This window comes from Lytechinus variegatus, chromosome 9, assembly GCF_018143015.1.
Source record: "Lytechinus variegatus isolate NC3 chromosome 9, Lvar_3.0, whole genome shotgun sequence".
NCBI classification, from domain to species: Eukaryota; Metazoa; Echinodermata; class Echinoidea; order Temnopleuroida; family Toxopneustidae; genus Lytechinus; species Lytechinus variegatus.
The window spans coordinates 20,193,891-20,338,069 of record NC_054748.1 but is presented as its reverse complement, the minus strand read 5'-3'; the positions used below and the strand labels follow the sequence as shown (position 1 = coordinate 20,338,069).

The 144,179-nt window shown below is 36.8% G+C and overlaps 8 protein-coding genes and 2 non-coding genes across 16 annotated transcripts; 6 read left to right on the top strand and 4 right to left on the bottom strand.

Annotated features, from left to right (window-relative positions):
- Window positions 1–33: 33 nt before the first annotated feature.
- On the top strand, window positions 34–6,169 carry LOC121421328 (L-threonine dehydratase catabolic TdcB-like). Its single transcript, XM_041616012.1, has 7 exons — window positions 34–258; window positions 906–1,100; window positions 1,504–1,691; window positions 2,197–2,327; window positions 3,813–3,961; window positions 4,416–4,508; window positions 5,258–6,169. The coding sequence occupies exons 2-7, from the start codon at window positions 920–922 to the stop codon at window positions 5,500–5,502; spliced, it is 987 nt and encodes a 328-aa protein (XP_041471946.1). The 5' UTR covers window positions 34–258; window positions 906–919; the 3' UTR covers window positions 5,503–6,169.
- A 2,236-nt stretch (window positions 6,170–8,405) lies between these two features.
- On the top strand, window positions 8,406–8,477 carry TRNAA-CGC. The gene has a single exon. It is a non-coding gene; the product is annotated as a tRNA-Ala (tRNA).
- A 1,189-nt stretch (window positions 8,478–9,666) lies between these two features.
- Window positions 9,667–13,519, top strand: LOC121421307 (Rieske domain-containing protein-like). The gene is made up of 3 exons (XM_041615983.1): window positions 9,667–10,308; window positions 11,704–11,883; window positions 12,998–13,519. The coding sequence occupies exons 1-3, from the start codon at window positions 10,161–10,163 to the stop codon at window positions 13,228–13,230; spliced, it is 561 nt and encodes a 186-aa protein (XP_041471917.1). The 5' UTR covers window positions 9,667–10,160; the 3' UTR covers window positions 13,231–13,519.
- Window positions 13,520–18,837: 5,318 nt separating this feature from the next.
- Window positions 18,838–31,043, bottom strand: LOC121421390 (patatin-like phospholipase domain-containing protein 4). Of its 2 annotated transcripts, none has more exons than XM_041616087.1 (6): window positions 30,703–31,043; window positions 24,130–24,339; window positions 23,331–23,450; window positions 22,434–22,664; window positions 19,927–19,992; window positions 18,838–19,588 (listed from the first exon to the last, which is right to left on the bottom strand). In XM_041616087.1, exons 2-6 carry the CDS (start codon window positions 24,316–24,318, stop codon window positions 19,244–19,246), a joined length of 951 nt encoding a protein of 316 aa, XP_041472021.1. In that variant the 5' UTR covers window positions 24,319–24,339; window positions 30,703–31,043; the 3' UTR covers window positions 18,838–19,243. The 2 variants fall into 2 exon arrangements, with proteins under 2 accessions (XP_041472021.1, XP_041472020.1); XM_041616086.1 differs by lacking the exon at window positions 30,703–31,043 and adding an exon at window positions 28,436–28,979.
- Window positions 31,044–39,667: 8,624 nt separating this feature from the next.
- On the top strand, window positions 39,668–46,195 carry LOC121421788 (patatin-like phospholipase domain-containing protein 4). The gene is made up of 5 exons (XM_041616588.1): window positions 39,668–40,255; window positions 42,399–42,614; window positions 43,841–44,182; window positions 44,649–44,714; window positions 45,279–46,195. The coding sequence occupies exons 2-5, from the start codon at window positions 42,420–42,422 to the stop codon at window positions 45,645–45,647; spliced, it is 972 nt and encodes a 323-aa protein (XP_041472522.1). The 5' UTR covers window positions 39,668–40,255; window positions 42,399–42,419; the 3' UTR covers window positions 45,648–46,195.
- A 2,690-nt stretch (window positions 46,196–48,885) lies between these two features.
- LOC121421142 (ropporin-1-like protein) lies at window positions 48,886–54,291 on the top strand. The gene is made up of 6 exons (XM_041615797.1): window positions 48,886–48,988; window positions 49,621–49,781; window positions 50,861–50,984; window positions 51,960–52,121; window positions 52,863–53,038; window positions 53,890–54,291. Exons 2-6 carry the CDS (start codon window positions 49,642–49,644, stop codon window positions 53,957–53,959), a joined length of 672 nt encoding a protein of 223 aa, XP_041471731.1. The 5' UTR covers window positions 48,886–48,988; window positions 49,621–49,641; the 3' UTR covers window positions 53,960–54,291.
- An 8,239-nt stretch (window positions 54,292–62,530) lies between these two features.
- On the bottom strand, window positions 62,531–85,341 carry LOC121421720 (HORMA domain-containing protein 1-like). The gene is made up of 19 exons (XM_041616503.1): window positions 85,193–85,341; window positions 82,744–82,804; window positions 82,039–82,183; window positions 80,865–80,965; window positions 80,315–80,335; window positions 78,124–78,150; window positions 77,491–77,558; window positions 76,839–76,990; window positions 75,558–75,661; window positions 73,562–73,572; window positions 72,914–73,055; window positions 72,299–72,383; window positions 71,347–71,447; window positions 69,205–69,321; window positions 68,154–68,383; window positions 65,084–65,270; window positions 64,726–64,824; window positions 64,133–64,186; window positions 62,531–62,966 (listed from the first exon to the last, which is right to left on the bottom strand). Exons 2-19 carry the CDS (start codon window positions 82,786–82,788, stop codon window positions 62,868–62,870), a joined length of 1,788 nt encoding a protein of 595 aa, XP_041472437.1. The 5' UTR covers window positions 82,789–82,804; window positions 85,193–85,341; the 3' UTR covers window positions 62,531–62,867.
- A 7,298-nt stretch (window positions 85,342–92,639) lies between these two features.
- Window positions 92,640–137,472, bottom strand: LOC121421297 (LARGE xylosyl- and glucuronyltransferase 1-like). 6 transcript variants are annotated; one of them, XM_041615971.1, is made up of 20 exons: window positions 137,354–137,472; window positions 134,062–134,187; window positions 132,947–133,127; window positions 129,708–129,819; window positions 127,457–127,607; window positions 124,117–124,288; window positions 123,165–123,199; window positions 121,748–121,843; window positions 119,474–119,635; window positions 106,182–106,313; window positions 105,029–105,124; window positions 103,271–103,462; window positions 102,676–102,774; window positions 101,369–101,456; window positions 100,041–100,165; window positions 97,689–97,844; window positions 96,315–96,494; window positions 95,715–95,839; window positions 94,893–94,991; window positions 92,640–94,130 (listed from the first exon to the last, which is right to left on the bottom strand). In XM_041615971.1, exons 3-20 carry the CDS (start codon window positions 133,068–133,070, stop codon window positions 94,040–94,042), a joined length of 2,235 nt encoding a protein of 744 aa, XP_041471905.1. In that variant the 5' UTR covers window positions 133,071–133,127; window positions 134,062–134,187; window positions 137,354–137,472; the 3' UTR covers window positions 92,640–94,039. The 6 variants fall into 6 exon arrangements, with proteins under 6 accessions (XP_041471905.1, XP_041471902.1, XP_041471904.1 ...); XM_041615968.1 differs by having other exon boundaries at window positions 132,947–133,124; XM_041615970.1 differs by having other exon boundaries at window positions 134,073–134,187.
- Window positions 110,689–114,505, top strand: LOC121421299. The gene has a single exon (XM_041615974.1). The coding sequence runs from the start codon at window positions 111,460–111,462 to the stop codon at window positions 112,444–112,446; it is 987 nt and encodes a 328-aa protein (XP_041471908.1). The 5' UTR covers window positions 110,689–111,459; the 3' UTR covers window positions 112,447–114,505.
- A 4,558-nt stretch (window positions 137,473–142,030) lies between the features above and the next one.
- On the bottom strand, window positions 142,031–142,102 carry TRNAD-GUC. Its single transcript has one exon. It is a non-coding gene; the product is annotated as a tRNA-Asp (tRNA).
- Between the last annotated feature and the right edge of the window lie 2,077 nt (window positions 142,103–144,179).

Sequence of the window (144,179 nt, the reverse complement as noted above, 5' to 3'; positions counted from 1 at the left end):
AAATGATTAGACTTTGGACCCGACTATATACCTGGGAATAACTAAAAAGCCTTTTCAACATGTTCAAGCATTGAGACGACATATTCCTATCTGCAAGTAGTCATTATATTCGGTGATCTCAGGCATATGGAATTGTGGATTGTGGCTATAGAGGACTTGCTATTAATATGGACAGTGTAGGATCCATTTCAGAAAGAAGTTGATTATTTGAAACATACCTGTCGCATATGATTTATAAGCTTTGATCGACCTGTGAACGTAAGTTGTATTACTCATTTTGGGAGTGCCTGATTCTTGTGGGAGGGGTACAGGCCTATGACAGGATCGAAAAAATAAGAATGAATGGATGGATGAATGAATGAATCAATCAATCAATCAAGCAAGCAAGCAAGCAATCAATCAATCAATCAAGGAATGAATGAATGAATGTCATGAATGAATGAATATTAATGAATGAATGAATGAATCAATCAATCAATTAATCAATGAATGAATGAATGAATCAATCAATCAATCAATTAATCAATCAAGCAAGAAATCAATAAAGGAATGAATGAATGAATGAATGAATCGATGACCTTGAATGAACTGAATGAATGAATGAATGAATGAATGGATGGATGATTGATTGAAGGAATGAACGAGTGAATGAATGAATGGATGAATGATGGATTGAATGAATGAATGATGGAATGAATGAATGAATGATGGAATGAATGAATGAATGACGGAATGATTGAAATGAATGAATGGATAAAAAGAATGGATGGATGGATGAATGAATGAATTAATAAAATGAATGATTGCAATTTGAAGGACTGAAGGACGAACTGAATTTTAATGTATAGAAAAAATGCGTGAATCGATATAATGCATCATAATTATATAGGTCTATTTTTTTACAGGATATAGGTCAAACATGCAGAAGTATAATCCAGACTCTCCTTTGGCAACCCTGGAAGATATTCAGAAAGCCACCAAGGTCGTGCAAGAGAGCGCCCTCTGCGTTCGAACTCCATTGGTACACAATGCTCAAGAATGGCTTAGACTTGATCTAGCATGCAACCTGAGTCTTAAGCTTGAAAATACACAAACAACAGGTAGGTTCTGATGGATCATGCACTGCGGCAATGGTTATAAAGCTATATATAAACCTAAAAAATCGAATCTATTATAATAGACCCAGCATTTAATCTGTTTTTTTTATCATTACTGATCAGTTCAGTCCAAATTTGAAAAAGCAAAATTATATTAGACCCAATAATATTATGTATAAGCTTACCCAAAAAATTCCCAATATTCCCCATTTCTGTTGTTAGAAAGAACAATCTACTTGACAAGATTTACTAAAATTAATGGACGGATATCAAACTTTATTTCGAAAACAATAATCGTCCATATGTATCGCAAGTGATGACGAATGTATTTACTTATTATTTCATTTCCCTAAAATGAAAAATCTTTTAGATCTTGATTCTTTTTATTCTAACCTTTGACCTGCAGGGTCATTCAAGGTCAGAGGTCTTGCAAATCAAGTGGCTCACATCCCCGAATCGGTGCAACAGGAAATCATTACAATGTCAGCAGGGAATTATGGGAAGGCGTTCTCATATGCGATGAAACAAAGAGGCCTGAAGGCAAGAGTCCTCATGCCCGAGACAGCGCCGAGGGTCAGAGAGGAAATTATGAGGGTAGGAATGAAAAAAAATGGGCGATTATCTTTGAGTAAAATATGTGCGGTACCACAGGGATAGGGGGTGCCACCCCCGCTTTTTTTCTTTGTTGTCAAATAGGCAGTAAAAATTTGAGGAGGCCAAATAAGGCGTATCAGGCAGACTTTTTTTATGTTGAGAGCGAGCAAAAATTTCGACATTTTTATTACAAAAATCACATTCCGTAATAGATTTTGATATGATATTCAAATGAATAATATATTTCACCCTTCTCTCGTTTCTTTTCTCTTTTATTTTCTTGGTCGTGATATTCCTTATTTTGGGGCAAGCGCCACCATGCCCCCCCCCCCCCTTTCTCTTTGCCGCTGCAAATGGGGGAAGGTATTAAGACTACACAGAAGAAAAAGAGGAGAATTAAAGAGGAATAGTAAAGTATGCTCTATTTTGTTCTGATTTCTTCCAAAATAATGTCAATCCGTAAAATTTACTTTGTATTTTTTTCGTCTGCCTAAATAATTTTCAGAGTTATGGAACAGAAGTTGAGCGGATTCCCACCAGAGAGCTCCAGCCTCGTGTTGATGGTTACGTAACAAATGAAGGCATGCATTATCTTCACCCATTTGATGATATTAATTTGATCTGTGGGCATGGAAGGTAATTTGATTTCATCGATGGCGTAGCGTGCATTAGTTTGAAAAACAAGGGCGGTCCCAGTATATTTTTATAAGGGCAATATCTCTGATTTTTTTTTCTCTCAGTTCAATAATATAGGTATTTTTTATTTATTCATTTCGCATATTCAAAAAGGGTATAGCCCGAGTCAAGTTTGTTGGTTTTCATCGGGGGCAATATAATGCCTTGATATAATGCTTCAAAAACATTACACAAATACATTCAAATTTCTAAGAAAACAATAATACTGTATAATACTGAATAATTCAAAACAAAGATCAATAAATGACACTGAATATAAAACAATTAAATAATTTGACTTTTCAAATAAACAAAAAAAAAAGATCTTGCATCGAAAATACTATACAGACCCAATTAAAGGATAGTTATTATTTCACGAGTTTAAAGCCTGTGTATAGCTTTGGTAAAGGGTCAATAATGTGATTGATAATCGAATATCATCTAATATGACAGTCTTACTGAAGCGTAGAGACCGTTAGATATTTTTCCAACTGCACTTCTCTGAGAAAATTTCAAATATTCAAATCTTGGATATATAGCGCCCTCTCTCGGCGATGCTTGTTTTAAATTAAAAAAATGGGCATTCAAGCACTTATCTTATAAATTTACTGATTAGATATCCAAAAGTTACAGACAAAAAACATATCTTGAAAGTTTCAGCCCGTTCCATGATTTGGAATAGGATTTAATTGAAAGACAAAAACACACAGATATTTTAATTTGATCGGGTGACCCGATCAAGTTAAATTTCCATGTAAAATCGCAAAATTTATCCTGTAAAACACATTTTCATTTCATATCCTCCACATCATAACTGTTATAGGGCATATCCATTGATATTAGCTAGCAATGAATTGGAATAGTGATAGGTGCATTTTGGTGGATTTACCAAAACTATACACAAGCTTTAAAAGAACATGCATGTACAACATAATAACAAATATGATGATGAAAAAAAAAATAGGTTGTTGTCTTGCCTTCCATTATTAGGCCTATTTATGACAGGAGAAATGTTAAAATTTGAATATCAACATGATCAAAGGAGGGGGTTGATTTGAAAGCGTATCGTCCTGATACATACATTCCTGAGTTACACCGACCATGCAAACCTTCTTTTCCTTATTCTTATATCTCATATTTCGCTACTTTTTTTCGTTTAGAAAAAAGTAATAGAAGATGGTCGTCCCTACCAACACGTATATGAAATGGTCCATTAAATTCAATTTGGGAATATGGAGGTATTGTTGCAATCGACAGACTCTGTAAAACAAACAACAACAAAAATCTTAAGTTTCTCTTAACCCCCCCCCCCCTCCGTTTTGCTCCTTTTCATCTCAATGGCGATCTTTGTCATCATTATAGCTATCAAGAGACTGTTATAGGACCCATTATTTTGTCCCAAAATAGTTACTTTTATTTTCTTACTCCCCCCCCCCCCCCCCTTAGCGTAGGTTTAGAGATCCTTGAAGACATCCCCGATCCCGATGTGATCGTCGTATGCTGCGGGGGAGGAGGTCTACTGGCTGGAATAGCCGCTGCTGTGAAACGTTCAGGCAAAGCTCACACAAGGATCTATGGGGTCGAACCGGAACAAGGTATTTGATGTGATCCCCTCATATCACCATACCATCGATATCTTTCCTTGCTAACAACATGAACAATGGTAAAGAATTTTGAGGGACATCGTGGCTTATAACAAAATTAAAAAGTAGCTAGTGGACGAAAATTTTGCCATTTTAACAATGAAAATCAAATTTCGTTATAGACTTTGACAGCATATGAATTTTCCCTTTTCCTTCTTTGTATTGGTTATGGAACTCTAGGGTCAAGTGCCACCATCATCCACTCCAATAACACTCCAGTAAAAAAAAAAAGTAATGGTTATGCTACAGGTCGGGAATCTCGTGTTGGTGATGATGACGAAATCTATTACACTTGATTTTTTTTTCGTAATTGATTATATATTAGTATTTGAAGTAAAAGATGCCCGGGCATTGACTCTGACTCTGCTGAATTGTTTTTCTTTTTGCGATTTTATTTTTACACCAGCTTGTTGCATGTCCAAGAGCAAGCAATCTGGTAAACCAGTCACAGATCCAAATGTACACTCTATCGCTTCGGGATTATCTCCTCCGTTCGCAGGTACGATTTCATTGTTTTGTATTCAAAGTTCAAAGTTTCTTTTCACATTTCCATAAAAAAAACATTCAGATTTTGAGCAATTATACTTCTTTTCCTGCTCATCTTGCATGATCTAAAAATAATAGATTTGTATTCTGTTCATAAAACACGTAGTAAAAGAGCCTCTCATTTGTCCTCCGTGATATATTACTGAGAATGGTTGCCCCACTGACCTGTGCCGTCGTCTTTTTCTCAGCCGCCCTGGGATTTGAACCCATGACCTTTGATATCAAGTGCATACTGTCCATGGCAGCTGCGTAATTAGTAATAAAAAAAGGGGGCACAGTATGGCACGTGGGGCAAGTTCCTTTTAAAATGGGGTTAAGAATTAAAACAAAACATTTTGCCCCCTTTTAAATAAAACTTTAAAACTTATAATTTTGTGATAGATTGTGACTTTCAGAAAATGATATCATATTCTACCCTTTTTTATTCTTTTTTTTCTTCGTGAATAGGCCTTATGCAAGGGCCGCGGAACGATTAAAAAATTGGGGGCTTAGTCAAGGGGGGGCTGATCATGCAAAAATTACAGTCTGGTCGTCACTATTTATATGTTTTTGTACACGGTTTAAAAAAAATGTGGGGTGAAAGCGGCCCCCCACATTTCGGCAGCCTCTAATATAGGGATCAGTCCAGTTCCCCATCATCTATAAACTAGTGACCCCTATATCCTGTATATGTTTTTATATCCTCCCCCCCCCCCTCATTAGGTTCGAATGCCTTCCGCCACGTCGAAGAGTTCGTCGAAGACATCCTTCTGTTAAGTGAGGAAGAGATTATTACCGCAGTCTCTCACCTCTACCAGGCCGGATTGGTTGTGGAACCGGCAGGTGCTGCAGCCTTCGGAGCGGTTCTATTCGGCAAGGTACCCGATGTGGTGGACAAGAAGGTTGTAGCTGTCATCACTGGTGGGAACGTCTCCCCGCAAGAACTCTGCAATATCATCAAGAACTAATTTAACCGACCAAGTTCATTAACCTTCTTCCTCATTAGATAGTCCCCGTATAAAGACTGTGAAAATATTATAAAGTTAAGTAGTCAACATGTTAGTTAGAGGACTTCTGCAATATCATCAAAACCCGATTTTCACATGCAATATACCATTTGACAAATCCATTAACCCACTGCCTACTAAATTAGATGATCCCCGTGCGAATTATAGAATTCATCAGTCAGTTGCTTCTAAAATTACCAGGGGTCATTATAAGGGTGGGCCTGAGAGGTCCACCGGCCCGAAATGATCCCTAAAAGAACTGATTTGTTTGAAATGAAAAACATTATTGGAAAATGGGAAAAGGTGGAGAATAGGAAAGCAACACCAGGGTCATGCAAATCAAGGTGACGTCAGGGTATTTTGATATTGGGCAAGAGGGCCTGATAGTGACATCAATTCTTCCATTGGGAGAGGGGATTGACAAGAAAATAATTAAATTGGAATAAAAATGGGGGGGGGGGAGACAACAAAAAGTCATGGAAGAGGGGGAGAGATATTTGGTCCTAAAACAATGCAAAAACCCACCTTTGGTTAATTTTGCGACCCCCCCCCCCTTCAAAGACCCTCACGTCAGCATCCCATTCTTGCCATCTTGTGCTAATAAAATACCTCATGCAATACAAGCAGACATCAACTTTTAATTTCATTTTTTTCTGTGTTACATTCTAGATATACAATACATGCATGTAAATCTGAATAAATATATATTTTCAATGAAATACAAATGAATGTGTTTCCTTCTTTTTTTTCCTAAAGGTTCTGTTCAGAGTCCTCACGAGATTCCATTTTGTTGTAATGCAGGGCCCAGGGAATGATTTTTTTTTACTGGGTTTGAAAAGCAAAACAAAAAAGAGAGGTTCTCGCTACGAAATGCAGATAAAATTGGTCCCGAGAAATTTGAACAGCCCCAAAAAGAATAAAATGAAAAATGAAGTTTTCACTACAAAATGAGTGAGGGTTTGTTACATTGTTCCATCTTTACACATCTTCCATAGAGTGTGCTGCTTATGGAGAATAATACACGCAGCATCCCCCAGGATTTCATTTTATTTAATTTTTTTGGGGGGTGCCCCCGCTTCCCAGGGCCGTGTTGAAGTGCAAAGTGTTGTAAAGTGTCTAATGATTTATATGATTATGTGAATAGTCTGATGTGTAAGATGTGTAAGAAATACTGAGTATCATTGTAAATATATAAAATAAATTGAAACAGATATAATTATCTTATATACCAACCGGTGTGTTGGCTCAGTTGGTAGAGCGTCCGTCTCACAACCGGGAGGTCGGGGGTTCAAACCCCGGCGGCGTCAGACCAAAAGACGTTAAAAGATGGGAGTTGCTGCTACCCTGTTTGGCGTTCAACAATTAAAGGGATAGAGCCTCGTCGATCTGGCGCTGCACGGTGGCTGCCGGGCCCACGATCAATTGGGCAAAGCAAATTTTCGGAGTATTTCATTCAATGTCTATTTCGAACAATAAATTATGGATTTGGATTTGGATTTATATGGGTAACAGTGTATATGTTTTTGTTTTACCTTACCTTACCGCTGTTCCCCCTCTTTAATGTCGTGGTTTTCAATTTGTCTCTATCCAGTGGTATCTTGCAGCATTCGTTTGTCGTTCTGCCTGTCATCTCTTCAATATTTCCAAGACAGCTATTCCTTTTACGTCCCTTCCTCTTTTGCCTTAAACATTGCTTTTTATTATAATAGACAAGTAACAGTTGGCAGATTTTAAGTTAGACACTGTTTATTAAGAACGTATTAATCACCCTTATTGTACTATTGTTTTTTCATCATTTTTTGATGAAAGAAGTGATAAGTGGACTTTGAGACTCGGACCCACTAGCGTACCTATGGGGGGCAGGGTGGGAAGATTGCCCCCCCCCCCCTGACGAGTCACAACCCATGCAAGGGACGTATCACTGCCCCCTCCTTTGAAGTTAAAGACCTTCTTTTTTTTCTTTTTTTGCTTGTCAAATATTTTGGCGGACGATTTAGCCCCCCCCCCCTGTGGAATATCCTCGACCCCAACCCGGGACGAATGCAAGAACCCCCCCTTCAGTTCCCAACTCTTCCTATGACCTATGCATATGTGTCCGCCTGAATAAAAATAGAGAAATAATTTACCAAGCCCTTGGATGATCATGACTCGGAGCTGGATTCATTGATGCCAATTCGTCCATTAACCAATTCGTCTACTAGCTATCATTTGGTATACCATCAGTTCGTCCATTATCCACATAGTCTTGCTAATGGTCTAATTGCCATTTTGTTCACTCACCATTTCGTCTAGTTGGTCCAATAGCCATTTAGTCTACATGCATTTGGTCTAATTGGTTAGACTAGTATATAGGGCGAAATGAATGAAAATACTGAATGGATATTAGACCAGATGGTTATGAGACGAAATGGTCATAGACGAACTGGTGATTAGACGAAGTAATGATTGGACCAAATGGGTGTTAGACGAGGTGTTGATGGATGGAATGGCATTAGACTAAATGAGGATAGACCATGTGGTGAGTGGACGGGTTGGCAGTAGACGAATTGGCAATTTTCCGTCTACTGAATGGAGCTACAAAAAAAAAGCTACAGGCCTACTCATCTTTTGTCAGTCCCCTCCCCCACAAAAAAAGGAAAGAAAAAGAAATCGAGATACATTTTCAACACTAATCCGTTTCGCTCAGAGAAGTAAAAGATTACTTCCTTTTCAAGTATTAAATCGTGCGCATACTTAGAGACCTTTCCGCAATTATGGTATTATTATTGGTAGTATTATTGATAACAGAATTACGATTAATTTACACACTTTCCCCAAACACCGGTCTTGATAGAGATGTGCGTTTTCGCCCATAGTGTATAGTAGGGGATGTAGCTCAGTGGTAGAGCGCTCGCTTCGCATGCGAGAGGCCTCGGGTTCGAATCCCGACATCTCCAAATTATACCGGTTTGCCAATGAGTTTTCAACGCTCTCTCGTCATGACATTTTTTTTTTGGAGGGGGGGCAAAAATAGTAAAACAACGTTAGATCTTATATGTGCCTCATATGACGTTTGCCGAATTGTAAAGTGATATTCATTTTCATAATTCTTATTCATTTTATTCCTTTATGTTCATAAGAACTTCCAATCTTATCATCGCATATACCAGAACTAATATGTGCTAAATGTGAGTAGTGATATATCAAAACAAATAGGCCTAGGATGAATTAACACACTAATCATAATACTGAATATATTTCTGGGAAGGCTAATCATGAACCATACATTTCTTTCATTTTCTTTCCGTTGTGTCAAGGTTTGTATCAAAAAAATTTTTTTTCGTTTTATAGGGATAAGTTTACATTACTCGTAATTGCAGGTCAAAAGTAGGAGCTGTAGGTCTATTCTATTTTGTCTTGCAAGATCTAATTTAAATATTGCATACTGCATTGATTTTAATTGAATTGAAATAAAGATTATGTATTCTAACGGTACATTGATCTCTTGAATGAAGATATTACTGCAGTTAGAGCAGTAATGCCCACTTTAATTAAACGGGCGGCCAATAAAATCTGCCGGTATGCGGACGCCTTGATCTACGCATCCCTTCGTAAAAATATTATGACTTTGTATCCCCGATTACAGCAGCCACTGGTATAGACCATGTTACAATTAGACTTAATTCATCGAAGGCCGGGCTACCAAAAAATAAGAATAATGCCTTGGTAAATTAGAACGGTACAAAGGCAGGCGGCTTATGCGCTATAAAACCCGGATCCGCTATTCTAAAACACAATGCCTACTATACTTCAATCAAACTATAAGCCCAAATTAATCCTACCAATTATTGGTTGGTCTTAAATCTTGACAGATTGGTTACCAATGGCAAAATTTATTGTTTAGATTGTTTAGCCAGTAACTAGGGCGGTACACATCATAGTCAGGCGGCTTAGGCGGTATGAAACAACGGATCTCTTTTCTAACACAAAGACATAAAGGCCTACTTTTTTCTTCTTTTTTTTACATTAGGGCCTACTTCAATTCAACTACCCCCCCCCCCCCCCCACATAAAGCCTACCAGTACAATTAACGGTCTGTTGTACCTTTTCCAATTTCCTCTCAGTTGAATTGTTCTGTTTAACATTGCCAGTTACTATATAAGATGACATGCTCGTAGGAAATTTTGTCATACATCCCGGTGGTTCATTCTAAGGTGAAGTTTTTTTCGGGTATTCTATGAGGCAGTCCGGTAGGGGAGGCGAAGAGGAGGCTAGGCAACTGGGCATGTTGCCTTCTTGTGATTCTATATAAAACATATCGTGGCGATATTTGTGAATTGATAGATTCATTTACAAATTCAACTTTTCTTTTCTAAAGGTAGATCAGCAATCAAATGATTGAATTTGGAACTAAAACTTGACATGCAAATGATAGCATTACAAGTTTATATGAAAGTTTATATGAAACTTGAACTTGAATGAAGATCTATTTTGAAGAATCGAGCTGCATGGAGAGGTAATAATTACTGCATCCAAAGCGTCGAGTTGCAAACAGCGTTGTCTCGTTGACAGCCGTTTCATCGGGTTTGCAAAAGTCATTTCCTGGTACGAACGAGCGTGAGGCCGAGGAAGAAATTAAAATGCCTGGATCATTGAGTTTATCACCACAGCAGCGGTTTCTTGAGAATTTTATGAAGCTTGGCACTCATGTGGATGCAGAAAAACCTAATTTCATGTGCGAAAACGACGGTAGATTATACTTTCGTGTGGACTCCGTGAAATTCGAAGGTATGTTGTTAAAAAAATCATTTAAACTTGTAGTATTATCAACCGGTTTTGTGGAGTAAATTGATAAAGCGTTCGCTGGCATTTGTCAAATTTTTAGCTTGTTAAGGTTGTACCATGTATTGACTTTTGTGTTTGTTGACGTGAATTGTGAATCTGCGCTTGTTTGCAATTTGCATGATGAAGCTTTAATTTGGCTCATCATGGTATTCGGGAATTGTGACAGCATATTGCATTTAGGATATTTTAGTAACTTTTTCAAAGTTTTTGCTTTACATATTAGGCCTACTTCAGTTTTATTATTTTCACTTTGTCTTTGGTTACTTTTGGCCGTTTTGGCACATTCATGACATTAATTTCCATTATTTAATAGGCCTAATTATGAAAACCGTTACCGTACTGTTGTTAGTTAGGTAGGAAATTTGAAGTTGAGTATTTTTATAATGCTTTATTTTCAAACTTTACTGTTTTTAATTGTGAAAACTCCTTGTTGTACAGTTGTTGAAAAATTGCACTTCGTACAAATGTTAAGTTATTTCTTGGAAGATTTAGTATCAAATGTGCTTAGTAAGTTAAGTAATAATATAATTTTTTTTTTATTTAATGAAATTCCTTTATTATCAAAGTGAAATTCCCTTGGCACTTCCATCACATGTACAGTGAATAATTTCAGTCATAAGAGAAAATTCAAAATCTGAAGATCTACAGCACATGTACGTATTGTGAAGCAATCTTCAGAAAAGTAGATTGAATTGTGATGCAATACCAGGAAAACCATTCCCTGCATATGTGATCAGTATTATTAGGCCTACTTCAGTTTTATTATTTTCACTTTGTCTTTGGTTACTTTTGGCCGTTTTGGCACATTCATGACATTAATTTCCATTATTTAATAGGCCTAATTATGAAAACCGTTACCGTACTGTTGTTAGTTAGGTAGGAAATTTGAAGTTGAGTATTTTTATAATGCTTTATTTTCAAACTTTACTGTTTTTAATTGTGAAAACTCCTTGTTGTACAGTTGTTGAAAAATTGCACTTCGTACAAATGTTAAGTTATTTCTTGGAAGATTTAGTATCAAATGTGCTTAGTAAGTTAAGTAATAATATAATTTTTTTTTTATTTAATGAAATTCCTTTATTATCAAAGTGAAATTCCCTTGGCACTTCCATCACATGTACAGTGAATAATTTCAGTCATAAGAGAAAATTCAAAATCTGAAGATCTACAGCACATGTACGTATTGTGAAGCAATCTTCAGAAAAGTAGATTGAATTGTGATGCAATACCAGGAAAACCATTCCCTGCATATGTGATCAGTATTAGGATATAATCAACTGCTATCAAGTATCAAGTGAAATAATCTTTTCCTTTATTCAACATCCCTTCACCCCTCAGACCTCTACGATTGGTCAAACCCCGATCACAAATGGAGGAGTCATCGGGTTAGCGGTCGTCAGTTGAGACGATCAAACAGTATGCCGACTGGGAGTCTGGTGGAGCTCAACGAGGAGGGCATCGCACTCTTCCGCTTCAAGAATCTGCTGTTTGCCATCAAGGAGAAGTGCCCACATTTAGGTGAGACAGCGAACATCTTTTTCTTGCAGATATCAGACTTCACCATTTTGATTGATTCTGATGTGTACATATTCTGCTTTTGAAATGATTTTTCCTATTTTCCTTAATAACTTTTAGTACAAACTGTAATGGGAAGTGCTGTTCATTTTCCAGATCAGGGGCCGCAGAAACAGGAAAGGGAGAGGGGGCTAGGTAGGCTTCAGCTCTCCACTCTTTTCCAAAACCATGTACAAAAATGTTTTAAAAAATGACCATCTGATTGTGTGTTTTTTCATGGTCAGCCCCCTGCCCACATTCAAAACCGGTCTGTGGCCCCTGCTTATATATATATGTAGAATATAGATTCTCCCCACTTTTCTATTGTAAAGGTTAAGTTATGAACTATACCTGCAATAACTTTTTTTCTTAAAAAAAAATCCTTTTTAATCTAGAGTTAGAGAGAAATTCCAGTAGTTGCAGTAAACACTGGTTTCATGAGAAAGTCTGTAAAACAAGGCTTAATTGTCAGTATATCATCAAGGATCTCTGGTACAGTTACATTAACTGAACTTTGTGAAATCTTGAAATCTACGCTGAAAAATGTTCACACCGAAGATCCCCAACACAGATTAGCGCACGTAGGACAATGTATATTTATTGCTTAGAGCATCGGGCCCGAATCTTGTGCTTATTTGCTGATATCTCAGCAATTACACAATTTCTTCCAGAATCCTTTGGCACATGCGTTATACAAACAGACACTTTGCCAAAGTGTCTGTTTGTCTTTGGTGGTCATTTCATTGGATTCTGTACGAACTCATTTTGATACTGTTACCAAGACGTGCATTTACCTTTAATGTTAATTATCAGAATACCATGATCTTTTAAACGTTTTCAATGACCTGTTTGATTGAGAGCTAATTGTCAGAACACCATCCTAAGATTATTTTATTAATGTTCTATTTTTTTTTATTTAAGCATTTTTAATTATCTTGTAATCATTGGTTACTTTTGCCTACTCTGATCATTTGTTTTACTGAAGAGGTATTTCATTGATGATGAAATGTTAACTTTGAAAAATCAATTTTGAACATGAAGTTATGTTTATCTAATTATCTTTAATTCTTATCTACAGGGGGACCCCTTCACATGGGTGATATCGAGGTCTTACCGGACATGTCCATCTGTGTGAAGTGTCCCTGGCATAAATGGCGCATTGACCTGACCTCCGGAGAGGTCAAATCACCAAAAGGTCGCACAGAGGTCAGCTCGGTGACCTTTCCCACCAAGATTGATGATAACGGGACCATCTTCATCGGGTTCCAGAACTTCAGCGGGAAATATTTCTCAGGTGATGCTGACTTTTAAAAGCCATGCCATGCAGCATCTTCTCAGCTAAGTTTGTAACCAATTTGTCACATTTTCCACTCTTTATTAGAACAAAACTGACCTCAAAATGTTCATCGTATGGTCAGATATCTGGGAATAATTTCCACCAGAGGTTGTTGACATTGTATGTCTCTGGTATTGTCCAGCAATAGGGGAAAACCTTGGAGGTTATATTGCAAAAATAAGTGCCAAGGAATTTTATGCAATTTTCAACTATGTTTCATCAAATGATATTTCATAAGTTAATGTTAATGTATGGATTACATTACTGAATCTAAAACCCTTTTAGCTAAACAATCAATCATTCCTGCCCTGTTAAACCACTTATCTTGCCAGATTTGAAATGCTAAAATGTAATTTTAGTGTCTTTTTAACCCCCTACCATTGTTTTTTAATTGCGAAGTTGTACTGAATTTGCATCAGTGTCTTGTAAAGAAGAGTTTTGTTTTAGAAAACATCGTAATTCCTGTATTCCTGGAGAGTTTGATTAGGGTAATCAATGGGGAATAGTGCTGGATTTATTATTACCCCCTCCCCTGTAATAGAGTCTAAGAACCTGTCTGAAAACTAGCTTACTGGAAACATTAGTTTAACATGTAATGAGAATGGTAGTAGCAGTCTTGGAATCGATCTTCCAAACCGGTTTGTAATACCAGTCTGCGATGAAGTTTTCAAGATGTCTTTGCCTCATTAAACTGGTTTTAGTATGAGGACACAACCATACTTTGGGAAGCAATCTTTGCACATTTGTGTGTAGAATGCATACTCTGGTTTCAAATTTTGATACTGAGAGTGTATCCATAGCAACAAGATCCTATGTTGCAATATTAAAAAATTAATATTGTGCAGACTTAAAGGTAAATGCTAGTTTTGGTAACGATATCAAAATGAGTTCGTACAGAATCCAATGAAATGACCATTAAAGTGTCTGTTTGTATAAATAAAATGCATGTGCCAAAGGATTCTGGAAGAAATTGTGTATTTGCTGAGAAATCAGCAAATAAGCACAGGATTCGGGTAGGGCGTCGGGCCCGACGCTCTAAGCAATAATTATACATTGCCCCACGTGCGCTTATCTGTGTTGGGGATCTTCGGTGTGAATATTTTTCAGCGTAGATTTCAAGATTCACAAAGTTCAGTTAATGTAACTGTACCAGATCTAGATCCTCAATGATATACTGACAATTAAGCCTTGTTTTACAGACTTTCTGCAACTACTGGAATTTCTCTTTAACCCTGATACAGGTCAGTTCATAAACTGTTTTTACCTACAAAAATATTTCTAATTACTTTACATGTATGTAAGAGATCCAAGAATTATTTACCTGTAATGAAGCTATTTTTAGACTACACTTCCTGGTAGCTTCAAGCTTTTAAGACTAATTATAATCAAACTTTTATCCTTTTTATGTTTTTTTCATATACAGGGTGTAGATAACTCATTAAAGTTCTTATACCATTTCCACATTTTTTTTCCCTTCATTTTCATAATCTCATGTTGCGACCACAACATTAGTTCAGATTTTAGCCCACATATTTTTAGGAGTTTAGGTGTAATGATCATGTTTAAGTATGAAATTATTTGTAAAGTTGATAACCTTATATTGAAAAATGGTGTACACATATATTTTTCACTAGTTTCCTATGTATGTTGCAAATACGCTGAGTATGCCATGTATCAGCCGGTTCTCAGTATATTAAAACTATTTTTACAGGGACTTAAGACATACCAATTATACTTCCCACCTTGCTATACATGTATGTTTACATTCTAACTAATATTGTAAATAAACATAGAGTTATTGTACATAATATTGTATTATTTTGTAAATATGTATAGTATGTAAAGATATGCATAGTTTCTATTGTATTTTTTTTTCAGGCATTTTTTTGTTTGCGAAATATTTTGCATTTCCTATCCAACAAAGCATGTTTTGGAACTAGAATTTCATCAAAGTCGGACAAAGGAAGATGCCAGTTATGACATTTTACAGTTTTGCATTATATCCATGAAACAATAGGCATGCCTGCATGAATATGCAATTATTAGGGAAGAGATGATGTTACCCCCCCCCCCCCCCCCCCCCGCTTATTCTTTTGTATTTTATTTTATTTCCTCCAAGAGTGTTAAAAGCCATGAAGGCTTTGCTGAAACTGATTTTGTTACAAGGGAGACATGCTGTAATATGAAACGATTATGATTTCATGTACATGTACATCTAATACAATATAGGAAAAAGTGGGGAGATGACCCGTCATCTACCTATTTCTTATGATGGCATGCATTGGCAACAAAATATTGCAAATCTTTAAAAAAATCAATAACATAACTAATATTTATCAGATTTGTTGTAATTTTTCAACTATTTGATCATTGAATTTTGCTCTGTATTGCTTTCACTTCAGCTTTAGGGTCACATGCCACTTTGAATTGAACCAGAGATAAATAAACTAACGTTTACTGTTCATATCTTTCTAAACTGTAAATTACCCTTGGTAATTTTCTTATTCATAAACTTTGGAGGAGTAATCCAAGTATGATATTTATGAAAGGAATGTGTACCAGCACTGCAAAACTTTATTTTTAAATGAAACTTGTTAGAATATCAAATAGATATTTTAAAAGAATCATAAGCCTATGTGATCAGAGAGTTTTGAATTACTTTATGCAAATATGATCTGTGTTTGACGGCTTATATAATGTATCTTGAACATGGATCACGCATATATTGTTACATCTCTTAAAGGAAACCAAAACCTATGGAAGCTTAAAAGTGCCACCGAGATGTTGAAATAATTATCTTGGGAAGTCGATATCTTGATAGCAAAAAATCAGATGACGAGATCCTGGATCTCATCATGTCGACATCTTTTAGAAGAGATGATGAGATGACAAGATTCCGGATCTCATCATGTCAACATCTTTTAGTAGAGATGATGAGATGACAAGATCCCAGATCTCATCATGTCAACATCTTTTATAAGAGATGATGAGATGACAAGATCCCGGATCTCGTCATGTCGTCATCTTTTAGAAGAGATGATGAGATGACAAGATCTCGGATCTCATCATGTCAACATCTTGTAGAATAGATGATGAGATGACAAGATCCAGGATCTCATCATGTCATCATCTTGTAGAAGAGATGATCAGATGACAAGATCCCGGATTTCATCATGTCAACATCTTTTAGAAAAGATGATCAGATGACAAGATCCCGGATCTCGTCATGTCGACATCTTTTAGAAGAAATGGTCAGATGACAAGATCTTCGATCCATGATCATGTCATCTAATCATCTCTTCTTAAAGATGTAGACATGACGAGTTACGAGATCATGACATCTGATCATCTCTTCCACTGGATGTAGACATGACGAGATCCAAGATCTTGTCATCTCATCATCTCTTCTAAAAGATGTTGACATAACCGATTTTGATGAAACTTTTTTTAAATTGTTCCTCTCATTTAACTCTTTCCAATGCGATTGTTTCTCTTTTTGGGTTTTGGTTTCCTTTAATATGTGTAAAAGCTTTTGAAAGAATGCATTGCAGTGCATGTCTGAATGAGACCATATCATATCGAAATTAAAATGTATATTTCACTAATATATCTGACTGTACTTTTTGTATGTTGTGCAATGACTTATTTTTATCTTAATGAATATGAACATCGATCACAGATCTGTCACCTGACCTGATTTTAAATTTTCAAAATGGCAAAGGAAAATCGGGAGGTCCTGGGGAGTGTTTCATCAACATTTTTGTCCGACAAGTTGTCAGATCTGACATCTTTCTCTGACTCTGATTGGCTGTGAGACACTGTTACTATGGTAACTGTCGGATAAAATGGGACTTGTGGATAAAACCTCCGACAAGTCCTTTCATGAACCCCCCCCCCTGATTTCTGAAATTTCATGTGAGAAAAAATAAATGGGGAAATCCACCATAGACCCATTCATGCTCCCAAGTTTTCAATACAGGTACATCTAAAAAGAAAAAAAATCTAGACCTTTTAGAGTTAAAGTTGCTAAAATACAGGAATGTCAGGGGTAACTGCCTTCTTGAACTGCCCCTAGCCTCCGCTTGGGGCTTAGTCGCCCCCGGGGCCTCGTTGCATCAAAGTAATTTGAATATGGTAACTTTGACATCCAATGGTAACTACCATGGTAACAATGCTCATCAGCCAATCAAAATCAAGGATTCCATGCAAGATACCATTGAATGGCAAAGTTACCGTAATAGAAACTTTGAGTCGATTTGACATTCTCATAGGCTTAATACACTGACCTAGAAAAGCAGAAAGAGATTCTGCACACCCCAAACCCCCTAAACAGAGGTATTACTCGTCATTGTGGGGCAAGGAGATCAAAAGTCAATTTTTTAAGATGGCATCTGGCGGCCATCTTGGATTTGACCTGAAGATGACCTTATATTGCAAAAAAAAGATTACAGAAATCGGTTCATTTTGGATTTATGCAAATTAGCAAAATTGCCCAAACGGCAACTTTGGGCAAACAAGCTGCAATTGTTCTAGGACCCCATAGGAACACGAATCAAGAAAAAGACTTAAACGGAAAGAACATTTCTAGGTTCGCAAAATGTCAAGTCGACTATTTTTATGCAATGGAGGCCCTGGACCCCGGCTATTAGATTCTTGCATTTCCTAATGTTGGCAGGTATGCGATCATATCAATCAGGTAGAAGAACATGGAAGCGTTTCATGAAAACTGGGTTTTAGCCAATCAGGTGCAAGCATTTACAGTAGCTTATCACAATATTCAAGTAAAGTCACTATTTTATTTCATGAAATGCTTCCCATGCATAAATACATTGATTGAACAATGTGCAAGTTCATTCTTGTACATTTTTTTTCATATTGGTATTTATACGCCAATACCGCAGTAATAGTTAATATTATTAGTTTACCTTTGCTATCAGTAAGCTTTTTTTAAATCCCTTTCATGATTTATACGCCCCACCACCACCACAACCGCCCAATGAACAAAAAACGCCGCCCTTTTCTCTTATTTCATTCTCTAAATTTACCCCCCCCCCCTTTCTTGTTCTACCTCTTGCCAAGCACCCCAAACATTTTTCAATACTCTCCCCTCTCTCCCTTGATGAAACATAAATAATGATTTTCACTGAGGAAATGTCCCATGAAATGCTCCGTCTCTCGTTCTACCTCCTGTCATATCCGACCCCCTCACCTCTTTCCACCCCCTCCTCTTCCCCTCTCCACCCCTCCTTACCTCTCTCCACCCCCTCCTTACCTCTCTCCACCCCCTCCTCACCTCTCTCCAACCCCTCCTTACCTCTCTCCACCCCCTCCTCACTTCTCTCCACCCCCTCCTCACCTCTCTCCACCCCTCCTCACCTCTCTCCACCCCTCCTCACCTCCCTCCACCCCTCCTCACCTCTCTCCACCCCCTCCTCTTCCCCTCTATCACGTTTTCTTTAACATCCCTCTTCCTTTTGGCATCCTCTCACTGCCCCCCCCCTCCCTCTCCCGTGTACTTGGAAACAAAACTCCCAGAAATTTGAAAAAAAAACACTTTATGAAACAATATTTAAAGACTGAAATCCAGAGTCTATAATTTAAGAGAGTCTTGAATCTGTAATCAAAATTTGTCGCCATCAACGGCGTAATGAAGAGCAAAAATAAAATCACGCAAGTGGTCTGAATTGAGTTGAATTGAATGAATAAAAACCGAGTAAGCAACACTTAAAAAAAACTGGATGTAAGATAGAGAAACTGCAATACGAGAATGATGACCATCCGAACCTTGTATGTCTCCAATATTATGTTTAGAATCATTCAAAGGCTCGGAGGTGTCTCCAAATCAAAATTCACGTCGAAGACAAATTTCTTTGGCTCCTTGAAACATTTCACATAAAGTGGCATTCCAAAAGCGGTGAGAATGACAAATGCATGTCTTATTGCTTTAGCCAGTGTCCTTGCTATAAACGAGAGCAATACAAATATTGTTCAGTACATTGTAGATCTTTGGGGATAGCTATTGGAGCCAGATTCGTACATTTCAAACTTTTTAAGGAACTCCGTCGCGTCGGAAACTCCGTCCCAAAATGTCTTTTCCAGGTCTTCCCTCCGAGGGGGGTAAAGCCCCTCGCCCAATCGAAACATATGCCATGGTTTGAATACGTAATTGTCCCTGCTGACGTCACGAAGACCGAGCGTGAGATTGTCTTTAGGTCGGCTCAGTCCTGCATTCTTATTGGGTGCGATGGCTATCACGTGACCTGTGGACGGGAACCTGCTGTCTGCTGCGTCTTTGGGCGTGTCATCAGGGAGCGCGCTGACGTCGATGTAATGCTAGAGACAATAGTGTAAAAAGCAAAACGAATGATAAAATACTTTTTGAAAATGAATCAATAGATTGTTTTTATGGAAAAACAATCGTGTAAAATCACAATACATGTTTATACAGAGCAAAAATTTGTTTTAATAATAATAATAAAATTCCAGCCTGAAAAGTAAAATAAAAAATCTTAAAATAGCAACTTTAATGTGGATTTTCCCAAATCCTTCAATGAAATGATTTCTTACTATTCTTGATCTCATTCCCCCTCTTTTTCCTCTAATAGTTTGATACAATAAATTGGCAATAATCATGGTTTTAATAAAGAAATTAGTGTGGCTCTCTCACATACCTTTTCCATAACCTTCGGTGCACTTGCTGTGTTCGTTGAGGGGTAGTATATAGCAGCTACTAATACCTGAAAAGATTGAACATAATATTACTGTGATGGTTAATGGGTAGTATATAGCAGCTACTAATACCTGTAAAGATTGAACATAATATTACCGTGATGGTTAATGGGTAGTATATAGCAGCTACTAATACCTGAAAGGATTGAACATAATATTACTGTGATGGTTGATGGGTAGTATATAGCAGCTACTAATACCTGAAAGGATTGAACATAATATTACTGTGATGGTTGAGGGGTAGTATATAGCAGCTACAAATACCTGAAAGGATTGAACATAATATTACCGTGATGGTTGATGGGTAGTATATAGCAGCTACTAACATGACTAATACCTGAAAGGATTGAACATATTACTGTGATGGTTAATGGGTAGTATATAGCAGCTACTAATACCTGAAAGGATTGAACATAATATTACTGTGATGGTTGAGGGGTAGTATATAGCAGTTACTAATACCTGAAAGGATTGAACATAATATTACTGTGATGGTTAATGGGTAGTATATAGCAGCTACTAATACCTGGAAGGATTGAACATAATATTACTGTGATGGTTGAGGGGTAGTATATAGCAGCTATTAATACCTGAAAGGATTGAACATAATATTACTGTGATCGTTGATCGGTAGTATATAGCAGCTACTAATACCTGGAAGGATTGAACATAATATTACTGTGATGGTTGAGGGGTAGTATATAGCAGCTACTAATACCTGAAAGGATTGAACATAATATTACTGTGTTCGTTGATGGGTAGTATATAGCAGTTACTAATACCTGAAAGGATTGAACATAATATTACTGTGATGGTTAATGGGTAGTATATAGCAGCTACTAATACCTGTAAAGATTTAATATAATATTACTGTGATGGTTGAGGGGTAGTATATAGCAGCTATTAATACCTGAAAGGATTGAACATAATATTACTGTGATCGTTGATGGGTAGTATATAGCAGCTACTAATACCTGTAAAGATTGAACATAATATTACCGTGATGGTTAATGGGTAGTATATAGCAGCTACTAATGCCTGAAAAGATTGAACATAATATTACCGTGATGGTTAATGGGTAGTATATAGCAGCTACTAATACCTGAAAGGATTGAACATAATATTACTGTGATGGTTGAGGGGTAGTATATAGCAGCTACTAATGCCTGTAAAGATTGAACATAATATTACTGTGATGGTTGATGGGTAGTATATAGCAGCTACTAATACCTGTAAAGATTGAACATAATATTACTGTGATGGTTGATGGGTAGTATATAGCAGTTACTAATACCTGAAAGGATTGAACATAATATTACTGTGATGGTTAATGGGTAGTATATAGCAGCTACTAATACCTGAAAGGATTGAACATAATATTACTGTGATGGTTGAGGGGTAGCATATAGCAGCTACTAATACCTGAAAGGATTGAACATAATATTACTGTGATGGTTGAGGGGTAGTATATAGCAGCTACTAATACCTGAACGGATTGAGCATAATATTACTGTGATGGTTGAGGGGTAGTATATAGCAGCTACTAATACCTGAACGGATTGAGCATAATATTACTGTGATGGTTGAGGGGTAGTATATAGCAGCTACTAATACCTGAACGGATTGAGCATAATATTACTGTGATGGTTGAGGGGTAGTATATAGCAGCTACTAATACCTGAAAGGATTGAACATAATATTACTGTGAGGTAGTATATACACAGCAAACATTGTGGTGTTAACCGTTGTACATAGAGGACCACACCACTTATTTTACAGCGGTGTTATTACAGTGTAGATTTAACACCTATCTGTATTATTGCAACACCTATTGTTGTTACATTAATACTCTTTGGTCTTATGTTCAATCTCTAGGGTGTAATTTTAACACCCCAGAGTATGGCCCTCTATTTACACCAACTGGTGTCAGTTTTAACACCACAGTTTTTACAGTATAGCAGTTACTAAGAACATTTTTAATAAAACCTCTTAAGATTGAGAAGTATAATTAGTATAAACTGAAAGTAAGTTTCATCCAATAAGAATAAAACTTACTCAGAGTATTCGTATATCAATTGATTTTTTCATGTTTGAATAAAATATTTCATTGGATGCTGTTAAAGGCTGATTGGCCCGTTTCTTAATCAATGAGGGTGATTTTTTTCTCTCTCTCTTTGCTTTTTTTAAGATAAGTTACAGCAATAGGACATTTTGCACTTTTTTTGGGGGGGTATTCCTGTTTCAGCATTTGCTTGACCTGTGCGCCAGAGAGTATAGCTAAATATCCAGTTTTCTGAAATAATGACGTCAGAATTTTGGTATAGCGAATAATGTATCGAGGTATGACGTCATAGTTGAAATATGTTTGGTCACATGGTGCTATTTGAACCAACCACTATTTAATCTATGTAGGATATAATTTTGAATATACATGTATATACTAGTTTACCTCTGTGAGAGCATGCTTAGAAGAATACGCTGACACAACTTGCTTTTCACCAAAGAGATAAGCTTTCCCGTCGACCATCACGATATCCGTCTTCGTGGGGGGTTTCAGCGGCTGGAGCTCCTCCTCCAAGGTTTGTGGTCTTCTGCGCATGTGCGCGGGGATGTCTTCCGTCGTAACAAGTTCCTGCAGTTGAACGTGGAGCTGATTTGAACACGTGATGTGGCAGTTATTCTGTTGAGTGAAATGAACAATTTATTATTTGATTGATAAAAAAAATTGTCCAATATTCGAACTAAAGTCGTTCATTGTGCAGCTGCCATTCAATCATAAAAATATTGTAATTATTTAGATCAGACATGAAAGGCTAGAAATCGTTTTACAGGTCAGAGAGCCCGCTATTCGTTAGGTTATCCATGATTTCGCGATATCATAAGTGCATGCACCTATAAAATTTCTCCGGCAGACATGGTCATGGTGTATATGGAGAGCCTCGATTATATTTGACACTTTTTTTTAATTTAAGATTGCAGTTATTGATTCGATTTTGATTTTAAAAAAATCCTTAAATCGTTGATCAGATAACTGTAAAAACTACGGTGTTAAATCTGACACCTGTTGGTGTCCCTAATAGAGGACCACACCCTGAGGTGTTAAAATTACACCTTAGAGATTGAACATAACAAAAAAACAATGTAAAAATTATAAGCAAAGGTGTTTTAATAACACCCATTGGTGTTGAGCTATAACACCTCAATTTCGGAGTTAAAAGACAAGTTTGTATAATGTGATGCATCCATAGAAAAAATCTTAGGGGTAAATAAACTGAGTCGACACCCCGATTCCAGAAAATTTACATACGCACCAAAATGACTTAATGTTAAACTCGTATGAACAAACCTTTAAAAGAGCTTCAAGTATATGACGCACTTCCTGTGTGAAGTCAAACCCAGGGGTCAAAGCGCCTTGAGGAAGACTATGTATCTTTGTTGACAGGGCGAGGATGGCATCTAAATAATCCTGTATTATTATGTGAATAAGGTGCAAATAAAATGTCAAGAATATAAGAAGGGATATCATAATTTTTAGTCAAAACTTTCTAGGCGTTTTCCGGGGGGTCAGGCGGAGGGTATAATATGACCATAATGTGGTATCCATATTGCCTATATCTGTAGATTCTTCGATTTAATTGCTGAAAGATAAAAAAGGGCGCAATGTATAAAATTCGTCATTCAAGGGTAGAGTGCCTGCACTGCAAGCTCTCCCGGAGATCGAACCCTGAACCTCCACAATGAGGTACCTTATAACACACGTTCACGGTACCTTCTAAATGGAAATTGAAATTGAAAGATTTTAGATGCAAAGTCGAAATTATGATGGTATTAAATGGAGACTTAACTGAAAGTGTAATTGAAATCAACACTGAATTTCAAATTGAAATTGAAAATAACCATGAAATAAGCATTGATATTGAAATTAGATTACTGGTATTGAAATAGAAATTGGAAATGGCATTGAAGTTAAATTGAAATCGAAATTGGATTTGAAATTGAGAGAAATTTGAATTCAAAGTCGAAAATGATAATTGAATTCAGTGGATTCTGTAAAGTGAATTGAAGAAGAATTGAAATTAACAATGAAAATGAAATTGAAATTGCAAGTTGGTCTAAACTCGAATCTAAGCAGCAATCTAACTTACCCGCAGACATTCAGGGGCTGACATCATAAGCGCTGCCGTCAGTCCCCCCGAGGAGATGCCCCAATAAGACTCCACATTCTGTAGCAATCTCTTGCCGTGGTCAAGGAGGCACATGGCACACCCTAAGTCGTACACCCCTAGGAATGAATTTCCGGAGAAGCTGATTCGATACGGGCCACACCCTTCCATCTTTAACGTGGTGGAATCTATCTGTAATAAACACAAACATGACAAAGGTAGAATTACGAAGGCCTTTGTCATAACACGATAAAAACTGGATCCTAAATTAGTACTCATGGGCGAAAATCCCAGGGGGGACAGGGGGACGCGTCCCCCCCCCTACCCAAAATAGTAGAGGGGACACAATATCAAATGTCCCCCTTACTATTTTTGTCTTTTATGATGGAAAGAAAAACATCATTCAAAATCGAATGAAAACATGTTTTTTGGACGAGATGACCTCGTCCTTTTTAGGGGGTAACGTTTTTTTTTTTTTTTGCTTGTCAAATATATTTTTGGTCGAAATGACGACCTTACATTTGTGGTGATAACCTGTTTTTCTGCTTGTCATATTTTCCAGCCCTTGCCCCTCCCCCCCACCTCTGGGGAGAGATTTTCGCCCTTGTCAGTACTATCATCAGCAATACCATCATCGTTATCATCATAACCCCCGCCATTCTCTTCCTCATAACAATAATCTATTCATCACCACTAAAATTATGTCAACATCATTTTCACCCTTAGCTTCATCACCATTATTAACATCGCCATCATCAACATCGTCGTCACCGATCATAATAATCATACCATCATCGTCATCATCATCATCATCATCAATCATCATCATCACCATCACTTATCGTTATCATCATCATCAATCATCATCAATCATTATCATCACCATCACCATCAATTATCATCATCATCATCAATCATCCTCATCATCGTCATCATCAATCATCATCAATCGTCATCATCATCAATCATCATCATCATTATCATCATTATCACCACCATCATTCATCATTTCTACCACTACCACCATCATCATCGCCAATAAGTTTAGATAGATAGATAGATAGATAAATGGTTTTATTTAAAAAAAACAATTCATGGTAGCCCAAAGGCTAAATTTACATTGTTTTACATTGTAAAGATCTTGTTACATATACATGTAAGATAAGATATATACAAAGACCATTTTGAACAACATGAAAATTTCAAAGTAAACTATCAATATACAAAAATCATAAAGATACAGACATACATAAGCCTCCAAACCAATTAAGTTAGAATAATAAAAGATAACTCATAAATATATAATGCAAATTAAAATCAGAATTAAAATTGAGGACAGGTCTGGAAATGGGCAACACCAGAGCAACGGACGCGACTCCGAGACATACCCCTACACCCCCGAAGCGCTACAGCCCAGAAATGCTCGGTCCCAAACAGCCACTTCCTAGCTGGACAGGCGCAAAAAAACCACCAGTCGCACACACGACGAGAAAGGCGCCGAGAGAAATGTATCCACCGGGAGCAATGGGCATGGCACAAGCTTGTCACACCCATCACTCCCAGGGAAACACACTCCTCCCAGCCACCCAACCCGATCGGATATGCGACCATAAGTCTAATGCGCCCGTCCAACCAAGCAACAGCCGTCCGGAACCACACACCCCAAACTGCAGCACTCCGAAACCATAGGGGCCAGTCCCGATGTCGCGTCCGCCGCTCCGGTACCGCCCACACGACACCTATCCCTGCAAAGTCATGACATAATGTCAATTGACATACATGTATGAATGAGATGTGAACTATACATACACACTGGTATTCCCTGACAGTGTAAGTTGTTATTGCACAATATAAATCAAACTGCTGCCCTAAAGAATTTGCATGGGCAGTGTACATTTCACACTCCATTCCAAAGTGAAGGAATTCTTGGTCATATGAACAAAGGAATCACTTAAAACTGGACAGATTAAGAGTTTTTGGAATGATATTCATTCAGGATATTAATAAAATATGGAATTGCACTCTTCTGAAACCTATCAGTTTTACAATGTAATTGTGAGTATTTTTTTACATGTCTTAGGTTAAAATCAATATTCCTAGCAACAGGTAACCAAGATGAGTACCTAGGATGTTTCTCTAAATTCAAAGCAAAGTCTAAACATAACTTAACCCTCCTTTGTTCCAAAGTTGATAAATTGCACATTTCTAGTGATTCCTCATAAGCAATGTACCTGGAACCAAGTATGATTTTAATTGCACGTTTTTGTATTTTTTCTATGTTTTCAGTTTGATTTTTAGTAAGATTGGAGTGGAACAGAGGAGCACAATATTCCACAATGGGTCTAATGTATCCAGTATACACAGTAATAAGATCATACATGGGTAAATTGAACCGTTTAAGTTTACGCAACATGAACAGTCGTCTATTGCATTTTTTTATCATTTCATTAACTTGAGAATCCCATTTTAGGTTTTGTTGAAATAAAACACCCAAAATTTTAACAATACTGGTCTCATTCATTGGTATTTGGTCGATATTGAAATTTTGGTGTATCGGCTGTTTCATGAATGAAATAGTCATAAAAACACATTTACTAGGATTGAGTTTCATGTTATTAGCCAAAGACCAAGCAAGCAAAGAGTCAATCTCTCTTTGCATCTGAGAAGGTTTGTTTTGATTTCTAGCTTCTACAATTGTTAAATCATCCACATACTTATAGAAAGGTAGGGGACAATTGTTACAAGCATCATTTACCATAATCAAGAACAACACAGGGCCGAGCTTTGTCCCTTGCGGAACGCCCGCATTACAGTCCTTGACATCAGAAATGTGACCATTATATTTTACAGACTGTTGTCTGCAGTACAAGAAATCAATGACTAATGAGATTACACATGGTCGTACGTTCAAGCATATTAATTTGTGAATAAGAATATTATGATCAATTCGATCAAAAGCCTTAGAAAAATCTGTCAACACCATAGTTGAGATGTTTTTTTGTTTGTCAGCATTTGTATAGAGATTATGAAGCATAGAAATAAGATAATGACAAGTAGAGAGACCTGGACGGTTACCAAATTGATTGTTATCAATCTGATCGCATATATCCTCCAACAACCACTTAACAATGAACGATTCAGCAGTCTTAGCAAAGTAAGATGTTAAGGCTATTGGTCTTAGATCAGACACCACAGGAGGAAAAGATTTTGGAATTGGTACAATTTCAGAAAGTTTCCATATCTGTGGAAAGATACCTTGTTTAAAGGCAGTATTTATAATATGACATAGTGGAAAACATAATTCATAGGAAAACTCTCTAATAATTCTGATAGGTAGATCACCAGAAACAGTTGACTTCTGCAAATTTAATTTGCGTAATTTATTGTAAATATCCAATGGTTGTACTGTTGGACATTCAGAGGGTGATGGCAAATAAGCTGGCAAATTTGACCTGTCATTTGACCACCATCAGTTCGTTGTCCTATAAGGTCATTTAGTAGGTTCGGCTCATCTCTTTTTTCTCTCTATCCATTCGCTTTAAAGGGGAAGTTCACCCTGAAGAAAACTTTGTTGTAAAAATAGCAGAAAAAATAGTAAAACATATTGGTGAAGGTTTGAGGAAAATCCGTTAAAGAATAAGAAAGTTATTAGAATTCAAAATTTTTGATTTGTGACGTCATAAACGAGCAGCTGCCCCATGTGTTATGTAATATAAAATGCATGAATTTCAAATTTTATATGGTTGCTGATGACTTAATTTTGTTTTCTATTCATGATCGGGTGTGAAATGATTTGTCTATTGATATACAAAAGGTACAGTAAAAACCATTTTCAATTTTCTGAGAAAATGACATTTCATTGATTTTTTACCATTCGCTATGTAGTAATGCTGCTCGCATATGACGTCACAAATCAAATAATTGAAATTCTAATAACTTTTTAATTATTTGATGAATTTTTCTCAAACCTTCGTCAATATTTCTTATTATTTTTTCTGCTATTTTTACAATAAACTTTTTGTCAGGGTGAACTTCCCCTTTAAGCATCAATTGAAATTGAAATCGACATTGAAATTGAAATTTCTTCCAACCTCCCAAGTTTCCATCTCATTCTGTATTTCCTTTTCGTTTTTTTTAATCTCGTCTTCAACTTTACCCCGTGTCCCATGCACCCTGTATTCTGAGCCCATCGAATGCAATCACCATCTCAGTGTTTAACTCAATGCCTCCATAGGCCTATCATTCAAACAACTAATAAACAAGTATACCCGTTTCAATGAGTACTTACAAAGTCGTAGAAGTATAACTTGTAATATCGAACCGTTGAAGTATATAGTTCCTGGAATATGAATATGAATTCCCCTATAGTCAACCAAGTAAATTAAGAATAGGATCCAGACTTAAAAAGTGAAAGTCTCTTCAAAAGTCGAGAATAAGATCCAGATCAAAAATTTGCGAGTCCCTTCTGAATCTGTAAGCCTGTATACCTTCATATTCATGCTCTGAAATCTGGTTCTGCTAGGAGATTGGGTTTTAAGCTAGAACTACACACCAACGAAACCAACGCCGGTGGTATACATTGGAAATACCGATACAATATTTAGTTCTCGCATTTACTCCGGAGCCGCTCTCAACAACGAACCAATTCCTTTGAAAATGGAAGTCAAATCACAATGGAGAGATGAGAGGCTTTGTCGAAAGTTGGTAGACAGGGGACAGCAGCGCAGTGTCTTGACTCTGGACAACGACTTATTTGCAATTGTTCGTCTGGTGCAAATCTTGATCTGCTATCCGAAACCGAAAGCAAAAATTCTATTGGTGTGACTGTGAAAAACATTGACTTGCGGCAAATTAATACTGTACAGTTACATCACATGAATCCGATTTATGACCGATCAAATATATTATGTTATTTCCAATGACATTTCATTGGTCGATTTTGGATTCAGTTTCCTAATGTGACACTGCATAGGATAACTCCTCCATTAAATTGATTTTATCACATCTGCGATACCCCCAAACAACAGATATTCTATTGATTTCAAATAGTGGTCAGGTGTCTCTGCCATTGTAATATGTTTGGCTGATGAATAGGTGTGATACGATAGAGGACACGAGTGCATTGTCTTGTCAAGTATGTTCTTGGTTGAGCGTGAATAGGCCACCAGACACAAAACATTGAACCCCAGACACAGTCAAACCGCAGACATATACAAAAGTATACTATCCACTTGTGAGTTGTGATAATATACCCGCTGGGAAGAACACACTGTTGCATAGTGTTCATAGTGTGTTCTTGCTTTCACAGTGTGTTCACAGTATGGTCATAGTATGTTCACATTGTATTCTTGCTTTCAAAGTGTGTTCACAGTATGTTCATAGTGTGTTCACATTGTATTCTTGCTTTCACAGTGTGTTCACAGTATGTTCATAGTGTGTTCACACTGTGTTCATGCCATCACAGTGTGTTCACAGTATGTTCATAGTGTGTTCACATTGTGTTCATGCTTTCACAGTGTGTTCACAGTATGTTCATAGTATGTTCACATTGTATTCTTGCTTTCAAAGTGTGTTCACAGTATGTTCATAGTGTGTTCACATACTGTGTTCATGATTTCATGTGAGTACTTCCCGCTGAGTACACACAGTACACACTGTCACATAGTGTGTTCACATTCTGTGTTCACACTGTGGACTTCATGAAGACGTGATACACACCTGATTTACACTGTGTAAACCTCGACAGTGTGGGAGTGTTCATGGTGTGTTCACAGCATGTTTATCTGTGAAGACAGCATGAACACCTCTATAATGTGAGCAGTTTTCACAGTGTATTCTGTAAACTGATTCACACTTTGGGCACACTGAAACAATGTTCCTAGCAGAGAACTTGCCATCTGTTGATATTTCGCAAAGTGGCAATGTCACTTCCTTTCACAGTCATGTCCAAAAGTTAAAGTGTGAAACAGTATTTATCATTGATTCGTTCTAATTAAGTAAAATAAAATACTGGTCTATTGAAAAAGCAGTGTGCCGGTGTAATTTTGGTTTGTATGTTCTATTGAATCAAGTCATAATCAAGGTAAAATTACAATATTTACAGCTTATTATGACAGATCAGAGTTAATGTGACAAAAAAGCGGTAACATATTAATCAGTTAATAATCCCCTGGCTGGCTTCACGCTATTGCGGAATCATCGTTTGATTTGCCGTTTCGGGGTCACTATCATAGTAACCGTAATAATCATCATCATTTCATCTATTTTTTTCTTTCGTCATTTTGTCATAATTTCTGACAAACCATTTATGCTTCTGATCGCCTTCATGATTAGTTTTCGCGTAAAATCTTTTACACACAGATATTGAATATTGAATTTGAATTCATAAAAAATAATCAATCTGGATTAATTCACAGATGCGCATGGTTCTAGTAAGCGCATTTATATACGTCCATGCAGGAATAACAACTTTTTCCCATTGAGATATTATATTATTCTCTGTGTAAAGTCAGGTCATATTCATAATAATGTGACTCTCTACTACACAATACTTACCGATCAGAGACTATACTCCGTTCAGAAATAATAATATACCAACGCGTGGTGATCACCAAGGCAACGGCAAGCCGTCAGGCGGCATGCAGACGACAGGACTGACACTCTTTCCAGTGATATATACTCCGAATGGTCGTCTGCTCGTCAAATAATGTTACGTTTATAATTATGCGAAATTTTAATCCACAAAGGCGCGAGTAGAGAAAGATTTTCTTCCAAAACAGCTCAGAAATTCGGAAAAACTCATACATGCACCGATCAAAATATATCTGATAATTGAGATTAGATGCATTGCGGGACGGTGTCTATTCGAGCTGTATCAATAATTGTGTTCGGTTTGGTACCTGTTATTTGTGAAAGGATTATTGAGTGAGCGCGCTGAGATTGAAAAGGTGAGAGGCGAGTGAGGGGAGTCGGGAGTGAAGATGGGGGGGGGTCCTAAATGCATGATTGTCGGAGGGGTGGAGATTAAAGGGCAATACTAGGACAATTATTATTCAGTTTCCTTTTAAACAAATTTTCATGTAAGGGCCGGATCTTGCATGCCCGTAAACAAGACTGCATCAAAATAACGATGTTTTCTTTAAATCATTACATCAGATCTTACGATTACTGCGTTTAGGTCGTTTATTGCTTGCATCCGTTTTCTTAAGAAAAGTTGAAAATGAAACAAGATTAGGCCTACCTGTAAAATCTATGACAGATATACTGCAAAAACTCCGGTGTTGATTTAACACCAGTCCGGAATCTATATATGTCCACACCAGAGAAGCATTGAAACAACACCAGTTTGGAATCAAACCGATGCTGCTTTAATATTAATCAGTATTGTATACCTTTTTTAAACACTTCTGTGCATGGTGTGGACATAATTATATAGATTACGGGCTGGTGTTAAATCAACACCGGGTTTTTGCAGGGAATAAATATTTGGCTCACTTTCTTCGTTCTTTCGAAACAAAAAACACCGTATCGTCCCCCCACCGGTCTCTTAAAAAGAAAATTAGGTAATTATAACTGCCCGCCCATAATTACTACACTAATAGGTCTATTAACATTTGGGGAACCTGTACCCCCCCCCGTCCAAGAGCCCGAAATATCCTCACAGTATTAAACAAAAGCATATCCCCGGGCTTTAGACCAGCTATAGCTCTGAAATGGGACGGCAAACTACAAATACTTTCGAACAATACAATGGTATAAGAACTTTTCAACAAAAATATGCGGAGATTTAGCTTTTGTGAGGATTCTTGTATCGCATTGTTAAGTAGGCAAATAGCGAGGCGAACACTTGTAATTGTGAAAGTGTTTTCGCCGCGCAAACGGTTACAGCCCGATAGACCGCGGGTCCGATAGACCGCGGGTCCGTTAGACCGCGGGTCCGATAGACCGCGGGTCCGTTAGACCGCGGGTCCGATAGACCGCGGGCCCGATAGACCGCGGGTCCGATAGTCCGCGGTGTGTGTAAAATTATGATCAGGACAATATAGTGAAATCCATGTCATCAAGAGGTCAAAAGGTCATTGATACGAGTCCATGGGGTTCTATAACGATGACCCACAGGACAATCGCCCCCTGACATCTACTTCAAGGAAAATATTATCTCCATATTTTTATCGTCGGGGACTGTTACCCCCCCCCCCCCCCGGAAATATGCCCTCTAGACGCCATACGGAGCCTCTAAAATGCCATCGACTTGACGACATGGCGAGATACTTTATCTTGCCATGTCGACTAAATAAGCTTATTATGTCCGCATGGCGAGATACGTTATCCTGCCAAGTCAGTCCACTTATAAAAAGTTATATGTCAACATGGCGAGATATTGTATCTTGCCAAGTCGACTTAAATATGTTACATGTCAACATGGCGATATATCGGGATTCTTGCCGGGACTTGTACACTTCATATCTCGCCATGTGGACATATCGACTTGACAAGATATAGAATATATCGCTTTGTCGAAATAATAAGCTTATTAATTACTTAGTAAGCGGAAGCGGGGGGGGGGGGCTTTCCCCCTAAATTTGAGGTGGGAGGACGGTCCACCCTAAATTTTTAGTTGAGAACTATTTTTGGTCGTCAATTTCTTTTCTACGTCCCCCCCCCCTAAATTGAGGAAGACCACCCGAAATAAATTTTTGTCCCTCCCCCTAATTTTGGTTGATAACCTTTTTTTTCTTGTCAAAATATTTTGGTGGTCCCTCCTAAAATTTTGGTTGATTTGCTTGTCAATTTTTTACCTGTGTCCATCCCAAAATTTCAGGTGGATCCCCCTAAATGTTTTGCCTTCGGCCGCCAATGATTAATTAAGACATGGTAAGATAAAGTACCACGCCATGTCGTCACGTTAAGGCATTTTCACAATTATTATTTTCATAATTATCTGGGGTAATTGTCTGGAGAGTAAATTTCCGGGAGGGGGGGGGTAACAGTCAACGGCGGTAAAAAATATGGGGATAATATTTTCCTTGAAGTAGTTGTCAGGGGGTGATTGCCCTAATTGGGTTATTGTTATAGAACCCAGGCGCGGATCCAGGATTTCGAGGGGAGGGAGGGGGAGCAAATTTGACCTGATGTTTGGCGCCCATGTGTACTCTTCGAAAAATGGCGCCCACTCCCTCCCGGCCAGGCTAACTTAAATTATCTTATAATCACATTAAAACAAAAATAAAGACCACTTTTTAATGTGTTCTTGAAAAAAATCCATGAATACATAAATACCAAAAGGTAGGGGGACATAGGGGCGGTTCCAGTCTTTGGCAATAGGGGGGGAGGGGGGTGGGCGGAAATTTGTTTCAGCCATATTTTCCCCGATCGGCAGCTCGAAGATAATTTTTGTTTGTTTCTTTGAAGGGGTAGTCCTCATTAGTCACTTCTTGCTTTATTCTTATAAATCAATACATAATATCATAATCCTCTTTTATATAATGCGAGCACGAAGCGCGAGCTAATTTTGGGGGAAATTTTATGTATTTTTTTCCTAAAATTTGAACTGATTCTGGGCAATGTTTGTTATCCTGAAAAAGACATGTATGCAACTTAATAATTACTACGAACGCAAAGCGCGAGGGGAAATGAACTGATGAAAAAGATACCTGTTAAAGTAGCATTTAACAATCAAATAATGCGAGCGCGAAGCGCGAGCAGAATCTTTTTGAAATTTTTACCCAAAGAAAGGAAATTCTAAGCACTTTTTTTAACTCAAGCAGAATAGGTATATGAGTAAACAATTAAAGCAAGCGCGAAGTGCGAGCGGAAAATTTCTAGATTTAGTCCTATAATATTTACTGAACGAGACACTCTATTCATGATTTGTAAATCCTAAAAAATATGAGTATTAATAAGGCGAGAGCAAAAAAATTATACGTTTTAAACTGGTACCTGTTAAGGACTGCTTTGACTTAGCCATGAAGGCATCACATATTTCAACAATCAAAAAATGCGAGCGCGAAGCGCGAGCTCAACATTTTTGAACTTTTTTAAAGAAAGAATGGAAAATTTCAATCAGTTTTTGTAATCGTGAACAGGATAGCTATGTAATTTAACGATTGATGCGAGTGCGAAGCGCGAGCAGAAAAAAAAATCGAGATTTAGACCTAAAAGTGGGCCACTCTGTTCATGTTTTGTAAATCATCAAAAAGATGAGTAATATGGGGTCTTCCTACATTAATAATGCGAGCACAAAGCGCGAGCATAAATTTTTTGAAATTGTAATCTGAAACTGGATAATGATTTAAATTAGAGAACAAGTTGGGTATCTGAATAAACATGCGCGAGCGTGTTTCATATTTAGATCTAGAATCTAGGCATTCTAAATACAACTTTAATCATGGAAATGATGAAACTTTGATAGTCCGATCTGAAAAAAGAGTCAATTTCAGCTTTATATTTCTAGCACTTTGTAGAAAAATTGTAAGGTGGATATGGATCGCACTTAAAAAAGAGCTGATATTATTATTACTTTGAGTTTTGACATAGGACCGGGACCCGACATCCTAACGACATGCCATCATTATGAAAATGATGACTATCTTCCTATTCATCTTGCTAAGCGCAAGAAGAAACAAAGGGACAATTTCATTATTAAATTGATATCATAATTAATGCCTAATGAGGGCGCGAAATCTGATGATATCATGGCATAAAAACTGGATATTTCACTTTTGTGATTATGAATAGGATGCATCAGTTTATATATTTTTAACCATTAATGTGAGCGCAAGTCGCGAGCTATAATTTTTGATAAAATATCATGAAAAGGGGATTTTAAGTAGTTTGTAGTATGAACAATATTGAAACATTTATATAACTCGCCAATCAAAATGCTAGCAGATGCGCCTTAACAATCAGACCAGAAAAGGGATATTTTGAAATCTTTATGGAATACACGAAAATATAGGTACCTGATAAATCAAAATTTGCGAGCGCGTAGCGCAAGCGGCAAATGTTAACATTCAAACCATAAAATTGACATTTTTACAGAGCACTTTTTAAAAACCAATTTGTAAATTACACAAAATAATGAAAGTTCGATTTCCAAGGTGAAATATGTGTTGTATATTGACATACTTGATATTCGAACTCCATATTGAACAAGTATGTAAATCACCTAATAGGCAATGTGAGCGCGAAGCGCGAGCGAAAGTTTTATATAGTTGCACGAAAGATTCTTTTTATTTTCCAAGTCTTCCCCTCATCTTATTTTATGCCTTCGTCGTCCTTCTCTTCCTTTTCTCCTCCCTTTTTCCTTCTTTCTTTCCTTTTTTTTCCTTTTTTTTGCTCCGTCAAGAGGGGGGGGGGGAGCTCAGCCCCCTGGATCCGCCTATTGGGACAAGGGGCGGTAAAATATGACAAGCAAAAAAAAAAGGTTATCATCGCCAAAGTAAGGTTATCTCGTCCCAAAATACATGTTTTATTTCGATTTAGAATGATGTATTTCTGTGATTATCAAAGACCAAAATAGTAGGGGGACATTTGATATTGTGCCCCCCTACTATTTTGAGTAGGTGGGACACGTCCCCCTGCCCCCCTGGGATTTCCGCCCATGATGTAATATCAATGGGAGCGCGAAGCACGAGTGATTTTTGGGGGTTTCAATTTGGTCTAACTTCTCACCAGAGTAGGCCCTACTAGAATATTGTGAACGGGAGCTGTAGTTTCTGTACTGTTGTTTTAGTATACCCTTCAATATTATTAATGATAACCTCTAGGAAATATGCAATCTCGACTAATTATCCTCATCAGTGGCGTATTTATTCAGCATGGGTGCAGGGGGGGGCGAGGGCACCAAGATAAAAAATAAATGAAATGGGGGGGTGGGTAGACGTTAAAGAAAATCTTAGATTTTATTCTTGAAAAAACACATTGAGGTATCTCACAAGGCCTAAATAAATAATGAGAACGCGAAGCGCGATCTGATTTTTTAAAAAGAATTTTCCTGTATTTTATCCTGAAAGCCTAAGTCAGGGGCGGACCCAGCTTCCGCCAATAGGGGGAGGGGCCATTTTTTTCACCCATATTTTCCCCGATCGGCCGCTCAAAGTTGATTTGTCCAAGTGCCGTAATGAGCCAACAATTTCGAGGGGGCTCGATATGGCGTATCGCATAAAATTAATAAGAAGTTTGCAGTGAGCGAAGCAAGCAAGCAAATATGTTGACACTTTAATTAAAAAAATACAAGGTTGTGATAGATTTTGACATAATATTTGGAAAATAATAGTATATTTTATCCTATAATCCCTTTCCTTATCTCTCTATTTTTCTTAGCCTTGATTCTCTCTTTTGTTTGTGGGGGGGGGGGCAAACGCCCGTGTCCTAACAGTCATTTCCTAGATTTACTTTATAAGCAACATAAATGTGTTATAATCTCATAAGCTATATGCAAGCTAAAAATTAGAATTTCATGTATATTGCCCTGAAAATTTAACATTCTGGGCAATGTTTGTGAACCTGAACAGGACGCGTATGTAACTAGATAATTACCACGAGCGCGAGCAGAAATGTTAAATATTATGGACTGGTCGAAAAGTTAGTCATTAAGACGATACATATTTCAACGATTAAACTGAAAATTTTTGATATTCCAACCTAAAAAGATGAGATTTCAAATTCCCCAATGGGACATTCGACATTCATTTCCATCTCTCTTTTTCTTATCTTTCTTCCCATCTTTCTCTCTTTTTAATATTATTCTCTTCCTATTTTTTCTTCTTCTTTTCCTTTCTTTTCTTTTCTTTTTTTCCCTCTTCCTCTTTTCTTCTCTTTCCCCCATTACTTATCCCTCTTTCTTTCACTTTCCCATCCCCTTTTTTCTCTTTTAATTTTTTCTTCTTCTCTCCCTCCCCCTTCCATTCTCTCTCTTTTTATTCTCTTCTTTTCCCCTCTTCCTCTATCTCTCCTTTTCTTATCTTTATTCCCATCTCCCTCTCTATTTAAATATTCTTCTCTTCCTTCCTCTTTTTTTTCTTCTTTTTCCTCCTTTTCCTTTCTCCTCGCTTTCTTTTCTTCTCTTCCTTTTCCCCTCCTCTCTTTTTTCTCTTCTTTCCCCTGTTCTTCTCCCTTTTTCTTTGTCTTTCCTTTCCCCTCTTACTCTCTTTTCTATTATCTTTTTTTTCCCATCTTCCTCTCTCTTTTTATTTTCTCCTTTTCCCCGGCCTCTCCCCCTCTTTTTTTGAGCGGGGGGTGGGTGAGGCAGTTCCCCCTCGCCCCCCCCCCATGGATCCGCACCTGATAGAACCCCATGGTCTCGTATCATTTGACCTTTGGACCTCTCGATGACATTTGATATATCTGATCATGATTTTACACGCACTGCGGACTATCGGACCCGCGGTCTATCGGACCCGCGGTCTAACGGACCCGCGGTCTATCGGACCCGCGGACTATCGGACCCGCGGTCTATCGGACCCGCGGACTATCGGACCCGCGGTCTATCGGGATGCCCCCGCGCAAACAAGGCCCAAGAGCACATTGGATATAACAGCACAGGGGCCGGGGATTTGTTTTCAAAGGGGGAGGGGCTGACCATGCAAAAAAATCACAATCTTATGGTCATTTTTTATGTTTTGTACACAGATTTGGAAAATGGGGGGCGGGCTGAAGCCCCAAGCCCCCCCCCCCCCGCTTCCATGACCCCTACAGTAAACCGTTTAAGATACAGAATTATGGATAGAAATGTATTATATTTAACATAATCTTACAGAATTATGCTCAGAAATGTATAATATTTACCAAAATTTTACAGAATTTTGCACAGAAATGTATAATATTTACCATAATCTTACTGAATTATGCATAGAAATGTATAATATTTACCATAATCTTACAGAATTATGTACAGAAATGACAATATTTACCATAATCTTACAGAATTATGCACAGAAATGTATAATATTTACCATAATCTTACAGAATTATGCATAGACAATGTAGTAGTATTATTGACCATCGTCATCTTACAGAATTATGCATAGGGGCTCCAAACCTACCGATGTCATTGGTAATAAGGTTCCATTGGTATAAATGTGGCATAAAGCATAGGCGGCGGAAGCGGGGGGACGGGGGGGGACCTGTCCCCCCTAAATTTGAGGTGGGGGACGACCCCTCCTAAATTGTTTGTTGATAACCTTTTTTTTTGCTTGTCAATTTTGTTTCCTGCGTCCACCTCTAAATTCAGGTGAACCCCTTAAATTGTTTCCGCCCCCCTAAGATTTAGTTTGAAAACCTTCTTTTTTTTACTTGTCAAATTTTTCACTTGTATCCATCCCGAAATTTCAGGTGGACCCCCCTATTTTTTTAGGCTTCCGCCGCCCATGGTATAAAGTAGTAGGATCCATGGTTATATCCCCCCCCCAAAAAAAAATCTGCTCATTTTGAGCTATGATGCAAGAAATAAAGAGATAACTGCCCCCAACGTCAGGATCTTATTCAGTCATGTCCATTGGCATTGAATGATAATAGTGGGTAATTATGTTTCCTATTACATAATGGCTTGAATAAAAAAAATGAGAGAGGCCTTATTTCGATTAAAGATTTTATTCTGTGACGTAACACTATAAAACACTTGATATATCTATCTATGTACTATTTACCTCTCTGCCCGTCTATTTATCAAGCTTTCTATCTGTCTGTCTGTCTATCTATCTATCTATCTATCCATCTATCTATCTATCTATCTCTCTATCTATCTGTCTGTCCATCTATCTATCTATCTTTCTATCTGTCTGTCTGTCTATCTATCTATCTATCTATATGTCTATCTATCTGTCTATCTATCTAGCTATCTGTCTATCTGTCTGTCTGTCTATCTATCTATCTATCTATCTATCTATCTATCTATCTATCTGTCTATCTATCTAGCTAGCTATCAATCAATCAATCAACCTATCTATCTATGTACTACTTACCTCTCTGCCCGTCTGTCTGTCTATCTATCTATCTATCTATCTATCTATCTGTCTGTCTATCTATCTATCTGTCTGTCTATCTATCTATCTGTTTATCTATCTATCTACCTTTCTATCTATCTATCTATCCATCCATGCATATATTATCTATTCGTTTAGAATATTTCATCAGACCTCTCCCCCCCCCCCCCCCCCCTCTTTGGCTGTCTCCCTGAATAAAAAAAATGGTTGTACCTTCCGAACGGGCGGGTCAATCCCATAGCTTAGGGTTGCTATCGCTACGCAACGCTTCCCACGTCCCAAATCTGTCCCCTCCTTCAGGCAAATGGAACATAATAGTCGCTTTTCCAGACCCCATTCTTATTGCTCCATGCCTACAATCAAGCTACGATATCGTACGATCGAATAACTATTTTCCGGCGAAATGCAAACAATATAAAAGAATAAACTGTAATGTTGCATTTTCTCAATTTGACTCTTTTATCGACGCAGCACTAGTGCAAAAAACGTTAAGATTCAAACTGTCTGAATATTTGAGACTAGCGTATTGGTTCGGCAAGCAGAGTCAAGAGGGCAAAGAACATACAAAAGAAGAACAGATAAAAGTGCCTTGAAAATTACATCGGAGTGAAAGAATTCATTCACAGATATATCGTGTATTGCTTTTGACTGGAGTACAAAGGGAGAAGAAAAATATCCTGTTTGCCGATTTGAGATTAACGAACTGGTTCAAAATAAGAGCTCACCGTACGTGCGACTGCACGCGATCAGCATTTTGGACTAGGAGGAATCGAAGTATTATACTCAATGCGTGTTTATGTATTTTTAGACTCCATAAAAAACTTCGTCGGTCAAGGAAGGCCAGAGATTTCGCAATATGGGAACTTGGATCATAAATGCCCTATGAATTGGACTAATGAAAACAGTAATTGATTGTTTAGAATAACACAACCACGTTCATGTAGTACAACGAGCCCGACAACAAGGTCATCTAACCGCAAATAATCTTCTCAAATCGTTCGAAAGTTTTTTTTGTTGTGGTTTTGGAATAAGGAGGAGAGGCGCACTTCGACACATCCGAAGCGAGACTGGACTCAAATCAATCGAGTTTAGTTTGCCTTCATATTACATTTGCAGATTCAGATGTAAGTATAAATATCAAAATTTGATGAAAATAGATTTAAATTTATTCTGGAAACATTCCATTTTATCAATCTCCACCTTTTCAAACCTTGTATTCTCGCCACGATGGTAATGACATGATGCAGTGAGAACAAATGATTATCATCACTCTGTGCCCGTATCTTTTCTTAGATTTTATATTCAAATTTTCAAATGTTTTCGTTATCATCACATCACTATTCCTTTTTGCGACTAAATGAATTGCTGATTGTAATAAGATGATACGTTGTTGTGGCGAATGGGACTCATGAAAAGCAATTGTCATACAGAATCATCATGCTCATATTGTGTTTCAGCATACATATTTATTTACTTTGGATATCTAATTGGGGGGGGGGGGGGCAAACAGAAATTTATATGTCGACCTACTGTATGTCTGAGCCTATGTAGAAAATTTGATGAATTATTCACATTAACAGAATGTAAGGGAAATAAGCTTAATTGAATTTTGGATTGAAACATACACTGCAAAAACTCCGGTGTTGATTTAACACCAGCCCGGAATCTATATTATGTCCACACCAGAGAAGTGTTAAAACAACACTAGTTTGAAATCAACCGATGTTGTTAATACTAATAGGTGTTGTATAAACACCTATGTGGTGCTGTTTAACACTTCTCTGGTGTGGACATAATAGATTCCGGGCTGGTGTTAAATTAACAACAGAGTTTTTGCAGTATACACTTCAAAAGAAAATTTTATAAATTATACACAATTAGTAACAGAAATGTAAGGAAAATGGGGTGATAGCATTCATTGTAATTATACACGCTAAACTGAAATGTTAAAAGTGCAATAAAATTTTTCGAAAGGGAGAACCATTTCTAAATGTTATCCAACTTTGTATAAATCTTAATCCAAGAAATCATATTTTGGATTGAACCATTTAAAAGTGGTAAATGCATCATTTGGAAAAGGTGGTAACGCATGCTGATTTAACATTTCAGTATTTAGAGTGTATGGAAACTACACTATAATGAGTAACCAATGGAAATATATCACATTGACCGGTTTGTGCAGTTTACATCATTAATCCCGGCACCAATAAAAAAATGAAATAAAAACCACTGTACTGAATATGCAGTTACATTTATTCGAATTTGAATCATACAGTATCATCTTTGCAACGCACAGCATAATGTTAGAAGTTGTACAACAGCGTGAAACTCGGTGGGGGATAAGCCCCTTGGATAAACTATAGCTTTACTACAAGATAATGAAGGTCATCAATACAAGTCACTGCACTTAACAACACTTGAAACCCCGTGTATCATTATCCGATCGATATTATCGATAACAGTCTTGTTCTTTTGAATAGTTTTTATTAGCATGATACTTGCTTACAAGGACATGCCGTGTCTGACACTTCTTTGTTGATTTGCTGACGAGGATACGGCACGCCATGTAAACATTCAAGAATAGAGTTATTTTAGGTATTTAGTAGGCCTATATGATATAGCTTATTTGTCTACTTGTAAAATTGTCATTAATAATGATGAAAATGATGATAAAGATTTATGACGACCATGATCATGAGGATGTAGTAATACAAACAAACGTAACGATAAATTAAAAGAATTATTATAACAGTAAAGATGGTGATTGTGTTGGTGGTGGTATAGTGGTTGTGGTGGTGGTGGTGGTGGTGATGATAAGGGCGATGAAGATGATGATGACTAAATAATGACGGCAATAATAAATATGATGGTGATAAGAGTGGTGTTGGAGGTGGTGATGATGATGATGAAGATGATGATGATGATGATGATGATAGTGATGATGATAATGATGATGGTGATGATGATGGTGATGATGATGGTGATGATGATGATGATGGTGATGATGATGATGATGAAGAAGATGATGATTATTATGATAATGATGGTGATATATGAAGGTGATGATTATGATAATGATGATGATATATGATGATGATGATGGTGATGATGATGATGGTGATAGTTGCACATAATACGAATTATGGTGACGACGACGATGGTGATGATGATGATGATGACAATGTTGCTGCTGCTGATGATAATGTATATGAATATGTATTGGCCAATGATCGACGTAACAAAGGAATTACACATTCTCCTCCCAAGGTACACCACGCCTCACCCATTATGACGTCACATGTATCTCCTCCGTTCAACCTGTCATTCACTGAAGCGTCATTCTTCGGGCTGAGCAACCTCGGTGTGTCGCAATGCCTGCTCGACCACGGATCCGTCGTCCTCTCCGACATGCAGGCGATAGGTGGGTCGTCATCCAGTGCCGTCATCGCTGCTGTCATGTTGACGGCTCCTGAAAAGTTGCAGGTAGGCCTTAATGGTTATCACGATTATTATAGATCAAACTAGCTATCGGAGTCACGGAGCTAGGGGCATTAAATTTACTAAGGGCAAGATCCCCCTCCCCGCTCCGCCCCAATTAAGCTTTCGGTTTCATATTCCTTAATTTCACTTTCCACAACTTATTAAAACTTCTGACTTCTGAAAATCCGTATTTCCCTCACTATGTACACTGCAAAAACTCTGGTGTTAATTTAACACGAGCCCGGAATCTATATGTCCACACCAGAGAAGTGCTAAACAACACCAGTTTCGTTTTGGTCTAACACCAGATAGGTGTTTATACAACACCAAATAGTATCAAAACAGCATCGGTTTGATTCCAAACTGGTGTTGTTTCAATACTTCTCTGGTGTAGGCATTCCGGGCTGGTGTTAAATCAACACTGGAGTTTTTGCAGTGCATGTAGGCCTATCATTCTACCTCCCATTCTGTCGTCTGTTTTTTCTCACCCTCTACCCATTCCCTACCCTCACTTCCAATTTGAAGAAAAAAATTCACTTTGCATTTTTGTTAGATTTTATACATCAATAGCGACCTTAATATTCATAAATTCGAATTCAGTTTTATTTTCCACATATTGAGTAAAAACATGCAATATCGTTACAATCGAATGCATACATATAGATAATAACAATACAAGTATAAATAGTTACAATATATACATAAAAAAGACATAGAAAATCAAAATGTGGAGGGGATTGACAAAGGCCATATTGATCTATCAAGGTCAATCCCCAAATGAAAGAAAAAAAATTGAATACATAAATTACATATGAAAAAAATATATATACTTGACCTCAAAACCACAGACAAAGCAAAAGAAAGTAAAAGACGAATAAGGGGGAGGGAGAGGCAAATATAAACATATCTTAAGGAGTAATAAGGTAAAATTTATATTTTCGTTTGAAAGACATGCAGGAGAGTGGGGGAATGTTTGAGTTTATTCGATAAAGAATTCCAAAGTTTGGGTCCGACATATTGAATAGTGTTTCGTGAAAATGTGTATTTGAAATTTGGAATAAAGAGATCATTAGCTTGTCTTAACCTCGGACCCTAATTCTGTTCGTCAACCATCTGCATTTTCTTTATATTTTTACAAAAAAATAGAACTTTTCCGTAAGATTTTGCCGTTTTAATATGTAATTTTACTAATACTGAATTGAATCATTATTTCGTGTTTTTTTACGTAGGATTTACTCTGCGGCCTGTACAGTATTGTCGACGATATTTCGTCCCTCCCCTACGGGGCCATCACACCAGGCTTTGATTTCATTGGTAGACTCCGCGCGCTCCTCACCCAGCTTCTACCAATGAACGCACACGAATTAGCATCTCATAAATTATTCATCAAGGCTACCGAGTTGCGATTGGTCGATAAGTACGACCCACTGACCGTTCATGACGTCGATCAAGGGACGAGCTCGTGCGTGAGAACGAAGGGACCGAAAGTATTCGAGGTCGGTGATCGGGTTTGGAGCTTAGGATCTGAGGTTCAGATCTCAAGTTATAGTACCAGAGAAGAGCTTATTGAGGTTAGCTATGTCTTCTTTCACTTGGATCTCCATATAGTACCATGTATACCCAAAATGTTTCACTCCATTATAACTCCGATCCCCTTTTCCCTCTACTCTTGCAATCACAATTATGTTATGTTATAGTTAATTTCTTCATTTGAATTTGCTTTATATCCATTTGTAGTATGTTTGAATGTAAATTAATTATACCTAGTCTTTAAATCAAGCGTAGTTCGGGTGGGGTTTGGCAAGTGGGGCACATGCCCTTTATTGTTTTCCGTTCTTTACAACATGATTGAAACGTAAAAATGCTAATAACCTATGTTCTTGTCATTTTTTTTTTTGGGGGGGTGGGGTGGAGTATCAAAAGTACCCCCTTCTTGTCATGATTCCTGGACACTTTCTTCCTCAAAAAATATCTCTATCCTGTCACTAATCGAGCACCTGCTTTTTTCTTGCTTTTGTATATTTCATTTCGACATAGGTGATCCTTGGGAGTGTCTTCGTTCCCTGGTTCACAATGTGGACACCGCCCTCTATAGACGGCAAGGTAGGATTGGTTGGCGTGTGTTTTTTAACTCTTTTGTTATTATTATCAATATCCAAGTGATTTCATTTGAGGATGGGGATAAAGTTGTCTTTCATCTCATATTGCTAAAATCACTGGCGGCTCCAGGAGGGCGGGGGCACAGCCGGACCTTCTTTTGAAAGTGAAAACCTTTTCTTTTCTTTTTTATTTTCTTGTCAAATTTTTCCTCCACAAAAATGTGCCCCCCTCTTGGAAAATTATTGATCCAACCCTGGTTATAATACCAGCTCTTTGTTTTAGATAATTCAAGTCTTACAACGGGGCGCGATAATGGCAAACACCTCCAACCCAACAAAAAAAAAGATTCCTGCAGAAAATATATCGATTTGATAGTTTTGAAAATTGAATGTTAAGTATGTTGCTCTGATTAACTTAAGGTCACCCCCCCCCCTCGAATTGATAAAGATTTTTTTTTTCATTTTGCTTAATATATTTTAAGGAATTAACTTTTCATCAAACCCCCGTCATTGACTAATAGCTTTTCGTGTGTACAACTTTGTTTCAACCCCCCCCCCCCCATTGCAGTTCCTTGGTGACGTCACACTGTCCCGGAAGGAGAACCTCTCTACCGACGTGACCTTTAAATTCCCTTCGGGCAATCTGATCAAGATCTCACCAAATCCGAAAAACCGCCTCAGGATGCGAGACAAGATCGCTTGCGGTTGGGTGGACACAACCGGTCAGCGGTTCGACATCAGCGCGCTGCAGATGTACCGAATTGGGGATGGGCTATTCCCGCCCCCAAAGGCGTATCTTGAGACTTATTTTGCGGACGGGTACGAAGATGCGACTCGATTTTTGAAGCTGTATCATATCTACGAGGAAAACGGGAAAGGTTATAAACCCCAACGGGACTCGTATGCTGCTATTCATTCGGTTGAGGATCTTCGGTGAGGACAAATCACCATGGATACAACCAACCATCGAATCGTCAGGGTTTTGGTTTCCGGTTATAGTCAGATCCGGGTATCACGAGCTTTCATCGGGAGTGAATAATTTTCTGATACAGACTTTAAGAAAAGCTTCGGAAATAGAAAAGATATATCTTTTGACCCGTCATTTTGGGGAAAATGAAATCGGGTTACCATCGAGAAAGAATTAATCCTCAACACCAAGTCCCTCGAACGGAGAGGTCCTTAAGCCTTCGGTCCTCTGGTTGCTTGCTTACAAGCATTCATGCTTTCTTGGCAATCAGGTAAAACATCACTAACCACCTTATTATTCGGCGAAAGCTCTACTCCCTCTGGCAACTGTCATGCATGGTGGAAAAAACATTTACCACTAATTTCCAGTGTGTCGTCTGCTGGTCGAATCTCAGTCTATTCTACCCTTGTCAGATGTGAAATTAGAAAAAAAGATTATATTCGAGCAATAAGAGAATAAAGTATGATTTTAGAAATGAAGTATGCTGGTTATTGTGAATCTAAATAAAAATTTTAAAAACATCCCCTATATGATATTTTTTTAATGAAAATTAATTTGTAAAGTCGATTTCCTTTAATGTATGTCATGTTTTGTGCAAATAAATACAAAATCTTTTATAAAAATGAATGAAGTGTGATTATAATTTTATATTATCTAATTTCATCTATTTTTTCATTGGGAATTGACCTTGGTCGATATGGCATTTGTCAACTCCCTTCACATTTTGATTATCTTATGTTTTTTTTATCTAATATATTGTATTATATGTATATATTTTGATTGTACTTATATATTTTTTTTACTGAATATGTGTAAAAATAATTGGAATTGAAATGAAAGGAGAAAATTGAATTAAATTCAATTCAATTATTTATTCATTCAAATTCAAATAGGTTAAAAAAACAAATGTACAATGCAACAAAAAAGAAGAAAATAAATGAGAGAAAAAAGGGCGACAGATTGAAAGATAGAAAGAAAGAATGTGAGAGATAGGGAGAGAGGGAGAGAAGGAGAGGAAGTAGAAAGAGTGAGAGGGGGAAAGTTTACAAAAGGGGAGAGATAAACAGACAGACAGGAAGAGTGAGGGAGGGGGAGAGTGGGGGGAGGGGGGCAGGGGGAAGAGAGAGAATATGAATGAAATTTTTACCACCACAAGGTTAATTATAATAATATAATAATAATAATAACGTTTTATTTACCCAGGGTAGCCACTTCAATCATAAGACTGCTCTTCCAGCGGGCCCTGCATAACATAATTACGTGTCCAACCAATTTTGGGCAGTGTTTTACCCAATGCGGGAAGCATACTTATTATTGTCCAGTTAGGTAAAAAAAATAAAGAATAAAAAAAGCAGCAATTACTTTAGAATGGGCAAAATTTTCATCACACTGGATAAATAAAAGTGACCAAAAGAAATGCCCTTTGCAATGTTGGTTGGACACATAATTACTCTCATGGATCACTTTTACCCAATATTTTGTTTAGAGTGAAGAAGGTTTAAGAGTGTGCATGTCTGCGAGTGTGTGTGTGTCCGTGAGAGAGGTCGGAAGAAAAATGACAGAGGAAAAAGGTTAGAACAGAGCCGGGGGGGGGGACCACTTCCATTCACGAGTGGATACCATGCGCGACCATGGGGTCTCGAAAAGCACCCTAAACACGTAATTTCCATATTCTGAAAATGCACCCCTTAACATGCTTAACAAGTATTGGCGAGTGAAACCCTATACCTTAACAAGTATTGGAAACAAAACGATACTCTTGGCAAATATTCCCTGGCAAAAAGAAGCGTTGTAAATATTCCCTGAAATGAACCCCTAAACAAGTACATGAATGTTTTATTGTTACGAGTCCTTCGGTCGTCGGCTTTACCTTATTTGGTTTAGTACGACCCCACCTTCTACATCTCGCACACATCGGACTCTAAACACGAACTGTTGGGGCAAAAAGGACATCCTTTATAAAACATTTTAAGATTGTTTTATCATCCCCGCAAATTCGACCCTAAACACGTAATTTTCCTCCCGAAATTTTTCATTATTTTTGTGTTTTTGACACCCTTATCACGTTACGTACGTAACGTGCCCTATCGTGAAAAGACATCCTTCTTACGTGTTTTTTTTTTGGTCGCGCATGGTATCCACTCGTCAATGTAAGTGGCCCCCCGGGAAACAGAGAAAAGGAAGAGTTAAAATAAGAGCAAGAGGGAGAGAGAGAGAGGGGGGGGGGTTGGGGCAGAGAGGTGAGGGAAGACAGGATGGGCTGATGGACATAATAGACCAAGCCCAGATTTCCATCATTTGTTTTTTTATATTTATTTAATTGATATTTTCCGGGAAGGGCAAACCTACCAAAAGGGAGCGTCTATTTTTTTCAACAATAAAATTATATAGTTAAACACACCCTCTTCTTTTCTTCTTCTTCTTCTTCTCTATTTATTTATTTATTCATTTATTTATTTAATTTCCCCCTTATTTTCCTCCTCTATGTATAGTTTTGGTAGTCACAGCTGCCCCATCCTGCCTATCACTGACTCAGACAAAGTCAAGCCTTAAAATACATTTGCCTACCGAATTTTCAAAAGAATTTCACAATAATGACAATGATAATAATAAATAATGATAATATTAATATGCTAAGTAAGCCATATTCGATCAGTACTAACTCAATATATTTTCAATATATTTATAAAAAGATAAAAACGGAGAATCGAAAAATATGGAGGAAGATGATGTTTCCCACATCATCTTTATATGCGTTAGTAGACGGATCAAATTTTAGGAAAAAAATATAACAGAAAATAAGACTTTCTGTTTAATGCACCGCTCTTCGGTTTTGCCCCGTTCACATATCTGCACCCGGCCGGGCCCCCGACAAACATATTTTGCAGGGTCTTGCTTCCTCCCCGGGGGTGCATTACTGTGGGTTTGGTGCTAGTAGGCTATATATTAACTCTATGGTTTAGTGTCAGTTATATTGATTTAATTTTTGTTTTCAATAAAAAATATTAATTTTTGCAATAAAAAATATTAATTTTTGCAGGCCTATGACCAAGTTCACACATTTTTTTGTTCATTTCTCTTCTTCTCCCTTCTCTTTTCAATATTTTCAAAGTCCCCCCCCCCCCCCCCCCCCGTTCATTTTCCGTATAGGCGCGCGGCGGCGAGAGGGCTAGTGCGAGAGAGTATTTTTATGTCAAAAAGTTTGAGACACTGACGATTCTGCGCATGCGTGAAATTCTATGTTGCCTTGTCAACGCTGGTCAATCAAGAATCTTTTTCCAATCTAGAATCCTACATATTTCTTCGGTCAAGTAAGTATATTTTAGGAATTTGTTCTAAAAAGAGTAAGAAATAATATTTTTTCTCATTCCTCGGTTTTAGTACGTTTGCTTCTTTGCAGAAAGCTGCATTTTATGTGTGATTAGTTTCTTAGTTTCGAGTAAATTTATTTGTGTAGTCCCATACATAGGATTTCGTGTTTGATTTTGGCACATATTCTATTGACTTTGTGTCGGTTTGTTTTTCTCTTGTTAAATAATGTAAGTTAAGACTAAGTGAAATTTATATGTATCTTTAGCGATTCTTATGTTTGAATGTTTGTTGTTTTGGTGAGTTAATTCAATACAAAATCTAGCTGAATGTAATTGTAAGTGGAGTTAGACTAAACAAAAAAACTTGAGTCTTGAGTCTCGATCATGTCATGAACAGAACAGAAACAGAGAAAATTGGAAAAAAAATGAGATGGCTCTTATCCCCCCTCTCCTCTTCTTAGTCATGCCAATATCCTCTTCCTCCCCCAATCTTGTTCTTGTCCATTTTATTTATCTTCCTCCTACACCCAGATCTATTCCCATGTTTCTTTCACTCTCTCTTCCCATGACCCATTTCTCAACTGAAGCCTCCCCACTTGATTAAAAAAATTCCCCTTTCTCTCATTCCACAGACTCGCAAGATCAGAATCAAGATGCCAGGAGTAGGTGATGACGTACCTATGTACTGCTCTCAGCAGATAAACATTCCCCCTGACCTACCTGATATCATGAAGCAGTTCACCAAGTCTGCCATCAGGACCCAGCCAGCTGATGTCCTTCAGTGGTCAGCAGCGTAAGTCCAAATCGTGGCCTGTTTGGCCTGTAAAAAAATTGGGCGACTGCAGACTCTGAAATCCTTCCATATAATAGTAAATTTGTTACAGAAAAAGCGTATATGTTATGATAACATTTCTTTATGAAATCCAACCCGGGATTTTAGGATAGGGCACAATGTTTGGACACTTATATTGATATCAATTTTTTTATAGCAGTAAATTCTTGACATGCATGCATTAATATGAATAAATGTGATAGTTTTGTATTTGTAATGTTTTTTATTTTTACTGTTTGAATTATACAATATTTCATTTTTTATAGATTTGACAATGAGGACCAACTTGACAGTACCATATAGTACTATTAAACAATGCTAATTCCACATGTTCTTGGAGGAATTGATAGTTTTTTCACTTGACAATTAGGAGAAAATTAAAATATTTTATATTTCTCATAATAAAATACAAAAGAAATAGTGAGTGGATGACGTTTCCTCATGTGCATACAACAGTTTTGTGAAATGGAGCAAAACTTTGAAATGTCATAACTTTCTTATTTTACATCCAATTTTGATGAAATTTTCAGCGTTATTCTTGTTGCATTTTTCTCTTTTATTATAAAAAATAAACTTTTTGTTAGGGTAGACTTGTCCTTTAAAACAACTTGTCTTTACATACAACTACTGGGTACCACTGAAATGCGGTAACAATTATGAAATTAAGTTCTTTCAATTAAAAAAACAGCATATTGTGAGCAGAAAACCGTTTGCCTACAATTCCCCAAATGTTTGTTTGGCTGAGCAATAACCAAAGTTATTTTCTGGGCAGCCCCACTTTTGACCCAGTTTAAATTGCAGTTAACCTGGAATTGTTATTTTTAAAAAGATTTTTAGTTTTTAATTTTATTGGCTACCCAGTGTCCAATAATGGTTAGCAAGACTGACATCATCGTTTCAAACTTTCAGTAAGCCAGAGCTTAGAAATCCAATACAGCCTTTTATCCTCATAGACAATCATTTATGAATTTGTTGTTACAGATAGCTTTTCCCCTTAGATTTCCGCATGAAAATAACAATCGTTTGCTTCTATTTTGCAGATATTTCCATGCCCTTGCCAATGGGGAGACACCCCCGGTGAAGGAAAGGCTTGAGATGCCCATGGCCACACAGAAAACAGACACTGGACTAACACCAGGAATCCTCTCTGTGCTAAACAGACAGGTATGTTCCCAAGGCTATTTTCTTTTTTTTTTTAATCATTATGGTCTTGCCTGCATTTCAGAAGTAAGACGGGTATTGTTTTCTGATAATCAATATTCAAATCTGTAAGATGTCATAACTTACAAAGTATATGGACCTAGTTCATGAACCTTAGACATTCGGTTATTGAAGTTTCACTGATCATTTGGCATCAGTTTATTTGTTTATTCTTAAATATACCCTTTTGTGTTTCTCTGATATAATCATCTTCAATAGTATGAAATATGAAGCAAACCATCTCTTTTGATTACAGTAGATGCCTAAGACAAATTATCACTTCTGTGCCAATATTAATGTACATAAGATCTTTCCTCAAATTTGCTTTGAAAAGATACATGTAGCTCCAGGGAGTATTTCGTGAAAGGTTTTGTCAGTGATATTCATTTATTTGCTCTTAGTCAATCAGATGCAAGGATTGATGTAATAGGTAGTCAATGAAAATCAATGACTACATGTATATGTTTCATGAAAATGCTCAAAAGAATTGATAGTTTGTCCTCTTAGCTTCACAAATGAGAGTGAAGTTGATTTAGTCAATAAAGGGTCTGACCGTCGAACCAAAGATCGTTGTTTTGAGTCCACCCTGGGCGGATTACTGAATCCTGCGTTGCTTGTGAATGTAGCTCCCATGTTCCATAGATGCAGGCTATGTTACAGTGGAAAACACTTTTTCCCTCAGATAGGATGTTAAATGGAGGCCCGGTGTAGAGGAGAGTCACCGCCTTTGCATGTTAACCCACTGCACTATTGGTATAAGAGGGGGGGGGGAACCCGGTGTAGTGGTCCACCTGCACTCCCTCCAGTCAGTTATGTCGGGAGGAGAGACCTGTGGGTCACAGTGATTCAGTTCGCTTTTCACCTCCCAGGCATGGGTGACGTCAAACAATTAATAGTAATAATAACATTTACATATGATTTATTTATTTCATCCCTCAGCTTGGTCCCAAGAAGAAAATCTCACTGGAAGAACTAGAACAGAAATGGAAGGACAACTGTCTCCCTAAGGAGAGAATGTTCAGCTTGATTCAGATTGGTAGCTTCGGGGATGAGATCGAATGGCCAAAGTTCTTTGCCCTTGCCTGCTCAGCTCTCGCAGGGGTAAGTTTTGTTGTCGTTTTTAAGCCTCGGGACATGCTGGATGTAATGCATCAAAAAGGATTTATTTTGATGATAAAGATGATGATCATGATGATCCACAGCATTTATGTTGCGTCATATTTCTGTAAAAAACATATGCACCGGGTCTTCCAATTAAGCTAATTACTCAAAGTGGGATAGTACAAGTCATGCTTCTGTAACAATTGTAACAATCCTTTTCAATCTTCCATTTACTGTGACTAACCTTTGTCTAGTCCTAAATGTAAACTAGTTGGGTGTTTCACAAAACTTCAAAAAGTTCAATTCCAATTCAAGCACAGTTCCATTGATGAAATGCAAATATAAAAGATTTTTTTAATTCAGTCACACCTCAGCTTTCTTGTAACACCCCATTATGCTTGATTTGGAATAGAACTTGAGTCTCTTGCAAACTCGGTAAAACTCCCTAGAAGCTCCCAGTTGAAGCTTTTAAATATCTTTTAAAAGAACACATGAGCCAGAACAATTATAGCAGAAAAGTCTGATCACATTATAAGCTTAAAAAATCACTGCTGTTTGCAAGGTTGCACTTTATATTGGATTGTAGAAATCTAAAAAAAACATTTACACTGAAGATCACCAGCACAGATCAGCACATGTGGGATAATGTATAATTATTTGTTGGACAAATACGCTACACCTGGCTGGAATGTCCTGATTATCATGCTTATTTCTGTGTGACCTTTGACCTTTAACCTCCAGAACATCACCTCTGCTATGAAGGTCATCTGTGAGATTTTGACCAAGGACCCCGAGGGCGGTGCAGCGAGGATACCCTTTGACCTCTTCAAGGAGCTCTATACGTACCTGGCTCAGATTGACGGAGAGATCTCGGAAGAGCAGATAGAGGGCGTCTTCACCTACCTGCAATACCATGTGTAAGTCATACCTTATAAAACATGATATAAGTGTGATCTTATTTGTGTGCTGCTTTCAAAGGTAAAAGACAGTAGTTGCAGCAATTATTTCATTAAAAAGCCTTTTAAATCAAGGTTAATTGTCAAGATATTAATATGCAACTTGGGGCCCGTTGCAGAAAGAGTTGCAATCGATCGCAACTCTATAAAAATCATGCGCAACTTGATATTCAACCAATCAATGGCGCTCGTTTAGGACTTGCAATCGTTTTTTTGACTTGCGTTTAAAGGCAACTCTTTCTGCATCGGGCCCCTGATCTGGTAAAAAATGTAAGCCTATCTATGTAAAATCATAGAATGTTAGCTCAAATTCAATAATTCTGATGATCACTATCACAGAAAAGCATATATGGGACAGTGTATTAATATTGCGTTCAAAACTACCTGACGTTTGATGGAATTCTGCTCTTATTTTGCTACCAGGACCCCTGGTATTTATCTTTAATGCTGTTCACCCATATTCATAAGTTAGACTATTGCCTATATTCTTAGTTATAAATTTGTCCTTTGATTAGGAGCAGCCATATGTGATAGAAATCTCTTACTATAGATGTTTGGTTTATCAGAATTTTGTTAGTCAATTTCAGGCATGTTTTAACTTAACTAATATCTAAAAGAGAAAATTAAATTCTGTGAAAATTTGTAGGTTTTTAGTCAATATGATCAGAATATTTTTGAAAAGTGTCCATCCATTGTAACTTTTATCTTGTTTTTATGAAGATTTTTGTATTTATGGAGAGTGTTGTATCATATTTTTTGTTTCAGTTACAAATTGGTATTTCATTCTTATATTTTTGTGTTTGATATTACAGTGACAAACAGAACGGCGCAGTGCAACCAAGGAACTTCCTCCATCCCGACTGCCCCAAGCTCGGCCTTTGAGCAGCAGCTATCAAACGGACCATCATCGACCAATCATCTCTGTTAATATCCTTGTTTTGTTACGTCTGTTGAAGACTGGGGGGGCATTGAAGATAGCGAAGAGACCTGGGCCCTGTCTTACAAAGACTTACGATTGATCTGATCAAACGTAACTATGGAAAGCTAGCAAAGTAAACACATAAAATGCATGATTGTTCAAAATTTGTTCTAGATATGAATGTATATCCACGAATTCTTGACAACTTGGTATGTATTCTTTTGTTTACAAAGGACATTTTGCAAATTTCCTGTAGAAAAAACTGTGACACTGATGGATTTCCATAGAGTTACAATTGATTGGATTAATCGCAACTCTTTTTAAGACGGGGCCCTGGGACCTGTTTTACAAAGAGTTACAATTGATTGATTCAATCAATCGTTACTATGGAAATCCATCAGTGTTGACTTTGCTGGCTTTTCATAGTTGCGATTGATCTTATCAATCGTAAGTCTTTGTAAGATGGGGGCCCCACAGGTTGGTTACACTTTACTGTTCATAAGTTAAGACCGACTTTAAGCACAACTGGTGATCCTTTCTTGTGGTAAATGGTATCTACACCAAAATGTGTGAAATGGTTTAGCACTTAAGAAAGGTTCACCAGTCGCTCTTAACTTACAAATAGCTTTATGAAACACCCACCTGGGGTTTGTTTCATTGCACTGTTCATAAGTTACACAGGACTTTAAGTATACAAACAACTGATGAACCTTTCTTGTAATGAATCATATACCCCAAATTTTTGTTGGTGTTGATTTAGGTCCCAAGGAAGGGTTCACCAGTCAAGAGTAAAGTTGTTCTTATGAACAGCTTTATGACACACTCACAAGGGGGTTGTTTTACAAAGATTCAAGTCTGGGCTAGAAATAACACTCAGATTCCCAGTTGTGTGTGGTTTATAATGCATCACAGCATTGGTCAGATCATCATGCTCAAGAGATGTGCACTACTGCATATCAATCAATGTTATTTACATTACATGTGTAAAATCATGCACTCGATGGAACTTAAGCATGAAATCAAGTCGGGTTTGGATCTATGTGCAACACCCCTAGTTGCTATAACTGTTGAGCAATGACAACTTTTATGAAGATATGCATAATACAACGAACTGGGAAAAATGATATGCTCATTTTCATTTTCTCCCTTACTTTGTCATCATCTTATAGCATGCAATCAACACATTATTACATCATTTGCGTTTATTTTCTCCATATATTGTGTTTAGGTCTCTCTGGCTCTTGCCGTATCACTGTCTGTTGATCATTTGAAAGGACATCAGTTTACATATAGGATTTATTTGTAGTTAATTTGCTATCCATCGTGTGTACAACAATCGGCACGTAATCGATTGATTCGTGCTCTTCTGTATTAAAGTGACCAGTGGCGGACTGTGACCAGGGGGCCGTTTCATAGAGCTGTTCGTAAGATTAGAACGACTGGTGAACCTTTCTTACGCGCGTAACCATCGCCAATGTATTTACAATTACCCACAAGAAAGGATCACCAGTCGTTCTTAACTTACGAACAGCTTTATGAAACACCCACCAGGAGACAATAATTGGAGGGGCACTGTATTGTTTGTGAACAATGTTGTGCCCCTCCAATGTTTTGTCTCCTCTGGGTCACAGTCCGCCGCTGAAAGTGACAATGATTTACTCTTTTTAATGCCCTTACAGTCTTTAGCAGATAATGTTATTACCGGCAAAATGTTACAAAGTACATACATAGGTATCTTTATGATAAGAAAATGCTTCAAAATTTACGAACTGAATCTAAGTCAAGTGTTTAAAGCAAGCATTTTAAAGTACCGCATTGGTGAATATACACAGAGAAGAAAGATATTTTCCACGATTGATGTGCTTAAATCCTTTTACATAGAGATCTTTCAGAGGTTTCACTCCAGATATTTTTGGGATAGTTTGGCTTCTCTCTCGCTTGCAACTGAAAAAAATACTTTGTAACGTTTCTGCCAGGCAAGTAAGTTGTTTATGCTCTTTGTTTACATGTATGTATATATGAAAAGATTATCAGCATACGTCCAAGCACCAAAGCAGTGCTCTAGATTTTTAATGTGTACAGCTTGAATGGCCCCTGTATTTTTTGTAAGGATATGGCCTTTCAAGTTGTCATTTTATGTTGTTGTTTTTTTAATCTCTCTCTGAATCATCTTGTGATGGCAATTACATATGAAGGAATGGGATTTTGTCTGATATTTAGAGCTCTTCGGAAAGTGACATTTCATGGAATTCATTGCTTCATCAACATCATTGCGTTCCCTTTTTTATCAAGACCTGGAGAACTATTTTATTTATAATACTACGTTCATCAATTTAAAGTGTGGCAAGCTGCCAGAAAACACAGAGTTCAATTGGACTTTTCCACAATGGTCATCGGTATTTGATTATCATGTGTACAGCCTCTGTTTTATTTCTCTTTCATCTGGTATACCCATAATATGATTGTCTTCAGAAAGTGCCTTCTGTACAAACTCAGCATAACTATTTCAGTATGTATGCAGGAATATTGCTATGGGGAGGTGAGGGTAGCTGTAACAGGAAGATCACCCCGTATAAATTTTCAAGAAGAGAAAAAGAAGAGAAAAAAAGTAGAGATAAATGAAGAAAAAGGCAGAGGAAGAGAGAAGAAAGAAGAGCGTAAAAGTTAAAAACAGAAGTACAAGTCATTTAACCTATAATACCCTTGTTATTCAATTTAGGGGAAAAAATTTAGGGGGTCTGGTGCTGCCCCTCCAGGAATAGCAAGTATATTGTATAATCATCATAATAATAATAAGACATTTATAATGTGCAAAACATATCCAACCTATTAGGGGTGCTCAAGGCGCTTACAATAAACTTAACTCAATACTGCATTTAAATACTAGTAATATTTACATCAAGATGTGATAAATGTATATGTGCATGTTGTGCATGCAAGCTGTTGTGTGATTCACTTTGCTTCATTGTTCATTGATATATTATTATATTTACATCCATTAACCAACCTATAGTTCTATGCATGGGACTGACATTAGCATAAACAAGATTATTTTGTCCGTAGAATGACACATTTTTCTGAACAAAGAAAGTAGAAAATAGAAGCAAGAGATTTTCAGCACAAATTTTTTTTTTGTTTAAACTTGTTAAAACGTTTTAGCAGTGTATTTTCTATAATAGCACATGTATTGTGTTTAAGCATCTGGGCAGGGTCCCCCATTTCTTATAAAGCAATTTGTAAATTACACAACTTTACTCACGACTGGTGACCATTTCTTGTGCTAAGTGATATATCCCTATGTAGTGGACTTAGCAACCAAGAACATGTTTCATTTGTCTGTAAAATCTTGTTTTGCAAAAAATTGAACTGTTTCAGAGAAGCACCATCCATAGGCCCTCTCTTACAAGGGTTGCAATTGATCCAATCATTTGCAATTGATGCTATCATTCATAATTGATCCTATCATTTGCAACTATAGAAAGCTAGCCGCAATAATGTTCAAACGCATACATCCTTCAAAGTGTTTTCTAAATATGATGTATACTCGTTCAGTGTCTTGAAAGATCTGCATATACCTCTTTAAATCCTAAAGGACTTGGTATATAATACATTTACCATTATGAAAAATGATATTGATGACTTTCCACGATTGAGATTAAATTGGACTCTTCGTAAGACAGGGCCCCGGTCTATTAACTAGCTTTTGTTTTTGTTTTTTAATGTAATAGTAACAATAACACAAATTCTTTCAAAACAATTGGTTTGTATATTGATAAATTGTCCATGTACATGCAAGTCGCAAAGATAGGTTTTATCAAAGAATTAAGGGTAAATTTGCAGCAGAAATCTTCAAGCAAATGAAAAAGTAATTTCTATCAGAACTAATCACATGGTCGTTGGCAGTGTTAGGGTAAAATACCATGGTGGTGTTGAAGTATTCATAAGAAATGAAAAACCTTGACATGTGTAATATAGCATTTGTTTGTTTGTAAAGTGCTTGTAAATATGTTATATTTTTGTTGGATATTATATTGCACCTTTTGCATTAAAAAGATCCATTTCAAATGCTTCTATCGTGTGTGATTAATAATGAATGATATTTTAGGGTGTTAGATAAGAGAACAAGGGGATGATCAGGGGGTGACACGACATTTGCTCCGTCCAAATATATCAGAAGGCATAGGGTTAGAGGAAGGATTAGGGTTTATTTAGTTTTTGAGGTTACGTTTTGTGTTTCGCTTAATGATGGTGATGATGCTGATGAAAATTTTGATGATGAAAGTGCTGATGATCATAATGGTGTTCATGATCATAACAGTTTTAAGGAAGAAGGTAGGAATGATGTCACAACAATAATAATAATGGTTATTTCTATGCGCTATACACAAAAAGAATCACAGCGATTACAATTGTCAGAAATAAGATATAAATATAAATCTTAAGTAACAAAAAAGTATAGAATTGTATAGATTAAATTGCATCAACTATTGGTAACTGTGCCATCCAATGGCATATACAATCATAATAGTTTTCCTTTCACTATATAAGATCAAGACAGCAATACTACGTACAAGTATCACTTTTGACCTTATCTAAAACAAATGTAGTTTACATGTCATAATAATATAGGCATATTTACCCAGGGTAGCCACTTTAGTTTCGAAAACTGTTCTACCAGCGGGCCCTGCTATTATTATTACCCCGGCTTTAGCTGAGCTGTCTAGTCATAGGACAATTGATCAAATAACAAATGAAAACAATGTTTCATAATAACAAAAAATATCCTTTTTTATTGAGGTATGAAACATATGAAAGAAATTGGCAAGATAAAAGTACAAAACTTAGAACACTTAGAAAGAAAAATGTAGTTACATATATATACCAAGGCATCTTAAGGCAAGTTCAAATAATCAGTTTGAACATGAACAAAGCAACAAGTAACTGTCATAATACATTATTTGAAAGAATGAGATAAAGGTATTTTGACTTAAAATACATAATGCATGCTATATCAATATTAAAAGTACCGTTATAAAATATAAAGATGAAAACAATAATATCCAAACGGCTCAAAACTTTTTTTTGTCAACATATGTACATTCTGTACAAAGATGATTGGCACATTCATTCATACACAAATCATTTATCTACAGTAGTGAATTTTCTTTTCACTTTTCGGTGACAAAGAGTATAGTTACCCAAGATACACATCATGCCATTATATGAGCTTCACTTTACTAACAAATGTATAATGATAAGCAGTTACCTGTTAAGTAAAAAAATGTATAACACGTAGGGCACTGAACAAAAATTCAATACAAGAAGTACTATTTACTTTATCTTTTGCAACTTTGCAATAGCATGAAACAAGAGTATGTACAGCATTTGGAGATCAGTTGGTCTCTTTGTGAATCATGTCATATAAGGCTTTTATATTAAAAGTATGATAGGTTTAGACATATAGCAATATTATCAACTCTGAAAATAAATGTCTTCTGATGAATAATATATTATTAAATTACTCCATATGCAACGGCAAGAGAATTGTAATTACAATAAATAATCTTTATTTACATACAATTATTGCTTTATATCGGCTAACTTCACAAAATACAGTGGCATGAAAACATTCATTTAGAAGAGTATTATTGTCTTAGATATGCCAGAATCACAAGGATAACAAGACCCCCCTTCCTTTCTAGTATTCCAAGTGCAACGCCTGGTTGTATCGAGCCTAGCACCTCTTCTTCTACATACAAGTAAAAAGTAAAGTAACGTTAAATGGCCTTCTGATATTATTTCATAACATGAAGACGAGTATAATATCTCTCAAGACTTCCTTATGTCTTTAATGAGTTATACTTCAGTTTTCAGGGATGTAGTCGAGGGTTGAGGCCACATTTCGCCGGCCTTGACCCAAGTCATGAGTACAAAGTCTCCAGCGGCCCCATGACACAGAAGTACCGGCCAGGACTACATCCCTCTCAATGTTAACCAAATGGTAATTTCTTTTCACAACTTTTTAAAGAAGTATTTTTTTTTTTATAGGGTGCCTATAATATTAAACTAAGCAATTGTGGGGGGCTAATTTCTAAAATTGATCATACACAATTATCAATGCAATTAATCATAGACATCAGCCATAAGATCAATTACTAAGCTTTATATCATGGGGCCCTGGACAAATGTCCATCCCACTGTATTTCATTAGCTAGACCATTTTAAAAATGATATTTCCAACATATTTACATCAACATCTTTGTATCCATTTTCATGGATTTAAGTAACAGTCATTGATACAAAGTGAAAGATGAGTTTTCCTTAATACACATACAGTACTTTGATGCAGAGAAAATAGAGGATGGCTTGCATAGTAAGTACAAACAATTTCAGGCACAGGGTGTAAAGAGCTATACAGAATTAGATACAGAGTTAAAAAAACGTTAATAAAGAAAAGTAAAAACATTTGTATAAAACACTTAAGACAAATTTTCAACTGTTATTTATCAGTGTGAGAACTAATACTATTCAGATCACAGTTTCATAATAAATAAACTATACAGATATGACAAAGAAATGCACTTTATAATGGGCATCTACATAATGACATTTTTAAGCATTAAAATGACACATAGAATCATACTAAAAATATACTAAACAAAATTTGAATAAGAGAAATAATATACACTTTTTTCCAAGGTTGAATACCAATGCTTTCTTAATTAAAAAAGATTAACTTTAAGAGGAAGTCGATCATGACATACACATGGTTTTTAAAAAAAAATAGAAACTGGGGGACTATATCAAAGACAGTTTACATAAATCAAAACAAAATCATAACTTTGTTGTTCTTTATTGGAAATTTGAAGTGTATTTAATACACTTCTCTCATATTACTGTTTTTAAAAGCAACTTACCCTTTAATTAACAATATGAACAATGATATTCACTACCTCAAAAATTTCTAGGCATTCAATCTTTGGAGGAACATCTCTTTGGTTTGACATAAATAAAAATAAAAACTAAATATATTTAAATTATAAAGCTTTAACAGATATATTCTTTAAATGACGGGCACAATTTGCACAGGATATTGCAACAGACACGTGAAACTTATTGCAACATAATTGTGAGAAAAAATAGACACTGTGGCCCGTATTCTGAAGTCGGGTGTAACTTAAACTCAGGTTTAAAGTTGTGGTTTAAGTATGGACAGCCAATTGTCACATAATCACTAACAGTAAAAATATCATACTTCAGCTCATTCGGTTCTCAAATCATTTACTAATTGTGTAGGAAGTATATATAAATGATTGTCTTCATCATCGATGAATCAGGAAATAGCACAGTAAACATAAGAAACATACAATTTGATGAAATTTTGATACTTTTGGCCTTCCATACTTCAACCACAACTTTAAACCTGAGTTTAAGTTAAACCCGACTTCAGAATACGGACCTGTATCTTTACTGCTGCTATTGTTTTCAAAGACTCATTATGAAGAAATTTCTTAAAACTCTTTATTCTCAAGTTGTAAATTTGATGTGTATCATCATGACGGCACTGGGCACCGTTGCATAAAAGTTATTATTATGGTAACTTTGCCATCCAATGGTAAGTACCATGGTAACGCTGATCAACAGCCAATCAAAATCAAGGATTCCATGCAAGTTACCATTGCATGGCAAAGTTACCATAATAGTATACAATTAATGAACATTTATGAGTGTGTTATGACGATGCAGCACACTCGAGGGTATTTACAATTATGCGAAAGCAAGAGGCGCTTGCGCCGAGTGCTTTTGCATAATATTGTGAATGCCCGAGAGTTGCTCGCATCGTCACTAACATCACGAATCTTAAAATGTGCATTAATTGTTTTATAAAACGGGTCGGCAAAATGAATTTTTCATGGAAATCTTGTTCAAATCCCTCCAACTTGTGTACGATCACACAGACGAAGACATCACAAGACCGTCAATTATGACATCACAGACATATCTACTATGCGCGCCTAAGTAAGCGCATCAAAATCCTAGCCAGCCTTACTGAACGCGTATCAGTTTTTACGTGCTATTGGAACTAATGCTGCACAAAAATTGCACAGTGCTGCACGAAAAATGCACGACTGGAAGGTTGTGCATAATTAAAGCATGAACACGTGACTTGAATACGCACTCACCATTGGCTACATCCTTGAACCCGTAACCATAATGGTAACTTTTATGCAACAGGCTCCTGGGGCTGTTTCATAAAGGACTTGCAACTGTTGTAACTTTGCCATTATGGCAACTACCATGGCAACTTTGATTCTGATTGGCTGCTGAGCCCTGTTGCCATGGTAGTTGCCATGACGGCAAAGTTACAAGTTGCAAGTCCTTTATGTAACGGGCCCCTGGTTGTGGAAAGAAGAATGCACCATCTGCCAATTTGTTTTTATACTAGAAATAGCTTACTAGAAAGTTTGCATCCACAAGAACCTCTACTCTTTATTTTCTTAAAAAGAAAGTTTCAACATTTTTTTTTTTTGGGGGGGGGGGGTGAGTTTGACAGTGCATCTTTATTTCAGAAATTCTTTGGTGTATCTTCATTTCAGAATTGTTTGTAGATAGAATAAACGTACATAAGTCTATACATACATAAACACACATCAGTCTATACAGCTATGCAAGATAGAATTTACAAGAGATCTTAGATCCTACAAAACTTGCCAGATTTATCCATATTTTAACTGATTTTGGTCCTCGAAACAAAGAATAGCTGGGATTTCTGTAATCATAAAACCACATACATTACATTCTATGTCTTCTAGATCTAATGGCCTGTCCGAGCAATGTCGAAGTAGAATGAGAGATGTTGCTGGTTACGATCTAGGCAAGGACAGGATTATTGACAATGCTAGACTTACGTCTCTTACGCTCCCGACCGCCATCCGGTTCCTGACTTCCGGCCAACTCAAAGTTATGCTTCTGTAAATTATCATTAGCATCAGAAATGGAATGGGTTAGCTAGTGCAAATATTCAGATTATTATCTTCACAAACTGTCTATACAGGTACACATTTAACCATGCCTGCTAAATTATGCTTTTGTAAATAATTATTAGCATCAGAAAGAGAATGTGTTAGGTTGCATAAATCAGATTATCTTCATAACTAGTTGATACAGATGTATGTTAATACCAGAATCTAATTGGGGGTAGGCATGTTTCTATCACATCATAAAAAGTTAATAAAACATTACGAATGGTAGTGCAAGCGTTGCACAATAATAATAATAGTAGTCAGTTCTTGTATAGCGCATATGAATAACATCTCTATGCGCTTCCAAAGGACTTGGATATTATTCAATAAAGCAAAAGTGATGAAACATTAAAAATGTCCAATATGTTCAGGAATGTCAAGCATTTTCAGAAATTCACATAAAAAAATACACAGTATATACTTGTCACATATTCCTCATTCTTCATGTTTGCATGCAGAATTAATGAAAATAAATGAACTACCCTAGAAATCCTAACAACTATCTTCTTACAAAGTGTCTCAGTACCAGTCCTTGAGAACCCTAAAATAAAACCATTATACTTCTGGAGATGTTTCTGACTAAATTTCAGACTTCAAATTTCCAGTTGCTTGGGGTATCTGATACATTACTGTATTGGTAGTCTTGTGCAACATATCTTTTACAATGAAGACCTCTTTGTGTGAAAAGCTTTGCATCATTTCAGTAATTATGTTTGCATCAATATGATTTCTTTTGTTCTCCTTTCCTTTCCTGTAATACATGTATGTACGCATATAAGAATAAGTCAACTATAATTTCTTCATTTCCAAGAGGGATCCACACTTTACAAGCTTTGCTTTTTTGTGGATCCCCCTCATTTCCATTTATGATCTATATTATACTTTTTTTTCTGTTTTACGAAGTAAGAATGCCCTATAAAATTGTACTTGATTTGTATTGCTTTATATTACTTGTATTATGTTTTGAATGGAAATGATATAAAAGAATTAAATTGGTAAGATTATATTAATGGGACTCATGCCATGGTGTAATGATTGTGATTTGGTGCTTTGTGAAACACTCTCGGGTAAGTTCTCTTATTATACATAGGAAATTATGGTTAATTTACTTACCCCATCTAGGGAAGCGGCACTCCTCTTTTTAGATCTTGTTTTCTTTGATAATTCCTAGTCAAGAAAAATAGGAAAGATGAGAGGAAGTATTAATTATGACATAATGATCATTTTTGCACAGAACCATCATATGAAGAATTGATGTTAATATGTACATCGGCATCAGAGATCAATGAAAAGGTGTAATCAGCAACGTCAAAATAAACATCAAAGTGCATCATCATCTTCTTCATCATCATCACCACCACCACTATCACCATCACCATCATCATCTTCTTCTTCATCATCATCATCATCATCATCATCACCATCATCATCAACATCATCATCACCATCATCATCTTCTTCTTCATCATCACTATCATCATCTTCTTCTTCATCATCATCATCACCATCATCATCATCATCATCACCATCATCATCATCTGCATTATCTTCATCATCATCACCATCATCATCATCTGTATTATCTTCATCATCATCACCATCATCACCATCATCATCATCTGCATTATCTTCATCATCATCATCAACTGCATTATCTTCATCATCAACATTAACATTATAACCATAACACCCTCAACCATACCTACCTCAACCTGCATGGGAGTTCCTGGTCCTGATGAATGTTTAGACCTGGTCCTAGTTCCTGAGACAGTCAGATCTGCAGCCTGGTCAGTCAACCTCTCCACCTGAACCAAGTAAAACAATATTTGAGGATGAAAACATAGATATCCTTGCATCCAAGGTCAAGTAGTCTATAGGGTTATAGGATTTTGAAGATTCAATCCTTAATTCTCAGTTGCGTGTGGTATAAAACACATCACCCCATTAGTCAAATCTTGCTCAGAGAACGCGCACTACTGCATATATCAGCATTTAAGCATGACTCTAAGTCGACCCTAACTCTTGTGAAACACACCCCTGTACATATAACTGAACTGTATGTACCTCAGATCTTTTGACACCTTTCTTGCGCTGGAGGCTTGTCTTGTTCTTCTTATTCTCCATTACTTCCTTCTCTTCCACTTGCTCAGCCTCCATCTCTTCCAGTTGTTCTGCTCTCGGAGATTGTTTACTCAGGTATTTCTGGAAGGCGTGCTTCAAGATTCTTTCCTGGTCAACAATCTTCACCAGCCTGTTGCATTAATGATTGTAATTTTGACAGAGAGATGAACAAATATTTAGACATCGCAAATTTGCTCTCAAAAGATGCCAGACTTAAAGACCCGAATTCACAAAGGTTCTTTTGAAAACCAACGATTGAGTCTATGGTTTATGCAGATTTCCTAGATAGATAGAAAGATAAATGGTTTTATTAAAAAAACAATTCATGGTAGCCGAAAGGCTAAATTTACATTGTTTTACATTGTAAAGATCTTGTTACATGTAAGATTAGATATATACAAAGACCATTTTGAACAACATGAGAATTTCAAAGTAAACTATCAATATACAAAAATCATAAAGATACAAACATAAGCCTCCGAACCAATTAAGTTAGAATAATAAAAGATAACTCATAAATATATAATGCAAATTAAAATCAGAATTAAAATTGAGGACAGGTCTGGAAATGGGCAACACCAGAGCAACGGACGCGACTCCGAGACATACCCCTACACCTCCGAAGCGCTACAGCCCAGAAATGCTCGGTCCCAAACAGCCACTTCCGAGCTGGACAGGCGCAAAAAAACCCACCAGTCGCACACACGACGAGAAAGGCGCCGAGACAAATGTATCCCCCGGGAGCAATGGGCATGGCACAAGCTTGTCACACCCATCACTCCAAGGGAAACACACTCCTCCCAGCCACCCAACCCGATCGGATATGCGACCAAAAGTCTAATGCGCCCGTCCAACCAAGCAACAGCCGTCCGGAACCACACACCCCAAACTGCAGCACTCCGAAACCATAGGGGCCAGTCCAGATGTCGCGTCCGCGGTACCGCCCACACGACACCTATCCCTGCAAAGTCATGGCATAATGTCAATTGACATACATGTATGAATGAGATGTGAACTATACATACACACTGGTATTCCCTGACAGTGTAAGCTGTTATTGCACAATATAAATCAAACTGCTGCCCTAAAGAATTTGCATGGGCAGTGTACATTTCACACTCCATTCCAAAGTGAAGGAATTCTTGGTCATATGAATAAATTTCGCTTAATTTAGCACATATCTGGTGCCTGTATAAAAAATGTCCAATTCTGATGCACGCATTTGTCACACTGTGCCAAATTGACGGCTGTTACCATGGTTAGATACGCTATTTTATTCATGAGTCCACCGTTTGGAGAGTAGGCTCATGAATAAAAACAGTGGACTCATGAATAAAATAGCGTATCTAACCATGGTAACAGGCACCAATTTGGCGCAGTGTGACAAAGGCGCGCATCGAAATTGGACATTATTTATATACGCCCCATATACGCGCTAAATTAAGCGCAATTTATACAGGAAATCTGCATAAGCCATGGACTCAAGCGTTGGTTTTCAAAAGAACCTTTGTGAATTCGGGCCAAAAATAATTGCCAGTTATGGTAACGATCTCAAAACAACTTTTTACAGAATCCAATATAGTGACCACCAAAGTGTTTGTTTGTATGAATAAAAAATATGTGCCAAAGGATTCTGGAAAAAGTTGTGTAATTGCTGAGAAATGAGCAAAATAAGTGTGGATTCAGTCACTTCCGTCCGGTCTTTATTCCAGCAATAATAATATACACTGTCCCATGTGTGCCTATCTGTGTTGGCAATCTTCAGTGTGATCGTTTTTCAGCTTAGATTTTATGATTTCACAAAGTTCATAATATGTAACTGTACCAGATCTAGATCCACGATGATATAGTAATACTCAACCTTGGTTTTACAGACCTCCTCACGAAACCAGTGTTTTACTGCAACTACTTTCATTTAGCTTTAAAACAAGTGGAACAGGTCTGGCAATCTTGCCAGCATTACACAATATAGAAGCAGTGCCAACTTTGAAAATAGCTAAGATGAATATATTTTCAAAAAGTGAGTAAAAAAAAAAAAAATTTGATAATGAAATAAGCGGCTCCCAAAGTCTCGCTCTGCTATACAGGCGATAAAAAAAATGACATTTATGAAGCACCATGGCAAGAGCTTTTCATGTTGCAAACATATCACAGAAAATAGTCCAGACGGTTGATTCATTTAACAATTTTAGGGTCATCAGTCACGATCGAGGACTGGGGCACATTTTCAAAGAAAATTGATATTTTGTTTTTGTTTGAAAGGAAAGATGGTGTGAATAGACAAAAAACACAAATGACAATGTTCTAGGTTTGAACCAAAAATGGAAACATCAGGAGTCTCTTTAATATTTGTACTAGGTTCATATCTGGATTAGATAGCTAGGACGTATCAATGCTATATCAAAAATATATTTTATTTATGCAATGCCCTTGTAATTATACAATGCCACTTTTTGGCCCGAATTCACAAAGGTGATTTTGTAAACCCATGGTTGAAGTTTATGCACATTTCCTGTATAAATAATGCTTAATTGAGTGCGTATGAGGCGCGTGTATAAAAAATGTCTAATGCTGATGCCTGCTTTTGTCACAGTGCGCAAAATTGACGCATGTTACCATGGTTCGATATGCTATTTTATTCATGAGTCCACTGTTTGAAGAGTGGACTCATTAATTCAAAACGGTGGACGATGAATAAAATAGTGTGGATAACCACGGCAACAGGCGTCAATTTGGCGTACTGTGACAAAAGCGTGCATCAGCATTGGACATTTCTTAATATACGCGGTATGATAAGCATCACTTATACAGAAAAATCTGCATAAACCATGGACTCAACCGCGGGTTTCCAAAATCACCTTTATGAATTTGGGCCTTTTGTATATTGGATACTATGCATAAACTAAAATTGCAGAGGGAAGAGACCTTTTTATTGCGGTGTGCTGGCAAATTTTTTTCTCAGCATGAAAAGTGAAAAGCAAATCCTTAAATTGGCAATATTTCTTCAACTCACCTCTTGTTCTTAGCATCCACCTTGCAGTATCCCTCCTTCTCCAGCCTGTTGAGAAGGGTCTGGGCTACACCGATCTCCACCCCCAGACGTTTGGCCAAGGTTGGCGCGGTCACCCTGTCCATGTCCTTCCCTGCTTCCAGTGTGCGCCGCCAGAGGCAGGCGGCCCTGACCTCGGCAGGGTCTATCTCGCTGAGGTAAGGGTCGGTGGGCTCGCAGCTGGGGTCTCCAATCTGATAAGAAGAATGGAGAGATTTTGCATTGCAGTATGGTGGATATATGCACAATATACATACCCTATATCATTAGTTTTATCTCCTGAAGATGGACACTTAATCTGCCCGAAACGTCGAGTCTACTCTCCTGCTCTTGCTACTACTCCACACGCCGAATCAAGCAAGCCTCTCACCCTGCCTAATGATCAGCTTTCCACTCCTGGTTAACAGTCCTTTTAGGAACTATACATTCATATGTAAAGAGTAATCTACTTCCCAACTCCACTTTCTCGCCTTTCCATTTCACCTCCATTTGTATCCGCTTTCTATCCCGGTCCTTGTTGGACTTTACACATGGTGTACTGTAAACCAGTTCTGTGATAGTTCATTCCACCATCCAAACCTTCAAACATTATTATTACCATATCAAATTGAAAAGAGAGAAAACAAAGCAGACATACGAGGGAGAAATAACATACAAACACATAGAAAAAAGAGATGTCGAAAATAAAAAGGAAATAGTAAAGACACTATTCATTAGACAACAGTCCTACCTCTCCAAACACATTACAATACTGATCAGTATATCTATCATTCTAACATTTCATCAATAGCTACTCAGTAGATTGAGAATCTTACCTTGCCACATTGGTTACAGTAGTGTTTCTCTGGGATGTCATCTTTGTGTAGTATCATAAAACAGACTGCATGTTGCCAGTAATGACACTTCTCATTGGGCATTCAACATCCCTCTCAACATACATTACAATGTAGATCAACGTAGCTTTTCTAGATAATGAAGCATTCTTTTCAGTTACTCAATAGATTTAAAATCTTACCTTGCCACATTGGTTACAGTAGTGTTTCTCTGGGACATCATCTTCATGTAGGATCATGAAACAGACTGCATGCTGCCAGTAGTGACATTTCTCACATTGAATCATCAGACCATCATCCTGCAAAGAAATGAACACCATTTACAATTTCATTGCATTTGAAATATTACATAATTCTCATGGCCTGTATCCAAGGGGCCGTTTCATAAAGCAGTTCGTAAGAGCGACTGGTGAACCTTTCTTAACCTTCGCCAATGAATATGCCATTTACCACAAGAAAGGATCACCAGTCGTTCTTAAAGTCGCTCTTAACTTACGAACAGCTTGATGAAACACCCACCTGGACTCGGGTTTAATTTAAACTCCAGATGAATAGGCTATTGTGACATAAATCTTTGACAGAAACAGGTTCATCAGCTCATCTACCATTCAAATCATTAATGACTGTTTGGGAATAACTGAATTATTTTCCTCTGGCATTACAGCATGATGAAAGAGAACAGTGAAAATAAAAACATACATTTACAAAATATTGACAATTTTCGGCACCCATGATTTTAGCAAAGAGTTACACCATGGCCTAAATTAATCTTGCATTAAACCCATGTACCCATCTCATACAGACCATCATTTATATATATAGTTTGTTTATAATTAGTATCAAAACTAAGTTTCAGGGAATGCCTTCTCTACAAGCTTTTTCTTTTCTTGGCAAGTCCCTCCATTCATTTCTATTTCCTTTTCATAGACAAAATTATTGCAACAAATTATAGTTTTGTTTAATTCATATTCAACATTTGCTACAAAATTTCATTGATTTGTCTGTTTATCGATGATATTGAATATGTATTGTTACTTTGATTATATTTTGAAAAAAAATTGTTGAACGGAAATAAATAAATCTAAATCTAACTGCCTTATAGGGTTCAGTTACCTATCAAAATTAAGGTTTCCATGTTATTTACCATAATGACAAAGTAATCATGAATTGTAAGTCTATTTGGAAAAGGCCACAGGTGTAGCAAATGGGTACCTGGCAGGAATATTCATTCCTTCAAACAACTGCACACCAGAATAGTGGCCAGGGGTGGTATTCTGTAACTCTGTCATAACTTTTGTCATAAATTTTGTCATTTCTCTCCGAGATGTGACACCGCTATGATTGTCACAAATCGGTATTCTGAACATTGTCTTTTCCCTGTCATATCTCTCAAAGTTCCCACCCATCTTTTCGGAAGCAAACCAATCAAAATCATCGTTAGTTCCCAGTTGGAGCCCTTCTAGCCAATAGGAAAGCCCCGTGGCAAGTAGGGCGTATCCCCAAAACAGTTGCTGGCATCGCGCAACTACGCGTATATTGATGCGCTTAATTACTAAGAGAGACAGGGAGCTGTGAAGAATTTTAGAGAAGTATAAAAGTAAGGAAAACAGAGAAAAAAAGGAGGAATAAATATGTAGGGCCTAACTAAGTGTAGCATGAAAAAATAATTTTGAAAATTGTCATGGAAGATGAGTGAAACTAAAACAACAATCTAATCTAAATAATATAAATGTTTGCTTGACATTCAGTCGGCAGGGTATCGGGATATTTGGTACTAAAAGATAAGACAAAATTTATGACTGCTACCCCCCTGTCATAACTTTTGTCATATCTTTTGCTTGTATAAAAGGATTACACGCATTTAAAGCCGCATATTTTTGATGAGCGCTAAAGAGAAGAGACAAAATTTATGACAATTTTTGTGACAAAAGTTATGACATCCACCAGAATACTGATTTTGTCATATTTCTGAGATAAGATAAAATATGGAGAAAAGACAATGATCAGAATACCGCCCCAGGCTACAGCGAGGTTGATAATAAAAATTACAGAGCTGCTAACCTTCAGAAGTACAAGTAAGTAATTCAGAAGCTCAAAATTCATAATTTTGAGATAAAAATTGCTGTTCTTGCTTAATAAATTTTCCTGTAAATAAACGTTCCTTCAAAATCATCAAATATATCCACCAACATATGTTTTTATTCAATATCATCTACAACATACCATCATACCAAGTGTACGATATAATATGCATATTCATTTAACAGAGACACTTTCAGGGGAATTTCCCCAAACTTAAAAGGAGACTGGTATCGTTTCTTTACCTCATTGCATCCACATGGACATTGGGGAATGGCTTCCTCCTCAACCTCTACTAGTTCTTCCTCACCAGTCTTACTGCTCTGTGAAGCCTCATCTACAGATCCTGTGAGAATGAAATGATGCATAACAAAGTACAATATCAACAATATAGATATCATATAAAAAGCTACTAACATCAATGGATTGAATGGACAGAAATAACAATGAAAGGATGAATATAGTAATGGATAGACAGATACATACATAGATAGGCAGACAAACAGAGATGAATAGATGGATAGCTAGAGAGGCATACAGAAGGATGGACAGACGGACAGACAGATAGATAGTAGATAGATAGACAGATAGATAGATAGATACATGGAGGTAGGTAGTTAGGTAGATGGATAGATAGATAGATAGAAAGGTAGATAGATAGACAGACGGACAGACCGATAGACAGACAGATGGATGGATGGAGAGATAGATAGACAGATATATAGATAGATAGATATAGATAAAGTAGATAGATAGATAGATATATAGATAAAGTAGATAGACAGACAGATAGATAGATATATAGATAAAGTAGATAGACAGACAGACAGACAGATAGATAGATATATAGAAAGACTAGATAGATAGACAGACAGACAGATAGATATATAGATAAAGTAGATAGACAGACAGACAGATAGATATATATATAGATAAAGTAGATAGACAGACAGACAGATAGATAGATATATAGATAAAGTAGACAGACAGACAGATAGATAGATATATAGATAAAGTAGATAGACAGACAGACAGATAGATAGATATATAGATAAAGTAGATAGACAGACAGATAGATAGATATATAGATAAAGTAGATAGACAGACAGACAGATAGATAGATATATAGATAAAGTAGATAGACAGACAGACAGATAGATAGATAGATAGATCGTTATGATTGCATTCATATTTTACCTGGTACATTAGGGCTACTGTCCGGTACATCCTCAGCAGTCTTGGGACCTTCTTTCAATTCAGATTCCTCTTTGTCTCCACAGATCTGAAATGAAATATTAACACAAATGAATTCAGAAGGCTTAAATAGCTACTTGGTCCTCAACCAATCTACCTAGATTCTATTTGATTTCATCCTGCATGGTCTTATTCTAATTCGTACTAGTTCCTCTTCAAACATTTAGATGGTCTTATCGCCAATCTGCCAATATTTCCATTTAAACTATAATTTCCTGTTTGTTAAGCTACACACAAATTTAATCTAATATAAACTTGGTCATTAGGGTCAGGTGACAAAAAATGTACAATGCATTATTAATCATTATTATTAATATTATTTATTTGATTTGTAAAGTATGCATGTCTGACTGGAAGGGGGAAAATGAGGATCGGATGTAGAAAATGTTACATTTCATTGTACATAATTATCACAAAATGCAACCGTGGCAGATCTTACCAGATTCAAGACATTACCAAGTTAGGGGCCATATTATTTTTGCACAATGGTCAGGCTCTAAATCTGTGGTGTCTAATCCAGCCGAGTCTATGCCTGCCCGAGAATACAGCCCATTTTACCTTCTCCTTCTCATCCACCTCTGTTGGTTCTTGATCCTTCATTTGCTCACTATCGATCTCCTTCTCTTCCATCTCTGCTCCTTCTTCTCCTGACGTCTTCATGTCAAACTGCTTCTTGTCGGTCGTTATCCGGAGTTTCACCCTATATTTAAAAAGGAAATAAAAGAACTTGGCAACTGCAAAGGTTTGGCAATACAAGGGGTGACACGACATTTGCTCCTGCGACATTTGATCCGGTCTTAACATCTCAGAGGGCAGAGGGTTAGAATTAGAATTGTAATAGAGTTTTTTGGTTAAGAATAATGTAAAGAAAAGGATAAGGGGTTAGTTAATGTTGAAGGTAAGCTTGTATGGCCCGTATTTTGAACTCGGGTTTAACTTAGACCATGGTCTAACTCAGTGTTAAAAATATGGGAAGCCAAAGTTCAAAAATTGTGTTTATATTGTATATTTCTTATGTTTACTATTTTGTTTCATTTTGCTTTCCTAATGAGAAATTACACTTTGGTAATCATTCCCAGACACTTATGAACAATTTGGGTGTCATATGAAACAATAAATTGTATGTGTACTGTTAGGGAGTTGTGCCCCAATTGGTTCTCCATAGCTAAACCACAACTTTAAATTCTACAAAGTATTTCAACTTACGTGTGGAAGGGCTAAAAGGATAAAAAGGAGAGAAAAAGGATACCAAATTAGTACAGCATTTTTGTCAATTAACATTATTTCAATGAACTACATGTAGCCATACTAAAAGTCTTGTATTTCATGTAAGGACTGTGATGTATCATTTGTCTTGGTAAATATATCACTCTATGCAATAGAAATAAATATGAATTTAGTATTTAGTATTTCAAAGCCTATTGTTGTTTCTGCCTAACACAAACTTTCCAGAATAGAAACTATTATCCCCAGACATTCCTTTCAAATGTATGCAATGAAAAAAAACCCCACATCTTTCAAATCATATCTGTACACTGGATAGATTATCGAACAGATGAATTAATTAGTAAAATAAAAATTGAGGGAAGCAATCAATGAAACAAATAGGAATTTTTACTGACTAGTCGTAACAAGCTCCTGAAATTCTTGCATCTAATTAGCCCAGAGCAAAACACTTTCATGGCCCTGGGGTTGCCAATTTGAAGAATTGCATGATTTAGACTTTAGAATTATTTTCCAATACAAATGAAAATTATGCTATCTAAGTAAGATGTGGAAGCATTGTTCATTAGTTCAAGAAAATAATTTGACGTACAAAACATTCCAAACTCAGTGATTGTTAGTTTAAAGAGAAATTCCAGTAGTTGCAGTAAACACTGATTTCATGAGAAAGTCTGTAATACAAGGCTTAATTGTCAGTATATCATCGAGGATCTAGATCTGGTACAGTTACATGAACTGAACTTCGTGAAATCTTGAAATCTATGCTGAAAAAAGTTCAGACTGAAAGTCCCCAACACAGATAAGCGCACGTGGGACAGTGTATAATTATTGCTTTGAATGCCGGGCCCCGACGCTCTACCTGAATCCTGTGCTTATTTGCTGATTTCTAAGCAATTACACAATTTCTTCCAGAATCCTTTGGCACATACGTTTTATTTATACAAACAGCCACTCTGGTGGTCATTTCATTGGATTCTGTACGAACTCATTTTGATATCGTTACCAAAACTAGCATTTACCTTTAAAAAACAGTGTATTGAGGCATATTGTTTGTGGTCTGGTTGTCAAACTTGTTACCTGGCAATGTGAATAGCAACCGATGTCTTAGCTAGACTGTACCTTGCATGCACTTTTGCCAAACTGATCAATAGGAAAACAGCATCGAAGGGTAACAAAAGTTTAAAATGGGCCCCATTTTGTTACAGATTCAAATTAAACTCAAACTGATCAGATGTAATAAACTTCCTATCTCTTAACTACACAAATCTCAATCAACTTAAAATGGAGATTTATTTGAATTTACCGTATCTCTTTGAAAGAGAGGGGCCAGGTTGGCATCTCACAAAGCTGTTTGTATATCATTTAGCACAAGAAAGGGCCACCATTCATACGTAAGATCATGCTTTAAGCAATGTGTTGCTTTGTGCAAAACTTACAAACAAACAGCTTTATGAAAAGGTAGCAGACGAGTCAAAAATATTATGAAATCTTCCTTTATTTCAGCTTGATTGGCACCATGATTTGTTGCAGATAAGATAAACAAGATTAAATATAAAATGGAGAAGGTTTACGGTTCACCATGTTTAATATGAGGAAGGGAAAGGAAATACAGGCAGAAAGATTGAAATGGAAAGACGAGATAGAATGAACAGAGAAAGTCCTGAAGACAGACAGTCAACCTGCCCGAATTGTCGAGTATCCTCTTTTAACTTCAACCTGCTACTACTCGAACCATTGCTACTCAGGCCATATACAGCTCATCTCATCTGGTTTACAGTCATTTTCAGGACTTCACTCACTTTCAAGAAAAGAATACTTCTAAATTTTCTCTGTTCATTCTATCTCGTCTTTCCATTTCAATCTTTCTGCCTGTATTTCCTTCCCTTCATCATATTACACATAGTGAACCGTAAACCTTCTCCATTACAAACTCCACCATGCAAACCTGCAAAGATCATAAGATTAAACATGTACTTACTGTTGTGACCTCTCCTACCCTGAGGTTGATAGGTTCATCTTCATAGTTGAAGGTATCGCTCTCAGATGCCTGGAAACCAGGAGGTTCATAGTCCATAGGGGTCACTGCAGAGACGGTAAAGTCACCGGTGAATAGTTAGATTATATTGGATGGCTAAGCATGGGATATAAGAACTATTCAACGAGTTGGGGAATATTGTCAGAAATATTGCACAAATCAAAGATGAGTGCAACATCAGTACTAACAAATTCTATTGCTATCCCATGAGGAAAAGACATCCAATGAAATTTTCACCTTTAATGATAATTATTCACCCGAATGAGCAAAAAAATTCTTCAACAAGAATTGATCCACACCATGCCTCACTTAACCCAGATGAGGTAAATGGGTAAGCTGCAGGAATTTATTCCATGAAAAACTGTGCCTAACACCTGCTCTGCTGACGCCAGGTTAATTATGCTGTATTACAGTACAGCACTTAGAGACTTCGGATATAATAAGTATCAAGCACTCTGCAAGCAAGTACAACTGGACAGCAAGTTATGAAAGAAGAATTAGTTGGGGTCCAGCGTATCTTGCAATACGCTCTGAATCCTTTGATAATACACAGTAAAATCATTATGACAAAAATATACATGTCTTGTTTATACCCCCATTACACCAACGCTACATCCATGCAGTTCTTGCTACGTCAAAGAAAATTGCCATGACACAGCGGGAACTGCTGCAGCGTACTGAGAGCGTAAAGAGAACTGTTATTGACGTGGCAAAGTCTGCATGATCTCCGGAAAACAAATTTTCTGCTACGTGGACTTTGAACATGTCCAAAGTCCGCATAGCGGAAGCGCTGTGTAAACCGAGCGTAGTAATGACGCAGTAAAGACCTACCAACAGCTTCATAGATGACACCGAAAGAATGTGGCAACAACTTTGTCCATGTCTACTGTACTGCCACTACGCGGCCACCACGTAAACTCGGTTGGCTCTACGTCCAAATAGACGAAGGTACAGAAAGTCGCGCAATCTGCTGGATGTAGTCGGAACGTAGCGGGAACTGTTTCGACACAGCATGGACCGGCTCTGCACGCAGAATGAACTTTGTGGGCACAATACACACGCAGCATTAACGTGATGCGGACGTAGCACTGACGTGATAATGTCGCATCTTTCGAGAAATTCGAACAAAGTTGGCGCCACGTCACAGGGTTTCTTCTGAACTTCAAGAACGTAGCAGGAACTTTGTCTGGTGTAAAGGGGTATAAGATTAAAGTCCAAACATACCATCATCATAGTAGAGTAGTTTCATGGTCATCATGACATCATCAGGAAGAAGCTTGAGGGACTGGGTCAGTACTAAGATAGTCCTGAGAAGCTGAAGGGTTGCTCTCTTGGTCTGGGCCTCTGTGTGAGCTCCTGTTATCTTCTCTTTATTCCTATATAAACATAAAATAAATATTCATTTTAAGTTAATAACAATTACAATAGTATCAGGCATTTATATAGCACCATTTATCTTGAAATTAATCTGTCATGGCACATTGTATCTCATTATTATTACCACTGCTTTAACTTGAGCTGCAGCACTTGGTGAATTCAAGGAATTAATCTTTGTGAGAGTATCATAAGATAGATCCATAATACTTTCAAAGTTATGATATTTCAAAAACTTAAACTCGGTTTAAGACTTAAGTGTCGATTAAAAAAAATGACAAAGTTCACTGGTCTTATATGACCTCTGACTTTGAAAATGTCAGGTAAGATGATCAATGAAACTTGATTAGCCTTTTATACAAGTTTCTTGAAATAGTTGACATTTCAAAAACTTAACCTTTGCTCTGATTTCAATGTTGACGATCCCACAATCGCCGCTGCCGTCTAAAAAGCTGGGTCTATGTATCGCTTCTGCTATGCAGGCATGAAAAACATTACTAACCTGTAGATATCAACATCAGGTCCATGCTTGGAATAGCTGAACTTAAAGGTGTATGTCTCAATTGCAGTCTGAAAATTCAACAACAAAAAAAAAAGAAGATGAATAGCTAGCCCAGCACATAAAAGGTCTCAGTAATGTTTTCCAAATGTTTATATAACATTTTGATATCATTCAAGCAGCATTATATTCTTCACATTGAAGGTTTTTATTATCAGGAAAAGTCCAAAATGCTTTAAAAGTAACATTTTTCCACTCATTTTCTCTATTTTTCTATTATTTTATATTCATGTGCAATGTTAATTTTGATAAGATTTTTAGAACATTATTCCTAAAAATTGTATAAAAAGGATTTCCTTAACCATACATTTTGACAACAAAAAGAAGTTTTCATAATCTTCACCTTTATTTGTTGTTATTGACAGTTAAGTGAATAATTTCATGCTCATCCTGACTTATTGTAGACTTATGATGCAAGGAATATTCAGTGTTCTAAAGGTGAAGCAAAATATATTGATAAGTCAAAAAACAAACGAACAAAAAGAGGTAAATTTGCAATATACATCATACCCATTTACATTCTACGATTTACAGCAGAATAATGTTGAACAATCTTAATGAGGGAGATATACTTACATTGGGATCACTTGGGTCTGTATACATCTGTAGATAAAAATAGAAAAACACAGATTCTATATCGCCAACACTTAATCCATAAGTGACAGATATGATATGAGCACAATTACACAATTAAGAGAATGCTTTAAATTATATGTCATGCGTTTTTAGGGGAAAAAATCAAGAAACAATGACATATAAAACAATTTCAATCAGAATTATTATTATTATTATAATTATTTATATACTGCGCTTTTCCCAGAATGGCCCAAAGCACTTACAAGAAGAAAAGGAGATTATTACAACTATACAAATGAAAACGTACAATCCTAAAAATCTGGATTGGAAAAGAGAAAGGTTTTAAGTCCCTTTTTAAATGAAGCAACAGATGGTGATTGTCTAAGAGTAAAAGGTAAGCGATTCCAATATTTTGAAGCGGTTATGGTAAAAGTCCTATCTCCTGCCTGTTTCTTAGTGATTTTATATGTGAGACGGAATGGGTCACTTGAGGCTCTTGCATTCCTGCGAGGGGTGTATAGGGTCAAACAATCATGCAGATATAAAGGTGCCTACTTATTGAGAGACTTAAAAACTAACAAAAGTAACTTAAAAACTATACGATATCGGATGGGAAGCCAGTGTAACGATTCAAGGAGTGGTTTAGAGAAGTGAAATCTTGTTACTTGATAAATTATTCGATCTGCCCAATTTTGAAGCCTTTGAATGCGATCTACTTGAGTAATGGGGATGTTAGAGAGAAGACCATTGCAGTAATCTAAACGGGACAGAATTCGTTACATTGCAATTTGCAGTCCGTCATAAACCCTTTTACAAATTCTAAAGACAGCATACTGGCAAAACGTAAAACAAAACTACAATATTGATCCATCGTGAGACAACCGATTAATTTCAATTTCATACGATATTACCATTTCTTATTAAGAAATAATAAATACGGATTCAAATTAAATGATTTGCTGAAATCCATCATGCAACCAGTCATTTTATATTTTACCTGAAAGGAAAATTTGATATAACTTATACTAATAATAATATCCAACATTTATATAGTGCTTAATAAAAATATGTTTCTAAGTGCTGCATACTATTATCCTGGCTCAATCATGGCTGTCCTGATCAGACGCTCCAGGTGGAGAGTGGCAAATGTAGATAAACGCCTTCCAAAAGGATGCGAGTGCGATTTGGGATTCGACCCCTGACCATGTGATTCAAAGTCACGAGACTTATCCACTGAACCACATCACCCTTACCTAATTAACTAATGCTATTGATGGATCATGTTTTCTTATAAAACATACTATATACCATTTGCTCAGGCATTGGGATAAATAAGTGGGCACATCGTGGTCTAGTGGTTCTGACTCTTGCCTTTCAAACAGAGGGTTGTGGGTTCGAATCCTAGCCATGGCGTGTTTTCCTTCAGCAGGAAATTTATCCACACTGTGCTGCACTCCACCCAGGTGAGGTAAATAGGTACCAGAAGGAAGTAATTCCTCAAAAAGTTGTGCGCACCAGAATTGGTAGACTAGCTTAGCCAGGGTAATATACGAGCGCCTTGAGCACCTAGCAAGGTGGATGGATACGTGCGCTATACAGATCCTATATTATTAATACTATTATTAAGTAATCCATATAAACAGTGTTGGGCTTATCCTGTATTCTATTTTATGAAACACAATTAAATTATCATTACACATTCATACTTTTAAGGGACCTAAGAAATACAAGCCCTGATTTTACTTTAGTTTCCACTAATCTTGTTTTTCTGCAGAAACCCCTTTTCCAACTTATTGTACAAAGTAGTCATTGAATGTTGAATTATATTTTTCCAGACATGCTTATTTTCATAACTCTGTATTGCAATCCAATTATAATTTGTGCATCAATCATGTATGAATTAGTATGGATTATAATTATCATTATTATTCTTTGTTCATCACGTATGCATTTTTATGAATTGTATATGAAAACAAAAGTGGAAAAACTAAACTTCAAATCAAATCAATTACTAGTCTTCGCACTTGCTACCATTAAAGCAATTCAAACTCCTCTGCCAATACCTCGGGATGTTAGACCTGTTCAAAGGGAAACACTGTGTGTATAATTCTTACTAATGTCCCTCCTGTGCATTAGTTATAGATAATATGAATTTTCACACACAACGACTACAACTATTAAAGGGACTTACCCCAATGATCATGGCACGGAGCTGAGTAAAGAAGGAAGTAGAGAATAAGAAAAAGAGAGAGAGAACATTACAAACAGATCATGGACTTTGAACCATGTAATAATGTGTGTTTGTTAATTGGAAATCCTTTCCTTCAGCTCCAAACATTATAAGTAGACAAGAACATTACATATAATATTATTGAATATACTTGCAATGTCAATAGAGTCAAGTTAATTGGGTGGGTGTTTTTTAAAGAGCTGTTCATAGTTAAGAGAGACTAAGAACGACTGGTGAACCTTACATGGTAAATAATCACCAATGAATATTTTATGATGAATATCATTTTCCACAAGAAAGGATCACCAGCCATTCTTTAAGTCACTCATAACAAATACAAACAGCTTTATGAAACATCCCCCAGGGAGTAAAACTCAAACCATCGAAACATTTTATCAGTTTAACAACAATCCGCAACCGAATACAACTTTTTACACTAAATCTAATGTTCACCAGATGTAATTACTGATTTCAAATAATGCCACAATAAAAGGTCAATACAGGTACTTACGTATCGTTTATCCAATGCATCAAATGCCCCTTTCATCCATTTAATGACTTGGCATGCTCCAGGACAGGCGCTGTCATCTCGAAGAATCTTCAGATTTAGATCTATGAATGAACGATACAATGCAGCATAAAATTTACTGTACAATCCAAAGCAATGTGTCATAAAATTCTGACATCCCCATTAGAGTTGTGTGCAAACAATTTGCATGTGCCAGTAATGGTGATGGCCTCCCACGTGATGATTTAATACATGAATAAATAATTGCAGGGATTTTGGACACCTATGTCTGCATCCAATATGAAAAGACAAAAGCAGATTATACAAAGTTGAAAAGCCCAAAGGCTTCCATAAAAAATACTAAACATGACAGATCTGTGCTTCATCGATCAGCCTTTCATTGATTTTGTTCTATTTGCCTTTGACAGGTTGTCAGACGTGCTCTTTTGAAGATCAGGGCCTCGTCTTACAAAGAGTTACAATTGATCCAGTCATTCGTAACTCTATGGAAATCCACCAGTGACATAATTTTTTCTACAGGAAATTTGCAAGATGTCTTTGGTAAACAAAGAGAAGCACAGCGAATTTTCAGGGAAACACTGAATGCATGAATATAATAATAGCTGTATTTATAAAGCGCTTTTTGCCAGAGGATACAAAGCGCTGCTATTATTACCCCGGCTTTAGCTCGAGCTACCATCATCGGCGCTCAGTGCATGCAAGGAATTACTTCCTGCCGGGTACCCATTCACCTCACCTGGTTCAAGTGCAGCAGTGTGGATAAATTTCTTGCTGAAGGAAATAACGCCATGGCTACGATTCGAACACATATGCATCAAAGTTAATATTTTGAACAAACATGCATTATCGACATTGACATTGCCGGCCGTCCAAAGTTGTGATTGATGGGAACAATCGCAACTCTTTGTAAGACAGGGCCCAAGGGAATATTTCATGAAAAAAAATATATTTTCAACAACTGATTCACTCTGAACCAATCAGATGCTAGCATTCAATAGCTTATAACAAATAGTGAAAATACTGTTTCATGAAATACATAATTTAGGCATACAGATAAAACTCAATCCAATTAATAGATCTACAGTTGAATTTCCAATGTTTCAAGAAGAGCTGAGAAAAAAATTTAAGACAAACTTTGCCAAAGTAATAGACATACCTTCAAGAGATCTGTCACCAAATGCATGTTCTGGGAAGATTGTCCTCAAATAAGTCACAGTCGAGACGGCTACAGCCAGGAGCTTCTTCACAAAGATGGCCGACTGCTGTTGAGTTACTTGATCTGGAGGGAAAATGGCTGACCACTGAGGAAGACAAGAGACATACAAATTGAGTTTATTCATTTAATGAATCATATTCGGTGTGTGTGTACTCGTTGTGTACAAAGTCAATGGGAGAGGAAAGAAGTCACCAGCACTGACAAAATTAACGGCAGAGAATGGACTGGTGACTTAAACCAGGATAATGACAGAATTGTTTGGTAAGAAGTGTTATTGACAACTTATCAAATTAGTTGACACTGAATCACTGAAGGAGCAGGGTTCAAATCCTTACGTGATGAAGTATTGAGAAAACAAAATCACTCTAGTAATTTAAAGATGCTACCAATTGTTTTGAGGGTATATATCACTCCTGTGGACTTATTTAAGTCAAGCGATGTGTAACAACTAGGAATTTGTAATAGGTACTGTCCCATTTTTGTGATCAATGGACAAAAATATGATCACATTCATCATCATGATCACCATGATCGTCATCATCGCCTTCGTCGTCATCATCATGATCAAGATCATCATCATCATCAATCACCATCAACATCATCATACCTATTCCTTTTTAATCAAAACATACTTAAATAGCTTACCTGGCCAGTTTTTGTCTTTTGTCGTATCGCCGTTGCAACCGCCATGGTTCTGGATAGATTACTAATTAAGAATGAAAAAGAGTATAATAAATGAAGACTGGTTAACAGCTTTACAATCAGACCTGCCATCCTTCTACAACAAAAAAAGTATCAGTAGAAGGAAAAAAAATTTTTTGACAAAAAACAGTATTTAAAAAAATTTTTCTCAACATAACAATCGCCAGCCTGTTGTAGTGAGATCGGTAAAAAAACATGTAAAATGACTGTACTTGAAATCTCACCGTTCTTAACATGCCTTGTACGCAAGAATTTACTTGTTCTTTTCATGCAGCAAGTTACTGGGCCGACTAGTGTCGCGCGGTGTGTACAATACATACTCTATGATCAGAAATTTAAAAAAGTAACAAATTATACAAAAAAGGGTATTGGCGTATTCATAGCAAAAAAGAGGAACAAATACTCTAAAAAGGGCACGTCTGTTACATATATATCAGTTTACATATGCTTGCTTTTGCTTACAAAAATATTTCAGAATTTTTTTACTTTCATATTCTGCAAGCTTTAAATTACTCCAAGGATGGCGTTGTGACTCATTTAAAGCCCATCTCATTGACAATGGAAAATGTTTGTTCCCATTCAAATTTTTCGTATTTGTGTTGCTACACTTTTACGTGTCAATTTTAGTATGATGGTGGGCCCCAAGTCTGCGCGCCTAACAATTTTAGTTAAGATTTCACTTGCATTTCTTCTTATTTCACAAAATGTTTTGGTTAATAATGTTCCTTATTTTATTAAGAGTGTACCAAATTTCTCACTAAAAAATGAAAGAAAATATAGGATTTTTTTTAACTTAATAATACGTGTGAGGAAAAAAGATACTGGCCCATAATCACCAATTTTGAATTTGAGGATAATCGAAGGATGGACACGGAGTGAAATACGGGTGAAGAGTATAAGAAATTAATCTTTTTTTTCTTTAATTTTTACAAAATAAACCACTTTTTGATACCAGTACCACCTTTGTCACTCGGAATATCGGATCGAGTTCACCTTCCCGAAGTTCGAGTACATGGTACTAGTGAAGTGGAGTGGTCAGTGACACTGACGGACATTGGAGCCTGCACGAATTTCACCCGAGCGAGGGCCGAGGTAGCATAACTTAATTAAGCCTGCCCTGCCCCTGGCCTGCGATATGGCTGAGTAAACTAGCGTACGGTTAACCCATTTTGTTACAATTTATAACAAAAATGGCCGATCGAGACGGGCCCCGGGGGTAGGAGAGAACTTTTCGTTTTTTGAGGTTCCAGTCTGTGCCCAGATGTCAGAAAAACTGCCACTCGTTAGACCATCATCCATATAATCGTGGTAAGTGCTTGATTTCTGTTTTAACTATTTATTCGGAGAATTATTTTGACCATATTTCACGCTTGTCAGGTGAGTATGCCTTTACACGTAAGATTCTGGGCTCCCACCCGCATAGCGGGCGGAAGTTCCCTGGGTTAGCGTACGGTAAGCTAGATACTCCCACTACAAGTACAATGACAATGTGAGTAAACTAGGATAAGTCCTTTAATAATAGTAGGCCTATAAAGACTTAAATTTAAAGTAGCGTTAGTCCAACCAAGGAAAGTGATATCAATACCCCCTCATTCCCAGAGCTACCTGGCTACCATTACCAAGAGTCCAAGTCTCACGCATTTAATATGCGTGAGACTCATGCATTTTGGACTCTTGTTCACCCCCTCAAATCTCTGTCTCACGCAACTATCACAGTCTATCCCCATCTGCCCATATTTGTACACAATGTCTGTGATCTCACTCAGATTCTCAGAAAATCTCACGCATAGCTGGTCTTTGAACTTGGCATCTCCAGAGCTACCAAGTCTCACGCATTGTGCGTGAGACTCAAACATTTTTTTTTTACTCTTGTTCATCTCCTCAAATCTCTGTCTCACGCAAAAGTATCACAGCCTATCCCCATACATTGTACACAATGTCTGTGATCTCACTCAGATTCACAGAAAATCTCACGCATAGCTGGTCTTTGACTTTGAATCTCTGCATTCCAACTCTAGTCTCTAGTCTGTCTGTGGAGTACGACTCCGAGTGCCAGTGGCAGTGCAGATGCAGGTAGACGGCCCGGGCCAGCGCCAAGCGGCGTCCAACGGTACCTTCATCGCTGCTTGCGCCGGGAGCAACCCGTGCATGTCGAGCTCGAGCGCTGCGCACCTCGTATTGAAACGCTGCTGGCAGGAATTTGAAGTTGACGAGCGACAAAAACGTAAACACGAAAAATCAACGCGGAACATTCAACCTTAATGATTAATCCCTTCTTTTTCACTCTCATCCACACAATCACATCTTCCATACAATACTCTTTCAATCACAACCACAACCAAGCTCACATCTAAAGTAGATGTAAAAGTACTTTAAAGATCATTGAACATACCTCGGCAATTAATCAGGCGAGAGGAAAATTAAAATCAATAATATAAATTTATGTCGATTATATCGATATCGATCGCGATAGGATATCGGAGAAGAAAAGTTCAATGCCCTAGAGATTTTTGAAAAAAATTTACTTGTTCCTAATTTCGCGCCATTTTTCAATTCATCTTCAATCGTCTGTTTGTTCTAGGTACCGGGGGGTCACTTCCATTCACGAGTGGATACCATGCGCGACCATGGGGTCTCGAAAAGCACCCTAAACACGTAATTTCCATATTCTGAAAATGCACCCCTTAACAAGTATTGGCGTGTGAAACCTAACCCTTAACAAGTATTGGAAACAAAACGATACTCTTGGCAAATATTTCCTGAAATGAACCCCTAAACAAGTAAAGGAATGTTTTATTGTTACGGGTCCTTTGGTTGTCGGCTTTACCTTATTTGGTTTAGTACGACCCCACCTTCTACACCTCGCGCAAATAGGACTCTAAACACGTAGTGTTGGGGCAAAAAGGACATCCTTTATAAAACATTTTAATTTTGTTTTATCATCCCCACAAATTCGACCCTAAACACGTAATTTTACTAGCGAAATAGATACCCTTTTTTCATTATTTTTGTGTTTTTGGCACCCTTTTCACGTTACGTACGTAACGTGCCCTATCGTGAAAAGGACATTCTTTTTACGTGTTTTTTTGGTCGCGCATGGTATCCACTCGTCAATGTAAGTGGCCCCCCCCCCCGGGTCTAGGTACCGATGGCGAGTTGCTGGAGGATCGGGGTGGGGTTACATTAGACCTAAAGCTTCGGCCTCTGTTACACGATTGTTCCGCTGAACTCCTTTGGCTCCACTCACCAATTACAGAGAAAAAAATGTTTAAAAAACTCCTCGAAACAGACGGCTGCCAGCTGTCTAGAATGACATTTATTCATGTATTTAAGCTTGGATGAATTTGAAGAAGGGGAGATATGCCAATGGCAGTAATAAATTTGCATCGATTCTCAGCCATTTCTGGTATAACCTGGAGATATGCCATGATGAAAGACCGGGGTAAAAAAACAAGCAAATCATTTTTATGGGATTTGAGTTTCAGAAAATATGTGAGCTCATAAATGAGAGTGGCCTAAAAACCACAATTTCTATACGATCATTCTCGCTTAAGCTTTTCGTTCACCTTTTCAGTTGAGAATTTTTTAAAAAATTGTTAATTAAAGTCAGAATTAAAAGAAGTCAATCCTGACAAAATAATAAAAACAATCTGATTCAAAATATAAGTTTTAAAAGAATAATTAAAGCCAATAGACATGATAGACCTAATCTATTTTAATTTTGTTTTGGACTTGAAATGGTCTACCACTTCGATTGCACAGGTTTTGTTGGAACCCCCCCCCCCCACTCTCCCTCTTTCCGAGCTCACCCTTCATTACCTACTCTCTCAGAGCTGCAAACCAGAGAAAGAACATCATGTATTTTTAAAGCTGAAAGTCAGTATTTCAGTGAGGAAATCAGTATTTTCAAAAATACAATGGGACCACACATACAGCTGAAACTTCAGAAATCAGTATTTTTCAAGAAAAGAACGGTATTCTTCTCACTTTTCAGTACTAAATAGTGAAAATCAGTGCTACTTGGCAGCTCTGCTCTCTCTCTCTCTCTCTCTCTCTCCACCCCATTCCTTTGCTCTCTCTGAACCTACCATTTCCTCAGTCATCTAAGCCGATATTCACTGGGTGTTTCATAAAGCTGTTTGTAAAGTTACGAACGACTTTACGCACGACTGGAACATGTTCTTTGGTCATAAGTCAATTACATATGGATATCACATAGCACAAGAAAGGATCACAGTCGTGCGTAAAGTCATTCGTATCTTACGAACAGCTTTATGAAACACCCGGGGCCCTGTGAACTTCTTCCTATGTTGGTTTGAGGTAAATTTTAAAAGGAAAAAAATGGTTTCACTAAAAAATGGTCAAATTAGTGCGAAGAATTGTGAAGAGAGGAAAAAAAGGTTTCACTTAAAAATCAGGTCATTTTCTTCCAGAATACCTGGGGGTGCTGCCTATGGATAATAATTCACTCAACAACAGAATTTTTTTTTTTGGGGGGGGGGTGGTATGCTTCAACACCCCTGATTCCCAGGGCCAGGATTCACTCTTCACTCTTGGTTCAAGCTCAAAAGAAAAAAGAAAAAATCATTGAATTGTTTTTTTTTCTGTTGGATTAGTCCAATTTTATTTGTTCCTATAACATAATGAAAGGGAAGCCAAGACTACAACACAGTATATCATTGCTCCAAACTGAAAGTTCACTGACCTTTTCAGGGAAGGGTTGGTATTGATTACAACATAGTATATCATTGCTCCAAACTAAAAGTTCATTGACCTTTTCAGGGAAGGGTTGATAGAAGGACCTTAAAGGGGAGTGTTTCATGAAATGACTTGGAAGTAGTTTACCAAGCCAAGTGTTATAAGCTATAGAAATCATTGTAGCTGATTGGCTGAAAGTGATTTTATCAGTAATTTTTTTTGTTCATGAAACACTTCCCTCATCACTCATTTTTTTTTCAAATTGGCAACACTATTATTATAAATCTGTTTTTATTCAATGATCGAACTATGAAATGCAACCAAAATATTTTTTGTTGAGAACAAATTCTAATAAAGGAAAGAATAAATATATGTAACTAATTCTAATATTAAACAGAATGAAAAAATATGAATCAATCATATGTATTTGAGTCAATCAACAAATAATATCTTTTTCTTGTTACTTTTCTGGATTTCCTCTATCTTGTTCATAATTATAAACATCTTAAAAACACAGCTTTAAATACAGGTAATTAACCTTTACGATGCCTTGATTTGTACTAATTCTACCTAACTTGGGTAATGAACATTTTGCGTAGATTCAAGATGGCTAGAAATATTATTTATCAGGAAACCTGTGCCTTTTGCCTTTTTTTTTTATTCCTGAAAAATGTATCTGTACCCATTTTAATCTAAGGATTTAAACTCCTTCAAAGTTAAATTCACACAAAGTATAGTTTGGCATTGAAAATGGTAAATTTACAATAGACTGAAAACGTTTAATTAAGCCAACATGTCTTTTATCAAAGATTTGCCTCCCCCTTTCTGTTAGAATATACTTTGGGTACCGTAACACAAAGGTTAGCGACTGAACGTATGCTTGATTTTTATGATTGATTGTACATTGTAGTCAATGGAATCAATCGTAGACAAAATGTTCTACGATCATTGCTAAGCTTTGTGATACCGACCCCTGGTGTGTGTATATTTTCTCTAGAGACTTTAAAGATATGTACTAGTAATGTGCCAATAAATGAAAAATACCAAAGTTGCCAAAATAAGGAGCACTGATGAAATAAGCATTCATGTAGATCATCTTCAGACATGAAAGATCTCTTTATAATATGTCAAGAAATGAAAAATTATTTTTGTTGCCAATTTAAGGAACAATCGAATCAATTAAACCATGAAAATAATTGTTGTTCTTAATATAGGAACAATAATGACAGAAATAATCGTCTGCTCCCAATCCAACTACTAAAGTGGTCTGAACATCCCCTAGGACCCAGCTTCATAAAAACTTGTTATAAAACTTGTGGTCCTGAAGAAGATATCTGCATCCACAGGCCTATTCTAATTGTCTGTCAAATGAAATTTTACTGCGTTAATTTCTCAACTGGGGCCAGTAACACAAAGCTTGGCAATCATCATAGAACATTTGTGTTACAATTGATTGCATTGACTACAATGTACAATCAATCGTGAAAATCAAGATTACGATTGATTGCTACCCTTTGTATTACCTGACCCTGGGCTCCGTAACACAGGTTTGCAATGAATGAAATAACCACAGTGATTGGTTCCCAGTCAGTATTTTAAACAGATCGCACATGGAACACTGATCTTGATTGGTCATTGGTATTTAGCGATTGATTGCAAACCTTCATGTTATGGAGCCCTGATCTCTTTATAATTGTTCTCACGGTTGCGAGTGAAGTGAAATGTGGAGCGCTTTGTAACCAAATGGAAAAGGCGCTATACCAAATATTCAATCAATTGGAATGGAAGGGCAAGTTTCTAGTTACTGTTATAAGCTACTAAAATGGTGTAATTTGATTGGTTAAGAGCAATTTTGTTCCAAAATTAAATTGTAATTGATAATATTCATGAAACAAGGCATATGAGCATTACATAGTACATAGTATAAATAACATAAAATGAAAATTATCCACACATAATGAGCAAAACTAGTAAGGAAAATAATGAACATATTAAAAAGTAATCATCATTGTCAAAATAATTTTAGCACCAAATGAAAATGTCGAGATCTAAAAGTCGGTAAAAGGAACATTGAAAAATATACAGCCCCAAAACATTCATAAACATTACAGAGATATCAACATGTTTGTATCGTAATGCACAAAGGATTTTGATGAGGAAATGCAATAACTGTTTGTTAACTTGAGAAAATACAATAAATATGCGAGAGGCAATGGACCATACATAAAACAGATCAAATGACCCAAGGATACACAATTTCTGGTACAGAAAATAATTCATAACACAAAAACATGATGAATCTACATTTATGTACCATTTTGATCTAGATTGTGGTCTACATGATATTAATTTTCAAGTCAATTAAAAAGTAAAGAAAATTTATTTCAGTGATTACTCATAATTATTATTACAGGAGTGAGGGAAATGAATTAATTTGTAGAAAATGATTTAATGAATATTTTTACAGCTAATATAAGAACTAAAACGATACAAACTACAAATAATAAATACCTATAAAACTAAAAAAGATTATATTTAACTTATATTTAATTGTATTCGACTTATTTTGTTCCATCCATCCTGTGACTATTAATTAGATGAACAGACAAGAAATGCAATTTTCAATCATTTTCAATAATACCTAATGACACATACATATTTGTAGTTACAAAAAATTGAATAATTTAAAGAAATCAAGAGATAAATGTCGCTAATTTTTTGTTCATTTTTTATAAATTTACAATTAAATCTATATCGCAAAGCTGGTGGTATGAAAAAGACATAAACGTTATGCATATGTTCATAAATATAAAGGTATGCACAGGTTTAAATGGGTAAAAAATAAGCACAATCTCATCTTATCTTAATATGTATCACATTGTCATGTAGCATTACCGCATTATTGCATCAAAATATATATTTACAAGTGTACATCAATTAAATACAATAAATATATTTTATTTATTTACCTGCTTCTTTTTAGAAACTACATGTATGCTGCACTGTCATTTCTGGGCCCTGTCTTACAAACAGTTACAATCGATCCCATCAACCACAACTATGGAAAGCCAGCAACGTCAACATGTAAGATGCATGTTTGTTCAGATATTTTCCAGATATGATGTCGTCAACATGTAAGATGCATGTTTGTTCAGATATTTTCCAGATATGATGTCGTCAACATGTAAGATACATGTTTGTTCAGATATTTTCCAGATATGATGTCGTCAACATGTAAGATACATGTTTGTTCAGATATTTTCCAGATATGATGTCGTCAACATGTAAGATACATGTTTGTTCAGATATTTTCCAGATATGATGTCGTCAACATGTAAGATGCATGTTTGTTCAGATATTTTCCAGATATGATGTCGTCAACATGTAAGATACATGTTTGTTCAGATATTTTCCAGATATGATGTCGTCAACATGTAAGATACATGTTTGTTCAGATATTTTCCAGATATGATGTCGTCAACATGTAAGATACATGTTTGTTCAGATATTTTCCAGATATGATGTCGTCAACATGTAAGATACATGTTTGTTCAAAATATTTTCCAGATATAATGTTGTCAACATGTTAGATGCAAGTTTGTTCAGATATTTTCCAGATATGATGTATATTCATACATTCATCATTTCTCCTGAAGATCCAGTGTGATTATCTTTATTTACAAATGACAATGTGGAAATTTCTTGTAGTAAAAATTATGACACTGTTGGCTTTCCATAGTTGAGATTGATTGGATCAATCGTAACTCTTTGTAAGACGGGGCCCTGTTGGTGGTGTTGATATAATCAAAAGTCAATATGAATATGATATATGGAAGATAGTTCCTTTAAAATCCTATATTGTAATAAAAGAATAGAATTTTATAAAGTAGAGCATAATGAAACCATCACTGGTGGATCCAGGAGGTGGGGGCAAAGCCCATGCCGCCTCCCCCCTTGAAAGTGAAGACTTTTTTTTTTGTTGCTTGTCAAATTAATTCGTGGAGAGGAAATATCCTTAATTTTGGGTTAAAAACACTTTTTTTTGGTCAAAATTTACTTGGGAAAATGTGTCCCCCCCCTCTTTAAAAATCCTGGATCTGCCCCTGGACACCACATACCTAACCATCTGTGGAAAAAAAATCACATTTGGCTTATTATCTGAAAATACAAACAAATACAATGTACTAATTATACGTTGTTCAAATTGACTGAAAGAAGAATACTAATATTGACGAAATGTGGGGGAGTTATTTTAAGCCTTTGATTTGGAGTAAAGTCAAAATTAGTTCCAAACAACACAGTCATCAGAGATCTTGTATCTCATGAGTAATTAATAATAATAATCCGTTCTTTATATAGCGCTTAATACATCAAAACAACGTGTCTAATTATCTTCCCCAATCTTTGCTTGCAAAATTTAGCTATATGTCATTACAATTACATATTAAACATGCTGTGATTCTTATAAGAAAGGCAGCAATTATCATGAATTGGATCTTTAGTAATTCATATTATACAATTAATGCACATTTATGAGTGTGTTATGACGATGCAGCACACTCGAGGGTATTTACAATTATGCGAAAGCAAGAGGAGCTTGCACCGAGTGCTTTTGCATAATATTGTGAATGCCCGAGAGTTGCTCGCATCGTCACTAACATCACGAATCTTAAAATGTGCATTGTTTTATAAAACGGGTCGGCAAAATGAATTTTTTTCATGGAAATCTTGTTCAAATCCCTCCAACTTGTGTACGATCGCACAGACAAAGAGATCACAAGACTGTCAATTATGACATCACAGGCTTATCTACTATGCGCGCCTAAGTAAGTGCGTCAAAATCCTAGCCAGCCTCTTTTACTGAACGCGTATCAGTTTTTACGTGCTATTGGAACTAATGCTGCACAAAGAAATGCACAGTGCTGCACAAAAAATGCACAGTGCTGCACGAAAAATGCACGACTTGAAGGTTGCGCATAATTAAAGCATGAACACGTGACTTGAATACGCACTCACCATTGGCTACATCCTTGAACCCGTTTTATAAAATAAAATATTACGTCTCACTGTTCACATGAAAAGTAAAACATTTTATTCCAAAATAGGATCACAGACCAATCGTAAGATGTGCAGAGGTTGTCACAATAAATCCTATTTGCAAAAGGAAGAATATTGTCATATTAATGAAGAGGTTTAACTTGTACTTGCTTTGAGTTATCAATGTTTATAATGGAAATCTGACAATTCACTTGTTAATAATAATAATAATAAACAGTTCTTGTATAGCGCATATCACAATTATGAATAATGTCTCTATGCGCTTCCAAAGGACTTGGATATTATTACCCCAGCTGTAGCTTGGCTGCCGTAAATAAATAGAGGAATAAATAGAGGAAGTTAAATATAAAATCAGTGAAAGCTTGATATACTCAGAAAGCAAATTAGAATAATGCTTATATCCTCTCCTCCTCATCAATACATTCCATTGTTCATGAGATTTCAAGGGCTGTTTGATTTGGTGGTTTGCTACAACCTGGATCAAATTTTTAATCATTTTATCAACATCAGCTGAACTTGAAATCCTATCTTTGTAGAAAATTCTGTAATGATTTAGTTCCGTTCATCTCCAAAAAGCCTCAATAGTTGTCAAGGTTGTTTCGCAATTTTTCCTTATCATATTCTAATGTTTTAGGATCCTACCATTCTTTCTGAAATGCGTAATGCTACCATTATCACCACAGACATTGTTAATCGTTCTACAAGCTTCCTGAAGCCTCATTAGTTGTCAAGGTTATTGAGCAATTTTTGCTTTTTTTCTTAATCCTACCATTGTTCGTGAAGGGGGCAATGCTACCATCATATTCAAATCGTTCTACAAGCTTCCTGAAGCCTCATTAGTTATCAAGGTTATTGACCAATACTTGCATATTTTTCCACTGTTCGTGAAGGGCTTATGCTACCATCATATTAAAACGTTTTTTAGGATCCTACCATTATTCCTGACGGGGTAGTAACAATATCATCACTATTTATGCTGCTCTAGAGCACCAAAGCATGACATCAGCATATTCATGACCAATACTTATGTTGAAAGAGCATGATGACAAATTTCCAAACACAAAATTTAGCATACCGGTAAATTATATCACGGTGGCCCAAGGAACAGCCAAGTTAATACCTTGGGGATCCCATAGAGATCGGTGTAAATTGGGCTGGCCCACAACACCAGGAGCTATGCTAATTTACACTCATTTTAAATGGAGCTAAGTTGACATTCATACAGCTATATCTTTGGCACCCATGAACCAATTGCCAACAAATTTGGTAGATCTTTGACATCACGCTCTCCCGGCACCATCTGGCACCCAAAATGCTGAAATGCAAAAAGATCTTGTGATGTCGTTTTGGCACTCCATACGTGTAATTCCATTTGTTCCTGAAGCATCAATAGTACTCAATGTTGTCCATCGTACATTAAAATGTTCTGGGATGTACCATTTCTATAAAAGGGGTGTTTCTACTGATGTTACACTGTACGGTGTCATGTTTCCACGGCAACGTATTTCAAAGCAGCGAAGCCGTATTTTTTAGACATGTCTCTCTGAAATTCTTCCTTTAATGTTTGCAGGCACCTGTTGATAAAGACAGAAAGCAATGTATCTTATTCGAGTCTTTGAGGAATAGCGTTTACACAAAACATTTGAAATAAAAAGCCAGTATTGGGAAACAATGATATTAACCGTAAATAGACTGGGCGATTTTGACGCCTAAGAAGACTGGGGAGGGGGGCTGATTCAGCCCCCCCCCTTATGATCTCAACCGTCGATCACGCGATCGCGACAAAAATTGGCACACGTGTTACCCATGGCATTATCTACATAACTATAACATCAAATTCTGCAAAAAATCTCATGTCTCATTAATTATGCTAATTTCTGAGTAAAATCATAAGTTTACTCTAATTAATAAAATAATGCCCCTGTAGCTGAAGCATCTCTATAAAGGACACTGATATTACTCATGTAATATTGTGTCACTACTAAATTTCTTTTTATTTTCTTGTTTTTAAATGCATACTTGATTGAGCACAAATCATCATTATTCTCTCTGCATTAAACAATGCACCTCATCCCTCATCCAGTTGCTGAACAAAAAAAATGTTCGAAGAAATTGTCAAATAGCTTGACTAATCTTTTTATTTTCCAAAGTACTTTATTTCAAAATATTATTTTTTTAAACAAAATTAGTCAAGCTATTGGATAAATTCTTTAAACTAATTTACCTTCATATAGGCCAGTTTCAATTAAATCATTACAGTATACTACAATTATATACATGTGCTATACACATAAATTTTCAGGTGGTCTTGAACTTTTTCAAATGATGGTACTCACGTTCGGTACTGTTGACTACTTCTAAACTTGGCAATATCGAAGCTAGGTGTATGGGGCATGTGAATGATGAAAGCGTTGGGAAGCACAATGAAATCATAGCTGAAAAAATAGAGAAATATAAAGGTAAAAACAATAATGATCACACATCAATGACTTTGATATGAAAAATAATGCAATGATTTTATTCCTTTACAAATGACATGAAAATCTAGGCATCCAATTTAATTTATATGTGAGAGAATGAGAGTTTGTTCGAAAATTAACACAGGGTCACAAATTATCTTGTCAAAACGCATAAAAGATGGGTGTCTTACAGGGATGTAGTCGAGTTGGTAGATCTGAGTCGCAAGAGAAAAAATTTCCCATAGACTGTGTTCACAAGACTTGTGCCAAGGCCGACAAAATGTGGCCTCAAGGTAAGCCTGGACTACTCCCTTAATAATATTCCCCTTTTATATAGCGCTTGATAAATCAGAACGTTGTGTCTAAGCGCTCTACAGATGTATTATCACTCCGATCATCAGATTCAATCAGTCATTCCTGCACACAATGTGTGCACATCCTCCACTCCCTGGGGAGTATTCCAGTCAGTCGCCGGTGGGGCGCACACAGTACTGGACAAGCTACAATGACTTTCACATCCTACCGGGTACCCATTTAGCACCTGGGTTGAGAGTGGCAAACTGTGGTTTAATGCCTTGCCAAAGGATGCCAGACCATGGTGGGATTCGAACACACGACCCTCTGTTTACAAGGCGAGAGTCAGAACCACTACACCATGGCTCCTCCACTTAATCTAGAAGCATTGATGATGGTTCTTACCTCTGGGCATCCAGTTCCATTATATGAGAGACTTTGTTCCAACCAAAGCCAAGGAACCGAGGATCATATTTGGGGCAATCCTTCTTGACGACCACATAAGGTTCGAAGTCCGGTTCCCATTGAACCTAGAATTTTTTATAAACGAAAGAAATAGTGTGAACATATATTAAGAATAAGGGATGTCATTGTCAATTTCATTTTTTACTCATAAAAATAATCCAATCTAATAGTCATTTGATAGTGTAAAAGTAGTAATCCAGAAGCTCAAAAGTCACAATTTTGAAATAAAAGTCATGATTTTCCTTAAATGATCAGATTCAGAATCATCTCTGGTACTCTCTCATTTGCATAAATCTATGATAATTCTGTGAGGCAAAAAAACAAAAGATCAAGTCAGTTTTAAAATATTTGATGATAACATTCAGGGGGATGTAATCATTATTGGCAGACTTCAGACTAGTTCACCATTGCCCAATGTATGACTATATAGTATTAAATGTTAACTAGTTGCCCTCAAAAGAGTAATAATCAAGGTAGAAAGCATAATGGCATAATTTGACATAAAAATCCTAATAATTCCCAATAGCTGGCAGCTCTTACCTGATAGGGTGTGGTGGCAGTCCTCCAGCGGGCGAAGTTGGTAGGGGCGTGGCCTTTCTGCCATACATGGTAACGGAAGGTGAAGAGAGTCCCCATGTCAAGCATGTGAAGTAGGTCCGCCTTGGACTTGGGGAAGTTGAGACGATAGCGTAACGTCTCGAACGCTGGAACTACTAAAGCCTGAATGGATGGAGAAATATATTGCAAATTATTTCAGATGTAAAGGTAATTTACTTAAGACTAATCATAAAGAAAATAAACACTTTAGATGTTTTCAGATGCACGCTAATGCTTGATAATACAGAAAATATACATTTCAGATTATAATAGATGTAAACTCAATTTACGCAAGCCTAAAATATGAAGGAAAAGCCAGATTATTTGAGATGTAAATATATTTTACTAAAACTTGAAAACGTGTAAAATAAACATTTCAGAACATTTCAGTGGTATATCCAATCCTACATTTTAGATTATTTCAGAGTTTTATTCTAAAATCACAATACGAAAATATTCAATTCAGATGTATACTGAAGTCTGATAACATGGAAATTACATTTCAGATTATAACAGATATTAAATCAATTTAAAAGCCTGAAAATGTGGAGGAACTTTCAAACAGATTATTTCAGATGTCACACTTAAACCTAGTCAAATAGTGGAGCAAATGCCAACATCACCCAACTGATAATATACCTTGTTACTAGCTGTAGCCATATCCAGCATTCCTATAGCTTTCCTTAGATAGTCATAGAATCAATCATCATCACTACCACCACCATTACTACCATCATCATCACCATTACTACCACCACCATCATCACCATCATCATTATCACCAACATCATCATCATCATCATCATCACCACCACCATCATCATTATCATCACCATTACTACCCCCACCGTTATCATCACCAACATCATCATCACCAACATCACCACCGTCATCATCACCACCGTCATCATCATCATCATCACCATTGATCATTGTACCTTGTTTGCCGTGGCCATATCCAGCATTCCTATAGCTTTCCTAAGGTAGTCATAGAGTCAATTATCATCATCATCATCACCACCATCATCATCATCATCATCGTCACCACCACCACCATTACTACCATCATCATCATCACCATCATCATCATCACCAACATCATCATCATCATCATCACCACCATCATCATCATCATCACCATTGATCATTGTACCTTGTTTGCCGTGGCCATATCCAGCATTCCTATAGCTTTCCTAAGGTAGTCATAGAATCAATCATCATCATTACCACCACCATTACTACCACAACTGTCCTCATCATCACCACCACCGTCATCATCATCATCACCACCATCATCATCACCATTGATCATTGTACCTTGTTTGCCGTGGCCATATCCAGCATTCCTATAGCTTTCCTAAGGTAGTCATAGAGTCCATACATGGGAAGAAAGTCAATATCACTCAGAAACATGTAAGGAGTTTTCACCTGACTCATGGCTGTGTTACGTAAGTAGTTCACAGGGTAAAATTGCTGAGAAGGAAGAAAACAAGGAATTACAGATAATAATCCACTTTCACAGAGCTACCAAGTCTCACGCATTATGCGTGAGACTCAAGCATTTTGGACTCTTGTTCATCCCCTCAAATCTCTGTCTCATGCAACTATCACAGCCTATCCCCACATACATTGTACACAATGTCTGTGATCTCACTCAAATTCACAGAAAATCTCACGCATAGCTGGTCTTTGAACTTGGCATCTCTGCTTTCATATAGCACTTAAAACATCAGAACGTCTCTATGCGTTTTACAGATATATTATTACCCCAGTTATCGGATCCTGGCATGCCCACACAAAATGTATGAACTTCCTCCACTCCCTGGGGAGTATTCTAACAAGAGTTCCAAGACTCATTTGCTAGGCATATAGGCTTTCGCATCCTACTGGGTACCCTTTTAATATCTGGGTGGTGATTGGCAAATCGTGGATTGACATCTTGCCAAAGGATGCTACATGTATGCCATGGTGGATTTGAACTTACGACCCTCTGATTACAAGACTAGAGTCAGAACCGTGACACCACGATGCTTCTAAAGATAAGATTTGTGGTAAAAACTTAATGAGCCACAAATTATTGTGAGATATCAAATTCTTTTCATATTCACTAGAAATATCATGAAACTAAATTTAACGCTAATTGGACTGGATATTTTGGAGGCTAGAGAGACTAAGATCTTGGCAGTCAATTCCACGATCGGGATGAAATCGGCAAACACACCACTCATGACATCATCAATAAAATTGTATATTTGATTTTCTTTTCAAATAAGTCTTAATTCTTTTTAATTAATTACTAAAGCTAATTTATGTATGAAGTAGAATTCAGCTGTAAATATTTAATTAGATATCTAAATAAACTACACTCACTTTCTTTTTGGCTCCTTATTGAAAGTGCATAAAAAAATTGTAGTCTATAAAATAGATCTTATGTTGTTTTCAGGAATTTCTTATGAATTTCTTTGTTTTTTTATTACCTGTACATGCATAAAATTAGTCAATACCATTATATTATTATTTCTATCATTATTACTAATATCATCAACATCATTATCATTATTATTATTATTACTATTACATTATTATTATAATCATCATCATCATCATTATTTATTTTACTATCATATTATTATCATCATCATCATCATCTTCATCACCATCATCATCATCATTTATCATCATGATCATCATCATCAATATACAAATGATGCATGGGTTAGAGTTGGTCAGTAGGAACTGTGTGCACTAGGTAACTTTGGCATGGTTTAACCCACGAGGCGCAGCCGAGTGGGTTTAGACCATAATGCCAAAGTTACCGCGTGCACACAGTTCCACTGACCCACGAAAGAAACCCATGCATCATCTGTTTTATAGAATGGAAAAAATTTATTGAATAAAATACAAAAATTAATGATTTACCGGATGCATAATAATTTCATGCGTCCGGTAAATTGAATTTACCGGACGCATGAAAAAATTTACCGGACGCATGATTTTTTTTACCGGACGCATGATTTTTTTTACCGGACGCATGATTTATTTACCGGATGCATGAAAATTCCAAAATGTAATGCAGACACTTTGATAACCCTGGACAACATAAAAATGGGTCTAACTGGATAATATGTTGGCACAAAGGCATTGTAATACCCAAAATGCAAAATACAGCTTTGCATTGACAAGATCTTGAGGCAGCCTCCGACCTCCAATTTAGCTGTGTGTGTATGCCCGGGCCGCGCCGGGGGCCAGCGCTTGCAGCTGCCTGGGCCTGCAGTGCAGTGGAGAATTAATTTGGCTGTTCACAGCTCAGGGCAGTAGATCTAACATTAGATCGTATGTCTGGACTTCTCAACTAACAAGTATGCGGGCAGTTTTAATCCCAATGACAATTACGGTACCGTATTTGTACTTACAGATCATTTTGCATCCTTTATTTGATTCATTCTGCCTTGATCGAAAATTCAAAATTTTGACGTAAACAAGCGTAACAGTACATGCGCGATGACATCACAATGACCTTTTCGGGCGATAGCTTGTTTACAGTGGATATCGTTTTGATTATCGGGTTATCGTTCGTGCAGCCCAGTAAAAATTCTTGCATAGCTCTCAACCAATCAGATTGCAGGGATTTTCTCATCCATTCTATAATATAATTTTTGTCATACTCACCCCATCTTTATAAACAACATGATAGCCGATATTCTTTCTGGCCATCAGGGTTTCTGAGCTGAGGGCATATCGAAGGAACTGCTGGGCCTCCGCATCAGACATGTAGAGCGCTAAACTAATGGGACCTAAAGTAAATAAATGACAAGAAAATAAAATTTAAAATAATCTTAATTCTTTCACCATTAACAAAAATCGAATTTAGTCTTAAAAAAGACCCCATGAAATCTAATTTTTTCTTTTTTTTTCTAATTGACTCTCCTATAAGTCTAGGAGATGTGAAGCTTTAATCAGAATTTTGTTGAGGAAGGCTGGACAAGCTTATTTAATGGTGGTGAATTTTTTTACCTGATTGTTACCAAAGCCTCAATGCTTGGAAGCAACCAGGGGAACGATGGCTGAACGCCCTCTCCAAGAGACCTGGTAATGAGGATATGTGCCTTACCAAAGGGCACTAGCATACCAAGTGAGAATCGAACTCGGGGCAACCGAATCCGACACCCACGCTCTACCTTCTGAGCTATCGTGCCTTGATAAAAAACTTGATGCCGTTCCAACTGTCAATCTTATCAACAGCCCTCAACCCATTTTTACTATATTTCATTTTACCAAAAAGCACAATCTCGACCCAACTTTGGAAAAAGGCAAAAATACATGTTATATCCCCAGCCAATTAAAAGGAATTATTTTGTAAAATGTATCTGGGGCCTGTTTGATACAGCTCAGCAGCCAATCATAATCAAAGTGTCCATGGAAGTTGCCATTATGGCAAAGTTAACATAGTTGCATTTCTTTACGAAACGGGCTCAAGATTCTAGATAAAGTGTTGTTATTGGCCGATTGATTATTGATAGTGTTGAATATAGCTTCCAGCATTGTTGAATGACATTTGACCTTACCTTCCCAGTGTTTACATATAGCTTCCAGCATTGTTAAATGACATTTGACCTTACCTTTCCAGTGTTTACATATAGCTTCCAGCATTGTTGAATGACCTTTGACCTTACCTTCCCAGTGTTTACATATAGCTTCCAGCATAGTTGAATGACCTTTGACCTTACCTTCCCAGTGTTTACATATAGCTTCCAGCATTGTTGAATGACCTTTGACCTTACCTTCCCAGTGTTTACATATAGCTTCTAGCATTGTTGAATGACCTTTGACCTTACCTTCCCAGTGTTTACATATAGCTTCCAGCATTGTTGAATGACCTTTGACCTTACCTTCCCAGTGTTTACATATAGCTTCCAGCATTGTTGAATGACCTTTGACCTTACCTTCCCAGTGTTTACATATAGCTGCCAGCATTGTTGAATGACCTTTGACCTTACCTTCCCAGTGTTTACATATAGCTTCCAGCATCTGTAGTCTGTCCATTGAGAGCTGAGCGACTAACGTCACATCGGTGTCCAAGAATTTCTACAGTAGAAAGGAAAATATCAATATCATTAACAGGCATTTGCAGAACACTCTATCAAGAAACATTGCTTTGAGTCAATCAAGATGTAAGGATTTCAGTGGCTCATAACCCATAGTCAGTAATTTTTACAGACTATTAGCTGAGTCAAAAGGTGCAAGGATTTCAGTAGCTCATAACAAAGGGTCAGTAATTTTCACAGACTATTGTTATTTGTCAAAAAAAAACTCACAAAGAAAATCGTACAATGTAATTACATAAATACAATTTGAAATTGGAGTACTGAATATGGATAAAGTAGAAATGAAATAAAAGAGTAAGAAAACGGTCTTTCCATGGGCCAGGGCTCGCAAAAGTAAAATTCAGTACTATTGCCCAGAGGCATGTGAGCCCTCATGGAGAAACTGTATCTCTTGGGTCAACTGAGCCACAAAAGTGCAAAGATTTCAGTAGCTCATAACAAAGGGTCAGTGATAGTGTAGTAGGTTTCACGGTACACCATGTATCTTTCCTGGGCAATCGAGGGCAGTCCATGGTAGTTGCCATAAGGGTCAGTGATAGTGTAGTAGGTTTCACGGTACACCATGTATCTTTCGTTGGCAATGAAGGGCAGTCCATGGTAGCTGCCATAATGGTAAAGTTACCACAGTTGTATCTCTGTAAGAAATAGGCCAACAATTGCCCACAAAAGATACACGGTGTACCACAAAACCTACTACACTATTCTTCAGATGATCTTTGTAGATTTCACTTCAACCTGCTACTACTCAAACCATCGCTACTCAAGCCATATTCAGCTCATCTCATCTGGTTTACAGTCCTTTTCAGGTCTTCACTCACTTTCAAGAAAAGAATACTTCTAATTTCCTCTTTTCATCCTTTCTCGTCTTTCCATTCCAGTCTTTCTGCCTGTATTTCCTTTCCTTCTTCATATTACACATGGTGAACAGTAAACCTCCTCCACGTTACACTATTCTTCTTTGCCATGGAAACCTTCAAAATGTTCAATGACTACTTTGCTTGGAGTGAAACAGATGTAAGGAGTTCAGTAACCTTTAAAAAAAGGTCTGTTATCTTACAGACTATTTTATTTTTGAGCCAATCAGGAGCAAGAATTTCAATAGCTTATAACAAATAATTTTTTTTCACCAACTATTTTTCCTGAGCCAAACTGATGCAAGGATTTCAGTAGCTTATAACATATAGACAGTGTGTACTCACAGGTTGTTGGTAGTCAAGATAGTAGAGATGTGTTCTGTGCATGAGAAGTTGCTCTCTCCTAAACTCGTAACATTGATCGTCCTCATCTAAGCTGCTTAACTGTGAATTAAAATCAACATCAAATACATTCAAATTATTTGAATTAACACCAAAGAAAGCTGGAATCAAAATCAACAAAATAAATTCGATTAAAAAAATGAAAGTTAAAGCCCTTTCCATATCATTTTGCATTTTACAGCTGGATCTCCCACTGAGCTTTACTTCATATTCTCATCTACCTGTGGTTAATCATGAATTCCCAAATAACTTTTTGGTACAAATGTACCATCTATAATTACCAGTTCAATAATAGTTGCGCTAACAGTATTGAACATCACACACCTCCAAACTTATGTAAAGGAAAAATAGGGATGACTTCTGCCCCAAAATTTGAAAAAACAGTGTTTCCCCTTGGGTTGTATCTGAAGAGTTATCAAGAAAACTTGGAAAATATATATTGAAACCGAGCTCAGAATGGTCAATTCATATCCTTTCCTCAAAATTCAAAATGGTTAATGTCTGAATAACTTTTTTTGGAGATGAGGTTGTTCATTACCTTTTCATGAAGAGTATTATTAGCCTTGCCATCTGTGCATCCAAACAGCTCCCTGCGGAGGAGGTTGCCATCGTACTCGAGGAAGGTCAGGTAGAGGTTGCGGAAGAACTCAACATGTTTGTTCTTGACCCTCAGCTTTTTGGGTGAGTTCCAATGTATTGCCTTCAGGTCTGTGACCTCATTATAACACAACTGAGTAAAAACAAAGTGCAAAAGTCAAAGTTCAAAGTCAATGCATGTCAATAATGGGTGCATGATCTCAACAAATTTATTTTTTACCCTCAGATTTTTGGGTGAGTTCCAATTTATTGCCTTGAGGTCTGTGACCTCATTTTAACACAACTGAGAAAAAAAGAAAGGTCACAGTTGACAAGTCTTCTCATATCATTCATAATTAAAATTCTTAAATTTTATTGAATATACTGTAAAAGCTGTTATTTTCGCGTACAGAATTTTTCGCGAATCGCGGGGGTCCCGACATTTTCGCGGGTTGTTAAATTCGCGATCGGAAGATGTATGATACATTTCCACAGCATTTCAAAGAAGCAAAACTAGTGCAATTTATGTGCAAATCTACACTTCTCAAAGTCACCATGCTGATATGTCTTTTGTACATAAATATGTCCCTGTAAAAACAGTTACAAATTGTGGAAAAAGTGGCTTAAATTTCACTTTTTTTTAACCTTTAGATCTAAAAATTCATCATGCCACAGGATCTATAGGGTTAAGCAATCTTTGGAATTTGTGTATGATTCGATTCATTTTTTAAAAAGTTGGTAAAAAGTGCAAAATTGTGGAATTTTGTGAACAGAATGTTCACCTTCAAAATTCTGGTCATGTGACTTATGAATATTAATGAGTATGCAAATAGCTACCAATACGTGTGTATAGAGTCAATCAGATGACAATAAAATCAAATTGTTTCATGGAAAATACATTTTAATGTTACAAGGAGTGTATAAATATTGACAAATAATGTTAGAAAGTAGTTTAGGCCCTGATTTGTTTTAGAAATTAAAAAAAGTGAAATTCTAGCTAACTTTTTGAATCACTAACTGTACTTTCTAAGCCTATTTTTTGTACATATAGAGGTGCATATCTCCATTTTCTCAATATGCAGGATGTTTTCAATAGCAAAGCTTTGCTGTTGGGGGCATTGGCGCTGACTAAGAAATGTGTCAATATTTTCGCGTGTTGTTAAATTCGCGGCCGATCGGCAATTCGCGAAATCCGCGAAAATAAAACCCCCGCGAAAATAACAGCTCCTACAGTATGCAAATAAAACCTTCCCCCCTTCCATTGAAATGTTGTGGCTAAGAATATACATCACTAAACCCTGTAACAATGAGAACCACAGCAACATCAACATCCTCTGGCAAGGCATTACACCTCAACCACAAGTACCACTCTTGACTAGAATGAGTACCTTGTCAAATTCATTCCTCAAAGTGCAAGAACATTTATTCTTTGAAATGCCTGTAAGCCGAGATGACTTAAATCTAGTTCAAAGTGTTTCTTTTTATCTTAATGCCTGGCAGTCAATAGCACATTCTAATACCTGCAATTTTGACCAATCAGATACACTGAACCATTACTTGGGGTATATAATAATGCTTACCTCACTTCTTACATTACCACTGAGTTTAACACTCCAGGCAAAATGCAATAGTAAATTCTATTACCTGCAATTCTGACCAATCAGATAAGTTATATCAGATGCAATGTATCTTGAGTTGTGGTATATATATTAATGCTTACCTCACTTCTTGTATTATCACTAAGTTGAACATTCCAGGCACAAGGCAAGGTATACACCAGGAAGGGATGCTGTTTGATAACTGCATTGATAATGTCCTGATAGAAAGAGTGAAAGAAACACATGCACCTATAATCAAGACAAAGACACTCATACAATCACTTCCTTCTACAAATTTCAAGGCAAAATTCATGTATTGTTTAACTTTGTGAGCAGCCGATTTAAAAAATTCTCAAACCAAGATGAAACATGTGTACAAGTGCATGTATTAGATTTAATAAACCCTGAAAACAACCATTATTGAGAATAAAAAGCTAAAACTACAAGGCAAATCCCGATTTTGTAAATAGGTGTCTTATAGACGCCTAAATAGTACACAAAAGTGTATGGGATGAAATTAAGATGGTGTTTCCGGTCACTTTATATTTCAATTTTTGAAGCACTAAATAATTATTTTCGAACGCAATTTTTTCTGGGCTTCATTTTTGTAACATATCACAGACACAGGTGACCTTCTAGCTCAGATCTTTTAAAAGTCAAACCAATGTTAACCAATCACTTTAAAATCAACATATTCTGGGTCCTGTAAGACATAGGTTTGCACTACATCAGAGTGCTGATTTTAACACTTGATAACAATGATCAATAATGTTCCTTGCTCAATGTCCTTTGAAAAGAAAGAGCTCATACAGAATTTTAAAGGAAACTATGAATGTATGAATATTCATCATACCTGGAAAATATTTTGAATAAAAATTGATTTCATATGTTGACGTTGCTGGCTATCCATAGTCGTGGCTGATTGGATCACTCGCACGCGGATCACTCTTTGTAAGAGGGTCCTCAGAATACTAAGATTGAGCTGGGCAGCAAACTGAACCTTTACTTGTAAAGATTAGTATTACAATCGACTATCCATAGTTCAGACCGGAATGTGAATTAAATCCGTATTCAGAATAGGGGACCCATGTCTTTAACTGTCTGCTTTTTTATGTCTTGTATAATGTTCCATAATTCTATGTTTAAATCTTGTACATCCTGTGTAAATAGTGTGATTTTGGATGATTTCTTTCAATAAGAACTGAAATATATACATGTATATATAAAAAAAGACTTGTCCACATGCAATGAGAGTAGTCAACCCTCTTTTCTTACCTGGTCTGCGAGAGCTGTTGAGAATTGGCTCATTAACTCTTTCTCTGCCGTCAGAAGCCACATCTGCATCCATTTCAGATCTCGTAGCTTTTGAAGGTCCAGAAGGATGACCCCAGTATTGAACCCTCGACCCTGTAAAATACACAATGCATAATAATAAGTCAATATAAAATATTTTGTGAGTGAATATAAAGCTCAAGCAACGATTTTCACTCTTTTAATCCATTATAAATCCCGTAGCTTTTGAAGGTCAAGCAAGATGACCCCTGTATTGAACCCCAAACCTTGTAAGAAAAATTACATGAAGAAAATAGTTTCTTTCCTTTCATTTTCATCAGATCCTTAGAGGTCTTTATAAAACTTTTTGTGTGTGAATATTAACCTGTAGAAAAGATTTTTCACTCATTTTCTCCATTTCAAATCCTGTAGCTCCTAACAGTCAACCAAGCTGAACTCAGTATTGAACCCTTGCCCCTAAAAAGGACTAAGTGGATGAGAGGTCATTATATAACAGGTTTCCTTCATTTCATCATATTAATACGTCAATATGAAATATTTCGTGTGTGAATATTAACCTCTGGAAAAGATTTTTCTCTCATTTTCTCTATTTTGGATCCTGTAACTAATGAAGGTCAAGCAAGATGACCCCTATATTGAATCCTTGACCTTGTGTGTGTGAATATATTAATCTCTAAAAAAATTGAGGGATTATTTGTAAATACACAACAGCAAAATTCAAATTTTATGCATTAATTAGCATTCAGTGTATTTATACAAAAAAATAAAAACCTATAAATTTTAAAACAATCAAATAACAATTTTGTAGATTGAATCTAGGTTGATGTGCATGTGGGTTTAAATCATTATCATCTAATCAACAGCCGAGATCTTTGGGGGGCCTTAGCACCCCCCCCCCCCTTCAGTCTTTCCAGCCTCGAAAATACCCTATTTTTATTAGGGTTAAAGGACAAGTCAACCTTAACAAAAAGCAGATTTTAATAAAAAGAAAACAAGTGGAAAGCCTTTGGCAGACTCCCCTATCCCTGCATTTACATGATTCAATATAGCACCAGTGCTAGACACACACAAAGAAATATTTGATAATAAAATCTTAAGTTTGTTGACCTAAAATAAACTTTGACCTTGACTTGGAAACTTATTATTAATTTCAGTTTTCACATCAATTGTGATATTTGCATTTAATAACAATCTCATACAATTTCATTTGATTTCTACTAAACCATTAATGAAATAATGAAAGAATAGATTCTTATCCATGTCAATTGCTTTGAAATTGACCCATTAACTTGATATTATACTTGTCTTTGACATATTTCTATACGAATATATATATGTAAATATATATATATATATTGTAAAGAAATGGATGAAGAGAACAATGGTAGACGCAGCTTAAATCAAGGTTCCCCAGAGCTATCTACCCTTTGGAAAAATTGGTTATGCCGAAAAAATGTCTCTGCCGGGAATCGAACCCGGGCCCCCAGCTTTGAATGCCGGTGCCTTAACCACTAGACCACAGAGACGGGCTAGTGGCTAGGCCGACCGAGATCCGATTGACCGTCAGAAAGACAGATTTTCGACACTGTTACCAATTACCTTTGTCGGGTGTCGGGTGACAAGGCACCGGCGTTCAAAGCTGGGGGCCCGGGTTTGATTCCCGGCAGAGACATTTTTTCGGCATAACCAATTTTTCCAAAGAAAAGATAGCTCTGGGGAACCTTGATTTAAGCTACGTCTACCATATGTTCTCTTCATCCATTTCTTTACAATATTTAAATAAAAGAGTCGCCAAACCTGTTGTACATGTATAGCTTCACACATATATATATGTATATATATATTTTTTTTTTTTTATATATATATATGTATATATATATATATGTATATATATATATGTAACAAATGTTCACTTTGCCCCTATCCACTTCTTAGTCAGACAGTGCACTTCTTTGGCATGAGAGGAAGATGCATTGTGTATAATGTGTACGAGAATAGTCTGTGATATAGACATGAGACATGGATTTTGCGGAAGAGCAAGAGTGTGGAAAAGCACGAGTCTCATGCCTAAGAGACTTAAAAAGTGTGTTTACAACAAAATTGTGCAAAAAAAAAATAGTTACATGAGACAGCTGGGTATAACCATGGACCTACTACAATGATTGAATGCATGCATGTCTGTCTGTATCTTTAAAGGGTCTCCATATCAAGACTATGGTAGAGGTGGGGGAATCCCCATTATCCAAACAAGGCACATACTGTATATTCATGAGCATGTTATTAAGGTTGCATGTATTCTTCAATTCCAGCCTCTATTCGTGTCTACAGTATTATAATTAAGGTGTTTATTTTCAGATCATTATGAAACATGGCTTGAAATAGTGATTCTGATATTCAATCAAAGGATCTCAGATCCTGAATATACACTGTTTATATCTGAGTTTGTTGTAAAAACTATAGAATGAATTTATAGAGAAATAGCCTTTCATGTAGTCCCTATGCCAAGACTAAATGTACATGTTGATGCAGGGTGCAGCAGGCGCAAATGTATGTGACAGTGAAAGTGGCGGGCGGAGGCGGATGGACCATGGACGGGAATTCTCAGTGCTCGTATGTAGTCTCTAATTTCAAACAGTAATAGTAGTTTGCTCCATTACAAATTCTAATATTTAGTTACCAATCAGAAAATTTGAGTGATTGTAAAGAATTCAAATGTTCATCAAGGATCTATGTCCTAACAATATATATCAGGTTTTGTTGTACACAGTGAAAAGACAAATAAAACGAACAAAACTGCACGATAAGACCTCAAAGGGGTCTGAAAAACAAAACTATTATGAAGAGGATATAAAATGTTATACCGAGACAGCCATTTTAAGTGCATCGAAAGTGAAATACATGTAAACCATATTTACATGTAATGCCTAATGGTGTCAAGTATAGTGGGACAACCATATTTTGGTTAATCATTGACTGATCATCCTGGATTGCAAGTAAATGACCATATTTTGGTTAATCATTGACTGATCATCCTGGATTGCAAGTAAATGACCATATTTTGGTTAATCATTGACTGATCATCCTGGATTGCAAGTAAATGACCATATTTTGGTTAATCATTGACTGATCATCCTGGATTGCAAGTAAATGACCATATTTTGGTTAATCATTGACTGATCATCCTGGATTGCAAGTAAATGACCATATTTTGGTTAATCATTGACTGATCATCCTGGATTGCAAGTAAATGACCATATTTTGGTTAATCATTGACTGATCATCCTGGATTGCAAGTAAATGACCATATTTTGGTTAATCATTGACTGATCATCCTGGATTGCAAGTAAATGACCATATTTTGGTTAATCATTGACTGATCATCCTGGATTGCAAGTAAATGACCATATTTTGGTTAATCATTGACTGATCATCCTGGATTGCAAGTAAATGACCATATTTTGGTTAATCATTGACTGATCATCCTGGATTGCAAGTAAATGACCATATTTTGGTTAATCATTGACTGATCATCCTGGATTGCAAGTAAATGACCATATTTTGGTTAATCATTGACTGATCATCCTGGATTGCAAGTAAATGACCATATTTTGGTTAATCATTGACTGATCATCCTGGATTGCAAGTAAATGACCATATTTTGGTTAATCATTGACTGATCATCCTGGATTGCAAGTAAATGACCATATTTTGGTTAATCATTGACTGATCATCCTGGATTGCAAGTAAATGACCATATTTTGGTTAATCATTGACTGATCATCCTGGATTGCAAGTAAATAACCATATTTTGGTTAATCATTGACTGATCATCCTGGATTGCAAGTAAATTGAATAAAAAAAGGAAAAGTGAGATACTGACTAAAAGACAACTTCTGATGGTTACAAATCTTGTTCTACTCTGCATGATCATGATGAGCTGTTGTTTGAAGGTTTGCATGGTGGCATGTACAATTGCTGATGTGGTTTACGGTACACCATGTGGAGTGTTATAGAAACAGTGGATAGAAGAGAAGAAGTGGACAGGCAAGAAAGTGGAGATTTGAGAGAAGAGTATTCTTTCTTGAAAATAGTCCTGAAAAGGACTGTAAACCAGAAGGAATGTTGAGTGAGAACAGCTTGAGTAGTAGAGCTGATGAGGAGATGCTGGCTTGAGTCGGCGAGTAGACATGATGAGTAGTAGAGAGCTCTACTACTCATCATCTCTACTCGCCGACCCAAGCCAGCATCAGCTCTACTACTCAAGCTGTTCTCACTCAACATTCCTTCTGGTTTACAGTTCTTTTCAGAAATTGTTGGGGGTTTAGAGTTAAGTTGAGAGAGAAATTATTTTCCATTTCACCAACAAAAACTTGTCTTTTTTTCCATGCTTTCGGAAGTTTTTTGGCATTAATGAAGATGGGATTTAGATGCTATCATATTCAATGTGTGAGCGTAAGTCTTTGATGAGCCTTTGTTCATCCAGCTCTCAAAAACAATTCCTTTCAAACCATTGCTCTCCTAATCGTCACGATTGCATTCTCCTGTTATATTCTTTTGACATAAAGGATCTCTGAAGACTAAATTGAGGAATTCACTCATCTACAAGGTTTCCTTCAGCTGATAGGCATAGCAGAGGCAGGCATCCATACCAACTCTGTTGACATTGTTTTCACGTGTAGATGGGGAGATGCAACAGCAATTTGATGACATCATATGAAACCAGCCGAGTGACATCATAATCATCCATTCGTTCTACCCAATGCCAGATTGTTCAGATAAAAAAATTTAATGCAGAATTGAATGAAAAAGTCATATTCACCATAGTTTGAATCATAGTTTCTTTGATCTTTTATTTGTTCTTTGTACATGTTATTGTATCTACATTGATATGATTTGATATTATATTATATTCAATATGATGTGATCTGATTTGACTTGATATATTATTCGATTCGATATGATTTGATTTATTCATTTATTTGAACCAACAATATTCACATGTTTATAGGTTATGAAACAAATTACACATACAATGGTAAATGGGACCAGGAAATAGCACAAGTGCGAGTTAAGCCTGGCCCCATATATATAACAAATACATATTTAAGAAGAACAAAAACATGTAAAGCACTTTTATGCGAATTTCATGAAAAGTGTTGTATAACTATAAGACAAAGTTATTATTATTATTATTATCAAAGGCTCCCATATTGAACATCGAATTTTGAGAATAAGACTTTTTAATAGGGAAAATTGCAGCATGGCAAGAACCCCCATAATGATTGCTTGCATTTCAATCCTTTTCCAAGTATGTTTACATGTAGTTCAGGCAGTCAGCACTGTAGAAGGGGAGGGAGTAGACTTAACATTTCCTTACCCATGTAACAGTTCACAAGTCACTTTACAACAATCAACTAACTCCCCATTTTACAGATCTACTGATGGGTTATCACTGTCTCTGACACAAGATCAGGTCCAAAGATTCAATGTTCAGAACAAGATTGATACTGGAACCTGCTCTTTAGCACTGACAATAACTGATTTGAGAAGGGCTGATCAAGGGACCTATATCTTGTTTGTATATAAGGATGGTAACATACTCGGTGATGACATACAAAGAGTAAATCTTCAGGTAGATTACCCGGCTGGTAAGGCATCGTGTGTTGTGGGTGACAGTAAAGGTGGAGAATGGGTAGAGGTAGACTGTACTGCAAATGCTGGGACCATACCAGGGAAGATTGAATGCTATCAGAATGGTCTATGGATGCCTCCCCTCAGTGATCCTACAGTGGTAGACTCTTTGTTGAAACAGACTATCCTCATCCTAAAATCACAGCCAGCATTCTGCTGCACTTCCCCTTGGCAGGAGTACAGAGAAAGATGCGAATGCAACGATACTGCGCTGTTTTTAGATGGTACTACAAGTGAAAAACAATGTTCGACCATTGAAGTATCGACAACTACCCAGGAACTTACAAACAATGTTACGAGCGAACCTACATCAATAACAACAACATCCATGAAAGATACCAAAGGGCACTGCATATCAAAACATATGATAATCACAACTTTATTTCTTGCTATCTTTATAATAATAATAATAATAATAACATATATTGTAATACATTTGATATGTAGGCAGAGGCACTGTACTTACATGGATAAGAATACCATGAGAAGTAGTCGGCCTCCAATAAAAGATGATGACATAGATGTCAAAATACAAGAGATTGAATTTTCTGTTTAAGGTCAATAGGCACAATCAGGGTGTGCTTCTGTGTGACAAGGGAAATTTGAAAAAAAATCTGAAAATAACTTTTGGGGCATTAGATTTATCATCAAACAGAAAAAAAACTGTAAAATTCGGAAGGGCTTGTTTCATCGACTTACCTCTTTTCTGCATTGATTCGGGCCTTGTTTTTTTTAGGAAAAAATCTGAATGAGTGCGACTGATTCCCCATACTATCAGTTAGAATGACATGTAAGCTGCATCTTCGTAGCTTTTCTAATTTTGAAGAGAGCATAAATAAGATTTGTGGACCCAAATTTGAGATACTTTTCAATAAGCTACATGCAGATATTCAATCTGTCTAGATTATAAAAATGTCCAAAATATTGAAATTGATTAATATCCAACTGAAGGAAAGTGATTTTTGTGCACCATTGCTGAGCCTCAAACTGAACAAAATATTTGTGTTTGGGGCGAGCCTCTCATGTTTTGATGTTGACGAGTCGATTCGTGAACGGGGGAGATTTTATTCTTGAGGGGCATTTTGTGTGCTAGTCGACATTTTAAGACAGAAATTAATATTCATTGGTTCAAATCATATATGAACGAAAATTTTGAAATTTTGAGATTGTTTGTGAATAGAATTTGAATAGAAAATGAATGCTCATTTACGGAAAATGGACTTGTCTTGTAACTTGTACTTTTCGTGTTGATTTTATTTTTAAACTGCAATATTTACAGTTTCAATGTGAAAATCAGTCATTTTGAAACATAGTTTTCCTTTCTAAAAGAATTTCGTAGTGGCTTTGCAATTTGCATCATTCAATATATTTTTCAAACATATTACTCTTCGCACAAATGACTTTGAGAACTCCGCAGTTCTACCTAATTTGTAGTAACTGAGCAGTCAACATTATTTTTATGTCATTGCTAGATCCCAATTTTGGAACTCTCTGAAGGTCAGTACTTGGGGAGCTCCTGTATCAGTTATGCCCAAACTTCTTGATGTTGATATTTGGATTTCAGTAATCCACAGTAGCACTCATAATCATCACACAAAGCTGTACAATTATAAAACCAATTTATTATTTTGTCCCCCTAAGATTTGTATTCTCTTATCACTCATGTGATGGACCATACAAGGAGGAGAGCATCCCTGGTAGCTGTACATGCATGTTAGTGAGGGGATGACCGACTTGTGAGATACCGTTACAGTGTCCTGGCCTACCTTCTTGTGGTGGGGGATGTCAACTCATTGCATGCAATGAGAACAAACAGGCCAGGTTGGCTGGGTGAAAAAGTCTTATCACCTAGTTTATTGAGCAACTGACAACACATCCAGCTAGCACGTCAGTTTAATTTTTGTATATACCTCAAATGTGTATATGTATATACCTCAACTGACAAACCTTCATGACCATGGATAAAAGGAAAGGTAAAGGCCGTACAGCCCAAGGCCAGAATGGCGACATGATTTTATACATATGTGTGTATATATATATATATATATATATATATATATATATATATATATACATATATCATTTCATGCTAATGATTTGTATTACCATGTACACATTCTACATGTATAACTAAATGTTGTTTGGTTTTGGGGGTAAACAATATTTCAGATATATGCTATACGTACATGTAATTACAACTTCAGGGGGAGGGGCCTACATTATACAAGCTCTGCTTTTCCGTTGGCCCTCACTCCCTTTAAGTTTATATTTCACTTTGATAATTGTCTACTGTAATATAATGTTAATTTTTGTATATATTTCAAATGTGATTACATGTCACTATGTCAACTGTATATGATCATTGTAAATATGAAAAATTGAAAGTGGAATATAAAAACATTTGTATCAAATTAAATTGAAAAAATAAGTACAGCACAGATGGGAACGGAGAGGAAAATGCTGAACATCAAGGAACAAAATAAGAAAAATGGAACTTCATAGACAATCACAAACCAATCATATCATGGACAAGGTGAAAGAAACAAAATGGAGATCTTTGGAACTCTCTCCCTGCACACATTCAAGATGCATGCAACACTGACACTTTTATTTAAGAAGAGACTGACGACACACCTCTTCCATACACATCACAAATAAATATCTCTGTCTGTCATCATAACTATCTTGTTATCTTGTATATTATGTACATTTATGTATTATCTATTTTCAATGATTGTAAGTAATATAATAATAAACACAGTTTCTCAAATCTGTGAAGAAAAGGAGAGTTTCTTTCCCTGTGAAATATGATTTCCAAGACCAGTGGTCTAAGCAAACGTAAAAACTAAAAGGTTATTTTGACTAGTGGGGAAAAGTTTCTTTCCCGTCTGAAACAATTTGCGCAGCACATTGACTGCGCATGCACGCGTAGGCTCTTATGTAATAGCGATCAAGGAAATACAAAATAATTAATTATGTATCACTCAGAATTTCTTTATGTATAAAGAGCGCTTAAACTCTGATGTAAAAAGTGCTTATAAATTTTAATATTATTATTAGAATTATGATAGTGCCAGAATCAGGGGGGGTCAAGATTTCATGACTCAAGTTGAATTTTATAGTTAAACCACAGAAATATTCCGTAAATGTCTAAACAATGAAATTGATGTTACATGTATATTGCTGAACAACATAGAGAGGTGACAGTTATGCTGAATAAAATAAGAGAGCTCTCAGTTAAGGTGCATAAAATAAGAGAGCTATCAGATATGGTGCGTAACATAAGAGAGCTATCAATTACGGTGTATAAAATAAGAGAGCTATCAGATATGGTGCTTAAAACAAGAGAGCTGTCAGTTACAGTGCTTAAAACAAGAGAGCTGTCAGTTATAGTGTATATGAACTAAAAAAATGAATTAAATGACAAAGGTGAAATAACTCTTGACTTTTGAAGATTTTTTTTTTAGTTATTTCTCATAATACAATGCTTGTATTGTTGCATCTCTGGGAAGTTCTAATTTATAAAGTATGAAAATGTTATACTCCAAAAAGTATCAAGAACAGAGTTTGCTTTTTAATTAAAAGTTAATCAAAAAACTGTTACATATGGGACATGTTACGTATGGGACATTTACACACAATGTCATGGGGAGATTTGTGTACAAAGTGAATGGAGAAAAACAAATTTCAAGAGTGCTCTATTAGTTACCTTTTCTTTAGTTTATATAGACTGATTTGTTATGAATACCGATTAATAAAAACAAATTAAGCCAAAAATTTGTGAAAATGGAAAAATATGAAAAAATAGAAATATATAAGAATTACATTAAACCATGAAAAACAAGAAAAAAATGTTGAAATGGCTAATTTTCTTTTCAGTCATATCAAATATGTCTCAATAGAACATTTTAAAAGACAGAAACTCTTTTGTTATTTCCATATTTTAAATTATTTCAATTTTTTAAATTATGGGGAAAATTGTATACGTTCTCTATGGGGACAAAATGTCCCATACGTAACATGTCATTAATTTATTTAATTAGAGTCTGTAATTAGAGGGATTTGGCTTATGACATGAAACTTGCCTTAGATATACTAGAGTATTGTGATTTCTATCACAGTAAGTTACAAGTTGTCAAATGAAATACTTTCAGAGAATTTTCAACTTGAAAAAAAAAATGTCTTTGTTCTGCGTCCCATACGTAACGGCCCATCTTTTCTCCCTAAAAGGTCAAGGTCAGGGTCATACGTCACCATTTTTTGCATGATGATTCTTCTCCTAGATGTCTTCCATCATGAGGGTATTCAATCTAATCAAAGTCAATTAACACTATTTTTCAGGTCATTAAAGCCTATGTCTTATTTCAAAATTTCTTTTGATCAACTATTGTATGCGTATGTATCAATCGTTTTTATAAATTGTACGCAATTGAGCCGAAAGGCTGCTTAGTGCAATGTTTTTTATACCGAAATAAATATTAAACAAATTACTTTGCAATATCTAAATGTATCTTTGTTCCAAATCACCTTTTCCCGCTTCCAAAATGTCTAAATCTTGCCTGAATTATTTTATTTAGCAAATACAAGAACCAGTATCAGTTACTATGTGTGCAAATCCCAGTTTTTCATTAACTAAATATTTTTTCAAGGAACAATTTTTTTATTTAAATTTACCACATTCTTTTTAAAGATTCCGAGCCCACGTTATCATGAATTAGCTCTGAAGTTTATATTCTTAATTTGCTAGTATAACTTCACAATTTAGATGAACGTGTTTAATATTTGTTTTCATTTATGTTACCTGTTTTTAAATATTTATTATGCTTGTCTTAGATGTCGGGTCAACATCTTATAAGGCTATTCGCCCTTTTTTGTTGGCCCCTCATATTCATAAGCATATTGCTTTCTCTATGTTGTGATAATGTTTTACTTCTGTATCTTACGTACCCTTTTTCATGTTTTTTTATTGAGAAAGTAAATAAATTGGATTGAATTGAACTATGGATAGCCAATTGTGACTCAAATCTCTAACCATACAAGTTTGATTTATCTCCTCACTCTGATCATTCATGACTGTCTGTAAATGAATTAGATTTTGTCTCTATTGTAGCAAGATGACAGAGCACAGTAAGCATAAAAACCTACTATGTACATGATCACAATTTTGATCCTATCTTACTTACAGGTCTATAGCAATAAAAATGCATTTACACAAATATAAATAGTAATAATATGCCACGCATTGACTGATTTAAAAGAAAGTTATTTTTTAAGTATGTAAAAGAACTGCATATTGCTAAAAGGAAAGGAAAACTGTATATCCATCAACGAAAATGGCAATATGTTACGCCATTATTTACTCCTAATCACTGCTGAAAACGGTTGGGATTTCTTCTATCTTGTCACATACTCTCATTTTCTATCTGTTACAGAAAAGTAACGTAACCTGTAGTGATTGTGCTGTATACATTACTGTATAACTATGTAATATACAAGAGTGTTAATGAATCCCTTATATTGATATGTTCTCCTGAAGGAATCAATAAAAATATCATTTAAATATAATTGGAAAAAAAATATATTTCATGTATTTCATTATTTCTATTTCTATTTTAAATATTACGCATTTCTGTTTTTCAACTTTTAGTTGTTGATGGGGGGGAGGTTCGAAATTGTTCCATAACACTTTCCAATTATGAATTTAATAAGAAAATGAACTCACAAATTTTGGCCAAACAAAATTGCACTGGATTTGTACATGAAATAGGTGTTGATGGTGGTCTTGACAATGGTGTTGATGGTAGTCTTGACAATGGTGTTGATGGTGGTCTTGACAATGGTGTTGATGGTGGTCTTGTCAATGGTGTTAATGGCAGTCTTGACAATGGTGTCGATGGTGGTCTTGACAATGGTGTTGATGGTGGTCTTGACAATGGTGTTGATGGTGGTCTTGACAATGGTGTTGATGGTGGTCTTGACAATGGTGTTGATGGTGGTCTTGACAATGGTGTTGATGGTGGTCTTGACAATGGTGTTGATGGTGGTCTTGACAATGGTGTTGATGATGGTCTTGACAATGGTGTCGATGGTGGTCTTGACAATGGTGTTGATGGTAGTCTTGACAATGGTGCTGATGGTGGTCTTGACAATGGTGTTGATGGTGGTCTTGACAATGGTGTTGATGGTGGTCTTGACAATGGTGTTGATAGTGGTCTTGACAATGGTGTTGATGGTATTGATACCAACAACCATATGGGTACCGGCAGGAAGTAATTCCTCAAAAAGCTGTGTGCACCGAGAAGGTAGCCTAGCTTAGCCGGGTAATAATAGCAGGGCCCACTGGGAGAACAGTTTTCGGAACTGAAGTGGCTACCCTGGGTAAATATACCTTTATTATTATTATTATTATTATTATTATTGATAATGGTGTTAATAGTATTCATGGTAAGGTTGATGGAGTTCCTGGTGGTGTTAATGATGGTGTTGAGAGTGCTTCTCTATCCCCCCCCCCCTCTCTCTCTCTCTTCCATGCATTGTAAGATGGTTAGACATAGACTTCTTTGTTTATTGCTCTGAACTGGTCTGCAAATTCAGCCTCAAAACAATATTTCTCCAGCAACCATAAGGGTGGGTAGAGGAATTAATTGATTTAAGGCTTGGTCACACCGCCCAACGTTGTTTGAGCGGTCGTGGAGTGGTAGGGAGAGAGGGTCGAATTTCGTTCACAAAATTGGGGAAAAATCGAAAACAAAAAATAACAATCAAAATCGAAAATGGTGAACGGTAGCGAGTGGTGATGATTTTTTCTCTCTGCTCCACGACCGCTCCAACGCTCTGGCGGTGTGACCAGGCCTTTATGTAGAATTTTACAAACATGTACAAGTATTAAATATTTTTCCTTCAATTATTTACTCTGGTTCTCTACTAGAAGTTTGTACAAGGTATAAGACCATATGGCAGGTATCTATGATTCTAATACTAGGACTATGGCCTGTTGCTAGGACTAGGACCTGTCTCTGACATACCAATGAAGGCCAGGGCTTGTGTTTCTTCCAGAGAGACCCTAAGTACCAATCACTCTGGCTCTCCATCAGGGTTACAGACAAGGTACGAGACCCTAGACCATTCTACCGCAGGAATCTATCATCGTTCTAATGCCAGGACTAGGTCCTATGTGTGACTTCCAATGCAGATCAGGGCTTGTGTTTCTTCCAGAGAGTACCAAACACTCTGGTTCTCTATCAGCGCTGCAGACAAGGTCTAGGAGCCTTGACCCTTCCATCGCACGTATCTATGGTTCTAATGTTAAGGCTAAGACCTCTATCCAAAGAATGTATATGTGGTTCAAATGCTAGGACTAGGACCTAGTTCTGACTTATCAATGCCGGCAAGGGCTTGTGCTTCTTCCAGAGAGTTCCTAAGTACCAGTCAATCTGGTTCTCTACCAGCGACACAGACAAGGTATCAGACCCTAGACCCTTCCACAGCAGGTATTTATAGTTCTAATGCTACAACTAAAGACCTCTGTCCAAAGAATGTATATATGATTTTAATTCTAGGACTAAGAACTATGTCTGACTTACCAATGCGGGCCAGGGCTTGTGCTTCTTCCAGAGGGTCCCTAAGTACCAATCACTCTGGTTCTCTACCAAGGCCAGGGTTTGCTTACTTGTCATCCTCTGAAACAAACCCCAGAGCTCTGCGATGTCACTGGCGAAGGTGATGTCCGTATCAAGGACTATCGTCTAAGGAAAAAAAGCACGAAGATATGTAGAATACATATTATGAAAGCTCAATTGCCCGTATTCTGAACTCAGGTTTGAATTAAACCCTGGTTTAAAGTTGTGGATTAACTATGGATAGCCGATTGAGGCACAAATCCCAAACAGTACACTTCAATTTATTAACTCATTTGACACTCAAATTGTTCATAATTGTCTGGGAACGATTATCAGCAAAAGGAAATAAAATAGCAAAGTTTTTGGCTCCCCATAATTTTAGCATAGAGTTGGACAGTGGTCTAAGTTAAACCTGGCTTCAGAATTCGGGCTAATATGTACTACATCTAGGACTACATGGCAGATGTTCTCATTTTACCAAAATGTGAGTATGAACACTTGTGTATCATCATTTCCTGGGAGACAAGAAGCGTAATGGATCACTGTTACCTGCAGGTCTCTACTCCTGGGGAGCGTTTCATGAAAGGATTTTATCTGACAAGTCCTGTTTTATCCGACAGTTACCATAGTAACAGTGCCTCTCAGCCAATCAGAATCAAGGAAAGTTGTCAGATCTGACAACTCGTCATACAAACATGTTGATGAAACGCTCCCCTGATATACTTCTGGAGTGGACACATGGGTCATTACACAGGGTCCCCCCTCCTTTTATACTAATAAAGCAATTGTTTCTTTAACCCTAAATCTCCCGAGGTATTTTGTCATTCCGGGGGGGGGGGGGGGGGGGGGCATTATGGCCCCCTTTAAGATCTGAGCCACGGATTGCGCCATCACAACGAAAATTTGCATGATGGTAGAGAATGATGTAATCTACGCAGTTGCATTGGTAAATTTCATTGACTTCATATATTTTTATTTTATATGAATTAATTCTGCTAATTTATTCATGAAATCATACTTTTTGCTCTGATTATCTAAATGAAGCTCCTAGAATGCTATTTTTTGGTGAAAATTTTCTCTATAGCATTCCTAACAATTGTGAATGAAAAAAAATATAGTACCAAGACCGATTTCTTATGTATTTTACTTTTTTTTAATTTCTTATGTATTTCTTTCTTTTTTACTTTTTGTTTTTTACTGTTTTTTAAATGGAAATCAAAATTCAAATTCCAGACATAATTCTGATCATAATCAAGGCAAAATTAATTAAGTTTAATCAGTTAAATTAGAAATAATGATACATTTATGAATTTTGGCTAAATACACAATTTGCATTGGATTTGTACATGAAATCACGTTTACAAGCAATTTTGTGTCTGACATGCACTAACATTACATAATGTTGCGTAATGTCGTAACCGCGTACCCGGGCGTCACAAATTTGGTCTCAAAATTTGCGCGAGACTTAAAAGTAAAAGGTCAGTTAGCGGAGAGGTCAAAAAATTTTGCGCAGCAGATATATCGCAAAAAATCCCCCCCCCCCCCGGGAGAATTAGGGTTAACATGATGGTTATCAAAAGCTGAAATTGTCAGGGCAACAATGTGAGAGGAATTACCTGTTCTGGCTGAACTTTTATTTCTTCTTCATCACACAAATTATTTGACATGGAATCAACTGTCAGTTTCTTATATAAAAGCATATACAGTTGAGGCCATAAGTTTAAATACACCCAGGAAATTAATCAAAGAAAAGCTGATACTTGCCAACCATCATAACATTTACTGTATCTTATAAAATATTTGTGCTATCATGACAAATTTAATACCAAACAAATGGAAATGTCATGCCTTCATCGCATTGCTTCATCATCAGGAGCTGAATATGTTTAGGTGTCCTTTTTTTTCAAAAAAATCTTCGTATTTTAGACATATTAAAAAACAAGACTTGACAAAAATATTTCATATTTGTGCTAGTTACTTCTCACCACAAACATTTCGGATTAAACTTTTCTGTTCAGTGGTGACAAACCATGTTAGACAAGAGTGTCACTGGGGCGAGCAAATAATACGCCCGCAAGTAACACGGAAAATGGAGTTATTGGTCAAGCAAGAAAAGTGGAAGGTGGAAACTTGAACTTTGACCTTTTGACCTCATAAGCACAAGGCTTCATGGGACATGCTAGTATCGTACACAACAAATTATATGGCCTCAACTGTACCATTATAGAGATACCTTACCTTGTCCAGAGTTGGTGGTAGTATCTCAATGAGAAGTAACTTCATCAATCCATACAGGCCTGAGTAGTGCTTATTAGGGATCCATTCAACATGACTCTGTGTGGAGACAAATAATGAATAATGAATGGTGAGTTTTACAAATCAATGAAAGAAATCTGCTCAACTTGAGAGGCTGAGCTTAAGGTAGGACTGAATAATGAATAACTGCCCCCCCCCCCCTCCATGCATTCCATTCCATGTATGGACACAAAAATGAATAATCAAAGATGAGTTTGACAAAACAAAGAAATCTGTTCAACTTGAGAGGATAAGCAAGGTAGGAGTAAATATTAATAACCACCCCCCCCTTCCATCTATTCCATTCAACATGACTCTGCAGACAAAAATACATAATCAAAATGAGCTTGAAAACAGGCCACAATAGAAATCTGCTCAACTTTAAAAGGCTGAGCTGAAAGAGCACGAAGAGGGCAGTCTGCAGGCACAGACCCTGATTGAAACTTTGATCAACAAGTGTGTCTCCACACAAAGACTAAAACATATAAGACTTCCTGAGCGAGAGCGCCTTCAGTACACAGGGCATGAGTAGGCTGCAATTCAGACCCTAAACTCGAGTAAAGGGTTTGCACAGCAGACTAGGAAGGGGGGGAGCTGATGTTGAACATCCTATCCCCCCCACCCATTCCATACTATATGACGCAGAATAGTATACAAAATCAGTGATAAGTTATACAAAATCCAAGACAGGAAATGTACTCAACTTGGCAGAAATTTGACTATAAAGAGGTGAGTAACAGAAGCTATGCACAGTCTGTTCTGAAAATTGCTTCAGCTTTGACAGGGCCCACAAAATAAGCTTGAAAGAGGGGGGGGGGGCTAAACATGCATAAAATCACAATTTCATGGGTCATTTTCATCTTAACTTGGGATATATTTAACTATGAACTGATTAATAACAAAGCTTTACAATCTGGTCTGAAAACTGATTTGACTTAGGTAAGGGCTGCAGAGCGAGTTTGAGATTATGGGGGGGGGGGGGCTAAACATGCATGAAAATGATGAAATAATTTTTTGTATATGGTTACTAAATAAAGTTGGGGGGGTACATCAACTTGCGCTATATTTAACTATGATTATGTGAAAACAGATGATTTGCTGGTCTGAAAATTGCTTTGACTATGGCAAGGGCTATGGAATGAGTTTGAAATTGGGTTGGCAGGCCAAAACATCCATAAAATCACAATTTGATGGTTATTTTTAAAGTTTGTACATGGGTACTAGTAGTGAAATATGGGGGAGGGGTTCAATCCAAGTAGAGCAATAAAACTTCAGTTTTAGAGAGAAAAAAGGAACGATAACTCAGGGCCTCCCTCATCTCAAGGACTACTAATCAAAAATGAAGATTTCTAAAACTTACCTTATAATTCTCTGCGAGGTAGAAGCTTACTTTTACTACAGAAATGAAAAAAGAGGGGAAAATATAGAGAATGATAAAAAATACCTTCATACTAACCCTTATGATTTTAATATATTTAAATTTCCATTACAAATTTAAGTATTCCATTGGTGTTTTTTTCTTCTTCTTTTTTAAGGTTAGTTCAGATAATAATAGAGGGGTAAACAAAATTTCATCATTTTTAAAGCATTCACGTTACAGAATCTTTTACACAATCGATAATAATATTTTGTATCTTTCATTATCTCTTTATTTTGCTGGTTTTCCAAAATGCTTTTCTGGTTTGCTTGTAAGAAAATTTGTACCCCCCCCCCCCCCCCTCCCTTTGACGTTCCAGACTTTTCATATTTACTACAGGGAAACTCTCTACAACGCACCAATTCCTTTGAAAATGGAAGTCAGATCACAATGGAGAGCTGAGAGGCTTTAGTCAAAAGTTGGTGGACTGGGACAGCATCGGAATCTCTTGACTCTGGACAACGACATCTATGCAATTGTTTGTCCGGCGCAAATCTTCGGATGATCTGGGGCCCGGTCTTACAAAGAGTTATGATTGATCCAATCAATCACAACTATGGACAGCCAGCAACGTCAACATCTATTATGCATGTTTGTTCAAAATATATCCTAACTATGATGCATATTTCAGGCATTCATTGTTTTCTTGCAAATTCACTGTGCTTCTCTTTGTTTACAAAGGACATTGCGCATATATCCTGGAGAAAAAATTATGCCACTGATGGATCAATGGTAACTCTTTGTAAGACGGGGACCCTGCTGTCCCAGTCTACCAATTTTCGACAAAAGCCGCTCAGCTCTTCATTGTGATTTTTATAGCATTTTTCGAAGGAAATGATGAATTGTAGAGAATTTCCCCATAGTAAATGCACAAACTCTCCAATGTATCTCTCACCTCCAGGAACATCCCATGTCTTGAAGAGCGTGGAGAGGATCTGTTGCCCCATCTCATCCGAGATGAAATGAAAATGAAGGGGGTTCTTCCGGTAGAAGAGGATCGATTTGATGAGGATGATGACATCGCGACTCGCGTTATGACCGGCACAAACGATCGACACGTGGATCCTCTGCAAGATACAAAAAAAAAGAACTTGTACTACTCGGAATGGTGCAATTCTAATGATTTTTTTTTTTTTTGTTCTACGTATTTCTACATGTACAACGGATTTAAATATCTAGGAAATTTTCATATGTGACCTGCCATACCAAAACCAACAATAAGTTGACCAAAATGAATATTGAGATTTTTATTGAGCTTTGAAAATTCATTTCCTAAGCTTTAAAATGATATATTACATAGTTCATGTAGATTCGAATCAGTGATAGGTCAATACGCCATCACGTGACCATAGCTGCGAGGATTGCACTTGTTATATTCTAGGTTTTGACGTCACTTTAGGGAATATACTGCGTTGTATTTTCAATTGCGGCGTTATATTCACTAAGGTGACGTCACTCGTTGCATACAAGTTGCGTAACAAGGTAGTTTATATGATGTACGCGCTAATGTTAACGCGTCGATTGCATGAAGAACGCGCTTGATGTATTTTCCAAAAAATATCTATTATGACGTAGATGGATCAGAGCTGTACCAAGAATTTCGGGTTTGAGCCAGATGATGAATGCAATTTGTGATGGCGAATCCACATAGACTATATAATATAACAGATATTGCCTGGTCTATCGTTTTAATAAATAACATTTCAACACTCCCCTCCGAAGCTATATTTTTCCCTCGGGATAATATTTTCCCTCAGCGCTGCGCACTTCGGGCAAAATATAATCAATCCCTTGGGAAAAATATAACTCCGTCGGGGAGAGGAAATGTTATATTCAAACTCTAGGTAGGCAATATCTGTATAATATATGTTAAAATTGACCAACAATAACCATTACAAGTACTTGATTGAATGCATAGGACTTTCAGCAAGAGCTTAAAAAATAAAAAGAAAACACAGTTTGAAGTTCACGGTTCAATCAAGCATGAGATGTGCATACTGTGTATAGATCTCAGTGAAACTTTCAATCAGTCTGAAAAAGTAATGTCCAAGAAACTCTGGAATCTTTTCTTTTATTCAACTTCACGACTTCAAATTTTCACAGTATGAAGAAGAAGAATTGCTGTTTCAGATAAGCAATATTTCAATTTTGGGTTTTTTGGAGACTAAATTACTATCTTGGCTATTTACAGAGAACCTTGTCTGGCAACTTATTGGTGGTTTTGGGGTTGTAGGTCACATAAAGTCTTGTGTAAATTACACACAACTTTATACACAAATAAAGAAGGAAAAGAAAAAAGTCTGATTTCTACAAGACAGGTCTGATTTTTACTATTGATCATACACAATAATCAATACTATAGGATTTGTACAGCGCAAGTATCTACCTTGCTCGGTGATCAAGGTGCTCCTATATTAACCCCGCTATAAATCAGCCAAATGGTCAATAGCTATTAAGCTCTATGTAACAAGGTCCAAAATGAAAACCCCATATTTTCCCTGTTATTTCAACAAAGTGGGACTAAGTCAGATTTCAACAAATAATAAACTCTGAATTTAGATCCTTGTGAGCAACAAGAATTTCAATCTACCTACACAGATTGGGAGCTTGTATGATTAAACTTTATTATAATAATAATAATAATAATAGGTCCATTTATATAGCGCAGCTACTATGTGCATATACTCTACTGCGCTTTGATAATTGGTATCATATCATTACCCCGGCTGTAGCTGAGCCGCCATATTAATAGGCGCTAAAGCGTTAAAGGAAAAATCCTACCGGGTACCCATTCACCTCACCTGGGTCGAGTGCAGCACAATGTGGATAAATTTCTTGCTGAAGGAAATTACACCATGGATGGGATTCGAACCCACGACCCTCTGTTTCAAAGTCCGAAGACTAATCCACTGGGCCACAACGCTCCACATAATAACAAATTTACAATTAAAGTGAAAAGCTACTGAAATTATTCAATCTCATTGGTTGTTTGGTTGAAAGACCTACTAATTGATCTAACACAACTGAATAAATTTGTAACACTAGTAGGTCAAACCTACCGAACACTTGGTTGTGTGATGTGCATTGATGCCACTGACAGTCAATGACATATCAATCTCAAATACAAACCTTGATAAATTAAGGCCCAAATTCACATAGGTGGTTTTAAAAACCCACGGTTGTGTCCATGGTTTATGCAGATTTCCTGTATAAATTACACTTATTTTACCGCGTATATTAAAAATTGTCCAATGCTGATACACGCTTTTGTCACAGTGCACCAAATTGACGCCTCCTGACGAGGTTACCCATGCTATTTTATTCATGAGTTCACTATTTTGAATTAATGAGTCCAATCTTCAAACAAAGGACTCGTGAACAAAATAGCGTATCTAACCAATGTAACAGGCGTCAATTTGGCGCACTGTGACAAAAGCGTGCATCAGCATTGGAATTTTTATACAAGCTCCTGCTACGCGCTCAATTAAGCGTAATTTATACAGGAAATTTGCATAAACCGTGAATTCAACCTTGGGTTTTCAAAACACCTTTGTGAATTCGGGCCAATATGTCTAGCTCCAGATCAGCTAATTGAAATAATTCTAACACCAAAGGTCAAACCTATCTCACACTTGGGAATGGGACCTGTCTTGACTCCAACAACAGTCAATGACTTATCTATCTCAAATAAAAACCCCGATATAGTGAAAAATTCTCATTCCAGATCAGATAATTGATAATAATTGTAACAATATACATGTAGGTCAAACCTACCTCATACTTGTGAATGGGATCTGCATTGACACCAATTGACAGTAAATGACTATCTATCTCAAATAAAAACCCTGATATATTAAAATTCTCATTAAAGCTAACTAATTTATATAATACTACAAAACAAAATTCAAACACTATGGCCCGTATTCTGAAGTTAGGTTTAACTTAGACCACGGTCTAACTCTGTGCTAAAATTATGGGAAGCCAAACGTTTCAAAATTTTGTTTACATTGAATGCTTCTCATGTTTACTGTGCTAATTCTTTAATGGTGAAGACAACTGTCATACTTATCCTTCCCAGGCAGTTAATAATGTTTTTGGAGTCAAATGAGCTGATAAATTGAATTTCTACTGTTAGAGATTTATGTAACAATTGTCTTTCCATAGTTAAACCACACCTTTAACCCAGAGTTTAAATTAAACCTGACTTCAGAATACGGCCTATAGGTCAAACTTACCTCACACTTGGGAATGGGATCTGCGTTGACGCAATTGACAGGCAATGATCGGTTCATCTCAAGAGGGACGGGATCCCCTGAAACATTATTATTCTCCACCAAGACCTGCTGGTATGTCTCATAGGTTTGCTGCAACTGACTCTGAGATATACTATGGGAAAAAATGAATACATGCAAAGACAATTTTCAATTTTGATAATCAGTTTACCGCTTTACCGCTTAGCTTTCAAAATGTCTAAAAGGGATGAATTAAAGGGGAAATTCACCCTGAAGAAAACTTTGTTGTAAAAATAGCAGTAAAAATAATTTTAAAAAAATATTGGTAAAGGTTTGAGGGAAATCCATTTAAAATTAAGTTATTACAATTTTTGGAAAAGTTTTGGATTTGTGATGTCATAAACAAGTAGCTGCCTCATATGTTATGTTATATAAAATGCACAAATTTAAATCTTTAATGATTCGTGATACATATTTTTGTTTTCTTTTATGGAATGGGCCGTGAAATGATGTGTCTATTGATAATATACTGAAGTACAGTAAAAATCAATTCCAATTTTCTGAGAAAATGATATTTTATTGATTTTTTTAAACATACGATACATAGGAAAGCTAAAATATGACATCACAAATCAAATAATTAAAGTTCTAATAACTTTGTTATTCCTTGAAGAATTTACCTCAAACCTCCGCCAATATTTTTCACAATTTTTTTCTGCTATTTTAACGTGAAACTTCTTGTCAAGGTGGAATTCCCTGTTCAATCATGGAACAAACTAGAGGCCAAAGTTCTGAATTGATAAATGAATACTTTGATGAAATATTACACCTACTTCATTCCTTCTCATAGGTATAAAGTGAATTCGATTCAAAATCGCAATGTCATATCAATGCTATAAGCTACAATATTTAGCCAATTTGGTCACTGCTCTGGGGGGTGTTTCAAGAAGATTTAACCCTATCTAGGCCGGGGGGGGGGCCTCGGAGGCCCCCCTCAACCAATCGCGCGATATTTTCGCTCGCTGACTTTTTACTTTAAAGTCTTGCGCAACTTTTGAGACCAATTTTGCGTCACCCGGATACATGGTTCCAAAATTACGCCGCAACATTATGTAAGTGCATGTCAGACCGAAAATTGCTCAGAAACGTGATTTCATGTACAAAGTCAATGCAAATTGTGTTTTCAACCAAAATTCATAAATGTATGATTATTTTTAGTTTTTCTAGTCTAAATATATTAATTTTATGCTTTTTATGATCACAGAAGAGTCCCCAACAAATTTCATCGAAAAAAACAATGAAAAACAAAAGGTCAAAAAAACAAAGAAATACATAAGAAATTGCAAAAACAATATAATACATAAGAAAATGATTTGATATCACAATTTTTTCATGTACACTTGCTAAGGACACCACAAAGAGTTTCTATACCAAAAATTAGTACATTTAGAGCTTTATTTAGGGAGTTAGAGGGAAAAGTATTATTTCGCATACTAATTACGCATAAATTGGCATAATCACTTAATAGCGATTTGCATGAAATAAATTACTATACAATCTTGTAGATTATGCCCCAGGCAACCCGCGTGCCAATTTTCGGCGCGATCGCACGGTCGACGGCCGAGATCTTAGGGGGGGCCTGGGAGGCCCCCCCGGCCATAGGAACTCCCAAAATACCCCGGCCTAGATAGGGTTAAGTATGACTTAAGTAGCAATTCAATGCCACGCGTACATGATATGCAATGCAAGATCTAATTGATAGATACGCATTAGTGCGCGTCCTCATGTCACGATTTGACCAATGCGGTCAAGCCTTTCATAACTTATGCAACTCGGTATTTAAGTGCGACAAGTCTTACTTAAATCTTTGTGAAATACCCCCCTGATCTAAAGGGTCGCAACTATTTACGTTCTGAATTAGTATCCAAATAGTTATCCAGATCCTCAAAAGATCATTTTTTACATTAATATTATCAGTATTATTAGAAAGTGATGGTTCTTCCAAAATCAGGTCATAATCCAGTCGATAGGAGTGCATTGGTCTTTATGTACCTAAGCTGCCTGCATAAAAAATAGCAAAACTGAACAAACGAAAAGTAAGGTCAACTCTACAATCTACCAAAAGAGTGTGCCGAGTGAGGGGCGGAGCTTAGGTGGTCACAAAATCTGAACGGAGTGGACCTTCCTAAAAGCAACACTGCCATGTGTTGCTGCCCTCTACGTTCGCTGGTATGAATTAAGGTAGTTTGCATACCTGAGCTGTCTGCGTAGCATCTGATTCTCATGTTCCATTTCCTTGACTCTGTCCGCTAAGATGGCTTCTCGGCTGTTGAAGCCAAGCAGGTTCTTACTTTCTCTTGATGCTTCTAAAGATTATGAAATTAGAAAAGAAAGCAATTAATAATAATAATTAACATTTAAATAGTGCTTAATTTCTTAATACAACGTTTCTAAGCGCATTGGAAAGAGAAAAAAGAAGTAGCAAAATACAGTGAGAGAGAACAGGAAATGGAATTAAGAGGACTGCTTAATGAGGTAAGATTTGAGGAGTGTTTTGAAAGATTCGACAGTGGATGCATTACGGAATGGAGATGGGGAGATTGTTCCAGAGTTTAGGGGCAAGAGCAGAAAAAGCATGATCTCCATAACGGGTAAAAGTGTGGGGTCCTAGAGATAGTCGAAGGTGAGCAGTAGAAGAACGAAAACGTTGAGTTGCAGAGGATGAGGGACAAAGAGAGATAAGATTTTGAAGGTAGGATGGGGCGAGACCATGGATGATTTTATAGACAAGAAGGAGCTTGAAAATAATTCTATTATGAACCTGAAGCCACTGGAGAGAGTAGAGAATAGGGGTAATATGTTCAAATTTCTTTGTGAGGGTTACCAATTTAGCTGCAGTATTTTGAATTCTTTGAAGGGGGGCTATACTAGATTGAGGTAAACAAGCAAGTAAAGCATTACAATAATCTAAATGGGATACAAAGGCATGTACTATACGTTCAGTAGATGATTTATCAAGCTACTTTCTGAACTTCCCTGTCTTACAAATACCCCATGATGCACAACAACAAAAATTTATGATATGCTGGTTAAGCGTCAATGATAATGATAAATGGGCATTTATATAGCATCATCTATCTAGAAATATTCTATTCCAAGGTGTGTTGTTATTATTATTTCCTTAGCTTTAGCTCGAGCTGCCTCTCAACGCTAAGTACATTCAAGCAATTAATCCTGCCGGGTACGCATTCACCTCACCTAGGTAGAGTGCAACATGGTGTGGATAAATTTCTTGCTGAAGGAAAATCGCTGGGATTCGAACCCACGACCCTCTGTTTCAAAGTCAAAAGACTTATCCACTGGGCCACAATGCTCCACTTCAATGCAAGAGATCAAATTTATGGGGAGCATTTCATGAGACAAATTGCCAGTGATTTTCAATGATAATTCTGCTCTAAGCCAATCAGATGAGATGATTTCAGTAGCTTATAACAGTCATACATGTATTTGTTTCATGAAATGCTTTCCTGCCCTACAATGGCAAAACACATCAAATAATCAACTGGTCACATTCTCCTATTCAATAACAGCCAAGGCTCCACACTATTTTTCTTGGTGGCCCAATCTGTCCACCAAAATCATCAATTTCACATTCTTGGTGGCCCCTGGGCAAATTTGGTGGCCCTAAAACAATAGAAAACATTACAAGACTTTAGTAGCCCGACCGGACCACCAAGTGTGGGCTTTTGCAGAACATTGGTGGTGCTGCTCTCAAATGTCGAGCCCTGTAATGCCATTGACCTTTTCAATGCATTCTTTCTACTGCTTGTCTGTACTGAAATGATGGCCCGAGTGGATTTATGAAATGTCCATTCTTGCCATTCTTGGCAGCCTACCTGGTGGGTGTTTCATAAAGCTGTTCGTAAGATACGAATGACTTTACGCACAACTGGTAACCCTTTCTCATGCCAAGTGATATATCCCTATGTAATTGAGTTAGGACCTGAGATCATGTTCCAGTCGTGCGTAAAGTTGTTCGTAACTTTACGAACAGATTTATGAAACCCCCACCTGGGGTGGTATTCTGAGATCCATTTTATCTCAGATAAAATAAAATATTTTATCTCCGTTAAAATCAGTGAGATAAAATACCCTTAAAATCTCTCCGAATTGGTATTCTGAGAACCATTTTATCTTCATTTTATCTCTGTAAGACACACCTATTTTTTAATCAATATCCAATAAGAAACACGCTTTTATAGCTCTCTCATATCACTCAACCAATTAAAATCCATTCCGCCAGGAGGTGTGGCAAAGGAGTGAAATTGCGTCAATTTATTGACTTCAAATACGCTTGCCCTATACGCTTACGCGTCTTTACCGAGATTTCTTTTTAACAAAAAGAACAATACTCTCATCTTTTTCGAAGTCTTTATCGCATCTTTTCAAGCATCATTTCAAAGACAATATTAGTTAAGAAAAGTTTTATGAAATACTCTCTGATTGTACAGGAACAAAGTTAATGTGTTATTCTCAATAAGTATATAATTTTTCTTCATTTTCATGTCACCATTTGGGGTTAATTCACCAAGAAATACTGGTGAAATCAACGTCGCAGAGATAAAATAGCCTCTACCCTCTTTTAAGTATATTTTATTTTTTCTTCAAAGTAACATGGGCGCAAGCACATCATCTGCGTTGCAATGGCCAGATACGCGATGGGTATGTGTACGCAGGCATTGTTCTCTTGCGTATCATCTGTAGATACGCAAGATAAAATTTATACGCAAGATAAAATCTAAAATTTTATCTGAGAGATAAAATCTCATCTCAGAATACCAATTTCATTTTAAGAGATAAAATAAAATATTTTAAAGATAAAATGACCTCAGAATACCACCCCAGATCTAATTATATTTTATGCTTTCTTCATGCAATCATCTTAAATCAATTGTCAACTATTGTCTTCTAAAACTACATCCACATGATGCAACTTCTGGAGAGCGTTTCATGACAGGACTTGTCGGACGTTTTATTCGACAGTTACCAAAGTAACAGTGCCTCACAGCCAATCAGAGTCAGAGAAAGATGTCAGATCTGACAACTTGTCGGACAAAAATGTTGATGAAATGCTCCCCTGAAGGTTTCCATGTTGAAGAAGAATAGTGTAGTAGGTTTCATGGTATACCATGGATCTGTCTTGGGCAAGTGTTGGTCCTGAAAAAATAGACCAAAACTTGACGTTTCGACAAGTGTATTCTTGTCATGAAGACGACAAGAACACACTTGTCGAAACGTCAGGTTTTGGTGGTCCCTTTTGAGGACCAACACTTGCCCAGGAAAGATAAATGGTGTGCCGTGATGCCTACTACACTACACATCCACATGTTTTGAATGAATTATTATTTTGTAATTATTTTCAATCAGTAATTTGAATTTTGAAAAGATATCTTATTAAAAAAAAAGAGAAAATGTGAATAAAAAGAAACTCACCATGGTGTTCAGAAGTACTGTAGTAAATCAAAACCAGGAAGGGTACAAACAAGAGAAGAATGGCAGCGTAGACGACCTTCCGATGTAAACGAATAACAGCCATCCTCTTACGGGTCACCTTCATCCCTGTCTTACTAGTTCCTTCCCTGCTTAAAGGGGCACATCAGCATTTTGTGGGCTACTAAATAAAATAATAATAATTTCCATATTGAATATACAATGTATGCACAATAAATAAATAATTGTAAAATAGAACATTTTTAAGAGTGGTTTGAATAGTCAAATCAAAGTTCCTGGGTATTGTGAGCTTCCCTTTAGCAATAAAATTCAATGAAATTCCATATTGTAGTGTTTTCGTATTAGTCTGGCTATATGTATTGATTCAAAGCCGATTTGGACTTTAATCCTCTCGATCATGATGCTACATTTAAGAAAAAAATCATATTTGTATGGTTTTTGTAAATGAATCATGACAAAATGAAAATGAATAGGACCACCTAATTCAGTTATTTTATTCTTTCCATTCAAACATAATAAATCACATACAAATTTAAAAATTAGCAATCCAAAGAAAAGAAACAATTTCAATTTTAACATCCATTCTTAATGCAATATGTGAATTGTTAAGAGATCACATCATATATCAGCTACTAGCTGAGAATGAAAAAGTGTATTCTGTGATAACAACGAAGGTATTTTCCCCAAAAAAGTGTATTTCATAAGAAAATGCATGGCGCACTCACTCATCGCAGAGTTCAAGCTGCATGCAAGCTAAAATGCGCACTGCTCGTGCAGATGAAAAAAAAAACATTTAAACATGTGTATATCTCACCCTGGTTTTAACAAAATGATTGAAATAAAAACAAGTTAACTGAAATCACATTGATCTAATAACAATATTTGTGTACGTTTTATGAAAGAGAGACATATAGAGATGATTTTTCTCATTAAATTATGATTTTGCAAAAAAAAAATCAACATATTTTTAAGGAAAAAACATACTGCCGTATTTTGGTTGCAAAAACGTATTAAATATGCCTGAAAAGGACTGGTTAGCAGGTCTGAATCATGCGAGGGGGGTGGCTCTAAAAAAAAAATCTATTTTTGGTAATCACCAGTAACTCACGTTCACCTGCGGTTCTTCAAAGTCTGTAAGGAGAACGGTTTACCCACAATCCTTTGCACTCTGACAGTCTAGCTCACATGTTCAAGTTGATGTAGAAATTAATAAAACCATTTACCTAGGGTATCAAAGTGAAGAAAAGAAACAAATTTGACTTTTTTTACTAGTTCAAAATTAGAGAAGTGCTTACAGTACCAGTCAGATATCTTTAATACCTGTTTACCTGTTTCAGTCAGAGAACAATAGATTATCTGGTACATGTACTGTATTTCATCTTATCCCCCCCCCCAGCCAGGAGGCTTCTAGAGAGTAAAAATCATTTACTAACGTAAGGTTACCCTCATACGAAACCAGGAATCCTTATCCATTCACGTGCGTGTAGGCAGCCAAAACCTGAAACTTTCGCCACCGAGATTTCTACTTTCCTTCTCAAAGATCTAGCCCTAAAATGTTGGCGAAGAACAATAGGAAACAAGATGGCGGCGTAAACATCGGACAAGTTTCTTCTGTCTTGTCATGATATTTTTCTTATTTTTTTTAATGAATTCTTCTTTAAAAATAAAATCGATGGCGCAGAAATGTCGGAAATGAAGTTGCATCCCATGCATGTACATGATTTAGGGCTAGATCTTTTAGAAGTAGAAATCTCAGGGGGCGAAAGTTTCAGGTTTTGGCTGCCTACACAAACGTGAATGGATAAGGATTCCTGGCTTCGTTGAGAGTAACCATACGTTAGTAAAAGATTTTTACTCTCTAGAAGCCTCCTGGCTACCCCAGCCCCATGCACATGGGCACCATCACTCACCACATGAATGTTCTGACTTCAACTAAAAAATCCCCTTTAAACAGTCGAATTTCGTCATTAAAAATGTGGATTCTGCACCATATTTCATGCTAGCAGAAGGCCTGTTCCCCCCGAAATTTGTTGTTGACCTTTTTTTTTTTTTTTTTGCTTGTCAATTTATTTTCCTACGTCCCCCCCCTAAAATGTTTGGGTTGAGAGCCTTTTTTTTTTTTTGCTTGTCAAAATTTTTTGGGTTGTCCCCTCCTAAAATTTGGGGCTTCCGCCGCCAATGATTGAAACAATGAGGTAAAAAGGACTACATCATAGTGTAAAGAAATAGAGGGAAGCTCCGAGACAATAAAAAGGTTGAAAAAGAAAAAAATATGAAAACACAAAGCTCTCACAACATGAGCATAACAAATTGGGAATAAGCGAGGACAAGTAGCTGAGGACCCCCCCCCCCCAACTCTCTCTCTCTAGTTATCTATCTATCTATCCGACTTGATTATATAAGAGAAGAATTTACTAATCAAAATATTATGAGCAAAAAGCACGAGCTGATATTTTTTATGAATATTCAAAACTGATAGAGAGACGCAATCGAATTATTCGATTGCGACAAAATTGATGATCTGAGAATTTAGTGTTTTTAGGAATTCATTAAAAGCATAAAGTTGATCAACATTAAAATATGGCAGGCGCAACGCATGAGCTAAAGCTTTATAGGCCTACACCGATAAAAAATTTTAAGTATTTTTGGTAATCATGAAAAAGATTGATATTTCATGAAAGAAAGCTCAAATCCCGAGGAGGAATATTTTTATGAATTGACTTTAAAAAAACTGTGGTAAGCCCCATTTAATATTTGATTATAAGTCGAATAAAACAGTAAAAGCTGAAAAACGTTCGCGTGATATTTGGCAACCCCCCCAAAAAAAAAAAAAAATAATAAAACAAAGTTTTTAACTATAATAATGATCGAAGGTAATTTTGTCTCGCGTAGAACTGGACAAATGAAAAAAAGATTGTCACTAAAAAAATGAAGGTAATTTTGACCCACGTAAAATTTGGCGAGCCCCCCCCCAAAAAAAAGGAAAAAAGGTTTTAACAAGCAAAAAAAGGCTAAAAAGAGAAAGAAGAGACAAGAATATGAACGAAATATCCCCATTACAAATAATGCTGTGATCATCATAAGGGAGGGGTCGCATAACTAGTATGAACAACGTATTTAATTCCAAAATATTTACTACAAATCTCAATAGGGGGATCGGGCAGAAATGCTCACCCCCACCCCCCCCCCCCCGATCCGCCACTGATTCCAATCAATAATGACATTTATCTGCAATACTGATACTTTGAAATCAAGATACTGAAGATTGATACGCTTTACATAAATTATGAACGTCTGACAAAAAGATAATCTACCGATCACCTGACCGATCAGCTGACCAGTTCGCGTATCACTTCGGAGTTGATCACTCGTCGCAGCTGTGTGGAACGCTCACCGAAAATCAACAAAAAGGGCCTGAAATGTAAGTTTAATAGTAATTCATTTTAATTTCAACTCATTTTTTTAAGTATTGAAAGTCTTCCCACCAAATGAAAGTCATATCGCATAACTCCAATTTGTATTAAGGCGTACATTTACCAAAGTCTTGGGTTTGAAATCAGAACTGAATTGTCTAACCCATAATTTCGGGTAATGTCGCCTATGAGGTCCATACATGTTGTTTGGACCTCATTGGTACTAGGTCTAGGAGTGATTGTGACGACATTTTTTATTAATTGAATCTCGACTCAGGAGGACTATAATACATGTTCACTTCCCTCCCAGCTCCATAGATCACTAATTTGGTAAAGCCATCAGACTTCAGAGGGAAAATACAATATGATTAATACGCACCAGAGCTACCAAGTCTCACGCATTGTGCGTGAGACTCACGCATTCAGGGTCCGTCTCACGATCTCACGCATGGCACCCATTTTTCTCACGCATATCGGTACCCAACAGAAAAAAAGAGAAAAAGTAGCATTATTCGCCAGATTATACGACTGGCTGACCGCCTTCGCGTCTAGCCCGGCACACGAGACGAATCAAAAGTGCAGTCAGCGCACAGCATACGTGATACGATGAATAGCGTGCGTGCATCGCATGGTTTTGAAGCCCGTATCTCATGTGCGCGCGCGTTGCGCGCGCACCTTTTCGCAACGTACGAGTGTAAGTACTGGCCGCGCGCGCACAGAGACGTCGAGTCATGAAAATCTCACGCATTACATTTTTTTGAACTTGGCATGACTTTACACACACACACATAAAGAGTGAAACAAAGGATCATGATTTGTTTCAAACGTATTTTTCAGCATGTGGGACTAACTTCGGAAAAAGAAAAATATTTTAGTGTACAAAGCAAACACTCGACAAAAGGATAGAAAAATGCACATATCACCAGCAATCTCAAATAATTGTGCAACAACTTAAGATCTCAGCTATCAAACTTACATATGATTCACCTCTTTTGATGCTGCAGGCGCTAGAAAAGTGTATTTATCGCATATTTTGCACCGTCAATCTGTCACTGTCAGCACAGCTGAGAAATTGTGAGTGGCATTATTTATATTATCTATTTTTTTCATTTCGTGACGTCGCCATCTATCGGTAAAAGACAAACAGTGCAGAAGAGTGGTGGATCCACCACTGATAGGTATAGGGGAGAGATCAGTGGGTGGATCTTCACTTCAAAAAAAAAGGGGGGGGGGTCAATTGTGGTTCAGAAAATGTTCAACGAGCAGGAAAAAAGGTCTTCACTCCCGATTGATTATGATTTGAATTTTTTCTGCGGTGGACTTGACCTTTAAGATGTTTCACTGTTTATTGATATGAGACTTGTACAGCACAAGAGTCCATCTTATGCCGCTCAAGGTGCTTTCTAGAGCATTTGAAAGAGAAGAAGAAAAAACACGTTTTCAATACATTTAATACATTTTACTACTTTAACAAATAAAACAGTATATGCTTTTCACATTGCATTTCCTTAACCCCATTCTACCCTTAACCCCGGACTATCCTTAACCCCATACTATCTTTTTTGTTATTCACACTGTCTTTCTTAACCCCAATACTATCTGCTTATCCGGGGTTAAACGCCTTAACCCCGGACTATCCTTAACTTAACTTGTCTTATGCAATATAACAGCGCTTTGTATCCTCTGGAAAAAGCGCTATATAAATCCAATTATTATTATTATCCCACAGCTCATGAATATTGATGATTTTACCATACATATAGGACCGTACTATTCATTCTAGTTACTGTAGTGTGAAAACGAAGTGGGCAAATAAAAGAGAATGAAACCTTCGGAACAAGATAGCTTGTGTGAAAAAAAAAGAAACAGATCAACGAAAGTTTGAGAAAAATCGGACAAATAATGAGAAAGTTATGAGCATTTGAATATTGCAATCACTAATGCTATGGAGATCCTCAAATTGGCAATGCGGCAAAGATATGTGATGTCACTTGTGAACAACTCTCCCCATTACTTCAGTATATATTTCACTTAAATTGCCTCACATCTAGCAGTAGATCATGTGTTCTTTCCATAGGAGGGCATCTAATACAGATTTTAAAGAATACATCATGGATAAAGAGAGTTTGTATATCACCATAAGAACAAGCAAAAAGATACATTTTGAGGGTAGTTTATAGTCCATCAAAGGGAAAGTTGTTCACATGTGACATCACACATCCTTGTCGCATTGCCAATAGGAGGATCTCCAATGCATTAGTGATTGCAATATTCAAATGCTCATAACTTTCTCATTGTTTGTCTGATTTTTCTCAAACTTTCTTTGTTCTTATTCTTTGATTTTTCTGTTTCGACACAAGCCTACTTGTTCCAAAGGTTTCATTCCCCTTTAACCCCGGAAAATTGGTGGGGCTAAGCCCCCCCCCCCCCCTTTAGCCCCACCAATTTCCCGGGGTTAAGGGAAAAAAGTACAGTGTGAAAAGCATATTAGTCGATGTCTGTCAAAAAGTAAATTGTTACTTTTACACTCAGTGTTTTATACACCTTAGATTGTGGTCTTCGAAATGGAATCTGGTCATGTGATGTGTAAGAGGATTTTTATGATGGCTATAAATTCCCAGGGAGGCAATAGAATCGGATGCTTTTTTTCAGGGCCGTATCATTACCCACCCCCCCCAAAAAAAAAACAAAACAACATTAGGTTTTTTTTTTGGGGGGGGGGGTGGGTAAATTAAAGGACAAGTCCACCCAAACAAAAAGTTGATTATTGAAAAGAGAAAAATCCAACATTAGGTTTTTTTTTTGGGGGGGGGGGTATATTAAAGGACAAGTCCACCCCAACAAAAAGTTGATGAGAATAAAAAGAGAAAAATCCAACAAGCATTTGGTTTTTTTTTTGGGGGGGGGGGTATATTAAAGGACAAGTCCACCCCAACAAAAAGTTGATGAGAATAAAAAGAGAAAAATCCAACAAGCATAACACTGAAAATGTCATCAAAAAAGGATGTAAAATAAGAAAGTTATGACATTTTAAAATTTGTGCACATCCTGTTCGGTATACAAATGAGGAGACTGATGACGTCATCCACTTCACTATTTCTTTTGTATTTTATTGTATGAAATATGGAATATTCTATTTTTGTCGGCATTGTCAAGTGAAACAATGATTAATTCCTCCCTGAATATGTGGAATGAGCATTGTTTAATACTATATGATTTAGTCAAGTTGGTCCTTATTGTCAAATCTATAAAAAAATGAAATATTGTATAATTCAAACAATAAAAATCAAAAGAAATGGTGAGTGAGGGACATCATCGACTGTTTCATTTTAGTTGTGCATATACAGTTTTGTGAAAAATAAGCATAACTTTAAAATGTCAAAACTTTCTTAATTTACATCCGATTTTGATGAAATTTTCAGCGTTTTCTAGATTGATTTTTCTCTATTTAAATTCAAATCAACATTTTTCCGGGGTGGACTTGACCTTTAGGCCCCCATCTCACTAGGATGGCGATCATGGCGATCATGGCGACCATGGCGATCTGTCTAAATCCCGCAAAGCGTAGCAGAATCGTCCTCGAATTCTATTTTTAGCCTGCGAGGCGATTGCACTACAACTCCACTGCGACGGACCTGCGCTGAAGGCGATGGTAATACGCTGGTAGTACGACGCTGCCACCCTCTTGCCACGATTTGAGGCAGATGTGATGCGCTGCTTCTGCGATCAAAGCGACCGTACAACGAGGCCCATACGCTAATTAGGACCTCGGTACGGTGGTGCTACGAATGGAACGATTGTGTTACGTTCATGATGGGCTCTTGAAACGATTTCAAGCAATCGGCATATTGATCGCGGCACATGAGACATTTTTCAGTCGATTGCCAACTTCCGACCAAGATGGATGTCCAGAATTTGGTTGGACTTATACATCTTAGCATTATACAACAACTTCAGTTAGAAGTTGAATACGAGGACCTGATACGAGGACAGTAGAAGGAGGAGGCCAAAAAGATACTGGGTCCGATCCTGGCTGTCACTTAAGTCATAATATACAAAATATATTAAAATTTCACTCAAAAGATGTCGATGAGCCTAATAGTTAATATGAGGGATGCATCCAGAATTTCATAAAAGAGCATAAAAATGTTTTATATTTTTTTTTATTTTTTTCCACAAAAGTTTGTCACTCAAAATTGTTAGGTAAATTCCTTTCAAATTTGCTTTCAAGAAGTAGTCTACTGATGTGAGAGCACTCATAAGGGGGGGGGGGGGCACAATGCCAGAATCCCCATAAAGTGTGCTTTCCCAATCAATACATCAGTGATCGAATCATTAAAATTTTAATATTGTTTACTGTCACTGTAGTTAGAATTCATTCTATTTTTAAAACATATTCAATTTATATATTTTTGCGAAGGTAACCCATTTCGTCATCAAGAAATGCGAGCGTTTTTTTTCTCTCTTTCAAGCTGGCTCAGCAGTTAGATTTTCATCCTCCTATACCTCTTCCTCCTCCTCCTCCTCTACCACCACCATAACCTCTTGTTCGCTTCCTCTTGGACCGCCGGCCTAACAGATTGGGCAGCTTCCCTTTTTGGTCCTTTTTTTCTGGGAAGTATATTTGAAAACGTCGTGGTGTCGCCTCGTAATCTGTTGAAAATGTGATAATCCGCTACCATCGGCACGTTGTTTCATAGCAGCGCAGACGGTCGCTGCTCAATCGCTGGCCAGTCATCAGCGGCGCAGCAAAAGCGCAACGCGAATGCCTGCAGCGGGCTGAGAACGTGTGCCACATGCCACCCAAAGAGAAAGCGTCGTGGTGGAAACGGTGTGAAGCGTGTCGAGCGCAAGGCAGTCGCCTCGTAAACGGAAGCAGCGTAGTAGAATTGTCTTGGGAACGGGCCTGAAAAACACGGGCGATTGGTGCCGCTTTTAATGCGCTTCTACTACGCTTTGTGCGTTGGAGCTTCGTTACAGCTACGAATATGTCGTTTGTAATACGCTCTTGACTCGATTATGATACGCTTTAGCACCTCCGCGATCTCGCTAAGTAAGTTTTGAACATGTTCAAAATTTTGTGGCGACCAGGAAGATGGTGGCGATCCTTGCCGCTTCAGAAAAGATCAAGGTACGACGGAGAAGATTGAAAAGATCAAGCCACGTTCAAGCTACGATATACCACGCTTTGTCGATTTTTGACGATCGCAGCGGAATCGCCATCTCGTGAGATGGGGGTATTAAAGAAGCAAGAGAGAGAGAGGTTATCACTCGCTTGACTCGAGGCCAGCAAAGAGAGGGGGGGGGGGGGCTAAAGCAAAAATTGTTGGACACTTTCCTGAATATTTCCCCAGGACACGAGAGAACATTTTTTCTCAAAAAAAGGTGGAGGTCGGGGTGGACGGGCTTATGTGATAGAAAAGTAAATTATATTTAAAAAAAGCCTAAGTAGGCCTACTAGACAACAAACCCATCGAATTTGAATCATACGTACGCCAATTGCCATCTGTCATGGATCACATTGAATGGGATACACCACAGCAAAATATTATAGGCCTGGGCCTTTATGGATAAGTATTGAAAAGTTTTTTTTTTTTAGATATGGATATAGTGCTTTTCATGAGAAAGAGCATAATAAAAAAAAAAACTAAACCTCCTTGGCGGGGAATCGAACCCCGGTCTTCCGCGTGACAGGCGGAGATACTTACCACTATACTACCAAGGAATTGGTTGGAAGTGTCGGGGCTTATACAATATATATAACATATTACACTCCAAATTCCTTTTAATAATCGGCTGTAATTGATAAATCCAAAGATTTTCATTATTATTTCTATATTAAATGAGTAATCGATCCGAAAGAATCATTTTTCATCCGTTTTATTACAGTCGCAGGCTCACGAATGCGGGGAAAAAATGATTCGTGTTGCAAGTGCTGTACTATGGTGCCCCACGTATTGATTTTGATGTTAGGAGTCCTCGCGCACAAATACAATGAAACATGCAGATGCGCAATGCACGTATACCCAGTTGTGTATCCGGGCCCCGTTGCAGAAAGAGTTGCAATCAAACGCAACTCTAAAAATCATGCGTAACTTGATATTCAACCAATCAACAGCGCGCATTTGGGACTTGCGATTGATTTTTTGACTTGCGTTTAAACGCAACTCTTTCTGCAACGGGCCCCCGGACCACTGAGAGATCAGTGATCCGGACGGGTTGTGTGTCCGGACGATCAATTTTGGAATGTCATTTGGAAAAATTTACCAGCAAAGTTTTAGTACAAATTGTTAGGAAATATTATAGAGAACAAAATAGAAAATGATTACAAGTAATGAATTCATATTTCTAGTGTAATCCACAGACAAAAATTAAGGCTTCAAAAAGACAGTGTCCGGACACCCGACCCCCTCCTATCCCACTGACGTAGCGTAGTAAATACGTACACTGTCGGGGGAAAAAGGTTAAAGGAGAATGAAACCATTGGAACAAGATAGCTTGTGTGAAAACAGAAAAATCAAAGAAACAGATCAACAAAAATTTGAGAAAAATCGGACAATAAATGAGAAAGTTATGAGCATTTAAATATTGCAATCACTAATGCTATGGAGATCCTCTCATTGGCAATGCGACATGTAGGATGTGTGATGTCACTGATGAACAACACTCCCCATTACTTTAGTATATATTTCACTTGAATTGCCTTTTTTATCACATCTATCCAGAGATCATGTGTTCTTTCCATCGGCGGATCCAGGGGGGGTGCGCAGGGTGCGCGCGCCCCCCCTAATATTTGAGCGGCGCCGAAGGCGCCGCTCAAAATAAAGAAAATAAAAAAAAGTAAAAGAAAGAAAAGGCATCGCTTGAAAAATCAAAAATAAAGGAAAGAAAGGGAAAAGGCGCTGCTTAAAAAAAATTATACACTGATATAACATTAGCAACAGTAAAGGAAAGACTATCCCCAGCAAAGCGTAATCATATCATCTTCCTTATTTTTTCTTTTAACTACCCTTTTCCCAACAACTTCGCCGGTAGCAGTGCGCTGCCTGCATATAACTGGCGCCAATCAAGAATAATCAGCGCCACCTTAATCTAAATCGGCGCCGGACAAGAATAATCAGCGCTATTTAGTTATAAATCGGCGCCAGTCAAGAAAAATCGGCACTGCCAGAGTCTTAACCGGCGCCGACAAGGATAATATTAGCGCCACCTAAATCTAAATCGACGCTGGACAAGAACAATCGGCGTCATCTGGTTATAAATCGGCGCCGGTAAAGAAAAATCGGCGCTGCCTGAGTTCTTAACCGGCGCCGATCAAGGATAATCAGTGCCACCTATATCTAAATCGGGGCTGGTCAAGAATAATCAGCACCACCTGGTTAAAAATCGGCGCCAGTCAAGAATAATCGGCGCCTCCTGGTTCTAGATCGGCGCCAGTCGATTATGGATTGCCGCTGCCTGAATCTTACGTAACGTCGGTAAAAATAATCACTACTACTTGTTTAAATCGGCGCCGGTCAAGACAAATCGGCGCTGCATTTGTCTTAACCGGCGCCACCTAAATTTAAATCGGCGCCGGTCAAGAATGATCAGCGTCCCCTGATTTCAATAAATAAGCGCCGGTAGAATAATGAAGAAGGGCCTATTGCTAACCAAATCTAGATCGGCGCCGCGGTCAAGAATGATCGTTTTGCCCTCCCCCAATAATTCCGCATGTGCAAAAACAATAAGATGGTAATGTTACACAGAAATCAGCAAACGAGATTGAGCTACACAACTCGTTCTTTATTAAAAATCGTGCT

Excerpts from the sequence above, each read along its gene's own strand:
- LOC121421328 (XM_041616012.1), top strand. The coding sequence starts at position 920 with ATGCAGAAGTATAATCCAGACTCTCCTTTGGCAACCCTGGAAGATATT. Across the intron at positions 1,692-2,196 it reads TCAGAGAGGAAATTATGAGG|AGTTATGGAACAGAAGTTGA; the intron begins GTAGGAATGAAA and ends AATAATTTTCAG. Across the intron at positions 4,509-5,257 it reads ATTATCTCCTCCGTTCGCAG|GTTCGAATGCCTTCCGCCAC; the intron begins GTACGATTTCAT and ends CCCCCTCATTAG.
- LOC121421307 (XM_041615983.1), top strand. The coding sequence starts at position 10,161 with ATGCCTGGATCATTGAGTTTATCACCACAGCAGCGGTTTCTTGAGAAT. Across the intron at positions 10,309-11,703 it reads GGACTCCGTGAAATTCGAAG|ACCTCTACGATTGGTCAAAC; the intron begins GTATGTTGTTAA and ends TTCACCCCTCAG. Across the intron at positions 11,884-12,997 it reads GGAGAAGTGCCCACATTTAG|GGGGACCCCTTCACATGGGT; the intron begins GTGAGACAGCGA and ends TCTTATCTACAG.
- LOC121421390 (XM_041616087.1), bottom strand. The coding sequence starts at position 24,318 with ATGGAAGGGTGTGGCCCGTATCGAATCAGCTTCTCCGGAAATTCATTC. Across the intron at positions 19,993-22,433 it reads CTAAGCATGCTCTCACAGAG|GTATTAGTAGCTGCTATATA; the intron begins GTAAACTAGTAT and ends CAATCTTTTCAG. Across the intron at positions 19,589-19,926 it reads CACCGAAGGTTATGGAAAAG|CATTACATCGACGTCAGCGC; the intron begins GTATGTGAGAGA and ends TATTGTCTCTAG.
- LOC121421788 (XM_041616588.1), top strand. The coding sequence starts at position 42,420 with ATGACGTCACATGTATCTCCTCCGTTCAACCTGTCATTCACTGAAGCG. Across the intron at positions 44,183-44,648 it reads CCAGAGAAGAGCTTATTGAG|GTGATCCTTGGGAGTGTCTT; the intron begins GTTAGCTATGTC and ends ATTTCGACATAG. Across the intron at positions 44,715-45,278 it reads CGCCCTCTATAGACGGCAAG|TTCCTTGGTGACGTCACACT; the intron begins GTAGGATTGGTT and ends CCCCCATTGCAG.
- LOC121421142 (XM_041615797.1), top strand. The coding sequence starts at position 49,642 with ATGCCAGGAGTAGGTGATGACGTACCTATGTACTGCTCTCAGCAGATA. Across the intron at positions 50,985-51,959 it reads TCTCTGTGCTAAACAGACAG|CTTGGTCCCAAGAAGAAAAT; the intron begins GTATGTTCCCAA and ends TTCATCCCTCAG. Across the intron at positions 53,039-53,889 it reads ACCTACCTGCAATACCATGT|TGACAAACAGAACGGCGCAG; the intron begins GTAAGTCATACC and ends TTGATATTACAG.
- LOC121421720 (XM_041616503.1), bottom strand. The coding sequence starts at position 82,788 with ATGGCGGTTGCAACGGCGATACGACAAAAGACAAAAACTGGCCAG. Across the intron at positions 75,662-76,838 it reads ACTACTCTACTATGATGATG|TGACCCCTATGGACTATGAA; the intron begins GTATGTTTGGAC and ends CCGTCTCTGCAG. Across the intron at positions 69,322-71,346 it reads GTCCATGTGGATGCAATGAG|GATGATGGTCTGATGATTCA; the intron begins GTAAAGAAACGA and ends ATTTCTTTGCAG.
- LOC121421299 (XM_041615974.1), top strand. The coding sequence starts at position 111,460 with ATGGCAAGAACCCCCATAATGATTGCTTGCATTTCAATCCTTTTCCAA.
- LOC121421297 (XM_041615971.1), bottom strand. The coding sequence starts at position 133,070 with ATGAAGGTGACCCGTAAGAGGATGGCTGTTATTCGTTTACATCGGAAG. Across the intron at positions 129,820-132,946 it reads CAGTACTTCTGAACACCATG|AAGCATCAAGAGAAAGTAAG; the intron begins GTGAGTTTCTTT and ends CATAATCTTTAG. Across the intron at positions 102,775-103,270 it reads ATAATACTCTTCATGAAAAG|TTAAGCAGCTTAGATGAGGA; the intron begins GTAATGAACAAC and ends TTTAATTCACAG.